Source organism: Homo sapiens, chromosome 1, assembly GCF_000001405.40.
Source record: "Homo sapiens chromosome 1, GRCh38.p14 Primary Assembly".
NCBI lineage: Eukaryota > Metazoa > Chordata > Mammalia > Primates > Hominidae > Homo > Homo sapiens.
The window spans coordinates 101,276,429-101,420,607 of record NC_000001.11 but is presented as its reverse complement, the minus strand read 5'-3'; the positions used below and the strand labels follow the sequence as shown (position 1 = coordinate 101,420,607).

At 40.8% G+C, this 144,179-nt stretch overlaps 2 long non-coding RNA genes across 6 annotated transcripts, besides 13 other annotated features; one reads left to right on the top strand and one right to left on the bottom strand.

The window, feature by feature from the left end:
* Positions 9,858-9,937: an enhancer, noted in NCBI's record as "active region_1407". NCBI's record gives its function as "activates an Ori minimal core promoter by ATAC-STARR-seq in GM12878 lymphoblastoid cells {active_cell/tissue: GM12878}" and the evidence as "EXISTENCE:reporter gene assay evidence [ECO:0000049][PMID:35858748]".
* Positions 10,238-10,287: an enhancer, noted in NCBI's record as "active region_1406". NCBI's record gives its function as "activates an Ori minimal core promoter by ATAC-STARR-seq in GM12878 lymphoblastoid cells {active_cell/tissue: GM12878}" and the evidence as "EXISTENCE:reporter gene assay evidence [ECO:0000049][PMID:35858748]".
* Positions 10,308-10,357: an enhancer, noted in NCBI's record as "active region_1405". NCBI's record gives its function as "activates an Ori minimal core promoter by ATAC-STARR-seq in GM12878 lymphoblastoid cells {active_cell/tissue: GM12878}" and the evidence as "EXISTENCE:reporter gene assay evidence [ECO:0000049][PMID:35858748]".
* Positions 33,558-33,677: an enhancer, noted in NCBI's record as "active region_1404". NCBI's record gives its function as "activates an Ori minimal core promoter by ATAC-STARR-seq in GM12878 lymphoblastoid cells {active_cell/tissue: GM12878}" and the evidence as "EXISTENCE:reporter gene assay evidence [ECO:0000049][PMID:35858748]".
* On the bottom strand, positions 43,295-96,771 carry LINC01307 (long intergenic non-protein coding RNA 1307). The gene is made up of 5 exons (NR_126402.1): positions 96,733-96,771; positions 76,613-76,769; positions 74,763-74,845; positions 70,423-70,561; positions 43,295-43,350 (listed from the first exon to the last, which is right to left on the bottom strand). It is a non-coding gene; the product is annotated as a long intergenic non-protein coding RNA 1307 (long non-coding RNA).
* Positions 48,698-48,837: an enhancer, noted in NCBI's record as "active region_1403". NCBI's record gives its function as "activates an Ori minimal core promoter by ATAC-STARR-seq in GM12878 lymphoblastoid cells {active_cell/tissue: GM12878}" and the evidence as "EXISTENCE:reporter gene assay evidence [ECO:0000049][PMID:35858748]".
* Positions 48,908-48,967: an enhancer, noted in NCBI's record as "active region_1402". NCBI's record gives its function as "activates an Ori minimal core promoter by ATAC-STARR-seq in GM12878 lymphoblastoid cells {active_cell/tissue: GM12878}" and the evidence as "EXISTENCE:reporter gene assay evidence [ECO:0000049][PMID:35858748]".
* Positions 49,141-49,435: a silencer, noted in NCBI's record as "tiled region #14885; HepG2 Repressive non-DNase unmatched - State 24:Quies". NCBI's record gives its function as "represses a minimal TATA promoter and a strong SV40 promoter by Sharpr-MPRA in HepG2 cells {active_cell/tissue: HepG2}" and the evidence as "EXISTENCE:reporter gene assay evidence [ECO:0000049][PMID:27701403]".
* Positions 55,988-56,087: a silencer, noted in NCBI's record as "silent region_1125". NCBI's record gives its function as "represses an Ori minimal core promoter by ATAC-STARR-seq in GM12878 lymphoblastoid cells {active_cell/tissue: GM12878}" and the evidence as "EXISTENCE:reporter gene assay evidence [ECO:0000049][PMID:35858748]".
* Positions 56,518-56,587: an enhancer, noted in NCBI's record as "active region_1401". NCBI's record gives its function as "activates an Ori minimal core promoter by ATAC-STARR-seq in GM12878 lymphoblastoid cells {active_cell/tissue: GM12878}" and the evidence as "EXISTENCE:reporter gene assay evidence [ECO:0000049][PMID:35858748]".
* Positions 108,251-108,330: an enhancer, noted in NCBI's record as "active region_1400". NCBI's record gives its function as "activates an Ori minimal core promoter by ATAC-STARR-seq in GM12878 lymphoblastoid cells {active_cell/tissue: GM12878}" and the evidence as "EXISTENCE:reporter gene assay evidence [ECO:0000049][PMID:35858748]".
* Positions 111,021-111,315: a silencer, noted in NCBI's record as "tiled region #6134; K562 Repressive non-DNase unmatched - State 12:CtcfO". NCBI's record gives its function as "represses a minimal TATA promoter and a strong SV40 promoter by Sharpr-MPRA in K562 cells {active_cell/tissue: K562}" and the evidence as "EXISTENCE:reporter gene assay evidence [ECO:0000049][PMID:27701403]".
* LOC102723784 (uncharacterized) lies at positions 111,453-124,947 on the top strand. 5 transcript variants are annotated; one of them, XR_947643.3, is made up of 6 exons: positions 111,453-111,559; positions 112,235-112,341; positions 113,717-113,918; positions 114,887-115,071; positions 121,386-121,599; positions 122,769-124,947. It is a non-coding gene; the product is annotated as an uncharacterized LOC102723784 (long non-coding RNA). The 5 variants fall into 5 exon arrangements; XR_947642.3 differs by lacking the exon at positions 114,887-115,071 and having other exon boundaries at positions 112,241-112,341; XR_007066257.1 differs by lacking the exon at positions 114,887-115,071 and having other exon boundaries at positions 112,241-112,341; positions 121,386-122,117.
* Positions 126,624-126,693: an enhancer, noted in NCBI's record as "active region_1399". NCBI's record gives its function as "activates an Ori minimal core promoter by ATAC-STARR-seq in GM12878 lymphoblastoid cells {active_cell/tissue: GM12878}" and the evidence as "EXISTENCE:reporter gene assay evidence [ECO:0000049][PMID:35858748]".
* Positions 126,834-126,923: an enhancer, noted in NCBI's record as "active region_1398". NCBI's record gives its function as "activates an Ori minimal core promoter by ATAC-STARR-seq in GM12878 lymphoblastoid cells {active_cell/tissue: GM12878}" and the evidence as "EXISTENCE:reporter gene assay evidence [ECO:0000049][PMID:35858748]".

Genomic DNA, 144,179 nt, shown 5'->3' with positions numbered 1-144,179 from the left:
TCACTGATCAGATAAGTCCCACCCACATTATAGTGAGCACTCTGCTTTACCACAAACTCCCCGATTTAAACTTACATTTCATCCAAAAACAAACCAAAAGAAACATCCAAAATGTTTAGCTAAATATCTGGGCACCATGCCCCAGACAAGTTAGCACATGAAATTAATCATTACAGCATCTAAAAAGATGAATGAAGGGAGGAAAGAACAGAATTGTTCTGTCTGGTAAAGACAGCAGAATTGGCTCTTATGGAGGGAAGTTATAGTTGGGTAGATCTAAGTTCATATATTAAAAAATCTTTCATAAATAATTTATGGAAAAGCCTGTGTGACATTTGGAAAATATTACTCCATTGTTAGGGGGCTGAACTAAGTGAACAGATTCCTTTATTACTTGTCAATCTCATGATTCTGTGATTTGTTGAGGTAATGTACCTACAACCAAAGTTAGTCACAACTTTTCAAAATTTCTTACTCTCAAATGAAAACGTTTTTTTCAGGTTTAGCCAAATGAATATCTTTCAGAGTAAATTCTGAACCTTGATTCTTAACTATAGCAATAACATACCAACTGCCTTAGCTCAGTTGACAAGCACTTAGCCCATAATATTCCGCTCTTGGCTCCTCAAAATTAATGTCCTCCATGTATGCAAAATACGTTCCTTCTATCCCAAAAGCCTCAAAAGTCTTAATTCATTCCATCATCAACTCCGAAATTTAATGTTCAGACTTTAAATATCATCTAAGTCAGATATGGGGTAAGACTTCAGGTACAATTCATCCTGAGGCAAAATTCCTCGGCAGCTGTGAATCTGTGAAACCAGGAAACTTATGTGCTTACAAAATATGATGTAGTGGCAAGCATAGGATAGATATTCTCATTCCAAAAGGGAGAAATAGGAAATGAGGAAGAGATTATGAGCCTCAAGCAAGTCTAAAACCCAGCAAGGCAAATTCCATTTGCTCTTAAAGCTCAAGAATGATCCTTATTGGTTCAATGTCCACCCTTCCAGACCTGCAGGGGTGGCAGTGTCACCTCCTTGGCTCGGTGGAACTGCTTCGTTCCTTTGGCTGGACATGCCACCATGGTGGCCCTGCCTCCCTTTTTTTTTAAGGCAGAGTCTCACTCCTGTCGCTCTAGCTGGAGTATAATGGCACTATCACAGCTTACTGCAGCTTCAACTTCCCAGGCTCAAGTGAGTCTCCCACCTCAGCTGCTCAGGTAGCTGAAACTACAGGGATGCACTACCATGGCCAGCTAATTTTTGAATTTTGTGGAGATGGGATTTCACCATGTTGCCCAGGCTGCTCTTGAACTCCTGGGCTCAAGTGATCCACCTGCTTTGGCCTTTGAAAGTGCTAGGATTACAGGCGTAAGCCACTATGCCTGGCCACCCTGCCCTCTTAAACTGAGAAGGAAATGACCTTGCTGACTGGGCCCGTGGTGGAAGCGGTAGCTGCGATGATCTCTGAAATGCCTTTGGGGCCATTCTTCCCTTTCCTTGAAAAATAGCATAAATTCACAACCAAATAGCTCTATTTTCCTATTCTATAGAATTCTAGAAATTTAATGGCTTTCCTTCATTCCGTCCTACTTTCACTCTCACCATTAGTTCAAATTGGCAGGGTCTCTGCTATTATAATCCAATCTCTATCCCTGGCTTCTACTGAGATGGCTGATTAAGGCCATGAGTCACACCCATAATCTCTATGTTAATCTCGGTTCTCCAGAGAAACAGAAAAAAATAGGATATATATATGGCGAGAGAGAGAGATTTATTTTAAGAAATTGACTTACATGATTACAGTGGCTGAGAAGTCCCAATATTTGCAGTCAGCAAGCTGGAGACCCAGGAAAGTATAGATACAGTCTAAATTTGAAGGCTTGAGAACCAGGAGAGTTGCTAATAGTGTAAATTCCAGTCCAAGTCTGAGTTCAAATTCAAAAGCAGGAGAAGACGGTCAGGCAGAGAGAAAGCAAATTTACCCTTACTTAGCCTTTTGTTGTATTTAGGTCTTCAGTGGAGTAGATGACAACCCTGGTGAGAGCAGTGTGCTTTACTCAGTCTACCAGTTCAAATATTAATCTCACCCACAGCCACCCTCACAGACATACCAAGAATTATGTTTAACCAAATATCCAGACAACCCCTGGCCCAGTCAAGTTGATACATAAAATTAATCATCACAATCTCTTTATCAAATTGTTGTTCAGCCACACCCTTAGTGCTAAGAATTTCCAAATCTCCAAATTCTAGTTTATTTTTGCTTGAAAATTTCTTCTTCAATTCATCTCTCCCTTCTTGCATTTTACTGTAAGCACTAAGGAGGGCCAAATCAGCACCTTCAATACACAGCTTAGGAATCTTCTTTGCTAAATATCCAATGTCATCACACATAAATTCTACCTTCCGCAATACATTAGAACACAAGTCAGCCAAGTTCTTTGCCACTTTAAAACAAAGACTGCTTTTCTCAAGTTTCTAATATGCTGTTTCTGTTTTCTTTCTGAGCCCTCACCAGAATGGCCTTTAATGTCCATATTCTGTCAACATTCTGTTTATGATTATTTATATATTCTCTAAGAAGATGGAAGCTTTCTCTCTAGCTCTCCTTATTTCTTCCTGAGCCCTCACCAGAATCACCATTAAATGTCTGTTTTCCCACTAATAACCTCTTCATGGCAATCTCAGCTTTTTCTAGTGTGCATCTCAAACTCTTCCAGTCTGTACCCAACACCCAGTTCTAAAACTACTTCACGTTTTTACAGATTTGTTACAGCAACATTCCACTTCTCAGTACTAAGATTTGTATTAGTCAGTTCAGGCTGCTGTCACAAATATTATAAACTTAGTTGTTTTAAACAACAGAAATTTATTTTCTAAGAGTTCTGGAGGCTAGAAGTCCCAGATTAAGGTCCCAGCCAATTTGGTTTCTGGTAAGAGCTCGTTCTCAGCTTAAAGGTAACTGCCTTCTTGCTGTGTCCTCATGATAGAGAGAGTCTAAACTCATGTCTCTTCTAATGACACCACCAGTCCTATTAAATCAGGGTCCCACCTCATTTGGCTTTAATTACCTCCATAAAGGCCCTAACTCCAAATATAATCATACTGCGGGTTGGGACTCCAACATGTATACTTTGGGGGAAACAAACATTCAGTCCCTATCAATATTCTATCTCTATTTTTGCAAATTGCCAACTCAGTAGAACTTATATAAATATTGTACCAAACAATTTACTATGATCATCAATGTGAAATGGATGCTAATACCTCTCCATTCCTGGTTGGTTTGTTTGTTTGTTTGTTTTTCGGTTGTTGTGTTTCATTTCTGTAGGATTTTGGGGAAGAGGTGGTGTGATGGTTAATATTTAGTGTCAACTTGACTGGGTTGAAGGATGCAAAGTATTATTCTGGGTTGTCTCTGTGAGTATGTTGCCAAAGGAGATTAACATTTGAGTCAGTGGACTGGAAGAGGCAGACCCACCCTCAATCTGGGTGGGCACCATCTAATCAGCTGCCAGCATAAAAGCAGGCATGGAAAGAGCAGACTTGCTGAATCTTTGGGCTTCCCTCTTTCTCCCTTGCTGTATGCATCCAGCCCTCAAACATCAGATTCCAAGTTCTTCAGCTTTTGGACTCTTTGACTTATACCAGTGGTTTGCCGAGGGCTCTAAGGCCTTTGGCCACAGACTGAAGGCTGCACTATGAGCTTCTCTACTTTTGAGGTTGGGGACTTGGACTGGCTTCCTGGCTCCTCAGTTTGCAGGTGTCCTATTGTGGGACTTCACCTTGTGATCATGTGAATCAATTCTATAAACTCCCCTTCATATATTCATTTATCCAATTAGTTATGTCCCTTTAGAGAACGCTGACTAATACAGGTGGCATTTGGTTACATGAATAAGTTCTTTAGTGGTGATTTCTGAGATTTTGGTGCACCCATCACTCAAGCAGTATACACTGTACCCAATTTCTAGTCTTCTATCCCTCACCCCCGTACCACCCTTTCCCCAAGTCCTCAAAGTCCATTGTTTCAGTCTTATGCCTTTGCATTCTCACAGTTACCTCCCAATTATGAGTGAGAACATACAATGTTTGGTTTTCCATTCCTGAGTCACTTCACTTAGATTAATAGTCTCCAATCCCATCCAAGTTGCAAATGCCATTAATTCATTCCTTTTTATGGCCGAGTAGTATTCCATTGTGTGTGTGTGTGTGTGCATATATATATATACAATTTCTTAATCCACTAGTGGAGTGGTGGGCATTTGGGCTGGTTCTATATTTTTGCAATTGCGAATTGTGCTGCTATAAACATGCATGCACAAGTATCTTTTTTGTATAATGGCTTCTTTTCCTCTGAGTAGACACCTAGTAGTGGAATTGCTGGATCAAATGGTTGTTCTACTTTTAGTTTTTAAAGGAATCTCCATATTGTTTTCCATAGTGGTTGTACTAGTTTATATTCCCACCAGCAGTGTAAAAGTGTTCCCTTTTCACCACATCCACGTCAACATCTGTTGCTTTTTTCATTTTTTTTTTTATTATGGCCATTCTTGCAGGAAAAAGATGGTATCACATTGCAGTTTTGATTTGCATTTCCCTGATAATTAGTGATGTTCAGGATTTTTTCATATGTTTTTTGGCCATATCTTTGTATATCATATCTTTGTATATCTTCTCTTGAGAATTGTTTATTCATGTTCTCAGTCCACTTTTTGATGGGATTGTTTTTTTTCTTGAGAATTTGTTTCAGTTTCTTGTAAATTCTGGATATTAGTCCTTTGTCAGATGTATAGATTGGGAATATTTTCTCCCACTCTATGGGTTGTCTGTTTACTCTGCTGGTTGTTTCTTGTGATGTGCAGACCTTTTAGTTTAATTAAGTACCATCTATTTATCTTTGTCTTGCTGCATTTGCTTTTGGGTTCTTGCTCATGAAGTCTTTGCCTAAGCCAATGTCTAGAAGGGTTTTTCCAATGTTATCTTCTAGAATTTTAATGGTTTCAGGTCTTAGATTTAAGTCCTTGATCCATCTTGCGTTGATTCTTGTATAAGGTAAGAGATAAGGATCCAGTTTCCTTCTTCTACATGTGGGTTGCCAACTATCCCAGCACCATTTGTTGAAGACAGTGTTCTTTCCCCACTTTAAGTTTTGGTTTGCTTTGTCGAAGATCAATTGTCTGTAAGTATCTGGTTTTGTTTCTGGGTTCTCTATTATGTTCCATTGGTCTATGTGCCTATTTTTATACCAATACCATGCTGTTTTGGTGACTATGGCCTTATAGTATACTTTGAAATCAGGCAATGTAATGCCTCCAGATTTGTTCCTTTTGATTAGCCTTGCTATGGCTACGTGAGCCCTTTTTTGGTTCCATATGAATTTTAGAATTTTTTTTCTGGTTCTGTGAAGAATGATGGTATTTTGATGGAAATTGCATTGAATGTATAGATTTCTTCTGGCAGTACGGTCATTTTTATGATATCGATTCTGCCCATCCATGAGTGTAGGATGTGTTTCCATTTGTTTGTTTTGTCTATGATTTTTTTGCAGCAGTGTTTTGTAGTTTTCCTTGTAGAGGTCTTTTATCTCCTTGGTTAGGTACATTCCTAAGTTTATTGATTGATAGATTGATTGATTGATTGCAGCTATTGTACAAGGGGTTGAGCTCTTGATTTGATTCTCAGCTTGGTTGCTGTTGGTGTATAGCAGAGCTACTGATTTGTGTACATTAATTTTGTATACTGAAACATTGCTGAATTCATTTATCAGTTATAGGAGCTTTTTGGGGGAGTCTTTAGGGTTTTCTAGATATACAGTTATATTATCAGCAAACAGTGACAGTTTGACTTCCTCTTTACAGATTTGGATGCCTTTTATTTCTTTCTCTTATCTGACTTCTCTGGCTAGGACTTCCAGGTCTATGTTAATAGAAGTGGTGAGAGTGGGCATCCTTGTCTTGTTCCAGTTCTCAGGGGGAATGCTTTCAACTTTTCCCCATTTAGTATTAGGTTGGCTGTAGGTTTGTCATAGATAGCTTTTATTACACTAAGTTATGTCCCTTGTATGACAATTTTGCTGAGGGTTTGAATCATAAAGTGATGCTAGAATTTGTCAAATGCTTTTTCTGCATTTATTGAGATGAAGGGTCACGTAGTTTTTGTTTTTAGTTCTGTTTATGTGATTTATCACATTTATTGACTTGCATATGTTAAACCATCCCTGCATCCCTGGTATGAAACCCACTTGATCATGGTGGATTATCTTTTTGATATACTGTTGGATCTGGTTAGCTAGTATTTTGTTAATAATTTTTGTATCTACATTCACCAGGGATATTGGTCTGTAGTTTTCTTTTTTTGTTATGTCCTTTCCTTGTTTTGGTATTAGGGTGATATTGGCTTCATAGAGTGATTTAGGGGGGATTCCTTCTTTCTAGATTGTGGAATAATTTCAACAGGATTGGTAACAATTCTTCCTTGAGTGTCTGATAGAATTCAGCTGTGAATCCATCTGGTCCTAGATATTTTTTTTGTTGGTAATTTTTTTATTACCATTTCAATCTCACTGCTTGTTATTGGTCTTTTCAGGGTTTCTATTTCTTCCTGATTTGAGCTAGGAGGGTTGTATAGTTCATGGAATATATCCATCTGCTCTAGGTTTTCTAGTTTATGCATGTAAAGGTGTTCATAATAGCCTTGAATGATCTTTTGTATTTCTGTGGTATCAGTTGTAATATCTCCTGTTTCATTTTTAATTGAGCTTATTTGGATATTCTCTCTTCTTTTCTTGGTTAATCTCACTAATGTTCTATCAATTTTATTTATCTTTTAAAATAACCAGGTTTTTGTTTATTTATCTTTTGTTTTTTTTGTTTCATTTTCATTTAGTTCTGCTCTGTTCTTGGTTATTTGTTTTCTTTTGCTGGGTTTAAGTTTGGTTTGTTCTTGTTTCTCTCATTCCTTAAAGTGTGACCTTAGATTGTCTATTTGTGCACTTTCAGACTTAGCACCACCTTTGCTGTATCCCAGAGGTTTTGATGGGTTGTGTCATTATTATCATTCAGCTCAAAGAATGCTTTTATTTCTATCTTGATTTCATTGTTCACTCAACAATCATTCGGGAGCAGTTTATTTAATTTCCATGTATTTGCATGGTTTTGAGGGTTCCTTTTGGAGTTGAGTTCCAATTTTATTTCGCTGTGATCTGAGAGAGCTCTCGATATAATTTCAATTTTCTTAAATTTATTGAGACTTGTTTTGTGGCCTATCATATGGTCTATCTTGGAGAATGTTCCATGTGCTGATGAATATAATGTGTATTTTGTAGTTTTTGGGTAGAATGCTCTGTAAATATCTGTTAAGTCCATTTGTTCCAGGGTATAGTTTAAATCCATTGTTTCTTTGTTGACTTTCTGTCTTGATGATCCATCTAGTGCTGTCAGTGGAGTACTGAAGTTCTCCACTATTAATCTATTGCTGTCTACCTCATTTCTTAGGTCTAGTAGTAATTGTTTTATAAATTTGGGAGATCCAGTGTTATGTGCATATATATTTAGGATTGTGATATTTTCCTGTTGGACAAGCCTCTTTATCATTATATGTCCCTCTTCATCTTTTTTAACTGCTTTAAAGCTTGTTTTGCCTGATATAAGAATATCTACTCCCACTCACTTTTTATGTCCATTTGCATGAAATATCTTTTTCCACCCCTTTGCCTTAATTTTATGTGAGTCCTTATGTGTTAGGTGAGTCTTTTGAAGACAGCAGATACTTGGTTGGTGAATTCCTATCCATCCTGCCATTCTGTATCTTTTCAGTGGAGCATTTAGGCCATTAACATTCAATGTTAGTATTGAGATGTGAGGGACTGTTCTATTCATTATGCTATTTTTCCACCTTTTAAAACAAATTTATTGTGTTTTATAGGTCTGTGAGATTTATGCTCTAAAGAGGGTCTATTTTGGTGTATTTATGGGATTTGTTTCAATATTTAGTGCTCCTTTTAGCAGTTCTTCTAGTGCTGCCTTGATAGTGGCAAATTCTATCAGCATTTGTTTGTCTGAAAAAGACTGTATCTTTCCTTCATTTCTGAAGCTTAGTTTCATTAGATACACAGCTCTTTCCTGATAATTGTTTTGTTTAAGGAGGCTGAAGATAGGGCCCCAATCCTTTCTAGCTTATAAAGTTTCTGCTGAGAAATCTGCTGTTAATCTGATGATAGGTTTTTCTTTATAGGTTACCTGGTGCTTTTGCCTAACAGCTTTTAAGATTCATTCCTTCATCTTGACTTTAGATAACCTGATGTCTATGTGCCTAAGTGATGATCTTTTTGTGATAAATTTCCCAGGTGTTGTTTGAGTTTCTTGTATTTGGATGTCTAAGTCTCTAGCAAGGCTGGGGATGTTTTCCTCAATTATTTCTTCAAATATGTTTTCCAAACTTTTAGATTTCTCTTCTTCCTCAGAAACACCAATCATTCTTAGGTTTGGTCATTTAACATAATCCCAAATTTCTTGGAGGCTTTTTTCATTTTTTTTTTCTTTTTTCTTTGTCTTTATTGGATTGTGTTAATTTGAAAACCTTGTCTTCAAGATCTAAAGTTCTTTCTTCTGCTTGCTCAAGTCTATTGCTGAGACTTTCCAGTGCATTTTGCATTTTTCTAAGTGTGTCCTTTATTTCCAGAGGTTTTGATTGGTTTTTATTTATGCCATCTATTTTACTGAAGATTTTTCCTTTCATATCTTGTATCTTTTTTTATTTCATTAAGTTGGACTTCACCTTTCTCTGATGCCTCTTTGATTAGCTTAATAATCAACCTTCTGAATTCTTTTTCAGGTAAATCAGGGATTTCTTCTTGGTTTGGATCCACTGCTGATGAGCTAGTGTGATCTTTTGGATGTGCTAAAGAAACTTCTTTTGTCATATTACCAGAATTGTTTTTCTGGTTCCTTCTTATTTGGGTAGACTATGTCAGAGAGAAGATCTGGGGCTCAAGGGCTGCTGTTCAGATTCTTTTGTCCCACAGGGTGCTTCTTTGATGTAGTGCCATCCCCTTTTTCCTAGGGATGTGATTTCCTGAGAGCAGAACTGTAGTGATTGTTATTTCTCTTCTGGATCTAGCCACCCAGCAGAGCTACTGGGCTGGTACCAGGGGATTTCTGCACAGAGTCCTGTGATGTGATCCTTCTTCAGGTCTCTCAGCCATGGATAGCAGCACCTGCTTTGGTGGAGGTGGCAGCGGAGTGAAATTGACTCTGTGAAGGTTCTTAGTTGTAGTTTTGTTTATTGTACTAGTTTTTTGCTGGTTGGTCTCCTTCCAGAAGGTGAACTTCCAAGAGAGCATCAGCTGTGGTAGTATAGGGAGGATCAGGTGGTGGGCAGGGCCTTGGAACTCCCAAGACAATATGTCCTTTGTCTTCGGATATCAGGGCGGGTAGAAAAAGACCATCAGGTGGGGGCAGGGTTAGGCAGGTCTGAGCTCAGACTATCCTTGGGTGGGGCTTGCTGTAGACACTGTTGGGAATGGAGTGTGTGGTTCTCAGACCAATGGAGTTATGTTCCTAGGGGGATTATGACTGCCTCTGCCTTGTCTTGTAGGCCACCAGGGAAGTGGGGGAAATCCAGCAGTTACAGGCCTCACCCAGCTCCCACATATCCCAAAGGCCAGTCTCACTCTTGCTGTGGCCCCCTCTACAGCACCAAGTTTGTTTCCAGGCAGTGGGTGAACAGGGCTGATAACTTGCTCCAGGCTACCAATCTCCAGCTGTAAAAGCAAGCAGGGCTTTCAGGTTTCATGGCTCCCCACCTGCCACAGCTTCTGTGCTGTGTCTGCACTCCAGATTCACCCCTCCCTCAAGTTCCATCCAGGAAACTTTGTGTTCAGTTGAAGTTGTTACACAGTTCAGCTAAAAGTTTCCTCCCTGTGGTCTTTTCCCAGTTCCTCTGGCAGCACTCCCCAAGGACCTCTGTGAGACAAAGTCAGAAATGGTTTCCCTGGGGACCAAGAGAGCCACAGGGCTCTTCTAGCTGCTTCTTCTACCCTTGTATTTTGCTCAGCTTTCTAGAATTGTCTCAACCCCGGGTAAAGTCAAATCCTTCTCTTGTGATCTGAACCTTCAGGTTCCCCAGTGAGAGTGTGTGTTTGGGGGTGGATGATCCCCCTTTCACACTTTCACACTTTGGCTGTCTCTCGGGGCCTGCAAGAGTGATTCACTTCCTTCAGAGGGTCTGTGAATTCTCTCAGATTTCCTGGTATGTTCCTGTGATAGATGTGGGAGCAAAAGTTCACGATGTGAGTCTCCACATGCTGCTCTCTGTCTGAATGGGAGCTGCAGTTTAGTCCTGCCTCATATCTGCCATTTTCCCCAACCTGTCTCCATTCCTGTTTTTAGCAATAGGAAGACTCACAGAGATACAGCAGCCTAGACTTCAACCAGCTTGTCATCTCCAATCAATTATTTGTGGATACATTGAGCACTGTGCTGACAGGCTCAGCTTTAATGTCATGATCTGTGAGTAATGTCTGCCATGACTTTGATTATATATTTTCCACATACCTATCATAAGTGTAAAGGGCTGTAAACCCAGACATTAATAATTATATAATTACTTTAGCCTGTTATTGTTTGTATCAGCAAAAACAAGGTAATAACTGTCCAATAATTGGGGGTAGGTTAGATAAGTTATATGTAATGTAGCAATATTTGACTATTAAAATATAATCTATACATTTATCAGATGATTGAAAAGATGTTTATGATTATTATGTGAAAAAATGAGTTTCAAGTTGTATAAAATATGATCACATTTTTCAAATGGATTGTTGAGATAGGATGTATGTTGAGACACTATTTACATATGTAAATATAAAGCAGGTCAGAGCTCAGAGCTCTTCCTCATCTCTTTATTTTCTTTTCTACTGCTTCCTAGGAATTTTGTGTTTTGTTTTTTCTTATATTGTTATTGTTGTTGTTACAGTTATTATTTCATTCTGTTTTGTTTTGTTTGTGCCTTTTTAAGGTAGGAAAAAAGAGAGAGAGAATCTGTTAGACTAGTAAAGTATTACATTTTTGCTATAAAAGGCATCAATATAATCAAAGGGTTTTTTGCCTGTAAATGTTTAATTCTGATTTTTACAAAACATCCCTTCTAAATAAAGCACAGAATGAAAGGCCCTGACACCACCTTTTCAAGAGTGGAAACCAATAAACTAGCAGAGAGAAAAAATGGTAAAAAGGGAGCCCAGAGGGAGCCCATCTGAGGCAAACCTGGATGAACTGACACATAACTCAGAGGAGAAAGTAAAGGACTGTTCTGTATCATCTTCCAAGCTTGGTACATCTTGAACATCTAGTAGTAAAGTTTTCTCAATGTACTTAGCCTTAATATCCTTCAAGATGTCACTAGCATAACTAAAGGATATGTGTGCTTATGGGTGTGTTTTCAGAAAGAAAGTCAGAAATAATGTCTACCAAAGTGTTAACAGTAATTATCCAAGAGTAGTGATATTATGCATAGTTCTTACATTATTTTTGCTTATTTATATTTTCTAACTTTTTTCTACAATAAACACAGAGAGTTTTAAATGAGATTTTTAAAATTATAGCTATGATTTTAAAAGAGAGAAAGAAAAATCATACAAAGGAGATTTCAGAAAAGAAGATTCCCATATTCTCCCATGTTTTCTTCTTCATGGCAGGTAATAGAACATGTTCTTACTTCTGGAAACTGCAAAGCTGGAAGGGATCTTAGAGGTGATATGGTTCCTCCTTCTCATTTTATACATGAAGGAACTCAGGTCTAAGATGCTTAGTATTGCTCCCACTCAAGGTTCACAGCAGCAGAACAAAAAGTAATTTACATTTGTTGATTCTTAATTTAATACTTTTATAATGTGGCAGAAAAAACAGCATCATAAAAGTTTAAGATTCTACAGTGTCTCCAGTTAATTCTATCCAAAAATAAAAAATTAAAATAGGAGGTTTGTTGGCCAATAACAAAAGAATGGAGGCAGCAAAGCTGGAAATATATGCCCAATCAACTTGGAGACATTGTCTTAAATTTATCGCCAATCTTCTGGGATATATTGAATGGATATACAGCTATAAGCTGCCCTCTTTAAACTAAACACTGCACTATATTCTTGCCCTTTATAACAACTTCCTCAGTGAAACCTGCCCTGTGATTATATCCTCCTCATCTGTCCCAAGAGAATAAGGCAAAAATATTATTAAAACCTTAGCTTTTTTCAGTGTCATCTCTTAAATATATCTGTTTCTGACTCATAGGCAGTATTTTCCTTTTATCTATTTCTTACTCATATGAATGAAGCTTTAAAGAAAATTTTACACTGATGCATGCCTCCAACTTGCCTCAGGTAAAATGAATGAGACAACATCTACACAGCACTTTGAGCTCCCCAGACAGGGACATCAGAAATGAGCAGTAGCCTTGCTCTTGTCAAAGATATCAACTGAGCCTGGCAAGACTCCAAACCATAGAATAACTTTCCTGACCCCTCATCTGTATCTCTCAACTAGATACAGAATTGAAAATAGGAACCAGTCATTTGGGGTAAAACATATGCCAAAATAGTTCTGCAGCGTGGGTAAGAAAAAGGGTGAGATGTGCAAAGGGGAAGCTCTCTGAAAGCAGAGAATATAATTAAGTCAACTTTCAAATTCAAATGTACTTCTTCCTTTCCCACATGTTCTAAATCAGACCTCTTTCCCATAGGGCTGCAGATGGTGCCTCTAGGGCTGGCTGTCACTGATCTCTGAAGGGTAAAACTGAACTGAAACCTACAAGCTTCACACCTGTGGGGTCAGCTTCATTAACAACTTTGACCTTTGCTCGTTTTTAAGAGCTGCCCCAACAAATATCACTGCAAACAAGGTGCACCCTGACTCTTTGGTGATATATCACCTTCTCTTTTCACCTTGACCCTTTGGTCATATATCACCTGACCCTTTGGTGATACATTACCTTCTTGGCAATCTAATTTTAAGTCTCACTTCATGTTAATCCAGGACAGGGATCTTAAGTCAGTCTTGAACTCTCTTTGTAAAACCTAAGGGAGGTTTAACTACTAATTTACTGCTTGGACCTCAATTAACATCTGTTTTTAAAAATCACTTAACATTGCCACAAAATAATAGTTCTATGCTTCTCTGACAGATTTCATCACCTCAGTTTTCCAACTTTTGACCCAACTACAGTTAAAGCATGAAAAAGACACATTGGTAAGGCCAGCTAGTGGTCACGTCACACATAAATTACCACTTTCTACTGTAGGAACTGTCTCCATCTGTAGGAAAAACCTGGAGAATCCTGTAAATAGCAGAAATATTATAACAAATCTTTGGTGAATGGAGGAAAGTGGTGGAATTAAAGGTAGAACTATCAGAAATTACTTAAAAAAAAAAAAGGACTTGTGAGGCTTGTCCACAATACTTATCCCCATTTTACACAATAAAAAACCTAGACACAAAGAGGTTAACTTGCCCAACTTATACAACTAAATTATAAAGATTCCTATAAATATATTCTCAATATGTGAAGCACATTATACACTTTATTGAAGCATTTAGTATTTAGTGATTATCATTCTAACAATGTAGGAGAATATACTTTAAGAAATACGGAGCAAAATCATTCATTTTGAGCAAGGCCTTGGGTTGGCAGTGAATCAAGATGACAGCTTTACTATTTAAGAACAGCTCTTTGAATTGTAGAAATAGTCCTTAATCACAGGACAAACTTGGCTCCATGGTGGAAAAGATTGTTTTGTTTTAATTCCAAATATCTATTAAGTACCTACTGCTAGTCCCCAGTACTGTGCTGATATGCCACAGATGTGCCCATCCCTTCTTTTTGCAAAATTTTGAAAATCTAATAAGGGTAGAGAAATAACCAACTTTTATGTTTTATTCTGCATTACAATTCAATGCAGAATCAAAAGATTTCCAAATAGAGCTACAAGCGAGCAGCATTTGGAACCCCAAGGAAGGAGCATGATGACCCAGGAAAATGTCAAGAATTGGATGTTGAACATTAGCCTTTCAGCCACAATCACAGACAGGAGCACTGTCTTCCAAAATAAAGAATAAGGTATGATTACAGGACTAAGCTGAACATAAAATTGGCCTCTAGATGGTCCTGGTGAGGTGAAAATGGCTAAAGGAACTTCATCAAGATTACCTGGAGAAAGTGGCCAGAGATACATTAAGGAGCAATACGGTTTGGTGCCCAATAGTAAAGAAGAGCATGCATATCGGACAGCCAACGGGAAAGAAAAAAGGAGGGAAGACAAACAAAAAACAACATGGCCAAAGCTTTGTTTAAATAATTTAATCAGCAGCTTCAATTTGATCCAGAGATAAAGGGGGATGAAATGAAACAATGAGAAGGACCAGAATAGAAAACTTGAGTAACGTGATGATATCATCAGCATCAGTTTTCTAAGTGTTTACTATGCATAGGATGTTATGATTAGTGTGAAGTAAGGCAGCCTTTGCCTTCAAAGAACATTTAGGTTAGTTAGGGAGGCAGAAAAAATGTCAGAAGATGTCCATACAGATGCTAAATGGGAGTTATATCAAAATAAGTGCTTTGGGGCCAAGAGGCAAGGAAGACAGGAGTTAAGGTAAACAGAGGATGCCATAACTGAGGCTCAAGAGAGAGAGGCAGGGATATGGAACACTCTGTAGTGCAAGTAAAGAAGGAGTAACTTGAGATTATGTTAAAGTACTATAAGCAAACCCAAACAAAGCATAACATTCTGTGAGGCATAACATATTCACCCACAAACACTAAAACCATTTGGGCCCCAGAGGCTTTTCCAGGATGTGAAGTTGCCACCAGATTTTCAACAAGCAAACGACAATTTGTTGAAGGTATGTTGTACACGCTAAGACAACATTTTTGTCACTTATACTCACCAAACTTATACTATTCTGGCCAAAAATCAGGTTCCATTTTAGAAACTGGAGAACGATGCATCTGGTATGAGTGATACGATTAATTAGAAACATCTCCTATGACAAAATGATTATCTATAAAACCGTGCATTTCATGTTGAATGAATCAGATTGCACTTATATATTATAACTTTCAGAGAATGCCATATAGCTAGCATGTGGTGGGAGTGGTCATGTATTCAGAAAATGTGAAATCAATCTCTTTTGTTTAGAAAATGGCATAGAAAATCACTTTGTTCATTTAGAAACTGCTTTATGAAAATATGTGCTGTACTTATGCAGTAAATAATTCATTTGGCTTCCAATGCAATCAAGAGCCAATCATCTCCCAAATATCCTACTTTTTGAAGTGCTAAATGTATTTCATGCTTTCCATTCAAAATGTAAATAAAATACCTATAAAAAATTTAAAACCACTGTTTTTTAACAGAAATTACAAAGTACTAAAAATCATCTTAGTACTCTGTGCTTGGCAATCAATAAAATTGTTGTGGTAAAGATATCTGGACAGAGGTGACAGTAAGCATTTACCATCAGTAGTAGACAGAATCATGGGCCCCCAAGATGTCAACATCCTAATCCCCTAAACTTTTGAATATATCATCTGATATGGCAAAGGTGACTTTGCAGATACGATAAAGTTAAGGATCTCGAGCTGGGAAGATGATCCTGTATTATCCAAGTGCGCCCAATGTAATCACAAGGGTTCTTAGAGAGGCAGGAGGGTCAAAGTCAGAGAAGGAAATGTGACCATGAAAAGCAAGGTCAGAATGAGGTGAAGGAGAGGCCATGACCTGAAGAATGCAGCCAGCCTCTAGAAGCTGGAAAAAGCAAGGAAACATTCTCCCCTGAGGTCTCCTAAGGGGACACAGCTCTGCTAACCCATTTTAGACTTCTAGCAATGTCCAGAAAACATTCTGTAGAAGACCAGACAGTGAATATTTTGGTTTTTCTGGGTCATATGGTCCCTGTTGCTCCTAAATTCTGCTGCTATAGTGCAAAAGAAGCCAAAGAAAATCTTAAAATGAATGGGCTGACAAGCTTTGTTCCAGTAAAACTGTATTTTTGAAAAGAGTGGTGGGTCAGCTTTGGCTTACAGTCTGACCCCTGAACTAAGGTATTGAAATCAACCAGTAGTAACAGACAAGGTTAAAAAATGCTCCATTAGAAAAAGGAACACTTATACACTGTTGGTGGGAGTGTAAATTAGTTCAGCCATTGTGGAAGACAGTGTTGTGATTCCTCAAAGACCTAAAGATAGAACTACCCTTAGATCCAGCAATCCCATTACTGGGTATATACCCAAAGGAATATAAATTGTTCTGTTATAAAGAAGACACTGCAGCTGGGTGCAGTGTCTCACACCTGTAATCCTAGGGCTTTGGAAGGCCAAGGTGGGCAGATGACTTTACGTCAGGAGTTCAAGACCAGCCTGGCCAACATGTTGAAACCCAGTCTTTACTAAAAATACAAAAATTAGCCGCATGCCTATCATCCCAGCTACTTAGGAGGCTGAGGCACAAGAATCACTTGCATCTGGGAGGCAATGCTTGCAGTGAGCCGAGATCATGTCACTGCACTCCAGCCTCAGTAATAGAGACTCTGTCTCAAAGAAAAGATACATGCATATGTATGTTAATTGCAGCACTATTCACAGTAGCAAAGACATGGAATCAACCTAAATGCCTATCAATGATAGACTGGATAAAGAAAATTCAGTACATATACACCATGGAATACTATGTAGACATAAAAAATAATAAGATCATGTCCTTTGCAGGGATAGGGGTGGAGCTGGGAGCCATTATCCTTAGCAAACTAATGCAGGAACAGAAAACCAAATACCTCATGTTCTCAGATGTAAGTGGGAGCTAAATGATTACAACACATAGACACATAGAGGGGAACAACAGACTCTGGGGCCCTATCAGAGGGTGTATGGTGGGAGGAGGGAGAGGATCAGGAAAAATAATTAATGGGTACTAGACTTAATACCTGGGTGATTAAATAATCCATACAACAAACCCCCATGACAAAAGTTTACCTATGTAACAAACCTGAACATGTACACCGTAACTTAAAATAAAAGTTAAAAAACAAGAGTTTGATGTATGGGAAGTGTTGGAGTTCATGGATGGAGACTTTGCCTAAGCAAAAAATGAACCATGGGGACTTGACATCAATATATCAGAAGAGTTTAAAAGATCAGTATGAGAGGTTTGGTATATAAAATCAAAGACGCATTTATTGCCAGGCCTAGCCAAGGATTAGAGGGAATCTGAATTTGTTCCAGAATTGTATCTGTTAAAATGCATTTCTCCCAGGGACTTTTATTCTCCATACTCCTTCCCACTCCAGATCATCTCAGATTTACTCTGACAAGAACACTTTAAGTCTCAATAATTCTTTATTCTTAGTGTTGCTATGACAAAGCTTAATTTCAGCTCACAGATTGGGCTCATAGTCAACATAGGGAGAAAGTTGACATACGCTGCATATCTTCCTTTGTTCTTTGTATATAATTTAGTTTCAGCATTTTTCACTCTAGAGCATATGAAATGTTTCAACTCCAATTATCTCCACAGAAATGAAGGCTTCCCCTTCTCTTATTTTATAATTCAGAGGGGACAGCATATCCAGTGTGATGGCAAAAGATTTTTTAAAATAAGGGAAAAAACTCTCTGCTATAAATAAGTTATTGATAAATAATTCCTTCCGATATTTTTTGTTGCTGCTGTACTCAAAATAAATCACATGAAGAGTTCAGGAGAACAATGCAGATTCTCATTTTAATTTCAGTCACTCTTCTAAAGCGCTGAGGTCACTGTAGAGTCCAAAATTGGGTGGAATAGTGACTCATCTTGCTCCCTACCACTACTCTGTTTCCAGGTGTTTCCCTGTCACTTTCCATCCACCCTGCTGAGCAAATAAATCATTCAGTGAGAAGGTAGCATCATTTATAATACATTTTCTGGGAGGGGTATTTATCTCATCCCCAGACAATAATAACTTTTCCACTGGCTTCTCTATTATGTCCTCATGTGCCTTCTTAGCATTTCAGTTCCTTAATATGGTATTGAACAGGGAGAAGAATGAAAGGACATGGAAAAGCTCTGTGAAATACATGCACTTAAGGGACTGAGACACTTGCAAATGCACAGGAGAAGAGAAATCTCCTTATGTTCTAGCACATTAGAATGATGTCAGAGAAAGTGCAAACTTGTAAGACTGAATTGGGAAGGATTTGAGATTCTACCTATATCACAAAGACATGTTGAAAGGGTAACAGTGCCCAAGCAGTCAATTTAGATTAAAACACAACTGCAATGACAGACATTCAATATAGAAGTCAATAGAGTTGGACCGATTGAAGTGACAAGCGCATAGGGACTGAATCTTAAATCTTTTCTACCCATACAAAAATCTGTGTACATGCGTGTGTGTGTGTGTGTGTATATATATGTGTATATATGTACGTGTTTGTGTGTGTGTGTGTGTATATATATATATATATATATATATATATATATATACACATATACATATATATATATAGGCTTTCCTTAGATTGCAGGGAGTCCAGGGAGATGTGTTTGGATGCACATTTTAGTTTTCTCCTATACAGAACCTAACTTCATTAATGCTTTGATTCAATCAGCATTGACAAGTGATGAGTGATGGAAATATATATATATATATATATATACACACACACACACACACATACATAGTTGTATATATACACACATATATATATAAGGATTAAAATAAGTTTATTAAAATCCTACACCTTGTTTTATAATGGTATACAGGGATTATCCCAAACTATAAAAGTAGCTAGGGGTGACTTTTATCACTATATATTTCTATATTTCTACAAGTTCTTTAGTGAGTAATATAACTTTCAGATTAAAATATTGACATTAATAAAAATCCTCCTCTTCATTTTTTTTCTTAAAAATAAGATCAGATCTCAGGAATGCCTCAAGTATCCTGCTGAGGAAAGACCATAAACAGAAAAAACAACTGCAAACAGGTGTCTTGTACTTATGTAGGGAAAAAGAGGGAATCTCCCAAGCCTTAATCCTGTGCCCAGAGTAAGTGCAGATGAAACACAGGAAAGCAGAGGGGGTCTTGGCCAACCTGAGAAGGGGCAGAGAGGAGTGGAAGCCCAGACACAGCGGGAAGAAGCAGGGGATGTCTTCAAGCCAGATGTGCCTGCTCATACTCTGCTGTCACTCCCCACCCTCTAAGCCAGGAGTCCTCCCTCCCATCCAGCGTCCTTGGATTCTCTCCTAACTCACCATCTTAAAAGTCCTATGAACTTGGCTGGGCACAGTGGCTCACGCCTGTAATCCCAGCACTTTGGGAGGCCGAGGTGAGGGGATCATGTGGTCAAGAGATCAAGACCATCCTGGCCAATATGGTGAAACCCCAACTACTAAAAATACAAAAATTAGCTGGTGTGGTGGCGCACACCTGTAGTCCCAGCTACGCGGGAGGCTGAGGCAAGAGAATCGTTTGAACCTGGGAGGCGGAGCTTGCAGTGAGCCGAGATTGTGCCACTGCACTCCAGCCTGGGGGACAGAGTGAGACTCCTTCTCAAAAAAAAAAAAAAAAAAAAAAAAGTCCTGTGACCTTATTCAGACTGAGATGTGACTGCTTTGGGTTAACCATCCAATGTGATGTAACAAGAGGATTGTTACAATTGTTACAAAGACCATTGTGAGGAAGGTCGCAAAAAGAATAAAGGAAAAATTTGGAGAAGAAAGTATTTGGGGTGACACAGGGAGCCCTCTGGGACTGCTCTCTCCCTCCTATATGGACACACCTCTGTTAAAACAATGTAGGTGGTGCTTCAGAGTTCAAGTCCAGGAGCCAGATGGCCACAGTTCATATGCCTGGTTCTACCTCTTGCTAGCAGTGTAAACTTGGATAAGTCCTTGAGTTCATTTGCCCCAGAGCTCATCCATACAAAGTACTTTGAATAGTGCCTACCATATAGGACAGAGACAATAAATGTCATCAATAATTATTATCACAACATATACACAGTACACAGTTTCAATCTTCCAAGAGAAATGAGAATCCTTGAGAGCAGGACCCATGACCAGTCATCTTTGAGCCTAGTTCACACAAAGCAATCCATAAATGCCGATTGAATCAAGGCGTTAAAGAAGTTAGGTTCTGTGTGGGAGAAAACTAAAATGTGCATCCAAACACAACCTAAGGAAAGCCCAGGGCCACTCCCTCTGGAAAGTCTTCTCTGATGGGGTCCTAGCCAAAGCTATGGGCCCTGATGGGAACCCCCTCTGCACCCTGCACTTCTCCCTTATGACCATTTGTTGAAAACCCTTGTTTGATTCTTTTTTTTCACAAGAGAAAGCTTCTTGAGAGCAGCAACCATGTCATTTATCATGAAATGTAATCACCACTTTTCCCCTAGTTCCTTGCATGATATTACTACATAGTAGATGTTCAATAATTATGTTTAAGTACATAAAAATAATAATATTACAGTAAGTCCTCACTTAATGTCCTACACAGGTCCTTAAATAACTTTCTTTTGTTCAGTGTTGTTTCATTAAAACTGATGAGAAAAATGGCTTTGTAATACATCATTTCACTTAAAGTAATCATTTCCAAGAACCTATCAATGACATTAAGGGAAAACTTACTGTGCTATTATTTTGTAGAGTCTTATATTGTACAAAATACTCATCTAATTCTCATAGCTAGTGGTACTTTTATTAATCCCATTTTACATGCCAAAAAAATCAAGGTTCACATGAATGCGCCACTGCTCTCCACCTGGGCGACGTGAGTAAAACCCTGTCACAAAAAGAAAAGGAAAAAAGTCAAGGCTCAGAAAGAGAAATTATTCTGTGGTCAAACACACATAGGATGTAAACCCAGGTCTGTCTGGCTCAGAATTTACTCTTATTACATGAACGCCTCTCTAAAGAGCTAGATCCAGGCTTACACACAGAAAACTAAAGGGAAAACTAGCATTCATATACAAATTCCTTTCAAGCTCTATTATTCATATTTCCCCAATCTAACTTTGTACTTTAATTAAATACTGAATTTGATGGATAGGTTCTGTGTAAGTCTCATTGCTAAGGAACTCTGAACAAAGAAAACAGGTCAGCGTATTTTAACAGTTCCGTTTTGAGCAATGTTGGTGACAAAGGAAAAAAATCAATAGAGAAAACTGTGCATTAGGAAAGAAACACTGGGCTAATGGTAAATCAAAATGTTTTGAGCAAAAGCCAGACAAAACTGGATTCTACTTATGCCTTTCCACCATTTAATTCTTCAAAATCCTTGAATTTTTTCAAGGGGAAATAATATGCACTGGTTTGAATGAGAGAGAGAACAGATGTAAACCGTGTCTTGTAAATTTGAGTTTGTACCCAAGAACTTTAGTTCCCACATCCTTACCTGCAGCCTTTGTGATTTGTGCTGTGAGAGTGCAAATATGTCCAGCAAGAAGGAAATAGCTCTCAGCTTGCAAAAAAAGCTTCTAGAGGGAGGTTCCAGAGAACTGAAATGATGAGGCTGGCATGTGAGAAAGGCTACAATCATCACAGAGTTTTTGAAGTGCCCCAGGAATTTGATGGGTGTCTGAACTAGGGGGCAGAACACTGATTTCATTTTCATTGCTTTACAGTGACACTCTGTAATGTGATGTGGTGTGTGTGAACGATTGCATGTGTGATTTTGTGTGTGATATGGTGTGCATGTGTGTGTGATTGTATGTATATAATGTGGTATATGTGTGATTAAGGCTTGTGATTATGTGTGTGTAAATATATTGAGGATCTATATCAGAGAGAGAAATCAATTACCCCTGTGCTTAGGTAGGGGAATAGACTGCAGCTAAAGATTCAACAACACCCAGCAATGTACTGATGAGTGTGAGCAAAGCAGGAGTCCTAAAGCCAAATGATACAATGTTTTACCGCAGAAAACACAACTAGGCTTGATTTAAAAAAAAAAAATTTACATAATTTATAGCAAAATGAGATATTGGTCTTTGTCTATCAATTTCGCAAAAGTTAAAAAAATTGGTAATAGCCAGTGTGGGCAAGATGTGGGAGACTTGACATTAGTGTACATATCTGGTGGCAGTGTATTTAGTACACTGCTGGAGGGCCATTGGCAATATGTTCAACATAAATTATACTCAATATTTGATCCAGCAATTCCATGTTGTTGGAATTTATCATAGGAAATAAAAGGGTAAGTGTGGAAAGATGTAAGTGAAAAGACACTCCTTGCAGCACCATGTGTAACAGGAGCAATCTCATCAACGATAGTATTTATTTGTTGAATAAATAATAATACTTCTATTTGAAGGATGAGCTATAGTGCTGTAGGTAATGATCCAGAAAGATGTCTAATATATTCACAGTGTTAAGGCAAAAGATAACCTTGCCATATGTTTTTGTTTCAAAAAAATAAAATTGTGTTAACATTTATAGAAAATATTTGGAATGATTAATAACAAAATATTAACAGTGGGTTATGACTGAAGGGGATGACATTGGGGATAGGGAGAGAATTTTACTTTCTATTCTATACATAATTATTTTTTTCCAAAAAAAGCATATATTATGTCTATACTTGTGAGGAAATAACAGTAAGGATGTTTCTATTTAGAAATGAAGGAAGAAAGGAAGCTTTTGCAAATACCTATGGTAGAGCAGACTCAGTTTATATCTCTCCATTTCTGACCTGAGGCTATGGCCAAATTTCCAACCAACTAAAAATTCAAATAACCAGATTTCTAAATCTGTTTTCCCATTGATTCATAGCCTGTTATTTCCTGTGCAGCCTGTGTATCTGCAGCCATCTGGGCAAAACAGAGCTGCTGCAGTAGACAAGCAAGGTAAGTCCTTCCCCAAGAGCCCACCTTGTGCTTGTGATAGACACAGGAAAAAGGAGAGCTTTGGTCGTAGAGGGCCTTATAGATGGTTTAATTTTTTGGATAGTAAAAATGAAAGCAAGGACTACCTATGCTCTTACAACCAAACAATCAAAAGACATTATTAAGAAGTCATGCTATTTAGCATAGAAATGTACAGACCACATTTTTATACATAGCAATAATATTTAGATTTTAAAGTGTATGTTGAATAATAAAAAAAAGTACCTACTTTCAACAATGCTGCAGTTCTATTCAATTGTTTTGGACTTTTCTGCCTGTGACTTGCTGAAATAGAGCCTTTCGTCATTCATAGCATGTCTTCTCATAAAATACCATACTTCTCCTCTGTGCAAAAACATAGCTTCCATTACAAGGGAAAAGGCACGTTAAATCTTACAAACCATAAAAAATTTCATTTTGTGTCACATTTTTAAAATGTATTGTGAATTTCATATTTTTCCCTTGGCTTAACCATTTTCCAAGTGGATTTTTTTCAGTTTTTTAATCTTTAACCACTACTATTTCCTAAAACATTTTCTCTTTCTTTAGCTTCTCTTCTCTACCATCACTATTTCCTATTTCTTTGTAATCTACAAATAAAATCCTAAGTATATTAGATCTGTTCTATTTAAAATAATTCTTGCAGAAAAGCCCCTTGGAAATTAAGGAATTATACAGGCCAATATTGTAACTCATCTATCTTACACATTTCTCATTTAGAATGTGAGTTCTTTTTGAAGTGGATACATCTAAATTTTTATGTTTCTTGTTATATAACTATAAAAAACAAGCAAGGAAAGAGAAGGAAATATCTTCAGACAATGCAAATTAATTGCAGTTGAATCAGGAGTCCTAATTCTCAGTTACAACCAAGGTATTTTTAGGATTAATACATATAATTTTTTTTTTAATTCTGAAAATAGATCGTCCTATGAAGAGAAACAGGAATCCACTGCTGATGCTAATTTCTCTGAGAAGACTACTGGTCAGTTCTACCTGGCATGCAGCTTCCTTCTCTTTGACAACAACAAAGACTATTTTAATCTTCCTGGCATCAGCGCTTTGTCGTAATCTGAAGGACAAGAAGATGCAGTAAAGCAACAATAAGTAACTATGACCTCATATGTGGAGCCTAGAATTATAAGAAAAGAGTCAGAAATACACTCCATATTGTCATCTTTCTTTGTACGTGCTCATATGTGGGACACATACAGGTCGATGGGCAAATCAGGTGCCAAGCAAAATAGATTACATAAGATTCTGAATTAGGTACAGGTTTGTGACTTTGGTGGCTAACTCACTTGAATCTGACATGTAGCAGCTCTCAGCCTCAGTCTCCCTCAGATATTTGAAGCCTTACTGTAAAAGATTCAAACACTACAGAGGCTTCAGAAGTGCTAGACTCTTCCTTCACCTCTTACATTTTTACCCCCACACCGAACGAGGATTGAACTGTTAATAATTTGTTGGGTTTCTGTGAAGACCTTTTCTTCTTCTTCTTTTTTTTAATTTGACAGGGTCTTGCTTTGTTGCCCAGGCTAGAGTGCGATAGCAAGATCTCAGCTCACTGCAACCTCTATCTCCCAGGCTCAAGGGATCCTCCCACCTCCCCCTCACAAGTCAAGTAGCTAGGACCACAGGCACATATCACCATGCCTAGCTAATTTTTTAATTTTTTAGAGTCGAGGTCTCACTTATTGCCCAGACTGGTCTCAAACTCCTGGGCTCCAGAGATCCTCCTGCTTCAGCCTCCCAAAGTGCTGGGATTACAGGAGTGAGCCACCAGTGTGGTGGTGGCTAGTCCTTTTTTTATGTCACCACTTGGATATAAATATAGAGAAAACCTTGATCTTCTTATTGTATTAATGGAGAAATACAGCTTTGGTGATTATGGTAGATTACATGGTTGTTGCCTACTATTGGGTCCCTTCTTAAAAGGATAGCACACATCCTTGTCTATTGCAATATGATTTGCAGTTCCTCCCAATATGTACATCTGAGAGAGTGGAAATTTACATAGGCAATTTGAACTTCCCATCTGGATCTCAGAGAAGTCTGAAATAAAGTGATGTAAAAATTTGGGGGTTGTCATATGAATGATGGTGCTGTTCTCTAAATCAGGGAACCATGGAGATGGGCCACCATACCAGTTACTGTGACTATGTATAAATAAAAAGTGCTTTTCCTTCTACGTTAACACTAAACACATCCCACTTCACTTCTGACACCAGATGTGTCGGGGGTTCCCCACACACCAAGCAATTCTCCATCAGACACCAATTGGGTGTCCTATAATTTAACTCAATTCTGACACTATCTCCTTGGAGTTAGAGTCAGATCCCACAGGTTAAGGGCTCAGTCCCACAAGATTTCCCCAACTTCAGATGCCAATTGCAAGTAGTAGGTTGTCACCTACACTTCCGACAAACTAGATATACATCAACGTTCCCAAAACCCCCTTCTTCAATTTGCTAGAATGGCTCACAGAATTCAGCAAAACACACTTTCTGGTTTATTATATTAATTAAAAATATGATAAATGATACAGATGAGCATCCAGATGGAAGAGAAGCATAGGTCAATGTATGTGGGAAGGGTTGTGGCGCTTCTATGCCCTCTCTGGACACCATCCTCCAGGCACCTTCATGTGTTCAGCTATCTGGAAGCTCCCCAAACCCTGTTTTTTGAACTTTTATGGAAGCTGTATTACGTAGTCATAAATGATTACACCATTGGCCATTGGTGATCAATTCAGCCTTCAGCTCCTCTCCCCTCCCTGGAGGTCCGGTGGTGGGGCTGGAAGTTCCAACCCTCTAATCACATGGTTGGTTCCCGTGGCAACCAGTCCCCAACCAAGGCTCTCCAGGATCCCATGAAGAGTCACCTCATTAGAAAAAAAGATGTACCTTTCACTCAGGAAACACCAAGAGATTTAGAGCTCAGTGTCAGATGCTCCTATCACTCAGGAAATTACAAAAAATTTGGGAAACCTGTCTCAGAATATTTGAGCTCTAACTCAAATATTAAAAGAAAAGGTTCTCCTAGCACCCCATCTCCAAGGATATTAGAAGCTGTCTCAGGAACTGGAAGCAGAAACCAAATATATATTTCTTATTATAAATCACAATACCCCAAAACTTAGTGCCTTAAAATAACAACTACAATGTGTCGTGTTCTCTCATGGGCTGGGATTTGACAGGCTCCAGCGGGGCACTTCTCCCTGAGACTTTCTTACACGGTTTTAGGCAGAAGGTGGCTCATTCACATGTCTGGTACCTGGGCCCAGAGAGACTGAGGCATCTGGTGGCCAGAGCAGCTGAGGATCCTCCCACATGTTTCTCTGTCTCCATGTTGTCTCTCCGCATGGTCTCTCCAGCAAGATCACTTCAGCTGTGTGTCTTCCATGACAGTTTAGGACTTCCAAGGTTCCTATGCCAAGAGAGTGACTCATCCATGAGCTGCATCCTCTTTATGGCCTCAGAAATCCTATAGCATCACTTCTCCTGTACCCTGTTAGTACAAGCAGCAGTCACAGGCCCCTTAACAAAAATTCAAGGGGAAAGAACACAGATCCCCATCTCTTTGTGGGAGGAGTATCTTATTTTAAGAAGCACGTGGGGGATGGGATATATCCCTAGCATCTCTTTGGAAAATATAATCTGCCACAACCAGATTTAGGAGACTAGTAAAATGGGCAATAAGGATATTGTCAAAATGCCTGTGAATTAAAAATTATTATTGCCATCGTTAAAATTACAACTTAAATATTTTCACCCAAACTACTAGTAAAAGTGGAAATGAGTCTAAAATTAAGCTATAATCACGTATTTCTTTTTCATTAAGGGGAAGCATTTTACTCATCTTCATATCACTTTAATATGTATATTAATAAAGATTTACATGAATAAGTTCACTGATCTCTACTACTCAAAACTTTTTTCCTTATCTTTTCAGAAGTTGATTACTAAAAACATGTAAAGTTCAGTATAAATAAGATTAATGGGAAGACTTTATTAGAAATACATTGATAAATTGTTCATAATAAACTTAATTTCCTTATCTTCTGGGAACAGAGCAAACATTTAACAGGAGAAAACAGGGCTGTAAACCAAGTTATTTATTCAGAAAGCTACAAGTTTCTGGGATTCGTGTACTGTACAAAAGCAAAAGACACCATAGAGAATACAGCCATACATAAGAAAGTAATCAGGCAGAGATTTCTGTCAGCGTTTCTGAATTATTTACAACAAATTGATCTCAGTTATTCTTTTAATGCAATTCAGAATATTCAGTTATAAAAATAGTCATGTTTTCAATAATGAAGATAAGAATACCTAAATCAAAATACTAATAAAGAATTTATAATTGCATGAAGGCCGACATGTAAATTCATGGACAAAATTTCTAGTTATGAACTGTTCCATCAGCTACTGATTTGTTGTACAAAAATTGCTACATCCACTCTATTGGATTAAAGTTAACTGAGCAATATAATGAGTCATTAATAGACAGAAACCACTTTGCCAATATTGTCACGTTTGTTCAAATCCTAATGAAACAAAAGAGATTTACTAGGAATGTAAAATCCTAACTTTATATTGGTATTGTATAGGAGGCATATTTTTAAAAGAGCTAAACATCACATTATTTTCTATTTTTAAGTATTGATACCCGAATATTATGGGCATTTCATCTATTGGATAACAATAGGATAAATAAAAGTTTATTTGGTAATTAATCTAAGATACTGTGATTTTGCTCAAAAAAGTTATAAAAATCATTTTCCAAACTGCCAGTCAGCTGGAAAATTTCACTCCTGGCAGACTTGTCTTAATGTCCCTTCAAAGCACAAGTGTTTGTTCATATAACTAAAAGGTCTAGGATAAATCTTTCAGTGCAGTCAGAGTCAGCGACTCACATAATGTCATCATAGCCTCTCTTTCACTGCCTGTATTGAATGTAGTCTCTCTCTCAGGGAGAGCCCTTCCAGTGTCCTGGCTTGAAACACTGGGGTTTGCTTTATAACACTTTAGCAAGCAGGTAAAAAGAAGAGGAAAGAAGAGGGACTAGGGACGGGGAGAGGTGATGAGAGTGGAACAGAAGGGTCGGGGAGGGCAAGAGGAAGGAGGGAGGGAAACGGAAGTGGAGAGGGAGGGGAGAAAAGAAAGAAGGGTAGAAGAAAAAGAAAAAGACAAATGCAATAAATGTGGAAACATGATAACTGTTGAATCTGGGTGATAAGTATGAATATGTAGGGATTCATTATATTCTTCTCCCAGACACTTTAGGGTTTTTAAATTTTTCAAATCTTTTTAAATTTAAGTTTTAATTTATGAAGCATTGATCCAGAAAAATAAAGGACTAAAATAAGGAAGAAGAAAGCACATGACCAAGCAGAGGAGAGGTCCTGAACATAAAAATGGTGTGGTCCAAAGATGACCGTGTGCAACAGCCCTGGAGGAAAGCAGACTGGAGCGGAAGGATCAATGCGCCACAGTAAAGCGACGCGGCAGTGAGGGCAGGAATAATTGACAGATCATCAGACATGATTAAACCATTTGGGGAAAGCTTCTTAACTGTGTAGAGCAGACCTAATGGAGCATTTGGAAAAGATAAGAATAGGTCTATAGGAGACTAAGGAGCTAAAACACATAAAGCAGTTTTTGATTCCAAAAAAAGTTTTTAAGTAGTAAAAAAGAGACTATCGAGCATAATAAAGGGAATCATAGTATATTAGCAAGCTATTCAGTAAAATATATTTTCTACATAATCATGTAAGGACTGATATTTTGTTGCTGTTGCAGTAAGATTGTGGCCTAATTAATTATAGTAGACAAAGGAAGGGAATAAATTTCGGCCAATGCATCTGTAATCTCAGCACTTTGGGAGGCTGAGGCAGGGGGATACCTTGAACCCAGGAGTTTGAGGCTGCAGTGAGCTATGATCATGACACTGCACTCCAGCCTGGGCAATAGAGTGAGACCCTGTTTCAAAAGAAAAGAAAAAGAAAAAATTGGAGGAAGTGGTAGAGAGTTAAATCATCAGCTGTGATAAAAGGAAGTCAATAGAAAATGTCTAATACTTTGGATTCAAGTAATTACAATATGTTGAAATTAATATTAGAACAGAGGGTAAAAAGAGTTAAAAGCGGTCTACTCTGATGTGGGAGAAGTAGGGCAGAAACGGCCACTTTTCATTAGAATCCTTGGGTGATATTTGTAACTGTGCATGTATTGTATTGACAACATTTATTTAAGAGTAAAACTAAGTTTATGAACCAAGAAAAACCAAAATTTTAAGTAATTTTTAAAAATGTGTCCTTGGAAACGGCTGGTTTAGTTTTATCCTTTAGCTCAAGAGTTTGAAAAGTATCAAAGACACTGGGGAAAATGAGCCCTAATGTCTGCCTTTGACCCGGGAAAGGCAGGGTCTCCAACAGATCATCATTAGGCATCAATAAGTTCAGGAAAGAAAGACTTCCCTGAGGGATCTTAGTTATCCTGTCACACGGCGGAGAATAAGGGTGGTCCTAAATGAAGATGTTATTCCAATAAACGAATCCCCCAGCTTATAGAATAGCTTAGAAATCCATGGAAGTTTAATCGATTTGAATTAGGTTTTACAGACATAGTGTTATAATCTCAAGTATGCCTTTCTGAATCCTTTCAGGATTTTAGTAGCAATGGATCCAAGGGGTGGGAGTGTGAGCTTGGTGGAATAGAAAGAGCACTGAAATAGAAACCATGAGATCTGGTTTCTTACTCCAACTAAATATGCAACACTAGGATGTGACTTAAATGTTCTGAGCCATAGTTTGCTCGTTTTAATTCCCTTCGAGTTTGAAAATACTATGATTTGGAACTTGCTACCCATGAGAAATGCCATAGTATAAAAATACAAAGTAGAAGCTTGAAATTCTTTTGTTTTGTCTTCCTTTTGAATTTTAGGCCCATTGTCTCACGTTTATTTGGAAATATGAATATTCAGGATTCATAAAGAGAATATATTGAACACGTAATAACCTCAGCATGAACAGTTGCAGACAAAAGTTAGAAAGGGTTCTTAAGGCCAAAAGTAGCAGAATACCTTGTCCTTTAGCTTCCAAGTGCATTTTGACATGAAAACACTCATAGAAAATGTAAAGGACAAGATAAAATAATGGCTCTTGAGAAGCTATTTGGATCATTTGAGAAAGTTCAATTGAATAGATAATTCCAAAACATTCACTTACTCTCTTTACCACAGTCCATCTACTTGGCCTTGTGCTGCAGAGACTCAGAAAAAAAAAGTTATCCTGTTTATGTGTGTGACCAGATAGACGCAGAGCAGTAAAATAAGTCAACACAGTGGTGCTAAATTTGGGGACCACACTTACAATATTTCCAGGCTTTATTTGATTTCATGGTCTGTTTTAAGTTTCAGAAGTATTTTCCTCATTTTGGCTGACCACCCACACTTCTTCTGCTCCCTGTAAGTATCTACCTCTAAGCATGTACAGCATATGTACCTCCCTCCTCCATGTGTACAAACATTCATCACAAACAGAGTCCCGGCCATGTGTCAGGAGGAGATGTGAGGCATTATGAATGAAGACAGGAGTTACAACCAAACATGCAGAAGACAAGCTCCAATGATATCTCACTGTCTGCTCACTTTTCACCAGCACTATCCAGAGAATAGTTTTTCTCCTTCTGCCTTTTAAGTCCCAAAGTTCTTTTTAATCTTTTTCTGTGATAGTGTTCCTCTGATGCCTTCTCTTGATTCAAGTCAAGCAGCATATGAAACTGCCTCTGGCAAGATGCCTGTTCAGTGGGTCAACTGGCATATCATACATATCATACTGCTGGAAATAAGAATATGAAGAAATCATAGAGGAGCTACTGCTTATTGAGGGCTTACTAAGAATCAGACATCCTCTTGCCTGCTGCCAGGTAAGACGTGACTTTGCTCCTCCTTTGCCTTCTGCCATGATTGTGAGGCCTCCTCAGCCACGTGGAACTGTGAGTCAATTAAACCTCTTCCCTTTGTAAATTAAAAAAGAAAAATCAGACATGATGTTAGGTGACTATTACATAACACTTGTCTCATTATTCCATCTTTCAGATTATGAACTTGAAGCCCAGAATGATTAAATCTCTTTGTCCAAGATCCCCCAAATAGAATGTGGCACACACAGGATCTGAACCCCTCTCTGTCAATCTCCCAAAACCCCAGTGCTTGATTCTATGCCACTGTGGCAGCCACAAAAGGTGATGAGTCACTGCAGTAGCCTGCTTACTACACAAAGCACACAGAGATAAGTGATGGTTTAAATGAGCTTCACATGACTTAGAGTGGTTCACAAACCATAGCAACATAAGAATCATCTTGAGAACTTGTTTTAAAAAAAAAGTAGATTTGCAGGTTCTTCTCCAAGGCCCCTAACACAAACCTCTGGGGATAGAGCTTAGAAGATTAGCATCTTGAACAGCCTCCACCAGTGATTCTTAGCAGGTGGCCCTCACACCATACATTGAAAAACACCAGTTTAACAGCCCTTGGCAAGCTGTTTCTCTAATCCAGTGGTTCTCAAAGTGAGGTCCCCAGACTAGCAGCACCTGGAAACTTTGTTAGAAATGCAAATTTTCAAACCCTACCCCAGATCTACTGAAGCAGAAACCCTGGGACTGGGGCCCAACAATTTAGTTTAACAAGCCCTGAGGTGATTCTAATGCATATGAAAGTATGAGAACCAATGCTCTAACCTAATGTGATCTTGACATTTTCAGGCCTGACCCACATTGCCAACACCATGGGAAACAGGCCTCCAAAACCTTCATGAATTTTATCCAGGGTGCTCGACCAATCCCACTAACTCATCTCTCACCACAGACTCTAACCTGTTCCCACCCTCCTGGATTCTAACCTTGTCATTTATTCTCTACCACCCTTCACCTGACATTCAGATTTATACATTTGGATCCATCCCTCTCTAATCATAATGTGGGTGGGTAAAAACTTACCTAGTTCTCATGTTTCTCAGAGCAGGCCCCAGAGACATTCGCTCTGGTGAGTGCCCTTGGCCCTAAATGGGGTATCCAATTATTCTGTTTCACCCCAGCTTCTTTTGAGAACTCTTGAACTTGACATCTGCAGACTCAGTCTATCATTGTTGGACTCTGTAGTAATGTTGTTTGTTGTTGATATGGTTTGGCTGTGTCCCCACCCAAATCTCATCTTGAATTCCCATGTATTGTGGGAGGGACCCAGTGGGAGGTAATTGAATCATGGAGGCAGGTCTTTCCCATGCTGTTCTCATGATAGGAAATGGGTCTCACAAGATCTGATGGTTTTATAAACAGGAATTTCTCTACACAAGCTCCCTCCTTTCTGTCTTTGCCTGCCGCCATCTATGTAAGATGTGTCTTGCTCCTCCTTGCCTTCCACCATGATTGTGAGGCTTCTCCAGCCATGTGGAACTGTGAGTTTTCCATTAAACCTGTTTCCTTTGTAAATTGTCTAGTCTCAGGTATGTCTTTATCAGCAGCATGAAAATGAACTAATACAGTAAATTGGTACCAGTAGAGTGGGGCACTGCTGAAAAGATATCCAAAAATGTGGAAGTGGCTTTGGAACTGGGTAACAGGCAGGGGTTGGAACAGGTTGGAGGGGTCAGAAGAAGACAGGAAAATGTGGGAAAGTTTGGAACTCCCTAGAGAGTTGTTGAATGGCTTTGACCAAAATGCTGATAATGATATGGACAATGAAATCCAGCCTGAGGTGGTCTCAGATGGAGATGAGAAACTTGTTGGGAACTGGAGTAAAGGTGACTCTTGTTATGTTTTAGCAAAAAGACTGGCAGCATTTTGCCCCGTCCTACAGATTTGTGGAACTTTGAACTTGAGAGGGATGATTTAGGGTATCTGGCAGAATAAATTGTTAAGCAGCAAAGCATTCAAGAGGTGACTTGGGTGCTATTAAAGACATTGAGTTTTATAAGGGAAACAACATAAATGTTTGGAAAATTTGCATCCTGACAATGTGATAGAAAAGAAAATCCCATTTTCTGAGGAGAAATTCAAGCCAGCTGCAGAAATTTGCATATGTAACAAGGAGCTGAATGTTAATCCCTAGGACAATGGGGAAATGTCTCCAGAGCATGTCAGAAGTCTTCACAGCAGCCCCTCTCATCACAGGCCTGGAGGCCTAGGAGGAAAAAGTGGCTTCATGGGCTGAGCCCTTGGTCCTTGTGCTGTTTGCAGCCTAGGGACTTGGTGCCCTGTGTTCCAGCTGCTACAGCTGTAGCTGAAAGGGTTCATTGCAGAGCTCAGGCCATGGCCTCAGAGGGTGGAAGCCCCAAGCCTTGGCAGCTTCCACATGGTGTTGGGCCTGCAAGTGCACACAAGTCAAGAACTGGGGTTTGAGAACCTCTGCCTAGATTTCAGAGGATGTATGGAAACATCTGGATACCCAGGCAGAAGTTTGCTGCAGGGGCAGGGCCCTCGTGGAGAACCTCTGCTAGGTCAGTGCAAAAGGGAAATGTGGGGTCAGAGCCCCCACACAGAGTCCCTACTGGGGCACCATCTAGTGGAGCTGTGAGAAGAGAGCCACCATCTTCCAGACCCCAGAACAGTAGATCCACTGACTGCTTACATTGTGTGCCTGGAAAAGCCAGACACTCAATGCCGGCCCATGAAAGCAGCCAGAAGAGGGGCTATACCCTGCAAAGCCACAGGGACAGAGCTGCCCAAGACTATTGGAACCTACCTCTTACATCTCACATGACCTGGATGTGAGACAGAGTCAAAGGAGAACATTTTGGAGCTTTAAGATTTGACAGCCCTGCTGGATTTCAGACTTGCATGGGGCCTGTAGCCCCTTTGTTTTGGCCAATTTCTCCCATTTGGAATGGCTGTATTTACCTAATGCCTGTACCCTCCATTCTATCTAGTAAGTAACTAACCTGCTTTGATTTTACAGGCTCATAGGCAGAAGGGACTTGCCTTGTCTCAGATGAGACTTTTGACTGTGGACGTTTGAGTTAACACTGAAATGAGCTGAGACCTTGGGAGACTATTGGGAAGGCATGATTGGTTTTGAAATGTGAAGATATGAGATTTGGGAGAGGTCGGGGTGGAATGATATGATTTGGCTCTGTGTCCCCATCCAAATCTCATCTTGTAGCTCCCATAATTCCTACATGTTGTGGGAGGTACCCAAGGAGAGATGATCAAATCATGCAGGCAGGTCTTTAACATGCTGTTCTTGTGAAAATGCAAGGGTCTCACACGATCTGAAGGTTTTAAAAACAGGAGTTTCTCTGCACAAGCTCTCTCTTTACCTGCCACCATCCATGTAAGATGTGACTTGCTCCTTCTTGCCTTCCACCATGATTGTGAGGCTTCCCTAGCCATGTGAAACTGTGAGTTCTCCATTAAGCCTCTTTCCTTTGTAAGTTGCCCGGTCTTTGGTATGCCTTTATCAGCACCATGAAAATGAACTAATACAGTTGTATATCCAACATATAGACTCTCCTCCCCCATCCTCAACAGAATTCAATTCCTGTTCAGATATCTACCCCATTTTTACCTTCAGAGACTATTACACATCAGTCAATGTGCCAATTATCACATGACCCAGGGATGATTTTTGACTAATAGATGAGCATATAATCTGTCCAATCAGATGAAAAGGAATGAATTATATTCCCTGCTTAGGGAAAAGGCTTCCCTCTTTCTCTTCTACTGGACATAAACAAGGAAGAAAACAGCTCCTGTTGCCACCTGCATCCATCTTGCTACCACAGGGGATCCACCCTTAGGATGGTACCCACACCGAGGCAGCAGAGTGGAGGCAGATAAGATCCCAGGTCCTTGACAATGGCAATGAGCTCAAGATTGTACTGTTCTTGGGCCCACCCCATCTTCTACCTCTGTACTTCCAATTCTTGAGACAATAAATTCTCTTCATATTTAAAACAGTTCAAATCAGGGTAGTCTGGCATTTATAGCCAAAAACAATACTTCCCCATTTAAAAAAAAATTGTTCTTCAAGGCACCTAAATTTTGGTTTATTCTCTTCTGAATTCTGCCCAGCATCACTTTGTTCACTGCATTCAGACTCCACATCTGCCTAGACAAAATCCCTTCTAGCAGCTGCCTTTTCTCTGATTTGCCAGATAAGTTATTGTGCTCTTTTGGCTTCCTCAATCCCCTAAAACTTGTGTAATACAAATCTATCTCTTCTCAAGTTTCTTATATTTCTTAAACTCCTGCCTTTCTCTCAAAGTTCCTTTATATGTTGTAAATTATTCCTACATTTCTTAGAAGACCAGTCAGTATCATCAACATAGAAATCATGGTCACAGTTTTATTTGACACTTCATGATTTGGGAAAGTAAAACATCTGAGACACTAATTGTTGGGTTGATCCAAATATAGAAATGCTGTAAGACAACACCAGCTTCATTGGAAGATGAACCAAACTCTACCTGGGACTCCAAGCCCCCCATAGATACTCACATGTCTTTTATTGAAAATTAATGGCAGGGCATGGTGGCTCACACCTGTAATCCCAGCACTTTGGGAGGCCAAGGTGGTTGGATTGCTTGAGCCCAGGAGTTTGAGACTAGCCTGGGCAACATGGTGAAACCCAGTCTCTACAAAAATTAGCCAGGCATGTTGGCTCACACCTGTAGTCCCAGCTATTCAGCAGGCTGAGGTAGGAGGATTGCTTAAGCCCAGGATGTGGAGGTTACAAGAAGCCCAGATCGTGCCACCGCACTCCAGTCTGCATGACATAGACCCGGTCTCAAAAAATAAAAAACAAAAAGGAAGATGAATGAGAGGTCGAGAGGTTATTTCCTTAGTAATTTCTCCAATAAAAAAGAATATTTTTATTTGGCAGTTTTAATTGCTTTTAGCAACAAAAGGTAGAGAATTATGTTTTGTTCCAATTTGGGGAAGTTTTCTGTTTGGCATCCTCTTATTTTGGGAATCCTATCATGTGTCCCTAATATATAAACCTCTTTGCTAACCTAGGCAGGACACTGAAGCAGAGCATAATTTGAGACGGGAAATACTAAAATAAATTTCAACCAATGTGGCCTTGGAAATAATTAATGTCTTCTTTTGATCAATTTTAGAAACTTTGGGGAGTAACACTAGAGGCATTGTTTCTTCAGTTGAAATGGTCACCCATGTTCAGAGCAGCAAGGAAAAGGAACCTATCAGATGGGGCTGTGGCATAGACTTCCCTGATGCTCTGATGATTTCTTCCCCTAAAAAACACTGCAACAAGCCTCACTGGGCTATATCCCAGTGGATTTAAAAACAAATGTTAAGGACTAAAAACAAAGAATATAAGGTAGAGGAATTTCCCAACCCTGTTAAGGCCCCACTAGGCCATCCTTCCCTGAGTTCTGCCTGAGAGTTATGGCCGTAGCTAACAATAAAGTTACCTCCTGTTTCCACTGAGTTATACTTCCTGTTTTATGTACCATTTGGGAGAATTTTGTTGAAGGGATGACCACAGTTTGGGGCTAATTTGGCACTTTTCTGGAATCCCTGTGGATAATGGCATCTTAGAGCCAACCTAAAATTCCAACAACTGCCAAGACAAAGTCTATGTTAACGGGATACCACATAATCAAAAAATATATTGGAAAGTTGGGAAACCTTTTTAAATATATCTACCCCTTTCAAGTAAAATAGCAACTTGTGTTCAATAATTCCCTAAGTCATTACAACATCATTGATTCCTTATGAATTATCAGAGGAACTGGGGATTAGCTTTAGTGGTAAGAAAATGTAGTCATTTTCCTAGGGAATAGAATAGGTGCAGACTCTAGAAGAAGATATCTCTAGGTTTCAAACCTAAGTCTTCTCCACTAACTGTATGGTTATTTATATTACCTCTCTGGGCATTAACATAATCATCCTAACATCCCAGAGTTGTTTTGGGAGTTTCATGAGATTACATTTATAAAGTGCATAGTTCAGTACAAAGTTTGTTGAATGTACTACGTAAACATTTGTTCTTTTTCCTCCTTTACCCTTATTAAATTGAAAATGTATACAAGGATCTTTATTAACCGGAATATTTTATTAATCAGATTACCTATTCCCCAGTTAAGGGTTATCATATAAAATAGTAAAATTTATTTACCAAAACTCTGGTATATCTATTAGAATATTCCTTTGTGTCTCAATACTTCATTCCCTCTTTGCCTAAATAAGAAATTGGCTCTTTTCCATTTTCTTCATCCAGTCCATTCTTCATAGTTGAGTGTAGTTGCTGTGAATATCAATCAGCAATTCCATTGTGAGGCGAGCCCCATATGTGTGACAGAAGGTTCATCATTATTCATTTAACAAATCAATGTGCTGGGTGCTAGGAGATATAAATGGGTAACACATGGTCTTCACCCCAACCCACCTGCCCCAGAAAACCATATGTAGAGGGGATACAGGTATCTCTAGTGGCAGCTGGAATTCAGTGTGTTAGCTGCTCTGATAGCATAAAGAAAGAAGTCAGAAAAAGTTTTCTGGGGAAAGTGATGGTCGCTTAATGAATGAGAAGAGAAAAGTGAGGCAAAGAGGAAGGAAAGGGTGTTCAAGGCAGAGGGAGAAGTGTGTGCAGAGGAGTTAAAAGAGTATGGTGTATTCAAGAAACTAGAAGGTGGTCAGTACAATTGAGGGTGAAAGATATCGTTGGAAAGAGAAGAAAGGGTCATATAATGAAGGGTCTTGTAAATCATGTTTAAAAAAATAGGATATTAGAAACTATTCAATGATTCTAAGCCAAGGATTGAATCAGTTTTGCTTTCAGAAAAAATCAGAACAGAGAGAATAGAAATCAATACACGTGTTAAGTATCAATTGATTTTCAAAAAACATGTCAAGGTAATTCAACAGGATAGTCTTTTCAACATTGATGCTGGAGAAACTGGAAACTTAAAAAAAAAAAAATGAAAGCTGACTCTTACCTCAAAACCATACAAAAAATTAATTTGAAGTAGATTGCATACCTACATATAATAGCTAAAGGTATAAAACTTTCATAATATAGAAGAAAATTTTTATGATCTTGGGATAGGGCAAAATTTTCTAGGTAAGATGCAAAAATCATGAACCCTAAAAGAAAAAGAATTGTAAATTCCATGCAGTAGACTGAATAATGATCCCCCAAAAGTGTCCACATCCTGTCTCCAGAACCTGTGAATGGGTTACCTTACATGGCAAAAGGGACTTGGCAGATGTAATTGTGTTAAGGATGTTGAAATAGGGAGATTACTATGGGTTATCTGGGAAGGCCTAATGTAATCACAAGAGTCCTTGAAAGAGGGCGGCAGGAAGTCAGAGTCAGAGGAGGCACCTTTGACAAAAGAAACCAAGGTCAGAGTGCTGTGGCACCTTGAGGGAAGGAATGCAGGCAACCATTAGCGGTGGGAAAAGGCAAGGCAATGGATTCTCCCCTGGAGTCTCCAGAACGAATGCAGCCCTGCCAACTTAGATTGGTCTTCTGACCACTAGACCTTTAAGACAAATTGTGTTGTTTTAAGCCACTAAATTTGTGGTAATTTGTTACAGTAGCAATAAGAAGGAAACTAATACATTAGACATCAGCAAAATTAAAAATCAATGTTAAGAAAATAAAAAGTCAATCTACAGACTGGTATAAAACAAATACAATGCATATATCTAATAACAGGCTTGTACACAGAATATATAAAGAAATCTTACAATTCAATAAGACAACTCCATTTAAAAATGGGCAAAAAATGCTAAGAGATGCTTCACAAAAGAAGAAACGTGGATAGCAATAAACACATGAAAAGGTGCTCAAAATGATTAGTTATGGAAAATGAGAAATTAAAGCCACAATGAAATCTTACTGCACACCCATTTGAATGGTTAAAATTTAAAAGATTATAATACCAACTGCTGCCCAGCATGTGGTATAACTGGAACTCTCAGACAAAATTTGTAGGAATATAGAATGGTATAGCTACTTTGGAAAACACTTTGTCCATTTCTTATAAAGTTACTTGCATAGTTATCTATGGCCTAGCAATTCCACTCCTCAGAATTTACTCAAAAAAATTAAAAATGAAACGATATATCCATAGGGTTGTGTATACAAATATTCACAGTAACTTCATTCATTGCAGCCCAAAACAAGAAACAACCTAAATAGGCAATAACCAGTGAACAGACACACAAAATGTGTTAAATGCATACCATGGAACACTTCTAAGCAATAAAAGAGAAGAAACGATTGATATATACCATATGAATGAATTTCAAAAACATGATGCTAAATTTTAAAACAAAAGCCTACACAAAATAATATATACTGTATGATTCCATCTATATGAAATTCTAGAAAAGGGAAACTAATCTATAGTAACAGAAGACTTCTTGGGGCAGGAGGGTAGCAAATAATTAATTGCAAAAGCGGAGGAGGGAACTTTTTATAGGAATGGAAATATTCCGCATCTTAATTGCAGTGATGTTTACACTGATATATGCATTTGTATGTAAATAATAACCCAATGAAACTGATTTCTTTTAAAACATAATGATTAATAAAATGTTGGGAACTGGGAAGAATGGGCATAAAAGGACCATCAAACTAAAGCGGGTATAGGGGGGTGCCACAGCCAGAGCAGCAAGAACAGGGGGTGGAGTCAGTATGCCCAGCGGCTATATGTGTTAATAGCAGGAGTCACCTTAAATGATCACTTAGAGGAGTTGAGCACACTGTGTGATTCTGTTTATTGGGCAGATGGCAAGAGTAAAGTATTTTTCACTGTTCACTGTCTGATGAGAAGTTTTTAGCCAAGTCAACAATACATATTTAGGGGAAAGTAGATTTTGCATGGGACAATTTTATACTGTATGATGTCTTACACATCAGAGCACTGAACTGAATGGGCTTAATGAGAGAGCTACCTGGAGATATTGCCAACAGGAAAGAGCTTTCTAGAATTGTTTGAATAGTCATAACTCTATAACAAAAATAATCAAGAAGAAGAACACAGTCTTTGTCTGAGCCATGGGGATCCTCCATTTATTGTACCATTTCCCCTTTGAAAATGGATAGCCTTGGGTTGAAAGAGGCTACCCACTGATTCCGCAGTAAGTAAATGAAGAAATACATTACTTCTTATTGGTGTTTATCTGAACTGGCTCAAGGCAATGTTGGTATTGTACCCTGCAATGACAGTGGAAGAATTTGTACATAGGCTAAGCAGTTATGCATACATTACAATTAATCAATGTTGTCCTTAGGGATAATGATGCCCAGTTCTTTCATCAGAAGCTAAAAGAGTATATTTGTATTCCTGCATGGCCCTTTTGACTAGGGGGTAGGTAGCCAAGCTACTGTTCTCTTGGAGATCTGCCTGTCAAGACTCAAGGTAATGACAAAAACCCTAGCAAACTTTCCTAATTATTCTTGTCTGACTTCTTACTGGTCGCTTTCAACCCATGAGTGAAGAGAAAGAGAAAGAGAAAGAGCGTGTGGCTTCCTCTACTCACTCAGTCATTCATTTAACTAGCAAAAGAAAGTCAGATAACATTTACATTGAAATGGGCTGCCTCAGAATGTACTCAGGAAGAGGTGTGCACCTAACCATCAGGAAAGGGTGATTTAGGGAAGTGTGACAGAATGAGTTATGGCTCCCCAAATATGTCTGTGTCTTAAACACCAAGAAATGTAAATGCATTGCTTTAAATGTAAAAAATGGACTTTGCAGATATGATTAGGGTAGGAATCTTGAGATGGGAGATTATCCTGGATTATTTGAGCGGGCCCATATAAGAGGTCTGTATAAGGGAAGGAAGTAGAGAACCAGTCAGAGTAGGAGATTGGCTGATAGAAGCAGAAATTGAGTAATTTGCTTTGAAGATGGAGGAAGGGGGCCACAAGCTAAGCCCTGAGAGCAGCCTCTGGAAGCTGAAAAAGGCAAAGAGACAGATTCTCCCAAAGAGCTTCCAGAAGAAATGCAGTTCTGTTAATGCCTTGATTTTAGTCTATAAGATCCATGTTCAGCTTCTGACTTCCAGAACTGTAAGACGATACATTTGTCTTGTTTCAAGCCACAAAAGTTGTGGTAATTTGTTCTAGCAGCAATAGGAAACTAATACAGGAGAAATCCTATATTCTATGAGGGTTAGACCAGGAGATATGTATGTATGATTCTAAATTACAAAATGTGAAATGCTAATTGATTGACTACTTCAAATTCTGTGCCCAGCATGCTCTTCCAAACTCAAAACTCTGTCCCTCCTTCTTCTTAGTCATTGCTCTTGGTGTTCGTGTGTGTGTGTGTGTGTGTGTGTGTGTGTGTTTTCTACAACCTACCTCCATTTACAAACTGATGAGAAGCAAGTCAAGATACAGAAACAGAAGCCATTTCTTTTCTATTTGCCCTCATTAGTTCTCTCCTTGCCCTACTTTGGCCACCAAACACTTAAATGCATTCATTCACTTCCTGTGTGTCTGTTATGTCCTGTATCCTTGTGTCCTCTGCCCTGTCTTCATGTAACTGACAGCCTCACTCCCTACCCCCAACCCGTAGGGGACTCCCCATTCCCAAGAACGTACCTACTAACTATTTCCATTACTTGAAACAACTGGCAATTTGGCACAGAAGCTAGCTAGCATTGCTTATGAAATCTAGAGAAGCAGTGTTGGTGCCCCATTCTAAGTGGGATAGAGAATGGGCTTCTAGAGGGCCAGTCTCATGCGATTAATATAAGTAATCATTAAGACATGAGTTCAGCTATGGGACAAAAATAAAAGTTTGATCACTGATGTTGCCTCTGGCAAATCTTGGCCAGAAGAGGGAGAATGTTAACCGAAAATAAAGTTCTAAGCTCCCCATCTGACTGAATGACCCTCCCCTCCTTGGCCAACGGGATTCCAAATTAACCTGAAAAACTAGTTCAGGTCACGACAGGAAATGAGAATCAGGCATGCCTCATTATACTCTCCTGCTTTTAGAGTTTAGACACAACTGACCAATATTAACATGAAAACGGAGATCTTAAAACAGCCTCTTTGTAGCAATGACATACAAAATTCCAACCTGCCTCTGGTATAACATCACAGGACAAACAGTAGGCTCTGAAGGAAACCAAAGTATTTTATTTCTTTGACATATTTTGAAATGGCCCTGCAAAGCTGTTTCTTGTGGGGGAAATTTGCATTCTGTAAAGAATCTCCTTCCATGACTAGATATTTTCTGGAGAGTCTGTTGCCTTTTGAGGTGTGAACAGAGACATTCACCATATATTCTCTCTGAGGCCTGCTGCTTGGAGGTTTCATATACTTGACAAGAACCTTGGCTTTCAAAACCCCCTTTATCTGAACTCGAACTGACTTCAACTCTTCAGGCAGCATGTAAGTCTTTCAACCAATTGCTAATTAGGAAATCTTTGAATCCACCTATGACCTGGAATCCCCTACCCCCTCTGCCCCCATCATGTCCCTTTTTTCCAGGCCAAACCAATATTTGCTTTATGTATATTGATTTATATTTTTGCCTGTAACTTCTGTCTGTCTAAAGTGTATAAAGCCAAGCTATAACTCAGCCAACCTGGGCACATGTTCTCAGAACCTCCTGAGGCTGTGTCATGGGCCATGGTCCTTAACCTTGGCAAAATAAACCTCTAAGTTGATTGAGGAAAAACAGAAAAGACAGGAGGGGTTTTTTTGTTGTTTAAAAAAAAAAAAAAAAGAAAAAGAATAGAGACATTAATTCAGCATTACTGTGCACCAGAAAGATTACATAAACATTCATTTTATCTTTAAGTGCCCCTGCAAATTGTTATTTTCTCTTTATAGATGAAGACACTGAAGCACAGAACTGTTAACTTGCCCAAGGTTACCCAACTAATAAAATGGCAGCACTAAGACCCAAACTCGGGTCCTCCCCAACATTCTTTTTAGCTAAGTAACAACTAACTCCACAAGAACATTGGGTAGAATGAAACACTTCCACATCTCCTTGTGTGGACCATGGTTGGCCCCCTGCTCTTTGGTGCAGTCTCCAACCACTTCCTCCTAATTCCAACCCCACCTGCTATTTGAGGGTGCATTTTTTTCCTGTAAGTCAATGAGCAGGACATGGAGGCAATCTCATTTAGCACTTAGCAATTCAGTATTTTGTAATAAATGCAAGCTCTGTTGGGTTTTCCTCAGGCTCCAGCTCTGCCACCACTTTGTCAAGTCTCCCATCAAGCACTGGATGCAGAAGGGAAAAACCGCTTCTCTGTGAGAAGCTGAGCCTCAAGGCCAGAGTCATTTCCATGGATGCCATCAATAGCTGCAGCTCTGTAGCCTGAATCAGGGGTGACTTACAAATGAGGGCAGGCTATTTGCAGCTCTCCAATTCCACAATTCTCTATGATTCTCTCCTCTGGGATCAGTAGGCCAAGCATAAGCCCTGGAGAGGAATGACAAAATGAGTCTGGATGCCTGGGAGAGACCTTGAGGCCAACCTGAAAATGGCCTCCTATTTTCTTTTTATTTATCTCAGAGAGACATCAAGAGAAATGCACTGCCCTTCCGAACCCCAGATTCCCAGAGGAGACAAAAAAACACACGAGTAGCCATTGCTTAAAAATCAATTTTGAAACAGTGGCTCCACAAAATATTGAACACGCAGTTTTATATTTCTTGATGAGTTGAGGTCAGAAAGTGTTACCATAATTGGTATATTGTATTTGCATCCCTAGAGTCTAAATGTGTGGGAATGGCGGTAGGGGAATTAAGAACTCTTGTTTCTGTAGCTTGGTTTGCTGGCAGCTCGTTTATGCTTGATGACCAGACCCGTCCATATATGCATGTGATGTTGTGCCTCACTAATGCTTCCTGACATGCTGTTGATTTAAGACTAAAATCCCTCACAATAGAGAATTTCACTGCTCTTCAAAGGTTCAAAAATAATGATGTGTTGAGGATAAGGATGAACAATGCATTTTATTCTTCTTTCTCCAACAGAGAACCAGGGAGAAAAAAAGTTATTTAAAGGCAAAGATAAGAAAAAGGCCCTTTAATACAATTACAATTTCAAAGGGCTTGCCAAGAAAATATTTTCAGCTGCCAAGTCAGCAATTTTCCAAAGATTTCCTAACAGGAAGAAAGATTAATGGAAAAGAAATTATCAGGGGAAATTTAACTATAGTTTAAAGACCAGCAGGTGATAAACAGCACAGTATTACTTTTTTATTCATTATTTGCCTCAGAGACACCCCCTAAAAATCTAACCAAACTGACAGACAGCAGCCCCGATCTGACCTGATAAATACCAAATCTGCACTAATAATCTCAGTCTGCGCTTCTGTGCTTTGCCCACCACATCCAGTACTGGTCTTCAAAGCACACAGCAGCACCCTCCCTGATTTGCAGATAAGGCAATCTGGAGCTTCAGAAAACGAAAACCTTCCCAGGAACACAGGAAAGCCCTGTGAGGAGAAAAATACCTAAAGCCCTCCCCGCTTTCACTCTCATCCTACTCCTGACCTCTTCATCCCCCACCCTCAATCCTCCATCACTAGCTTAATTCCTCTCTGACCCCCACCAAATGGATCCTTCAGTAAATCCAGACAATGGGAAACGGTGACCAGGTTTGAACCATTGGTTTAATGTGACTCCTGAGTTTTCCTTGGAGATTTTAATTTCTGGACTTAAGATTTATACCTAAGGGCGATTTGGTAAACTTTTTTTTTTTTTTTTTTTTTGGGGGGGGAGACAAGTGTCTCACTGTGTCGCCTGAGCTGGAGTGCAGTGGCACAATCCCGGCTCACTGCAACCTCCGCCTCCTGGGTTCAAGTCATCCTCCTACCTCAGCCTCCCAAGTAGCTGGGACTACAGGCACCTGCCACTATGCCTGGCTAATTTTTTGTATTTTTAGTAGAGACAGGGTTTCACCATGTTGCCCAGGCTGGTCTCGAATTCCTGAGCTCAGGCAATCCACCCACCTCAGCCTCCCTAAGTGCTGGGATTATAGGTGTGAACCACAGCGCCTGGCCAGGGTAAACATTTTTTATAGCAAAGTGGGCAAGAATCTTGGCAAATTGCCATGGGAAATATAGGAGTTCTATTCCTGAGCTAATTAACTTTCAATTTACTCTATAGTAGCTTATCCAGTTTGTGTGTTATTTATATTTTAATTCTCCTCTCTCTTGCCGTTTACATTTTTAGCCATTTCAATGTCTTCAAAACTTTTACAAGACCATGGCAAGGAACATATTTTGCCATTTTATAGTATGGAAAGAAATTTTAAATCCTAATTACTTCATCAGTTTGATACTATATATGGTGAGAAAGAAGTATAAATCACAGTTACAATTAAAATTGGAAAATTTTGTATTTTATTTATTTTGCTATTAACCTTTCAAACATTATTTGTGAGGAGCCTACAATATGTAAAATATTATGGAAAAAAATTACATGATAGAAGGGAAAACAGAAAAACATACACGGTTTGCAGGTTGATAATCACACCTTATATTTGTTTTATAGAATTTCCAAAGTGTTACTATTTATTCTTTCATATATATTGAATGAGATATGATTTATATATTTATATATTATTTATTATTATATTATTTATTCCTTCAGTAATATATATTGAATGCCTACTACGTATCAGACTCTGAGATAGGTTCTGTATATACCTTAAATTGCTCACTAGCAGAAATTTGAGTCTCATTATTTTCAAGAAAAGGTCCACCACCACAGGGCACAGTGATTCACGCCTGTAATCCCAGGACTTTGGGAGGCCGAGGTGGGCAGATCATGAGGTTAGGAGATCAAGACCATCCTGGCTAACATGGTGAAACCCCATCTCTACTAAAAATACAAAAAAATTAGCCGGGCGTAGGGGCGTGCTCCTGTAGTCCCAGCTACTCGGGAGGCTGAGGCAGAAGAATCGCTTGAACCCGGGAGGCAGAGGTTGCAGTGAGCTGAGATCGCACCACTGCACACTAGCCTAGGTGACAGAGCGAGACTGTACCTCAAAAAAAAAAACAAAAAAAAAGAAAAGCTACCATTATTCATAGCTACCATTTTACTAGGTACTTATTATATGCTAGTACAATATTAGGTACTTTATTAACAATAAAGACAGCCAAAATTCATTGAGCTCATCAGATGCCAGGTATTGTGTTAAGAGACAATTCTCAAATGTTCTTTTGCATTCTTACAAATCTTGTAAATGAATGCCCCCTCGCTGTTTTTGTTCTGGGCTTTTTTTCTGATGTTTGTAAAACTACAAGCATTGAAAAATAGAGATATCTTCTTCCCAATAAAATAAAAAGGTTTACTTACTGCCTATTATTTTAAAATGAGGTTCCCATCAACCAAGTGGTGGATAAAGAAAATCTGGTATATATGTACCATGAAATACTACTCAGCCATAAAAAGGAATGAAATAATGGCATTCATAAGCAACCTAGATGGAATTGGAAACTACTATTCTAAGTGAAGTAACTCAGAAATGGAAAACCAAACATCATACGTTCTCACTCATAATTGGGAGCTAAGCTATGAGGATGCAAATGCATAAGAATGATACAATGGACTTTGGGGACTCAGTGTAAATGGTGGGATAGTGGTAAGGGATAAAATACTACACACTGAGTACAGTGTACATTACTTGGGTGATAGGTGCACCAAAATCTCAGAAATCACCACTAAAGAACTTATTCATGTAACCAAACACCACTTGTTCCCCAAAAACCTATTGAAATAAAAGACAAACTTACAAAAAAAAAATAAAGAAAAAAGATACATCAGGCATAAAAAAGTAAAAATAAATAAAAATGGGGCTCCCTAAAGTCAGACTTTCTCTCTGTAACACAACCCCATTGCATGTGCAGGCATCATCTGGCCCTCCTAGCTTTGCCTTGTGGGAAGTGGAGCTCAAGTGACCAGCATAATTTCTGATCCTCTGGCTACCACTGTGGTTGTGAATAATAAAGTCATTTGTCTCTGACCCAGGAGTCTTGTGTCTTTTGGCAGCACCCATGGACATGTAGCAGGCTAACTTGTTAGCTTACAAGTAGGGTAAAACCTCAGATCCTTCTTAGTTCTTGACACTGCTAGGAATTTTACATATGTGATTTCCCTGAATTTTCTCAGCAACCTGTTCATATTATTTCTATTTTATAATAAAGATTCTCAAGCTTAGAGATGTTAAAGAACCTGCTCAAGGTCACTTAGCTGTCTTCTCCCTCTCATTTCCCAACATTTTTTGTTCATAGTGAATGTCCTGATTCCAGCCCGGGTCGAAAGAGTCTAAGGGTATGAGGGTGAGAAATCCCTCTGAGATTCCTCAGAAGTATTTGGAAACAAATGAAAACATGTCCCATGCTCATGGATGGGTAGAATCAGTATTATGAAAATGACCATACTGCCAAAAGCAATCTACACATTCAATGCAATTTCCATCAAAATACCATCATCATTCTCCACAGAACTAGAAAAACTAATCCTAAAATTCATGTGGAAGCAAAAAAAAAAAAAAAAAAAAAAAAAAAAAAAAAAAAAACCAACCCTAATAGCCAAAAAAAGACTAAGCAAATAAAAAAACAAATCTGGAAGCATCACATTACCTGACTTCAAACTATACTACAAGGCTATAGTTACCAAAACAGTATGGTACTGGTATAAAAATAGGCATGTAGACTAATGGAACAGGATAGAGAATCCAGAAATAAAGCCAAATACTTAACAGCTAACTGATCTTCAACAAAGCAAACAAAAACATAAAGTGGGGAAAGGACACCCTATCCAACAAATGGTGCTGGGATAATTGGTAAGCTACATGTAGAAGAATGAAGCTGGATCTTCATCTCTCACCTTATACAAAAATAAACACAACATAGATCAGAAACTTAAGTCTAAGATCCAAAACTGTAAAAATTCTAGAAGATAACATCCAAAAAACTCTCCTAGATATTGGCTTAGGCAACGAGTTCATGACTAAGAACCCAAAAGCAATGCAACAAAAACAAAGATAAATAGATGGGACCTAATTAAATTAAAAAGCTTCTGCACAGCAAAAGAAATAATCAGCAGAGTGGGAGAAAATATTCACAAACTATGCATCTTACAAAGCACTAATATTCAGAAGCTACAAGAAACTCAAAGCAGCAAGAAAAGAGCAAGTAATCCCACCAACAAGTGGACAAAGAACATGAATAGACAATTCTCAAAAGAAGATATACAAATGGCCAACAAACATATGAAAAAATGCTCAACATCACTAATGATCAGGGAAATGCATATCAAAACCACAATGAGATACCACTTTACTCCTGCAAGAATGGCCATAATTTAAAAATAAAAAAAAAAAAGCAGATGTTGGAGTGGTTGTGGTGAAAAGGGAACACTTTTACACTGCTGGTGGGAATGTAAACTAGTACAACCACTATGGAAAACAGTATGCAGACTCCTTAAAGAACTAAAAGTAGAACTACCATTTGATCCAGCAATTCCATCACTGGGTAACTACCCAGAAGAAAAGAAGTCATTATATAAAAAAGACACTTGCACGTGCATGTTTATAGCAACACAATTTGCAATTGCAAAAATATGGAACCAGCCTAAGTGCCTATCAACCAACAAGTGGATAAAGAAAATGTGATATATATATATGTATATATATATATATATACACACACATATATATCCACACACACACACCATGCAATACTACTCAGCCATAAAAAATGAATGAAACTATGGCGTTCACAGCAACCTGGATGGAGTTGGAGACCATTATTCTTTTTCATGCAACCAAACACCATCTGTTACCCCAACACTATTGAAATAAAAATACAAATAGGAAAAGAAATACCTCTGAGATAATACATTGACTAAGGTGCAGAAGCCAGTAGGCCTGGAAGGGAAGCAATGGGACTTTTCCCAGTGAAATGAGTCGTTTTGGCTCTGGAGGCCAAACCCAGCTTTGCACTCGACAGGACAGACTGGACTAAAGTACTGAGGCAGAGGAAGGTCGGAGAGAGTCATATTTTGGAAATTGATTCTATTGAAAGAGATGTAATAGGGAAAGGAACAGACCAGTCTTGAAAGAAAGGAAGGGAACCAAAGTCAGAGGAAGGAGAGATAGAGGCAGAGATAGAATCAGGGAGGCTATGATTGCAGCTCACCCATTAGCTTCACCTTTCAGGCTCACCCAAAAACAAAATTTGCCCATCAGAGCTCAGAGTAAGGTGTCCTATCAAATGCTCCCAGATATGACTCATACTGAGAAACTGCTCTGGAAATAAACTAAGCCTATCAGTTGCCAAATCTGTGAACCTAGATTTGCTTTCCCATATGACTCAGAGAGGTGACAGAGGCCACATGAATGAGCTTCTTACTATCCTCTCAAACACAGATGTACTGGCCAAGAGAACAAGGGTTTGAACACTTCCAATGCTGAAAAGCATTGTGTGCAAAGAGAGGAACCCTGTTCTCATGAGAGAAAACAGAGAGTGGGTCCCTAAAGATTTAGACTTCTGCCACTAGAAGACAGTGTGGCAGTCAGACAGGGAGAATGGATTATCAGCATAGCTTTCAGTAGGAAAACAGGGCATGCCATTCAATCGAATGATTTTCCTCAGATCTGATGGCCTAGCATGTCCAAAACTTGGATTGCACCCAGGGGTGAGCCAGAATCCTGAATACCATATTTAAAATGATTTAACGTTGGAAAAAAAAAGGACGTGGGGAGAGTTACGTAGCATCAGAGGGCACAGACTACCAGTCTGCATCTGCCCAGATCCAAATGCATGGACAATTCTGATTTCTGCACGTTAGACTTTTGTTGTGATCCTTTGGGAAAAACTCACAAGTGCTATTCATAGCCTTTGATCATATATATATATATATATATCTCGTGGCAAAATAGAAGTTACAATTAAGTGGTGCAATTCAAGAGATAAAGGTCAGACAATGCACTAAAATACTGCTTAATACACAAAGCACTGTGCAAAAGTGCTGATACAGGAGAAATGACTACTGATTAAATCCTGGGCTTCAAATCCCTGCTAATGCCATAAAATTTAATGGATTACAAAGGGAACAGACAAAACACAAGGAAAACTATGGGAAGCACAACTTCAGTGATTTTCTTAATTAACGCAAGTTCAGAAAATATACACTGTTTTTTCTTATTAAGCTAATCCTTTAAAGATCAGAGCAAAATGGCATCTTTATTTATACTTACCTAATGCAGCTTTCTATCCCCTCTTCTTGAGGAGAATTTACTATTCACATAAGGAATAGCCCTGGAGACTTCAGGGCCTTTCCTTTATGGCCAGCATCATTTGGGCTTTGAAAAGTTCAAGCCAAATGTCCCCACAGGCCTCCATCACACTCTCTGCCCTGTGCTATCAATGTGTCCAACAGCAGCAGTGGAGGGCCAGCTGGGGTCACCTCCAGCATATTGTCATTCTCTGTGATTACACAAGGCCTTAAGAGGGACAATCATGGGCAGGTCTTGTTCTCTTTATGCTTTGCTTAGAGAGGAGGATGATTGCAAATGGTCTTCACAACTCCTCTCAGAACACAGCAGAAGGACCATGCCACCCGGGTGATCCAACTGAAACAAGCCTCAACTGTGACTTCACCTTACAAACAAAAGTTCTACTGAAAGGATTACAGAGAGGTAAATCAATGCATAGCCTAGAGAACCAGGCTCAGAAACAAACATGTATCAGGGGAGACAAGGTACAGCCAAGACTGGGCCACAGGAATGGTCTGCTTAGAACTTTGTTCTAGACACCACCACCTCTGGCAGTGCTACAGCTCACCACCATGCTCACACTCCTCCCTTCTCTCCCTCAGAACTTAAGGTCCCGGGCCACAGCATCTATCTGGCAGAGACAGGTCACATGCCTGCCCCCGACCTGCCTGATAGCTGTAGGAGGGGATATCTATTCCTATAGGAAAGAATCCCTATAGCAAAGAATATCCAATTCCATGAACAGGAAGCATATGCAGATGCCAAGCAGCCACAAACTCAAAACTCTTCAATACATTTTCATTGCCTGCAGCATAAAGTCCAAGCCTTTTAACTTGTCATAATTGTAGGGTGAGGATGCCTCCCAGTTTTCCTGAGAGGGTCCTAGTTTTCCATTTTTGCCCTAGGATAATTATTAGTGAGACTGCTTTCACTCTCAAAAGTGTCTTGGCTGGGTGCGGTGGCTCACGCCTGTAATCCCAGCACTTTGGGAGGCCAAGGCCAAGGCGGGAGGATCACTTGAGGCCAGGAGTTCAGGACCAGCCTGGCCAACATGGCAAAACCGCATCTCTATATTAAAAATACAAAAAAAAAAAAAAATAGCCAGGCGTGGTGGCACAGGCCTATAGTCCCAGCTACTCAGGAGGCTGAGGCAGGAGAATTGCTTGAACCCGGGAGGCGGAGGTTGCAGTGAGCCAAGGTCACGCCACTGCACTGTAGCCTGAGTGACAGAGTAAGACTCTGTCTCAAAATAAAAAGCATCTGGGTTTAGAAAAATGGTACAGTCACCCTACCTTTAACACTCTTCATGATAAGGCACCTGCCTACCTTTCCAGCCTCACTCTTCATTATTCCCTGATTCAATTTTATCCACTAGCATAACAAAAATGCTTATGGTTCCTTACATTCAACGTGTTGTTTTTACTTCCAAGTCTTTGCTCACATTTGCTCTCTGTCTGGAGTTTCCTTTACATTACGTCCATCCCATTCTTTAATATCCAAGTCTTTCTTGCATTAAATGGGTTGTCGAGCTATATGCCCCTCCCCACTCATGATCTTCTGTCCACACATATATGGATCCTTGTGCTCATCAAGTTACATTGTGATCATCTATTTAGAAGCCTAGATGCTCCCTTACACTGTAAGTTGCTTGTGAGGAGGTACGACTTACTTATCTTTGATCTATCAGGACCTAGCACAGTGTCCGACACATGGAAGGTGGAGCTCCCCAAAATAACTCATGAATGAATGAACCGTACAAATTTGAAATAAGAGATGAATTGGGGAAAGACCAGAGTACGGTAGTAAGTGGAAAGAAGAAAGAGTCAAGAAAAATTATAAATGAGAGTGGCTTGAGTGGTCAGCACAGGAATTTGCTTCAAAGGTGGCTAGTAGTCCATATCCCAGGCCCCAGTCATTCCAAAAATCAAGGTCAGTGCTCAAAGGGGTTTGCTGATGGGTGGGATGGAGCAGGGTAGAAGAATACTGTACCCAGCTGATTTGTTAGATTTTAGCGCAAGACTCAGCCAAGATATGAGAGTACAGTAGACAGGTCCAGACCCTCGGGAGCTAGGCAGAATGTTGGCCTCTGCGGGGGAACTATGGTGCAATCCAGAGACAGGCCACATGCATAGGAGGATAAAAGAACCCCAAGGCCTGGGAGACTCACTCGTACCCCAGTTACTCCAAAGATAACAAGCTGCCTAGAGCAAGACTACTTCATGATGTTCCAGCTGCCATGATCAAGTCTGACTTCAGGCCCTGACCAGATGAAACTTCAGGTTAAAAAGCCACAACACTCACCATCTAGCAGGCTGGCAAAGGCAGAGACTGTCATCTGCAATTAATGACAACTGGGAGCAAAGCTTTAGATAAACAAGATCTATTTGGAGGGGGCGGGAGCATCTATATGCTTACCCTCTGAAGAATCCAACGCATACATTTTGGTCTATTAAACTACGTGTTTATCTTCCTTCAAGGCAAAAAGGAACATCTGTCACTGAGCCCTTGTACTTAATTTCCATTTTGAACACTGGGCTTCATCAGACACCACAGTCAAATCACAGAAAGCAGAAAGCTCACAGGGCAGGGCGGCAAGAAAAGGCCCACAGAATTGCTTTTCAAAGTTCTTAATGGGCTAGCACGTGTCCCCAGTGTATGTCCTCTGTCCTGCATTTCGTTATCTGAGCTGTGCTCCATTGTTGTTCATTTTGCTCTCTGTTTGGGCTTCTCTGGGAGCAAAATAGCACTTTTCTCTCTCACTTCTAGCATTGGTGCTTCTTGGTGAGGAGGGAACAGAGACTGAAATGGTTAGGAGACTGCAAAAGAAACATGAGAAACTTCTGTTGATTGCTAGCTGAGCATCATGATAGGTTTTAATGTCACACCGTGCACTAGTCTCAGCTCTCCCATTTGCTAGCTGCATGTTTCTTAATGAGCTTCATCCCAGAGCCTTTATGTAACTGACTTTGCATTGACAGTTCTTAACACATGGTAAACACGCAGTAACTATTAGCTGTTATATGAACTTGTACCCGAAGTGTACTGGGTAGTATTGGCCTCTAAGACATATAACTAGTGGGAGAACAATCCTTCCTCTACAAAGCTTTGGACTGCATGCACCTAGTTCTGTATCATCAATACTTTTTAAAATCAAACTCCAAAACCCAGACTCTAATACTTCCAGAGTCTGGAATGATAACCAGAGAACCATAATTTCATCAGTAACTTTGCTTTAAGCCCCTGACATTTTAATAAACTTTCTGTTTCCCAGGATGTTTCTTTATTATTTTAGAAGCCCAACAGAAGGAAAGTAGCACCTCTAAGTACCTCCCTAACTTTCAAAGCTCCCCTGTGAGAAAAATCATAAACTCTTATTCAAAAGAGATGGTGTCTGGTTGGGCAGAACCAAGCTGTCTCACTGGCAAAATTCCATCTGCCTTGAATCATTTTCCTTTTTGGCCTGGAAAATTACAGATGATTAACTTGTCCTCTAATAAATACCAGGAAGGCTTTCCTACAGAAAAATGTAAACAGTTAATTTTGAACTATATTATAATTATTACAATCACCCTCATGCAAAATACAGAAATGCAGGCCATGAGCCTCAATTTCTCCACTCTAACTGAAAATGGACCAGTTTGAAGACAGTCAGACTGCAATAAGCACTTGTAGCCTGGCATATTTGGCTTCTCTCTCTGAGGCCTGCCTTCCTGCCCAGGCCACCATCTCTGACTCTCCTGTCTAGGACAGCCTAGACTCCTGGTCATTACATGTTTCTGCTACATATGATTCACCAGCACCTTTATGAAATCAGGGTGCTCTCCTGGGTTAGGACTCTAGAGTTTGCCAAAGATTCTATCTAGTTCTCTGGTCCCTAGTTTCTGACTTTTTTATAAAAAAATGTATTATAGAAAAAAAATCTAATTACACAAAAATAGAGAACAAAGTATAATGAGTCCCTGTTTATCCGTCACACAGCTTTCACAGTTATTATCATCTTGCTGATCTAGTCTACCTCCACCTTTTCTATTTCGCTTGAAAATGCTAAAGAAAATTCCAGACTTTGTATAATTTCACTTCAATAGGTAGCTTCAGTTTTTGAACATACACAATTTGAAATATCTACCCTAGTTATGAGACGATAGGATCTTTCCATTGATGCTTTTTTGTTCAAAGTGATAAATACCACTGCTTTAATAGGCCATTATTCCATCCTGACCTTTTAAAGGTCAAATGATTCTCTGTGTTCCTGGTCATCGCATACTAACTCAAACATGTTAAACAAACATTAATCTTCAAAAAAAATCACAGAAAGAGAACCCTCCCATCTGACCTACATGACATGCCCCTTGGGAAATTACTAAGCATATTTCAAACTATGTAGAAGGCCCAGGAATTTAAGGCTACAGTGACCCATGATCACGCCACTGCACTCCAGCCTGAGCCACAGAGTGAAACTCTATCTTAAAAAAAAAAAAAAAAAAAAAAAAGGATTAAAAGTCTTTACCTACCAAGAAGTCAGATCTCCCCATTCCTCAGTGATGCACCATTAGTCCAACTTATTCCATTTATTAATACCGGGTACTTGGTAAATGACAAAGCATAAGTCAATCACTAGAGAATTAAAAATACATCTTGAGACTAAAATATCAATGTATCCACTTTCAGGGTCATGTCTTACATAAGCAGAATAACCCAAGCAGATTTGGCCACTTAAAAACTCAATTCCAATCAGGCAGGACCCACAGGAAGCAGCATTTGCTATGTCCTAATGTTCTTATTAACCCACGTAAAGGTAGAGTTTTAAACTTCAGAAAGCACTCAGTCACTTGATATTTATTTTTTTAAAATCAGTAGTGGAGACTAAATTGTTTCTTTCTTTAACCATTTGTTTTTTATTCCCAGCACAGTAGGAGGTAAGTGTAGTTCCAAGGAGAATGGGGCAAAACCCAGAGGCCAGCCCTCAAACTCAAGAAACACAGCACAAAGCTGTCTTTCCAAAGCTATGTGGTTCCGAGCCCAGGCTTATGGTATCCAGCTTTTCCACTGTGGTTTTGAAACGCTGGCATCTCCTTCTAGGTCCTCCATGAGCTCACACTCAGAACTAAGAGTTATGTTTGTCTTAGTAAATTCCTATTTTCTGACACTAACATTCTTGTTATGGCTCTTCCATCCTGGCATCCCCTCCAAGCTCCGTCTGCAGGACATCCTCCCTTTTCTAATGTCACCTTGTGTCCTGTCTCCTGTCTCCCATGGAGTAGACATCCTTTCAGCTTCCTTATCCCCCTCTGGACCCAAACAAACGGACTTCCCAAATGTTGAGGGACTTAGAGGCCTTTTCCTGCTCACCTAACGTCTACCTTTTCCTCCTAAAAACTTATCTTGTTGGAAACCCTTCATGGGACTAAGCCAGCTTTGCAATTTAAGATGCTGAGCTGCACAACAGGAGAGGTCAGGTGACAACAGAGTGGAAAAATCAGCAGAGCACTTGGAGAAAGAGCCAATGGACAATTTCCTTAATCCTTCCATCTCCTTATATGTCCTGTGATCTTTTTTGTCACTGCTTGGGCAGTTTCCTATTACAATTACACTGCATTTCAGCATCAGACAGCTCATCTCTTTTCCTTTTTAGGAGAAACTAGGGAGATACTGTCCTTCTATAGCCCCTGACCCAGCAGTTCCCCTGGCCTCTGGAGCTCCAGCCTAGTGCCAGATCAACAAGGGCTTGCAACCAGAAGACCCCTGAAGTTCTCTAAGGCTGTCTGTCTTTTCACTCACTACTAAAATAACTCCCCTTTCAGCAACACATATAAGTCATCCTGACAGCTCCAGGATTTATCTAGAGAAAGGGTTTAGTGGTGACAGTCAACCTGAAAAGGGAGCTGTGGGACTGGCTGTGAAACTACATTTGCATAGCAGGTCCATGGTTTAGGGGTGGATTATATGTTCCAAATGAGTTTTTAAGATACTATATTTTTGTACGGATATAATACACATAATACATAACATTGTTTTAATTGTCTTTGTCAAAGGATGGGCGATTCATGAAGATTGTGAAGGTAAAAGGCCCTAAATCGTCCCTTGACTACTACCATGGTTCCAGTCTTTCCTTAGACACTGAATATACTGAGTGAAAAGTAGTTTCTTCACTTCTCCCCCATCATATGGCATTTCCTCAGGGCTGAAGGCTATAAGCCAGCTTGGGGTAACACCACAATGGAGGTGCTGCTGAGCCTGCATTGTCTGAGGCAGATGCTTAGCAAGGGAAGCTCCTCACATTCACCCACAGAAAGTGAAAAAACACAGGGGCTCAGGCCCAGCTCCCAGATTTACTGAATCAGACTCTCAAAGGCTGAGGCTCAAGCACAAGTATCACAAGCACCCCAGGTGATTCTGATGCATAGCCCTGGACAAGAGGCCTGGCCTAATGAGAAAAATCAGGCAATTTGAGTGGGGATACCTAGGTTCAAGTCACACCTCTGCCAAGTGTTATTCACATGGCTCAGAATAACTCATTAAACCCTGGGCACTTTTCTCATGAGTAAAATGAAGACAATAATAGTGCCTGCTCTGCTCTCCTCTAAGGTCATTATAAAGAGCAAATGAAATGACAGTTGTGACATGTCTGCAGCCCTTAAACTCTCAGCTCTGTCCAGTTGACCACTTGAGGGACCTGCACTCTCGCCATCCAAGGACTTGGAGGCCTTCCTTGTCTATGATCTCAGGAAGGCATGTGTTTCCCTTATCTCTGCTGGATCTCAGCTATTTCCATTGTATTAGTTCATTTACATGCTGCTGATAAAGACTTACCCAAAACTGGGAACAAAAAGAGGTTTAATTGGACTTACAGTTCCACATGACTGGGAAGGCCTCAGAATCATGGCAGGAAGTGAAATGCACTTCTTACATGGTGGCAGCAAGAGAAAATGAGAAAGAAGCAAAAGCAGAAACCCCTGATAAACCCATCAGATCTCGTGAGACTTATTCACTATCACGAAATTAGCATGGGAAAGACTGACCCCCATGATTCAACTACCTACCCCTGGGTCCCTCCCACAACATGTGAGAATCCTAGGAGATACAATTCAAGTTGAGATTTGGGTGGGAACATGGCCAAACCATATCACTCTGCCCCTGGCCCCTCCAAATCTCATGTCCTCACCTTTCAAAACCAATCATGCCTTCCCAGCAGTCCCCCAAAGTCTTAACTCATTTCAGCATTAATCCAAAAGTCCACAGTCCAAAGGCTTACCTGAGACAAGTCAAGTCCCTTTCACCTATGAGCCTGTAAAATCAAAAGCAAGCTAGTTACTTCCTGGACACAATGAGGGTATAGGTATTGGGTAAATACAGAAGTTCCAAATGGGAGAAATTAGCCAAAACAAAGGGGTTACAGGGCCCATGCAAGTCTGAAATCGATTGGGGCAAATTTTAAAGCTCCAAAACGATCTCCTTTGACTCCAGCTCTAATATCCAGGTCACGCTGATGCAAAAACTTTCCTCTGGTCTTGGGCATCTCCACCTTTGTGACTTTGCAGGGTACAGCCTCCCTCCCAGCTGCTTTCACGGGCTGGCATTGAGTGTCTGTGGCTTTTCCAGGAGCATGGTGAAAGCTGTTGGTGGATCTACCATTCTGGGCTCAGGACGGTAGCCCTCTTCTCACAGCTCCACTAGGCAGTGCCCCAGTGGGGACTCTGTGTGGGGGGCACTCACGCCACATTTCCCTTCTGCACTGCCCTAGTGGAGGTTCTCCATGAGGGCCCTGCCCCTGCAGCAAACTTTTGCCTGGGTATACAGGCGTTTCCATACATCTTCTGAAGTCTAGGCGGAGGTTCTCAAAACTCAATTCTTGACTTCTGTGCACCTGCAGGCTCAACACCATGTGGAAGTTCCAGCTTTATGTCATAACCTTATTCGGCGAGGCTTTGATCGCTTTTCACTTCCGCCAGATATTACAGTGGTCCGTTACATTGATGACATTATGCTGATTGGATCCAGTGAGCAAGAAGCAGCAAACACACTAGACTTATTGGTGAAACATTTGCTTGCCAGAAGATGGGAAATAAATCTGACTAAAATCCAGGGACCTTCTACCTCAGTAAAAGTTCTAGGGGCCCAGTGGTGTGGGGCCTGTCTAGATACTCCTTCTAAGGTGAAGGATAAGTTGTGCATTTGGCTCCTCCTACAACCAAGAAAGAGGCACAATGCTGAGTGAGCCTATTTGGATTTTGGAGGCAACACATTCCTCATTTGGGTGTGTTACTCAGGCCTATTTATCAAGTGACCTGAAAGGCTACCAGTTTTGAGTGGGATCCAGAACAGAAGAAGGCTCTGCAACAGGTCCGGGCTGCTGTGCAAGCTGCTCTGCCACTTGGGCCATAAGACCCAGCAAATCCAATGGTGCTTGAGGTGTCAGTGGCAGATAGGGTTGCTGTTTGGAGCCTTTAGCAGGCTCCCATAGGTGAATCTCAACAGAAGCATCTAGGATTTTGGAGCAAGGCCCTGCCATCTTCTGCAGATAACTACTCTCCTTTTGAGACACAGCTCTTGGCCTGTTACTGGGCTTCGGTGGAAACTGAACTTTTGACTACGGGTCATCAAGTCACCATGCGACCTGAACTGCCTATCATGAACTGGGAGCTTTCTGATCCATCTAGCCATAAAGTGGGTCATGCACAGCAGCATTCCATCACCAAATGGAAGTGGTATATATGTGATCAGTTTTGGGCAGGTCCTGAAGGCACAAGTAAGTTACATAAGGAAGTGGCTCAAATGCCCATGTTCTCCACTCCTGCCACCCTGCCTTCTCTCCCCCAGCCTGCACAGATGGAATCATGGGAAGTTCCCTATGATCAGTTGACAGAGGAAGAGAAGACTAGGGTCTGGTTCACAGATGGTTCTGCACAATATGCAGGCACCACCTGAAAGTGGACAGCTGCAGCACTACAGCCCCTTTCTAGGACATCCCTGAAGGACAACGGTGAAGGGAAATCTTCCCAGTGGGCAGAACTTGGTTGGGCAATTTTCATGGAAGGATAAATGGCCAGATGTGTGATTATATACTGATTCATGGTCAATAGCCAATGATTTGACTGGATGGTCAGGGACTTGGAAGAAGCATGATTGGAAAATTGGTGACAAAGAAATCTGGGGAAGAGGTATGTGGCTGGACCCCTCTGAGTGGGCAAAAACTGTGAAGATACTTGTATGCCATGTGAGTGCATGCCACATGCACCAACGGGTGGCCTCAGCAGAGGAGGAGTTTAATAATCAAGTGCATGGGATGCCCCACTCTGTGGACACCACTCAGCCTCTTTCCCCTGTCATCACTCAATGGACCCATGAGCAAAGTAGCCATGGTAGCAGGGATGGAGATTACACATGGACTCAGCAACATGAACTTCCACTCATGAAGGCTGACCTGGCTACAGCCACTGCTGAGTGCCCAATTTGCCAGCAGCAGAGACCAACACTGAGCCCTCAACATGGCACCATTCCTTGGGGTGATCAGGCAGCTACCTGGTGGCAGGTTGATTATGCTAGACCTCTCTCATCATGGAAAGGGCAGAGGTTTGTCCTCGCTGGAATAGACACTTACTTCAGATATGGGTTTGCCCATCCTCCATGCAATGCTTCTGCCAAGGCTACAATCCGTGGACTCATGGAATGCCTTGTTCACTGTCATGGTATTCCACACAGCATTGTCTCTGACCAAGGCACTCACTTAAGTGGCTAAAGAAGCATGGCAGTGGAATCATGCTCATGGAATTCACTGGTCTTACCATGTTCCTCATGATTCTGAAGCAGCTGGATTCACAGAACGGTAGAATGGCCTTTTGAAGTCACAATTACAATGCTTACTAGATGACAATACTTTGCAGGGCTGGGGCAAAGTTCTCCAGAAGGCTGTGCATGCTCTGAATCAGCATCCAACATATGGTACTGTTTCTCCCATTGCCAAGATTCACAGGTCCAGAAATCAAGTGGTGGAAGTGGCACCACTCACCATCACCCCTAGTGATCAACTAGCAACATTTTTGCTTCCTGCTCCCGTGATCTTACGTTCTGCTGGCCTAGAGGTCTTAGTTCTAGAGGGAGGAACGCTGCCACCAGGAGACACAACAACAATTCCATTTAACTAGAAGTTAAGATTACCACCTGGACACTTTGGGACCCTCCTACCTTTAAGTCAACAGGCTAAGAAAGGAGTTACAGTGTTGGCTGGGGTGATTGACCCAGACTATCAAGATGAAATCAGTCTACTACTCCACAATGGAGGTAAGGAAGAGGATGCATGGAGTACAGGAGATCCCATTAGGGCATCCGTTAGTATTACCATGCCCTGAGATTAAGGTCAATGGGAAACTACAACAGCGCGATCCAGGCAGGACTATAAAAGGCCCAGACCCCTCAGGAATGAAGGTTTGGGTCACTCCACCAGTACAAAAACCACAACCTGCTGAGGTGCTAATTGAAGGCAAAGGGAATACAGAAGTAGTAGAAGAAGGTAGTTATCAATACCAGCTACGACCATGTGACCAGCTGCAGAAATGAGGACTGTAATTGTCATGACTATTTACCCCTTCTTTTGCTAAAAACATGTTTGTGCATGTATATATACACTTGTACTAAGAAAAAAATCTTTATTTTATTTCCTTTTCTTTTATCATGTGACATAAGATTTATTAACTTCATATCAGCATTTAAGTATTGTTAACTTTATGTAATAGTATTTGGGTTGGGGATTGGTGTGTTTCTGGTTGTACAAAGGATAGTTGTATTATGTTAGGCATAATTATGACCTTATTATTGTCTTTATTTGAAGATTATGCATGACCTCAGGAGATGCATATAGGTTCAAGTCGACAAAGGGTGGACTTGTGATGGTTAGTACTGAGTGTCAACTTGATTAGATTGAAGGATACAAAGTATTGCTCCTGGGTGTGTCCGTAAGGGTGTTGCCAAAGGAGATTAACATTTGAGTCAGTGAGTTGGGAAAGGCAGATCCACCCTTAATCTGGTGAGCACAATCTAATCAGCTGCCAGTGAATATAAAGCAGGCAGAAAAACATGAAAAGGAGAGACGGACCTAGCCTCTCAGCCTACATCTTCTCCTGTGCTGGATGCTTCCTGCCCTCAAACATCAGACTCCAAGTTCTTCAGTTTTGGGACATGGACTGGCCCTCCTTGCCTCTCAGCTTGCAGATAACCTATTGTGGGACCTTGTGATCCTGTGAGTTAATACTTAATAAACTCCTCTTTGTGTATATATATATCCTACTAGTTCTGTCCCTCTAGAAAATCCTGACTAATACATCCATTGCAAGGAAAAGACATTCAATTGACCTCAAAAGATGAGTTTGTTTGTAAGCACAGATGTGGAGCAGAGCAGAACTAGAACTGGACCTGGAACCAGGAAGCCATCAGAAACTAAGGCAATTCTAGTGATCGTCAATTTTCTCTAGCACTTTCCTCTCGGCGATATAGTCTCTGGCAGGATATCTTTGCCAGCTCCTGCTTGTCCTCTCTTCATAACCCCACATGGAGCCTCTATGCATACTTTCAGCTTCAGCTACAGTCACCGACTATCTAATATTCTCAGTATTTTCCATTTCAAACACCTGAAAGAAGAAATACAACTGGATGGCAACCTCTGTCTAATGTCAAGTCAATAATCTAATATGTCACTAGCTAATTGTGGATCAAGTGCTCGTCTCTGTCCAAATAATAGTTACAAAGTAGGCAAGGAAGGGAGGAGAACAGAATGGCCCTGGCAGCACAGGAAAGTCTGCTCAGCAGTGGCTACGCACAGGTCTGTTTCACTGAGGAAGGACAGAGGGCCGGCAGCCTCCATGATTGACATCTCTAATGTAATGCCTTAGTTCTTTTGTCCTCAGGTATAAAGCAATGAGACAAAATGTTCATTTTGGCTGTGATAAAATCACAAGATTACTTTCCTAGAGTGTGAGGTTATAAAAGATTATAAACTATACGCAGGTCAGCAATTTCAGCCACAGTTAGAGCCCGGCTTTGAACTGCCTGGGCTTATTTAGAGCTCTTGAGCTCAAGATATCAATGTTCAGTCACTTCTGCTGCCTCTTGTGCCTCCTGGAACCCAATGCTCCGTTTCTGGTTCCTTTGTTTATCTCTGCCCTCTCTACTTCCTAAACGCAAAAAGTCCTTCTTAAACTTCCCAAGCTATTGGCGATTGTTAGTCATGATCCACAAAGCTCAGTTAAGGATAAACACTAAATTCAAGTTTTCCTGGTTGTCTAAAGAATGCTCTTCCCGTGGTGGCTCATACCTGTAATCCTAGCTCTTTGCGAGGCCGAGGCGGGAGGATCCCTTAAGGTCAGGAGTTCTAAACCAGCCCGGCCAACATGAAGGAACCCTGCCTCTAGTAAAACTACAAAAAAAATTAGCCAGGCGTAGTGGCAGGCACCTGTAATCCCAGCTACTTGGGAGGCTGAGACAGGAGAATTGCTTGAACCCGGGAGGCAGAAGTTGCAGTGGGCCGAGATCACGCCACTGCACTCCAGCCTGTGGGACAGAATGAGACTCAGTCTTAAAAAAAAAAAAAAAAAAAAAAAAAAAAAGAATGTGCTTCTACAATCTCCAGTTTCTGCAAGTAACCTTCCCTTTCCCAGGCTTGGAAATAACTAAAGGCTCGGGTAACTATCCCAATATAATGCTATTTTCCCAGGCCACAGTGACCCTTCATTAGTATTGTACTGAAAAAAAAAAAAAGGCTTTATCCATCATGCTTTCACCTCCAGCTTGCCTCCTGTCCCCAAAACCCCAGTCTCCTGCAAGCTACTGCAGACTCCTATTGGCTGGTCTATTGTCCCAACTATTGCTATTCTTTACTCTGCCACATGGTGGCACTGTTCTCTGACAGCTTCTCCCCTACTCCTGGTTTAAAAGATGATGATATCAGATTTGTGAGAGTTTCTCCCTCAGTCTAGTGTGGGAATGAATATTGCTCTGTATCAGACTTCCAAATGCAGGCTTTTCTCTCTCTGTTTTTATGCCCCCCTCTTTTAAGGATCTGCATAAAGGAATGTTTGAGCCTCATCTGCCTTCATTGAACTTAAAAGAGACTCCTCTCCTACTGAATGTGAACCAGGACCTAAAGACAGGATCCAGGCTCCTTGACTCTCCTAACTTAAATTCAGTTCCCTGACTCCTGCTGGAAGATGTACATTCTGACATCCTCAGGTGCATCCTTTAGTCACAAGTCAAACTAAAACTACATCCAACTAAAAGGCTTCTGCACAGCAAAGAAACAACAGTGTGAAGATACAATCTACTGGTTGGGGGGAAATATTTGCAAGCCATACATCTGATAAGGGGTTAGTATTCAAAATATATCGGAAACTCGAACAGCTCAATAGCAAAAAAAAAAAAAAAATTAAAAAATAGGCAAGGGACTGCAATAGACATTTCTCAAAAGAAGACATACAAATGGCCAAAAGATATATTTAAAAATGCTCAACATCACTAATCATTAGGAAAGTGCAAACTAAAACCACAATGAGAAATCACCTCATACCTGTCAGAATTGCTATTATCAAAACAGGCAAAAGATAACAAGTGCTGCTGAGAATGTGGAAAAAAGGGAACCATTGTATACTGTTAGTGGGAATGTAAACAGCCCTTATGGAAAAACGTATGGAGGTTCCTCAAAAAACTAAAATTAGAATTACCAGGTGATCCAACAATCCCACTTCCGAGTATTTACCCAAAATTGAAGTCGGTTTTTTGAAGAGGTCTCTGCACACTCATGTTCATTGCAACACTATTCACAATAGCCAAGTTATAGAATTAACCTAGGTGTCCAAAAACAGATGAATAGATAAAGCAGATGTGGTAAATACACAATGAAATACTATTTAGCCTTGTAAAATAAGGAAATTCTGTCATTTTCAAAAATATGGATGTAATTAGAGAGTGAAATAAGTCAGGCAGAGAAAAACAACACAAATATTTCATGTTCTCATTCATATGGGGAATCTAAAACAATGAAACTCAAAGAAGCAGAGAGTAGAATGGTGATTACAAAGGCGCGGAGTGTGGCGGCTGAAGAGGGTGTGGGAATGGGGAGATTATAGCCAAAGGGTGCAAAATCTCAGACAGGAGTAATAAGTTTGTTTTTTTTTTTTTAATCTAATGCATAGTGTGGTGAATATAGTTAATAAGAGTGTATTATACATTTCAAAATTGCTGACAGAGTAAATTTCAAAGGCTTTTACTGCACACACACACAAAAAATTTGCATCAATAGATACATTAATTGGCTTGATTTAATTATTCCACATTGAATTCAAAAATCATAATATGTTTTACCCCATAAATGTATACAATTATAAAGTGTCAATTTACAATTTTTAACAAAGTCATTTGTGCCATTTTCCCCAGGAGGCTCCCCACTGGTGACCGCTGGGATGTCCTCCCTCCAGCTCTTCACCACCCTCAAGATCTCCCTCCACCCTCTCTTCGAGCATACAGGGAGAAGAGCTAGGTTTGGGGATCAGAACTGCAGCTAAATTCCGGTTCCACCCTTACTGGCCACTGGCCAAATTCTCCTTGCTAACTCAGTTTCCTTAGCTACAAAATGAGGATAACAGTAGTAAACTTTAGAATTAAATGAGGTGTCATATGTAAAGCCGCTGACATAGTACTTGGTATATAGTAGATGCTCAGTAAATGCTAGCTCCCTTTTCTTGTCTCCTTTATTCAAGCCTGGCTCCTGCATTCTAAAATCTGTGTTTGTCCAGGCTCCAGGGCCCCTCAGTCTAATCCACTTTCCATATATAGCTCTATTGGTTTACTTATCTAAATAGCAATAACCAATATGATACACAGAAGATAAAGGTTTGACTACAGGATTATGAGAAAATGCAAACTTGTATTTTTTTTAGGATACAGTTTTAAATGATAAGACCTATTATTATCCAAAATAATAGTGGCTTCAACAAGGTTAAAGTTTTTCTCTCACAAACTGGAGTCAGGTGGTAGTAGCTCTGCATGCAGGGACCCAGGCCCCTTTTATGTTGTCACTTGTCTATCCTAGAGTATTGCACTAGTCTCTAAAGTCCAAGGGGCCTGCTCCCATATCTGCATTGCAGCCATCGGAGAAAGGGAAAAGCACAGAAGAAGGGTAAGCCACCTCCCGCTTAGGACACACAAGAGTTGTACAGCTCTCACTTCCTTCATATTTAGAATTCAGTCACTCAGCTCCAAGGAGGCTGAGAGGTCAAGGAGGCTGCTATGTGTCAGCTGAAAAGCCTATTACTACGGAGGAATGGGAGAAAACTGGCAGTTTCCGCTACAGAGCTAATTAGGAGTTTTTCTCCACCAAAACAAATAGCAAAGCCAGAATAATCCATGGAAGCCAAAAACTATCCAAGCTGCAAGTAATGACCCATTTGTTTCAAGCAAATCCATAAAGAAAATTTAACATCAGCTCCAAACATATATAAATGACAAAGACTTTCAGCTCAATCAAGGGAATATGGCCATATAAGAAAACACTAAACATTTTATCCTATAAAATCACCAATCCCTAAAACTGGTGGGAATCTTAAAAGAGATTTAGTACAAACTTCTGCTCTGTGCAAGAATTCCCTCTACAGTAATCTTGACTAAAGCTATCACCAAACATTTTCGGGTGATGACTTGAAGGTCGCCGTTGCTGGGAGTTGTGGGCAAAGGCAGAAAGAGGGAACCAACAGGAGACAAGGTTAAGAGCCTGCACTCGGGGCGCAAAGCCATGGGCAAAGCAAGGTGTGAAAGCCCCAATCCCAGGATCAGGCAAAAGTACAAAACACAGAGGGGGCAAGGGATTTTCATTGGTTCAGGTCTAGAGGTAAGTTTGCAAAAAGGTCATATCTTTCCTGCAACATAGTTTTGGAAGCCCCAGAATATACAATTTTGCCACAGGTGTCTATAACTAAAAAAGTAGCTCTGATAGGCTGGGCGTGGTGGCTCACGCCTGTAATCCCAGCACTTTGGGAGGCCAAGGCAGGCGGATCACGAGGTCAGGAGATCAAGATCATCCTGGCTAACAGGGTAAAACCCCGTCTCTACTAAAAATACAAAAAAATTAGCCAGGCATTGTGGCGGGCGCCTGTAGTCCCAGCTACTCGGGAGGCTGAGGCAGGATAATGGCATGAACCCGGGGGCGGAGGTTGCAGTGAGCCGAGATCGCGCCACTGCACTCCAGCCTTGGCTATAGAGCAAGACTCCGTCTCAAAAAAAAAAAAAAAAAAAAAAAAGTAGCTCTGATAATACTGAATTCAAAGAGACATTTGGGTGGAGATTTCAAGTAAACACCTAGAAACGTCTATTTGGGGCTCAGGGATAATGTCAAAACTGGATATATTTAATTAGCTGTGCAAAGGTTAGGCTTGAGATAGAGTTCAAAGAGCAAAAAGATACAGAAGTAGGAGAAGCTGGGAAATAATCTTGCTTTTAGAAAATGGAAAGTAGAAATATTACAAAAGAAGAAAGATGAAGAACAGTTTTTAAAATAAATAAACAGAAGAAAGGAAGGAGAGATAGAGAGAAGAAGGAAGAAAAACAAGTGGCTCTCATATGAAGTCCATGGAAACTAAACTGTAATAGTCATTCTAAAACTTGGCAGCTGGGTCTGCTTTCTAAGGCATCATTTTGGGGTGGCCTTTGTTCTGCATGATGTTATGGATAAAAACTGGAAGGAGCACCTAGCTCAGAAGGATTCCACATCCCTTTGTTTTGATGAAATTCCCCATCCTCCAAATCACAGGCTGGTTCCTACCCAGTTAAATTAATTACAGTGCCTCAAGGCTTTACCACAATGACTGAAGCTCAGGTGGGCTCATGACCCAAGCCAAGCCAGTATCAGTCTTTCCCTGAGGTCTTTTATAAAACTGGAACTAGAATAGAGAAGCTTTTCTCCTCGTGCTCTGTGTTGTAAGAATGTGGCCCTGAAAGAGCCAGTGGACACATGGACACATCCCCTGCCCATGTATAAGCCTGAGCCAATAAAACCAAATAGCAAAGCAGAGAGGTACAGACAAAAGTGGAGTTAGAGTCCTGAGTGAAGGCACTGTTTGACATCGGTGAAGGGTGTACATTTCTGCAGGAGCCCTCCTTATGGGGCAAGGTATTCCCCAAGTGCCAGCCCAGTAACGTTTCCTGAGGTCAAGCTTAGACCTACATTTGGACGACACAAGAAGTCATTTTTAGTAGTAATTGAAGGATCTGCCCCATGTTTTAGAGGGGACACAGTTAAGAGAAGAAGGATCTCCTCCCTGAAGCTGATTAAATGAGTAAATAGGAGTTACCAGCAGGATACATAGGTGCTCAGGAAAATGGAATGTCACCAAGGTCACTGGCAGTGGAGGCAGCAGTCTGGTAATGAGGCAAGAAAACAGGATATGGAAAAAGGCAGTAGCCTGGGGTAAACCAACTCGAGATGGCAAGAAGACACGTACAGAAATTGATACAACTGTGTTATTTGAGGTGGCAGGCTTATAAAAACATATAAATGATTTTAAACATTTATATGTTTTTAAAACATTAAAAATGTTTTAAACATAAGCATAAAATGCTTATAAAAACAAATGATTTTATTTAGTCATATAAATGTCGTATTACACGACAGAATAAAACAGAATTTATATGACAGAATAAAAATCTATGAAACATAAAATAATTCCCTGGAAATTTCCAAAGATGTTGGGAAAGAAAATTCAGTGAAACACTAGAATTCCTACAGGTAAGCATAATAATTCAAATATAAAAGGTTATTGTTGCGATTATAGCTTGGTAAGGGTTAGGATATACAGATAACAAGGAAAATGTTTCCAAGGGTTGGTGTAAGTGAGGTCTCATACTCTAGACAGAAAGACAAGGATGAAGATCAAGAAAATGCCATTGGACAGAATGACCTCTTTTATTAGTGACCTTCAAAAGAGTTTTCGAAGTAAAACGATGGGGCAGAAAGCAAATGTCTTGACCTGGACTTGATACTTACACGTCAGAGAGGGTGCTTTAAGAAGTAAATGAGGCCCGACGCAGTGGCTCACACCTGTAATCCCAACACTTTCGGAGGCCAAGGCAGGTGGATCATCTGGGGTCAGGAGTTCAAGACCAGCCTGACCAACATGGTAAAACCCTGTCTCTACTAAAAATACAAAATTAGCCAGCCATAGTGGCACATCCCTGTAATCCCAGCTAGTTGGGAGGCTGAGGCAAGAGAATCGCTTGAACATAGAAGGCAGAGGTTTCAGTGAGCTGAGATTGTGCCATTGCACTCCAGCCTGGGCAACAAGAGTGAAACTCCATCTCAGAAAAAGGAAAGAAAGAAAGATAGAAAGATAAGAAAGAAGAAAGAAAGAAAGAAAGAAAGAAAGAAAGAAAGAAAGAAAGAAAGAAAGAAAGAAAGAAAGAAAGAAAAAGAAAGAAAAGCAAATGAGGTGACTTCTGATAAATCACTTAGCACAGAGCAGAGACAGGATGCCAGGAGCAAGGGATAAGTGGGGACAGAGGGAGAGTTGAAAGAGAGGCAAACCAGGCAATAGACTCCTCCACTTGGGGCCACAGGAAGTGCCTGTTAGGAAAGAAGGGAGGAAAGACAGAAAACCATCTGTGTCTCTTGTCAAGTGATCTTCATGAGTGGATGCTCACACTGCCATCCAACACCCACACTGAAATAAAGTGAGAGGCAGAGAGATGGCATCTTGTGTTCCCACCTTCCTACTAGAAAGAACACACACATACAGAATTACCCAGAAGGCTCAGAGAGCTTTGTCCTCAGAGATACCAGTAATAAGATACTACATGTGGGGGAATTATAAAGTTGGGCAATGGTCACTAGATAAATGAATAAACAAAATGTATTATATACATACAATGAAATATTATTCTGCCTTAAAAAGGAAGTAAGTTTTTTGATACATTTTACAACGTGGAGGAACTTTGAAGACATGCTGAGTGAAATATGCCAAACACAAAAGGACAAATATTGTATGGTTCCATTTACATGAGGTAGCTAGAATAGGCAAATTAAAAGAGACAGAAATAAAATTGGACATTACCAGGGGCTAGATGGAAAATAGGGGAATTACTGCTTAATGGTTATAGAGTTTCTGTTTCAGTTGATGAAAAAGTTTTGGACATAGTGCTGATGATTGCATAACATTGTAAAGGTAATTAGTCCCACTGAACTGTACACTTAAAAATGATTAGAATGAAAAATATTATTTTATATATGTTTAACATGATAAAAATTATTTTAGGCAAGGCAAAGTGCTCATGCATGTAATCCCAGCACTTTGGGAGGCCTGGGTGGGCAGATCACGAGGTCAGGAGTTCAAAGCCAACCTGGCAACATGGTGAAACCTCGACTCTACTAAAAATACAAAAATTATGCAGGCGTGGTGGCGGGCACCTGTAATCCCAGCTACTCAGGAGGCTGAAGCAAAAGAATCACTTGAACCCAGAAGGCAGAAGTTGCAGTGAGCCGAGATTGCACCATTGCACTCCAGCCTGGGCGACAGAGCAAGACTCTGTCTCAAAAAAAGTATATATATGCATATTATATCTATAATATATAATATATTCTATATATAGAATATATAATATATAATATATTATATATAATATTTCATATAATGTATATAATTTGTATATATTTATATAATATATAATATATATAATTTATATATGTTATACTTATATATATTATACATAAATATATATATATTTTTAAGTTGAACACTGGATGTTGAGCCTCTAATTAACTAGTTTATCTCACTGCAGCATGAAAGAGCAAATGTATCAATAGCCAGACTTCCAGGAAGTCCCTGATAGGCATTGGGTAGGCCAGCTCAGAGAACTTCTTTCTCTATATACACTACCCTTTCTCCTTTCATCTGGTTCCATGGCCTTTTAAACTTTCTGTTTCTTCTCAGAATTCTCTAGTGTCCTTCAGTTCCAAAGCTGCTATGTTTTTCCTTGACATAACTTCTAAGCCCACTCTTGCAAAGGCATTTAGCCTCTGGCATGGCTTATGAAAATACAATCAATCTCACCTACCACCATTTCCAGTGCTTCATAGTAGGATGAAGGTGTCCCAAGGTAGAGTAGTGATTACAGTTTCTCCCTAAATAGCTTAAAAATTATTATAACACATAGCCTTTCCCATACTGCAAAAAATTAACTGTCCTGGAAAAATGAACTTTCATTGGTTTTTCTTACACAATCATGGCTTACCTGATAGCATCATTCTTACATGATTTTGCTGGTATTTATCCTTGTCTTGACCTTCAGTTATGTTGTAATGATCTCTTTCATCACCTGCACTGACAGGAACCATTTCTCTTGTTTAACTCTTGAATGATTCACGTGGGAGCTGGGGAGTGAGATGGCGGAAAGAATGGGAAGGGCAAACGTTATATATATGCTTCCAAAATAAAATAAAAGGATACAAGATGAAAGTAAAAATACATGGGTTAATAATGGAGAAGAAATGAGATACTTTTTACGGTGAGTTGAGATGGTGGTAGAAAGATTGGCTGAAGATAAATAGAAATCTCAATGTGGAAAAGAAGTCAACAAGATCAGGTAGCATGGTCTCAATCATCTGTTAAGCCAGACACTCTGGATATCACTGTTCAGCAAACTATGAATCCAAATTTTTCCATCTTGCCAGCAAAAAGAATCATTTGTCCTTTATTAACATTAATTAAGCATTTATATGGAGTTTGTTTTGTTTTGTTTTGTTTTACAGTCAAGGTCTCCCTCTGTCACTCAGGCTGGAGTACAGTGGCTTGATCTCAGTTCACTGCAGTGTTGAGCTCCTGGGCTCAAGTGATCCTCCTGCTTCAGCCCCCTGAGGCTGAAGACTACAGGCTTCAAGCTGGGACTATAGGCACACATCAGCACACCTACCTAGAGACGGAGTCATACTATGTTGCCCAGGCTGGTCTTGAACTCTTGGCTTCAAGTGAGTCTCCCGCCTTGGCCTCCCAAAGAGCTGGGACTACAGAAATGAGCCACTACACTTGGCCTAATTGAGCATTTATATGTAACACGCTAGTAAGGTGGAAAGAGAAAAAATACATTTGGCAAAGTCTGGCTCCTGAAGATCTCAATGGCTAGAAAAGGGGGGAAGAGTAAAGAAATAACTTCTATGCTATCTAATAAGTGCAATAATAAAGATATATATATAAGCTGTTATATGAACATAAGAAAGGGAATACCTAGCTCTCCCTGAAGGTGTCAGAAAAGGCTTTACACAGAGGTGACACTGGCTTTGCATTGAAGTATGAGGAGGAATTTGCTAGGTAGAAAAGGAGTTCAGAACATAGTAAACAGAAAAAAGAATGTTAATAAGGGCAAATAATTGAAAGTTTAGTGTGTCAAAACAAGACTAGCAAAATGATTAGGGAAGCAAAATCAGAGGTTTATGCAATGCTCCGTAAGGCAATTGTTTTGCTAGGAAAGCCAGAAACAGACTATGAAAGATTTGCAGGTTAAACTAGGATGCTGGGATAAATTCGTGAATGGACATCAAAGAGCCAACAAAGTTCTAAGTATAATCAGCTCTATTTTTAGATAAATCTGGTAGCAACATGGAGTGTGATTCAGAGTGTTGAGAGAAAGGTGAGACATTATCACAGCAGTATAGGAGAAGTGAGGAGCAAAGCACCAAGGGTAACTAGGAGGATAGCATCTTAGAAGACTGGAAGTTTGACTTAAAAAGCACACACTAGCAGATTAGAGAAAAAAGAAAAAAAAAAAAAAACAAGACCCATCGGTCTACTGTCTTCAAGAGATCCATCTCACACTTACTGATAACCACAGGCTGAAAGTAAAGGATTCACTGTTGTTGGTTTAAAGTCTGTTTTATCTGATATAAGAATAGTGACCTCTGCTCTTTTTTGTTTTCCATTTAGGGTGGAGGTCACTGTTCTTATATCAGATAAAACAGACTTTAAACCACCAACAGAAAAAGCACAAAGAAGAACATTACATATTGATAAAGATTCAATTCAACAAGATTTAACTATCCTAAACGTATATGTACTAAACACTGAAGAACCCAAATTCATTTCAAAAAATGCTTGTAGATCTACAAAAAGACTTAGTCACACAATAATAGTGGGATACTTCAATACCCCACTGACATTAGAGAGCTCACTGAGCAAGAAAACTAACAAAGAAAATCTTCACTTAAACTCAACTCTTGACCAACTGGACCTAATACACGTCTACTGAATACTCCACCCATCAATCACAAATTATACATTCTTCTCATTGGCACACAGAACATACTCTAAGATAGACCACATGCTTAGCCATAAAACAAGTCCCAATAAATTCAAAAAAATTGAAAGCACACCAGCCATACTCTCAAATCACAGTGAAATAAAGACAGAAAATGATACCAAAATGATCTCTCAAAACCACACAATTACGTGGGAATTAAACAGCTTTCCCCTGAAAGACTTTTGGGTAAACAATTAAATCAAGGCAGAAAAAAATTATTTGAAATAAATGAAAACATAGACACAACATACTAAAATCTATGGGATGCAGCAAAAGCAGTGTTCAGAGGAAAGTTTATAGTGCTAAACACCCACCTCAAAAAGCTAGAAAGATCTCAAATCAACAATCTAACATCACACCTACAAGAACTACAAAAGCAAGAGCAAACTAACCCCAAAGCTAGAAGAAGAAAATAAATAACTAAAATCAGAGCAAAACTGAATGAAATTGGCACACAAAAATCCATACAAAAAAACAACAAAACTAAAATTTGGTTCCTTAAAAGGATAAACAGGATTGATAGAACACTAGCTATATTAACAAACAAATATAAGAGAGAAAATCCAACAAAACACAATCAGAAATTACAAAGGTGACATTATAACTGATCCCACAGAAATAAAAAGGATCCTCAGAGACTATTATAAACACCTCTACTTATACAAACTAGAAAATCTAGAGGAAATGTGTAAATTCCAGGAAACACACAGTCTCTCAGAATTGAATCAGGAAGAAATTGAAACCCTGAACAGCCCAATATTGAGTTCCAGAATTGAATAAGTAATAAAAAACCTACCAACCAAAAAATGCTTTGGACCAGATGGATTCACAGCCAAATTCTACTGGATGTACAAAGAAGAACTGGTACCAATTCTACGGAAACCATTCCAAAAAATCAAGAAGGGAGGACTCCTACCTAACTCATTCTGTGAAGCCGGCATCACTCTGATATTAAACTGGCAAAGACAAAACAAAAAAAGGAAACTACAGACCAATATCCCTAATGAACACAGATGCAAAAATCCTCAACAAATATGAGCAAACCAAATCCAGCAGCACATCAGAAAGTTAATTCAGCATGATCAAGTAGGCTTCATTCCTGTGATATAAGGTTGGTTCAACATATACAAATCAATAAATGTGATTCACCACATAAACAGAATTAAAAACAAAACCATATTGTCATCTCAATAGATGCAGAAAAAGCTTTTGATAAAATCCAACATTCTTCATGATAAAAATCCTCAAGAATCTAGGAATCAGAGGAACATACCATAAAATAGTAAGAGTCATCTATGACAAACCCACAGCCAACATTGTACCGAATGGGCAAAAACTAGAAGCATTCCCCTTGAGAACTGAAACAAGACAAGGATGCCCATTCCCACCACTCCTAGTCCACATAGTAATGGAAGTACTAGCCACAGTAATCAGGCAAAAGAAAAAAAAAGGGTAATAAAAGGCATCCAAATAGGAAAAGCAAAAGTGAAACTATCTCTCTTTGTGATAGAGTGATATACCTAGAAAACTCTAAGGCCTCCACCAAAAGGCTCCTGGAAATGATAAACACCTTTGGTAAAGTTTCAGGACACAAAATCAATGTAAGAAAATCAGCAGTATTTCTAGACACCACTAACATTTAAGCTGAGAGCCAAATCAGGAACACAATCTTATTTACGATAGCCACACACACAAACAAAAAAATGCTTAGGAATATATCTAATGAAGGAGGTGAAAGATCTCAACAAGGAGAACTATAAAACACTGTTGAAAGAAACAGATGACACAAACTGGAAAAACATTCTATGCTCATAGATGGGAAGAATCAATATCATTAAAATGGCCATATTGCCCATTCCATTTTTCCTGCAATCTCACCAACATCTGTTATTTTTTTTGTTGTTGTTTTAGTAATTTTTAAAGTAATAGCCATTTTGACTGGCATGTGATGCTATCTCACTATGGTTTTTTTCATATGCTTTTGGCTTCTCAAAAGAAGACATACAAGCTACTAACAAACATATGAAAAAATGTTTAACATCACTAATCAGAGAAATGCAAATCAAAACCGCCTTACTAGGTCAGCATAAGTAAGAGAATTAGTTGTTTATCTTAAGCGAATTAATGTAGGAAAAGAAAACTATATACCACATGTTCTCACTTAGTGGGAGCTCAACATTGGGTAGTCACGGACGTAAATATGGCAACAATAGAAACTGAGGACTACTGGAGGGAGAGGGGTGAGGGTTGAAAAACTAACTATTGAGTAATATGCTCAGTACCTGAGTGACAGGATCATTCATACTCAAACTTCAGCATCACACAATGTACCCAGGTAACAAAGCTGTACATGTACCTCCTGGATCTAAAATAAAAGTTGGAAAAAAAGTTACTATAAAAAAGTTATTTAAAAAAGTTACTATAAAATTAAATTTTAAATAAAGAAGGCTGAAAATTTGGACAGAACTTGAAAAGAGAAAACTCTTCTCTGAGGGAAGACTAAATTCAGCTTGGGTCATGATGTGTTTGAGAGGATGATGTATTCATTAGACAGTTAAAAGGGGATATCATTAGATACAAATACCGTAATAAATTCAAAATCAAGTGCATCTCAAATGCTCCTCTCATCCTCCAGTTGGTGTCTTTTCCAAAAAGAAAATGAGCTTGATTTGGTATAAATTACTTTAAGTGGCATGGATGTCATGAAAATGGATGCAACAATGGGTAGTGACAATAGATGACAATGAAGGACCACCACTTTTTTTTTTGCAGTTTGCAAGCCATCTGCTTAACAATCTGTTTAATAATAAAAACCAATGGTTAGCCTAATTTTGCATCATTTTTAGAAATTATCTTTTGCCCTTTTTGGAAGATTAATACAACATTGCACATCTCTAAATGTCTTCATTTTGTTATTGACCATTATTCCTCGAAGATAAATGATGACAGTCTGGCTTCCCTGCATGTCTTCTCACAGCCCAGGGATATCATCCATCTGGGGTGGAGATTCGATCTTATTAAAAACAACTAATTCTCTTACTATGCTGACCTAGTGAGGATTGCCGTTCCCTTTTAATATTACTTGTTTGGGCTTTCCAATCTGAAATTATTTTTGTGGGCAAAGAATATGAAAACAAAATAGGACTTAAATAGTTTTGCTTTCTCTTTGTAATAGACAGTCAGCATTACACCATCTGTTTCATTCAGGTCAGAAACATGCCTTGTTTTTGTGTCTCCCACATGTTAAATCAAAGTTGAAATGTTGCTGTCCTTGGCATTTGGGGGAGTCTGCGTGCCTGCAGGTTTCCTAACACTGGTCTTATTGATTTCTGCCAATCTTTTGAATTCCCTCTTAGCCGTGGGTCCCTCCTTCTGTGTTTTGTGAATATGCTGCCTATGGGTCCTTTATATAAACTCCTCTTTATATCCTTATTGAAGTCAGTTGTAATTGCAATGTCAGAGAAATGCTTTTTACACTGTGTTTTTTTGCCAGTTACTATTTGTAATAATGGAGTTAATACCTATCTTTCCTCTTCACAGTTTTCAGTCTGATTTCCTGAAGTTCAGTTTATAAGTCTGATAATAACCAGCATCCTTGACAATCATGAATACCAAGATCAATTTCTTTTAAAATTCAGATCACCATTACTTTACTCATATGCTCTCTTCTTTGTTGGTCATAGTTAAGCTCCAAGTAGCAGTGCATTGTATTCTCAAACTTCTGAGAGACTGAATTATCTCCAAGACAAGAGGATTCTAGTGCTCCGTATTTGTCGGATTAGAGCTCCCAGCAAGATGGATTAGAGCATCTTGAGATGCTCCCATAGTGATGCTTGGAGCTGTAATCCAAAAAATACAAAGCACCAGTACCTTCACCCTCCCATCATATCACCTTGCTTCCATGCTGACCTTGAAGTTTCCATTAAGAAATCATCATCTGTGTTTCTTTCCTGCATAAGTGTTCAACAATGCCCACTACCTTTTGTCCTTAGAAAAATGTTCCATACCATTTAATTATTAATTTAACAAATCCATATTAAGAATATGTATAGTGCTATATTAGCTTGTGAGGGCTGCCATAACAGAGTACCACAGACTGGGTAGCTTGAACAACAAAAATTCATTTTCTCACGGTTCTTGAGGCTCAAAATCTGAGATCAAGGTGTCATCAAGATTGGTTCTTTCTGATGATCATGAGGGAGGATCTGTTCCAGGCCAGGCCTCTCTCCTTAGCATGTAGATGGCCATCTTCTCTCCGTGTCTTCACATCATCTTCCCTCTGTACATGCCTGTGTCCAAATTTACCCTTCTTAAAAGACCACAAGTGAGATTGCACTAGGGCCCCCCTTAATAACTCTAATAGCTTCATTTTAATTTAATTGCCTCTGTAAAGATCCTGTCTCCAAATATGGTACATTCTAAGGTACTAGGGGTTAGAACTTCAACATATGTATTTTTGTGGGGATACCATTCAGCCTCAGGGCGGTCTTATGTACATATACTCTAAGCCAGTCACTGTTCTAAGCCCTGGGAATATAGAAGTGAATGAAACAAAGTCCCTCCCTTCATGGACTTTATTTACACTCCAGTGGAAACAGGGGAAGATAAACAATGAACAGTAAGTATATGCTGTAATGCCAGCAAACAGTATTTAGAATCCAAACAGGGCAAAGAAATAGAGAGTACCAGAGAGGGGATGGAGCTGGGAGGGCTGTAATTCTAAATGAGGTCAGAATGGAACAGAGAGAGACATGAATAAAGAGAGGGACAAACCACCTAGTTGTGCAAGAGACCTGCATTCTAGGCAAAGGGAACAGCACATGCAAAGATCTGAGGCAGGGTTATGGTAGGCATATTCAACAAACAGAAAGGAAGGACCCTGAGTCAGGAAAAGGAATGGCAGAGTATTAGTCCATTTTCACGCTGCTGATAAAGACATACCCGGGACTGGGCAGTTTACAAAAGAAAGAAGTTTAATTGGACATACAGTTCCACATAGCTGGGGAGGTCTCACAATCATGGCGGAAGGCAAGGAGGAGCAAGTCGCACCTTACGTGGATGGCGGCAGGCAAAAAAAAAAAAGAGTTTGTGCAGGGAAACTCCCACTTTTTTTAAACCATCAGATCTCTTGAGATTCATTCAGTATCACGAGAACAGCATGGGAAAGACCCACCCCCATGGTTCAATCATCTCCCACTGGGTCCCTCCCACAACATGTGGGAATTCAAGACAAGATTTGGGTGGGGACACAGCGAAACTATATCAGGCAGGAAATGACATCATCCATGTATTGGGTCCTGTAAGAATTTGAATTTTGGCTGGGTGCAGTGGCTCATGCCTGTAATCCCAGCACTTTGGGATGCCGAGGTGGGCAGATTACCTGAGGTCAGGAGTTTGAGACCAGCCTGGCCAATATGGTGAAAGCCTATCTCTACTAAAAACACAAAAAAACTAGCCAGGTGTGGTGGTGGGCACCTGTAATCCCAGGTATTCAGGAGGCTGAGGCAGGAGAATCACTTGAACCCGGGAGGCAGAGGTTGCAGTGAGCGGAGACAGCCCCATTGCACTCCAGCCTGGACAACAAGAACAAAACTCCGTCTCAAAAAAAAAAAATTGAATTTTATTCTCAGTGTTATGGGAAGCAATTTGAGGGTTACAAGCAAAGAACTGATATGAGGAAGAAAATTGTACCAAACCTGGATTTAATGAGATAAAATTCACAACCTCTTTTGAGAATTACAGAGAATCCCTGATAAAATGCTTACTTAAACAACTTTCTGGTACACTTTATTGAAATTAGAAATTCTTTCTGAAAAAGAAATTCATCACCCACCTACCTGACTGTGGGTCTCGTGACGGCCTGACAGTCTTAAGGTCCTTACTTAAACATTCATGTAAAATATCTCTATTAAGCAGGAGTCTTTGAGTTGGCTTTTTCAAAAGCATCTTCTCTTACCAAAGTTTGAAATTGAACTTTGACACATGCCTGTCATCAAATTGTCTAAGAAGTTGCTTGAACAAATAAAATCATTTTTGAAGGATCACTGTAGGTTCCGGATAACTCACTGTAGAATTTCCATTTGGGTGTTGATCTTCTTCTATTATACCTGTTTCTTTTGCATATTCCAGGCATAGCTCTCTTAATTGTGCTAGTTCCTTTCCAATCTAAATTTAATACTCAGGTCCTCTGTCTCTAACATAATCTATTTAAATTTCAAGAGGATAAATGATTACAAAATATCTGAAAGCCAAAGCAAGTCCATTTCTGATAGAAACTGATCTTTCTGGAATAATAAGAAGCCACCTAACTCCCCTCCTCTGTCTTACAACTTCCTTCTTCAAAATCATAGTTAAATATATGCTAAGAGCCAACAATGATTTGAAGACAGTGAAACCAATTAAATAAAACTGATAATCCTTTTCCTACTAAAAAAAAAAAAAAGGCAAAAGACTGTTATACTTAAACGATTTACGTTTTCTGAGCTAAGCATAACGTTAGTATTCACTAAGGGAGTCCCAGCCAACATCAAGGAGAAATCACACTGTCAACAGAAGTCATGTCTTATATCATCTGGTAGTACGGAGTGTTGTCAGTCTCAAATTATAAAGTAAGTCTTATTAATGAGAAGGGACAAATTAGAAGTTTTTAGATATTCCAAGGCTCTGCGGGGTTTTGTTTTGTGTATGTATACAAAACATAAAATTGTCTCCTAATAAAGGACTTACAAAAAACGAAATTTTTTAAAAAGTCAAATGAAATCCAGCTCTATTTCACCAAGATGGGCAAGTACAATATTAGCCATTATTGGAGCTTTCTCCCTCCGCAGGGGTTCCATAAACCTGGGAACCAGGTAGAAACAGGTTCCTGATTGCTATCTTTTACCACACCCACCCTCTCAACTTTGTTTATTGAAGAGTAAGTACCTGTTGGAAATATGAATTTATTATCTAGTTGAGATTTTATTTATTTATGAAACCCGCAGGGAAAAAAATGGATGAGGGACACAAAGAATGGATAGAAAGGGAAGGCAAGAAAGAAGAAAGGAAGGAAAAAGGAAAAAAAGGACAGACAGAGAGGTAAAATTGAGGATTTTAATAAAGAATCAGTGCATGCGAAGTAGTTTACACTCAAGAGATTATTTACTTTAACATAAAATTACCTGAGTATATTGCAAGTTAAAAATTATTAGTGCTACATTAAGCAACTGGGAAATTAGGGGCTTGCACTGACAGGCAGCACATAGACTAAAAATTGGAACCTGGAAATTAGTAATTAATGTCAGAGTAGTGATGCATTTTCTTCCAAATGAATTGTACCATTTTTTGCCTAGATATTTCAAGCATTCTGTATGCAATGTTACTGACAGTCCTTGTTAATTCCAGCTAAATATATCTAAAATGTATTATACAATATACCAGATCCCCCTCTATTACTAAATTTCTAAGTGAAGAGCATCATAGAAAATGCTTTCACATTACGGCTGATTTTTATTTGATAGCTTTTATTTAACAATCAACTTCTCACAGACTCATCTTAAATTTGATATAGCCCATATTACAAAGAACATTTGCATTTTTGTCCCCTCGCCCTCAGTTAAAATCTACAGATCACTGTGGGTAGCAGCATCTGAGCAGGAAGCATGACTTCGCATGCACCATCTTTCCTTGAGCTCAAACATTCTGTACGATGCACTGCTGTGATTTCCTGGAATCTGGCTTTGTCCCTCCACAAAGCCATATCTGTGGATATTTTGGGTCATAAACTACTCATGGTGCATAAGAATTGGGGCTTAACTAGGTTATGAGGTCAAAACAAAGATCGTTCTTTCATATACATTGAATGCACATAGACCCATCTGTCTATGCCCAGAGACAAATCCATCTGAGATAAACCAGTGGAATTCAAATAAACATTTATTCCACTGTTTTCAAAATTTTGGTGGACTGAAATTAATTAAAAATAAAAACCTAAGTTTAAATGCAGGATCTTAGTAATAATCTTAAAAATACTTTACACTTTATTTGAGCCAAGTCACTTGGCATATGACGGGTTAACTGAAACATTTGGAAAGGTTCAGAATAAGACTGCCGGGCTTAGCCTAGCTCAAATTCTGAGGTTTTTTTTTTTTATATTGACTAAGGAATTAGGAATTAATTATCCACTTTCAAATTTCAAGGTAATTGCAAAGTAGAGATACTGAAAGTAATTACTTAATTCATGTGTTGTCAGTCACCCAGAGTTTGCTGGAGCTCCAACTGTACTGATTCCATGTCAAATTGGGTAAGCCAGTCTCTGCATGAACACTTAATTATACCCCCTTTGTTATGCTGTAGAAAGTTAAGTGGTAGATTCATTGAACTAAATAGCCTTGATAAACACTACCAAACTCATTTTAAAAATCAATAAGAACCAAGTAGGCATTTCTACTGGACATTTAAGCGAAAATTTAAATGTGAGCCAAGTGTTCTTCTTGTTTTATTCATGTTAATTATTTGAATGTTACATTTATAGCCTGACTAATGTTACCCTAAGTTGATTTCTGGTGTGAGACCTTGTCACTCAGACAACCTATAGCCCCAGGCCCCCAAATTAGAACACTCTCTCCAATTACAAGGAACAATTTATGGTTATGTTTCACAAAATAATAAGAGGTTCAATCTCCCTTCCACCCTTGTCTATCCCCAACTTTTTTCAGGACAGTTGTTCTCAGAGAATGACACCAACCATTAATCTCTGCAGCCAACAATTGCAGATGCAAAAAAATCTAGCACTGGGAGGCCAGATGCAATTTATTCTTCACCTCAGAAAAAATATCTTGACATGCCCTACACCATTGGACCCCTAAATTTCACTGAGGTAGAATATAATCACCCGATGAGTTCTTACTGACCACTGCACAGATACAGCCAACTTGCCAAGACAGTGGCATTGCAGTAAAGAAAGAGTTTAACACACACAGAGCCAGGTAAGCAGAAGGACAGGAGTTTCAGAAGCCCTGAAAATTTGGAGGCTAAAGTTTTTTAGAGATACTTTGGCAGGCAGGGGGCTGAAGAATGGGGAATGCTAACTGGTCGGGTTAGGGAGGAAATCACAGGGAGTCAGAGCTTGTCTTCTTGCACTGAGTCAGATCCTGGGTAGAAGCCACAGGACCAGATGAGCCAGTTTACTAGTCTGGGTGGTGCTAGCTCGTCTATCAGAATTCAGGGTCTGAAAAATACTTCAAACACCCATCTTGGGTTTTATGATAGTGATGTTATCTATAGGAAAATTTGAGAAGGTTAGAAATCTTGTGGCCTCCGGCTGCATAACTGCGGAGCCACATTTTCTAATCTTGTGGCTAATTTGTGAGTTTTACAAAGGCAGTCTGGTCCCCAGGCAAGGAGGGGGTTTGTTTTAGGAAGGGGCTGTCATCATCTTTGTTTCAAAGTTAAACTACAAACTAAACTATTCTAATAGTTCATCTGGCCTATGCCCCAGATGAACAAGGATAGCTTGGAAGTTAGAAGCAAGATGGAGTTGGGTAGGTCCTATTTTTTCCAGTGTCATAATTTCTTATGTCAGATTTTTCTCACTGTTATAATTTTTGCAAAGGCAATTTCAGGAGGGTCCCTGAATTTTAGTCATATTTATTTCCCACTTCTGACATGCAAATTTCTCATCAATAAGTGTAAAGTAGCTGCTACTTCTTGCTCACTAGGTCCAGTCAGCTTAATGTCATCAATGTAATGGAGCAGTGTGGTATCTTACTGAAGGGAAGGGCAATGGGCAATCAAGATCCCTGCAAACTAAGTTACAACTTAGGACTGAACTGTTTACCTGTTTACATACCCATGAGGTAGAAGGTGTATTGCTGGCCTTGCTAGCTGAAAGCAAACTGTTTCTGGTGGGCCTATGGACAGACATGGAGGAAAAAGCAATTGTCAGATTAACAGCTATATAACAAGTACCACGATGTGTTAATTTGTTCAGTCAATGAAACCACATCTGGTATAACAGCTTCAATTGGAGTCATAACTTGGTATAGTTTACAGTAATCCACTGTCATTCTCCAAGATTCATCTGTCTTCTGCACAGGCCAAATAGCATAATTGAATGGGAATGTTGTGGGGATTAGCACTGCTACATCATTTAAGTTCTTGTTGGTGGCACTAATGTCAGCAGTGCCTCCAAGAATGTGGTATTGTTTTTAATTTACTATTTTCCCAGATAGAAATAGTTATAATGGCTTCCATTTGGCCTTTCCCATCATAACAGGTGAGACCCAATGTGGGGATTTTGCCAACTACTAGGTATGTTTATTCTAATTGTGCATCTGGCACTGGGGAAATAACCACCGGATGGGCTCAGGGACCCACTGGACCCACTGTGAGACTGACCTGAGCTAAAACTCCATTGATCACCTGAGCCCCATAAACCTCTCCTGTGACTGGAGGGACACAGTGATGTTTTGGGTCTCCTGAAATCAATGTCAGTTCAGAGCCAGTGTCCAGTAGTCCCCAAAATTCTGATTATTTCCTTTTCCCAACACACAGTTACCCTAATAAAAGGCCATAGGTGCCTTTGGGAGAGGCTGGGAGAAAGATTAACAGTCTAAATTTGTAGTAGTGTACCAAGGGCCTTTCTGGAGGGGACTCAATCTCCCCTTTATTCAATGGCTTCTGGGTCTGTAAACTTGCTCAAGTTTGGCAACCGACCGAAGGGCCATGATTCTTTGTTTCTGCAATTTGAGTTAGACTTTTGTTTACAAGACCTAGAAGTTTTCTGCTTACACAAATCAACAAAGAATTTAGTAGGCTTCCTATCTGTTTCACTTCTAGGAATGCCATGATTACTCGCCAGTGTCATAGGTGTGTGCAAATCAGACTGTTCTGACTACTGCTTTGACTCTGCTATTACAGTACCCAGAACTACTTTGCCTTCGGTAGTTGAGTGCCACCATTTAGCTCCTGCTACACCAGAATCCCAGTTACTCCCATTGATTTGGGTAATTTAACTGAATGGCTATGGTTCTCACTGTAAGGTCTGGTGTACAAAGAAGACATATTTATTTCTCCTCCCATATTTATTTCTCAAAGTATTGGTAAGGATATGTTTTTCAGACCATCCCAGTGTTGGTGAATAGGTCTTAAATTACAAATCCACTCTAACATTCCAATCTCCAAAAGCCTTTGAATTCTCTTCTCTACATTAAACCAAGGCAGAACAGCCATTTCCAATTTTCTCACAGTGGAACACCTTTTGATCCATGTCTTAGCCAATAAACCAAACAAAATGTGAGAGCCCTTTCTAACTCTCCAAGCTGCAGTATTAAATGCAGAATCTCTGCCTAGTTAGCCTCTATCAATAAATTCAGCCTGATCTAACTTTATGTTCCTTCCACTGTTATCCAACACCATTAATATCCGTTCCCACATGTATGCCTGGATTTCTACTTATATACCTTAGAAAACTCAACTAGTTATTTTGAAATGTAGCACATTACCTCATGCATGGCGCTTTGTACCTCATCTTTAGGGGTCTACCGGGACTTGAGTCTCATTATAGGACTAGAACAAAGAGGGGTGATCCAATGCTGGATCTGAAGAGAATCAGCATTGTCTTGTATGGTGTCTGCCTCAGCAGAGACTATTACTGTTTCCTCAGGCAATGTAAAGTAATCTTCTCAGAGTGAAGGGAAAAGGCCACTTTTCACTGGGTGGGATGCTACTTTTGCTGGGAGTCGGGGGGCCACTTCCACAAGTAAAAAAAACCCATCAGAATTTAAGGTCTTAATGCCCCCAACTTTAGAATATAATGGACACATGAAATTATCACCTAGCTTTAAAAATAGCATTACCATTGCAGTTGAAGTCCCCTGGGTAACCACTATTCAGATTGTTATTTTTTACATGCATCTCATTATACTTTTCATAATTGTCCACGCATACATTCTATAGAAGTCTTTTAAGTATATAAAGGTTAAAACAGTGCATATATATTTGGCAACATCCTTTTTTCCCTCAAGCGTATGTTTATAGGTCATATATGGGTATTTGTAGTTGTTACTCATTCTTCTTCATTACTGTACAATATTTCATTTTATTTGAATATACCACAATTTACCCATCCATTCTCTTGTTGATGGATGTTGAGGTTATTTCCAATTTTATGTTCTTACAAACAATTCTTCCACAAAGACTCTGTCTTTATCTCTTTCCGTAAGGCAGAGACACTAAGTCAGTATGCTGATCACTTGGGGCACAGAGGGGTTATAGATGTGCCAAGGAATGTATTCTCCTGCCCCCACATTGGCTAGGTCAGGGCTTAGGTTGACCGAAGCCCATCAGTGGTCCATTCTACCCGGGCTGCTTCCCCTGTTTATGCCAGTGTGCACTATGAAATGAGAACCTAAATAACCTCAGTAGGGACACCAAGAATGGAAACCAGATGTGACTGTCTACATTCATATGACTTTACTATTCTACTACACGAGCATTACTTTACCTTCCCAGATGTCTGTTGTCCAGGCCACTGCTTTGATTGTTCATGTCAAAACTTCCAAACGGGCCCACTGACTCTTCAATGGAAAGTACTAACAAACAGTCTGTGCTCTAAGATTCTTTGAATCTCTTGCCTCAAAATCCTTGCCTTGCTGTTTCCATCAATCCTGGACTGTTGTGTCATGATCCTTACCCAATCCTAATAAAATCCCCGCATTGAAGTACTTGGCTTAAACCAAAATTACCATCCTCAGTAAATTCTCACCATGCCTTTCACCTTCGAAGATACCGTCAAAATTCTGTATAGGTGGTAAACTATAAACTAAACTTTGTCTTCTCAACAGGTTGTATTTGGGGAGTTGGCATTCACTTTCAATAGGAACACTCATATTTTCAACATGTGGCAGGACAAAAAAGCTTTGAGAAACATGCCTCTGATGATATCCCTTCCCCATCTAGGATGCCCCCTTCTCTCATTTTTGTCTACCCTTCAGTTGGCCATTTCCAAGCATAAACTCAACTCCAGTCTCCTCTGTGAAAGATTCTTGGAAAATTTTACATCCTGGTCACCTGTCCTATTTGTAAACTCTAGAGGCACATCAGCCTGAAGACAACCCCAGTGACTGGCCATTCTTTACATAAAAATGCTCTTTGGTGCTTCTGTGCTTTTGCATATATTTTCTTGAAACTTAGACTCTCTTCCTCTCCTATGTCAGCCTGGCCAACCTCACCCTTCAAGATTAAGTTCAGGTGCCACGTCATCTGCTCCTTGAAGTCTGATAAATGCCTCCTTCAAAAGTTAGGTATTCATTACTACTCAGCCATAAAAAAGAACAAAATGATGTCTTTTGCAGCAATGTGGATGGAGCTGGAGGTCATTATTCTAAGTGAAGTAAATCAGGTATGGAAAACCAAATACCGTATGTTCTCACTTATTAAGTGGGAGCTAAGCTATGGGTAAGCAAAGACATACAGAGTGGTATAATGGACTGTGGAGACTCAGAAGGGGGAGAGGGAGGGAGGGCAAGGGATAAAAATCTATGTATTGGGTACAATGTACACTACTCGGGTGACCAGTGCACTAAAATCTCAGATTTCATCTCTATACAGTTCATCTGTATAACCAAAAACCACTGTACCCCAAAAGCTATTGAAATAAAAAATTATTTCTTAAAAAAAGTTAGGTATTCCCTTTACTCAGCTCCCCAACCATCCTGTGTTTTCCTCTGTTATAGCAAGCATCACATTGTCCTGTAGCTGTTTAATTATCTTTCTTCCCCAGAAGACAGTAAGTCCTTTGAGTGCTGGGATTTGCATTCACGACACCTATCACAGTACCAGGTACAGGGTTAGTAGTCAAGAAATATTTGCTGAATTAAAATGAAATGAAATAAATTAGATTTACTTCAACCTATAGAACTAGTTCAGCTTTCTCAGGAAACTTGTGGGGTTTTGTTTTGTTTTGTTTTGTTTTGTTTTGTTTTTTAAGACAGAGTCTCGCTCTGTCACCCAGGCTGGAGTGCAGTGGCGCGATCTCAGCTCACTGCAAGCTCCGCCTCCCGGGTTCACGCCATTCTCCTGCCTCAGCCTCCTGAGTAGCTGGGACTACAGGCGCCCGCCACCGCGGCTAGCTAATTTTTTGTATTTTTAGTAGAGACGGGGTTTCACCGTGCTCTGGATCTCCTGACCTCGTGATCCCCCCGCCTCAGCCTCCCAAAGTGCTGGGATTACAGGCGTGAGCCACTGCGCCCAACCGGGGATTTTTTATGGAACAGAATTTGTTGATAGAAAACTGTGGTTTCATTTATATAATTCTGTCAGACTTTTGTCATAAATAAGTTCACAGATTAGGGAAAAGGTCTTTTGCCAAATTCCATGCCCTCATCTTGGTGGATGTATTGTCGTCACTGAATACCACATAATTGCATTTGCTGCAGGATGAACGATTCCTTAGGAGCATGACCTGATCTGCTCTTCTTTTTCCCAGACAATAGACTCACTGGTTGTTGTTGGATGTATATACTGTCACCTGTGAGGAATGGAGGAAACATGATGACCATCTAATGCAGTAAACAATCAAGAACAATCCCCCAAGTCAGTGTAACTGTAAAAATATAGGACAGGCAGACAAGGACCTGGCACTTTAGTTGGTGCAAAATGTTGGATGCTGGAGAGAACATTCAAGAAAGAACTATGGAGTGATGAACTATTTGGAAATATATCGCATGGTTGGTCAAGAGTAGAAAGGAGATGCAATCAGCTGTCTTCCTGAGTAATTGTTTTTTGCAGCAGGTCATTTTTTTAAAGGAAACAGTGTGGGAATTCGTGATGAGGAATAGCTGAGAGAGAACATTTCTACTCCCCAGATTTATTTTGCAGCCTATGTCCGACTAAAGTTGGAAAAACAGAATTACATTCCAATGAAACTGCTTTCTGTACGATGATCAGCAAAAAGGATTCATTTTGGCTGTAAAGGTTTAGGAATTATGTACAGTTACTCCTGAAGTAGGAAGCTCAAGACTAATAAGGGATCTCCCAGCAACTGTCAGATTATGGTCCATCAATCTCGTTTCACCATTATGGTAGCCAAAGCAACTGGATCAATAATTTTAAAGTCCAACTCTTTGTTGTCTTGGAAACAGGATGCCTTACTCCTGAATGGAACGGATCAATTTCTCAGCAATCAAATTGCAAATAATGCTCTGACTAGAATGTATACTTGTTAGTTTTCAGGCACAGTAATTAGAATTCTAGGCAGGTTTTCCTCTCACAGAAGGTTAAGGAGACTTCACCAACACAAAGGACTGAGGTGTTATATATTTGAAATTACTCATTTTTCTATTTCCTTTGTGGCTTCCCAAAGTCACAATTGCTTTCAATAAAGTTGCATGCTTAATTGGTTTTGCTGAAACTAATAAGACTGGTTATTTCAATCTAAGAACTGAAGGTAATGATTATAAATACAGTATTTGAATCACTTGTCATGTATATTCAATTTCTGAAAAAATTATAAACATCTTTCTTATATTGAATCTTTTTGAAAACAGCAAAAATATTTTGTGAGAGGGTTTAATTTTGAGGTGTTAAGCAATTTGCCTCAGTCCTATACAGGAGATCATGAGTGAGAATTTGAATAAAGGAAAATGTTAATGAATCTGTTGGAAAGAAAAATGAAGAAAACAGAAGGTTTAAGGAGAATGTAAGTGCTCTTTAAAATAAGAAGGAATAATTTTAAAAGCAAAATAATTGGGGAAAAACGTTTCTTCCCTCCCTGAAAGCCTAGGATTGAAAGAATTATAATGAGTAAATAATTATAAGAAAGAGAGAACCAGTGACCTTCCAAACATGTGTACCCATATTCTGCCTCATTCTTCCTCTTATGTTAGAGGAAGTGACCCTCCTCCCAGGCCCATTCATGTACCCATGCTTTGGAAAACTCACTTTCCCTCATCCCTGGGACCTTCTGTCTTCTGCAGAAATCAATCTCTCCCTTTCAACTGGATCCCTCTCATCAACAATTATACATGCCCATGATTAAACCATCTTAAGAAAAAAAAAAAAAAAACGCAACTCTCATCACTACAGTTCAATTTAGCTGCTGCTCTTCACAGCCATTCTCTTAAAAGAGTTGTCTAAACCACTGTTTCCATTTTCTCACCTTCCACTCACTAAAACTCACTCCTAAATGGTCTCTGTGACCAACATGCCACGGCATTTAATTGCCAAGTCAACAAATCCAAAGGGCACCTTTTAGCATTTAGGACATGTGATGCTCCCTCAACTTAAAACACTCCTTCCTTCAGATTCCAGGACACCCCACTGGCCTGATTTTCCTCTCTCATCTCTCATTTTTATTTATTTATTTATTTTTGCCTGCTTTGCTGTCTCTTTTTCCTTTGCCAGTCCCCATGGTAGAGTTCCTCAAGACTGTGCCCTCTACCGCCTTTTTTTACTCTTTGTTCTCTCCTTAGGCAATTTCATCTAGACCCATGCTTTTTCCCAGCATCTCTAGTCTCTAAGACTCTCAAACACATACTGCCACCCAGACCTCTCCTCTGAGCTCTCAAACAAGATGCCTAACTCCAACCATGAAATCGCTAATCGAAAGTCTTGAAGGCAACCCAATCTCAATAGGTACATGGCAAAACTCATGCTCTGTCCCTAAAACCTAATCTTACCCCAGAGTTCTCAATTTCAGTGAATGGCACCAAGCCAGATAATATGGTTTGGATTTGTGTCCCCACCCAAATCTCATGTCAAATAATCTCCAGTGTTGGAGGTGGGGCCTGGTGGGAGATGACTGGGTCCTAAGGGTGGATTTCCTCCTTGTTGTTTTTGTGATAGTGAGTGAGGTCTCATTAGATCTGGTTGTTTAAACATGTGTGGCACTTCCTCCTTTGCTCTCTTCCTCCTGCTGCAGCCATGTAAGACGTGCCTCCTTCCCCTTTGCCATCCACCATGATTGAGTTTCCTGAGGCCTCTCCAGCCATGCTTCCTTATAGCCTGCTGAACCCTGAGCCAATTAAACCTCCTTTCTTTATAGATTACCCAGTCTCAGGTATTTCTTTGTAACAGTGTGAGAACAGATTAATACACCAGAATCTTGGCTTCAGTATTTTTCAAATATGTTCGCTCCTTATTATGTCCACTGCTTCTACCCTCACCCAAGCTGCCATCACCTCTTGCAAAGCCTACTACTAGATGGTCTGCCTGTATCTTAACCTCCTCCAGCACATTCACCACATATCAGCCTGTGTGATGTTTTCAAAACCAAAATCTGATGATGTTGCCCCTTATAACACCATTATTGACTCCCCACAAATTGCAAATTAAGGATCAAAATTTTTCGTGTAGACTAAAAAGTCCTGCATTTCTGGCCCTTCTTCACTTTCGAGCATCAAGTAATACCATCCTTTACCTTGTTCTCTATTCTGTAGCCCCACTGACCTTCCTTCAGTTCCTTGGGCTCAGCAATTTTCTTCCACCACAAGGTTTTAACACATGCCACTCCCACGGCTCCCTCTCTCCACTCCTACCTCTAGCTTAGTTAATAATCTACTCATCATTTGTGTCTTAGCTAAACCATCACCTTCCAGAAGATTTCTTGCCACTCCAGTCTAAGTCAGCTTCGTTGTTACAGTTTTTCACAGAAACTCATCCCTTCCTTCAGAGAATTTACCTGTGTTTATAACTGTATATCAATTAGTGCCATCATCGATTAAGTGTCTGCCTCACTGACCTGACTGAAAGCAGGAGTAAGATCCAGATTTGCTCCTGCTCTCCACACTTTCCAAGGAGCCTCGCAGAATAGCCAGCACATAAAGATAGCTTGACAAGCATATGTTTAATAAGAAGTGTTTTTAAAGTATTTCACTATACTTTATCTTCCTGTCATGAAAATTGTGATAAAATATCTCAGAATAGCTGTTAGATGCCTCACACAACTACTTTGCATGAAGGCAAATACCACAAATGTAGAATAAATGTTCTAGAAACTGGAAAATAACTGAGTCCAGGAATTTTAAGGTAAAAAGGTGGAGAATCCATTAAATAATTCCTCAACAATAGTCACTGTGCTCAATGAGAGAAGTTGCTAATGAGAATGTGTTGTGACTACAATGTGTAGAGTAAACAAAAGATGGTCATATTTTTGAGTCTCATCCTCTCAACTTACAAAGTAGATGACTTCCAGAAAGATAAAACAACCTGTCCAAGTTCCTATAATGGAAGAACCAATGGCACCACTACATTTGTATCCTTCCATGCACCTAATATCAGGCTGTGTTCTCAGATGACATATGATAAAGTATATTAATTAAAGGGAACATGTGGCTGGGCATGGTGGCTCATGCCTGTAATCCCAGCACTTTGGGAGGCTGAGGCAGACAGATCACCTGAGGCTAGGAGTTCGAGACCTGCCTGGCCAGCATGGCAAAACCCTGCCTCTACTAAAAACACAAAAATTAGCTGGACTTGGTGGCACATGCCTGTAATTACACCTACTTGGGAGGGTGAGGTGGGAGGATCAACTGAGCCCAGGAGGCAGAGGCTACCGTTGAACGAGATCACGCCACTGCACTCACCCTGGGCAAGAAACTGAGACTCTATCTAAACCAGAGCTTCAAAAAAAATTCCTCAGTTTACTCATCTGTATAATGGATATCATAATAGCATGTGACTTACGAGATTGTTGTGAGGATTGACTAATTCTCACTTACAGGATTGTTGTGAGGATAGAATAAACCCTAACTTTGTGGCTCTCTCCCACTAATTTGTAGGAAATTTACTAGCTTATTTTAAGGGACTGTTGCACTAATGCCTTGCTATGGTCAGTAGCAGAAAGCTACAGTATTCATGCACCAGCTATTATTCCTTTTGCTGTGAGGATTGAATAATGCAAAAAACTATTAGCAAGTACCTGACAGAGAGTAGGGGCTATTTACTTTGGCAACACTGTGCCATTCCTAAAGAATGCCTGCCACCCTTTGCACTGAGAAGACCCTTCAGGAAAGGGGCAACACAGAAGATGTGAAGGACAAGAGCTATATGAAGGACAAGGGCTGGGGGCCTAAGAACCAAGCCTTTAGAGGAGCCCTTTGCCTAATTTCTAGAGTAGTGACAGCATTAAGATCCCAATCATAGAGAAATCTTTTAGTGTTGGGCTTAGAGAGTTCCCCTAGGCCCAATTTGTTATCTATTTTCTTCTTAATGTTCAACATCCTTTCCTGGCAGGATTTCAGAGCAGAAAACATGGTCTTCCTTGTACCAAGTCCTCAGCAGTTTAGGACTTACTTAGCTCAAGCAAGTCATCAAAGGCAAAGCCAAGTCCCAACCCTTAGTGCTTTGACTCCCAAGTCCCACACTCTTCCTCCGAAAAAAGTCACATCGTGTGAGATTGATTTTACCCTCTACTATGCTTCTGTTCGCACAGTAAATGTCAACATTTCTGTTAATTCGGTTCGTGCATTTTTGAGCACTTTTTCTGTTCTTGCAAGACATTGTGATGAAAGTGAAGGACTGAGGTAGCTAATCAAAGGAGAATCAAAAATAACTCCAAAGTGCCTCTTGAATCTGCCTGCTTCTTCAGAGTCACTGCCCCTGCCTCCATTGAGATCACACCTCAAATATTGCAAGAATCTCCTAAGTGGTCTCCATCTCTAGTTGCTTCAATCCTCCATCATTTGTACACACTTCAAAAGTTGTCATTGACTTCATTAAAAACCTTGATGGCACCTCAGTCACTTTGTCAGGGTCTTCCAGTCCTACCTATACAGTAGAATTACCAGGGCATTAACTGTCCAGACCCTATCCCAGAGATTCTGACATTAATTGGTCTGGGTGGGGCCGTTATCTTTTTTTTTTTTTTAATCTCCTGGTGATGTTAAAGTGCAGCCAAGAGTAAAAATTCCTGGCCTACCAAACAGAGCTAGACTTTCTGAACATTGCATTTGAGGCCCTTTACAATTAAGCAACAACCTACTTTTCTCATCTTATCTCCCCCTATTTTATTCCTACCACAACAGCATTTGCTATCATAACCATTTCTTCAGGTCAGCCAGGCGTGGTGGTTCATGCCTGTAATCTTAGCACTTTGGGAGGCCAAGGCAGAAGGATCCCTTGAGTCTAGGACTTGGAGACCAGCCTGGGCAACGTAGGGAGACCCTGTCTCTATAAAAATAAAAATAAGTAATAATACTACTAGTAATAATAGCCATCATTAAGGTATCAGTGGTCTTCATTAGACTATGAGCCCAATAAGGCCAAAAACTATGTCATTTATGTCTGCCTCCCTAGTATCTGTCACAGTGCCTGAAATATAAGAACTGCTTAATGAATATTGGTTGAATGGACAGATGGATAAATGGATGAACAGACAGATAGGTGAGTGGATAGATGGATAAATTCTGAACTAATCTGATCAGGGTCCTATGGGACTGCTCTTCTACAACTGAATTATCAGGCCTAAAAATGAAGGTTCTTATGTCAATATGCCTCTACTATTTATTTCAGAAAATTCTTGCCCAGGAAAGTAAAAGTGTGAATTATTGGTCTACAAATCCTAAAGTGTTATAATCTGAACTTTGTCTGATCCAATCAGACCACTACATTGAAAGTGAACCTACTTTCAACCAGACCTCCAAACCCTATAAATTTATGCCCCTAAGCTCTATCTTCTGAAACCTTAGACATTGTCAAGGGGGTGTTCTCCCTAAATCAGCAAGTAATGAATTCAGCTTTGTTTGATCAGTAGTTTATTCACTTGTCTTTTGGAAATATGGAAATAAGCATCTACATTCTTTCCTTGTAGTGCTTTGACTAAGTCAGCTACATTGTCAAATGTCTCTACCTGTAAAATGAGTCCAGTAGTATTTGTCACATGTCTTCCTCATGGTCTTCTTTGGAAGAATTAAATATGCTATAATTTTCTACAGCACGTTGAGATCCAAGGATCTCAAAGCCTTTTCTTTCTGCCAAGTATTAAGTATGTTACATGAATAGCACTGCTTCTGAGAGTGGCAGAGAAAAGGATTTCATAGCTCCAAGTACTGTGCTGTCAAACTGGTCATTCTCCAAACACAATGACTTTATCATACCATTACATAAGAGCAATACGATGGGAAGGACTGGATGAAAATTATGACTGTTAACTTGCTGCTAGTTTCCTAATTAAGAACTAAAGAATGCTTCCCAACTGCTGATTTCTTTATTTGACTTCATTAGAAAATCACTCATGGATGGATTCATAATTACTCTTAAATTACAAGTACTTGTTTATTAATGTTACCAAACTCAGAAGCAGTACAACTGTCTATGATATGTCAATTTTAAAATGCTGTGAAGCAAACTGTTACTCTGTGTTAATTATGTTGAACTTTTCACATTTTGGATTCTAAATGGCACTAATGCTTTTACAGACTTGGAACATTCTATCCTTATGCTTCACAGTGAGAAAGAAAAACTACCTACTGTTCATTATCTAACAAATGGGTAGATAGAAAATAGTTAATACCACTAAAAAAAGATCGTAAACCAAGCTGCATTCCATTTCAATAAAATCTGATTAGAGAATAAATTAGCATTAATTTTTATTTTTTTTGAGACAGAATCTTGCTCTGTCACCCAGGCTGGAGTGCAGTGGCACAATCTTGACTCACTGCAACCTTCGCCTCCCAGGTTCAAGCGATTCTCCTGCCTCAGCCTCCCGAGTAGCTGGGACTACAGGTGCACGCCACCACGCCCAGCTAATTTTTTGTATTTTGTTAGTAGAGACGGGGGTGTTTCACCGTGTTGTCCAGGCAGGTCTCGAACTCCCGACCTCAAGTGATTTGCCCACCTCAACCTCCCAAAGTGCTAAGATTACAGGCGTGAGCCACTGCGCATTAGAATTTCTATGCAAGAAAAAAAATGCAATATTGGTTTCGACAGCGACAGGAGTTAGCCAAAGGTCCCCGGGCGAAACCCCTCCTTAAAGCCTAAAGCAGCTTGAAGCTGAAAAACCAGACTGCTGGTCCGGATGAAGCCTGCCCTTTCCCAGCTGATTCTTTCTGAATAATGCCCACCTGCGCACTGGGAGGACGGGGAGGAGCCTGGTCTCTCCGGTTCCCACGTAGTAACCTGGGATTCAATCTGTGAGATGGGAAACCTGCTAGCAGGACTTTCTCTAGCTTTGCAGAGAGTTATTTTTCCCTTTCCTTTTTGTCCAATACATTCCGTTCCCCCTCACACTTCAAAGTGTCTTCGTGCCTAACTTTTCCTGGTCGTGTGACAAGAACCTGGCTTTTTCTACAGTTTCGTAAGTGTCTCTACCAATTCTTGTTGCCTGGGTATTTAAGATGCAAAGAAGAGGTCTAGAGATTTAGTGAATAAGTCTTTGGAGAAGGACTCTACTAAAGTTTCTAAGTTTATCCATACATGTTGAGGTGTGTATAATTCAAAAGATATAATTTGACATTAAAATTATAATGCAGAATTTACTGGACAATACTGAAAAACATGAGAACTGTGAGGTTTTCTACGAACTTGAAGTAATTGCTTTTATCCTTGTCAAGATTCACTGAAACTGGATTTATAATCACCAAAGAGGGTCCTGTAGGAAATAATTATGTACTCTATAAGACCTTTCCAATTTGTACTAATTAACTAAAACACCCATGGTGAATTATAAAATTTTGTGAACTGAAGAAATAAATAATATGATTAAGACCCCAAGGCAATGAATCAAGCCCAGTGTCTTCATTGTACATAGAACAATGCCCTTCAATGGTGACCAGACTGTATCTTAGCAACACAATAAGCTCTTCACTGGTAACAAAGAACATATAATAGTTAAAGCAAATAATTGCTCATCCCCAGTTTTGTATTCTAGTCTTGGTTTTGCTACTAATTTGTAGATCTAGTAAATCACTAATCTACCTTCATGTCTCTAGGTCTCTTTCCATAAAATTAAAGGAAATGTTGTAGGATATTTAGCAAGGAGAGCAAAGATCTGGACTACGTTAAATAATATTAATGTAACTCAAATTTGAGGTCAATCAGAAAAGAAAGAAAGGTAAATGTTAAAGAAAGCTCAAATGTCCCCTTAACATTCGACATGGTTCCACAAAACACTGCTTGTTCTTTGGATAGTCTCCAGAGAGCAGCCTTCAAATCTTTATTATAAAGTATTGTCAAAGCCCAGCCACATGGAACAATGGTGATTTTTTTTCCCCTCTCTCCACTAGCCCTTTTGGCTCCGTATTTCCTTCTTCCTGCCTTGACAGTGGGATGATTTCAGGAGCAAATTAGGGCCAAGGGAAAAGATTTTGGTTCCTCATCTACCTCCCTCCAAGCTCCTCTCCTAAGTATCTGTCCCACTCTGAATACCACCTTGTTACAGAAAGGGCAAGCAAAACCCTGGAAAACTCCCACCACTATTACTCCCTCTGCCCCATACCCATCCACCTAAGGAGGCCAGGAAACCCCATTGTGTTTGGCATCCACTCCTAGGCATGTCATAAAAACACACTATCAGAAGGCATCAGTGACTTTTTTTCATGTCTATTAAAGGAATATGAAGTTTTTTTAAAACAAAACAAAAAAAAACTTCTCTTTGCCCCTCTCCAGGGTGTTACTGGTGGAGGGTGTCAAGGTTCTTGGCATTTTGAACAAAGAATTGGACAAAATGCACAAACAAAGCAAGGAAAGAATGAAACAACAAAAGCAGAGATTTATTGAAAACAAAAGCACACTTCACAGTGTAGGAGCAGCCCAAGCAAGCGGATCAAGAGTGCTGGTTACAGAATTTTCCAGGGCTTAAATAGCCTCTAGAGGTTTCCCATTGGTCACTTAGTGCACACCCTATATAAATGAAGAGGAAATGAAGTTACAAAGTTATTTACTCAGTGTACACCCTATGCAAATGAAGAGGATGTTTTCTGCCATAGTTAAGGTAAAGTTACAAAATTACTTACGTGGGTGAAGAAGGTTGGGATTTAGTTCTAGGAAGTCCTTAGTTTCCCTGCCTCCAGACCCTATTCCCCTGCCTCAAGGGTATTATCTTTTGCTGCTAAAGAATCCAAGTCCAAACATTGCAATGAGCCCCAGAAAACGCAGCTACTAAGAACTACACTCAAATCTTACCAAAGGTGTCACCGTGGTGGCCGTTCTCGTGGTCCTTTCATCAGATGAAAATCCATCTCAGAGAGAGGCAAAGCACTCATTTACAAATTAGTTCCCTTGCAGTTAATATATTGTTGCTAGAATTTAATGCTATCCTTATCTTTCATTACTTACAGCCAATGTATTAATATCCCATGTTTCTTCCAATATGATTTCAATCTTCTTATTTAGCTTGTTCTAAACTCAACCACTTTGCAGTAATAAACCTGCTTCCCCTAATTAACTGCTCATGGGGGGCCCACACTACCCTGCAAGGAAGTGATTACTAATGTGAAGTGTTCAAATGGCCCCAGTGGGGGGCCAGGATGCCAGCAAGCTCAGTATTCACAGTTCCATCAATTTCTTCATAATTATGAGCTTGGATTCTCATAATTTGGAGTAGCAAAAACCTTCTAACTGGTACCTTAAAATCTACCAAATAAACATTTACATGCCGATTCACTCCATGGCCAGGACTGCAACAATGAACACTAGAAATGTATTTATTATTACTAAATTAAAGAGCTCTTATTGATATGCTTACCAAAAAACATCACTATGCAAGGCACTGAAGATTAAAGCACACATAAGCCACAGTCAGTTCTCCAAATCTCACTGGCAAGCAGGGGAACTTCACAGGAAGGGTATTTCCAACAGAAGATAACATTAAAAGTCCTGTGCACATAAAAATATCATAAACCGTTACAAGATTAATTGCCAAATAAGTAGATTCAATGATTCACAATAGTAAGAGATCATTTGGGATAGAACGGACTGGGAAGGTTTCAAAATTTTGAAGATGCTTAGGCAAAATATTGACTAAAGTGTGGGAGTTGAGTGGTTACCAATGGAGAAGGACATTCTTAGTAACTGCAAATTGCTCATTTAATAACTATTATGTGAATACCAATCAACTCAGGGCATTATTTATACAAACTTATTTATACTTCTAAACATGGACAGGTAGGTTTTATACCTTGATTTTTTTTTTTCAAAAGAGAACAGGCATAGAAAAATCATACAGCTAATTAGTGGCAGCACCATAATTTAGGCACTCTGACTCCTAAGTCAGTTTATTCACTCAGCTATAATATGTCACCGTTTAAAGTTAGGTGGAAGAAACTGAGTGAGGAAGAACCTGAAGACCAGATACTTTAAATAGATCAGTTTGACGATACAAAAGGGCCCAGGAAGTTGAATCAAGAGAAATAAGAATACAGAGGCAGACTTTGGAGAGCTCTGAACACTATGCAACATGGAGTCACTGAGTAGGTTGAAAAGCTCACTTTGGTTGTTGGATCAAAATTCATTACAGGAGAAAAGACTAGACATAGGAAAACAACTTAGAAGACAAATCATTCAGCAAACATTGTGGTATTCCACATACAACACAATAAGGGCTTGCACTAGCACAGTAGCCATGGAAATGGGCAAAGGACATGGATGGGAAAGACTACAGAAGAACAATCTGCGTGATTTGGCAACTGGCAGAGACTGGCCAGCTTCCTTGCATTTGTTCCTTTTCCAGGACACACAGCTAAACTATACATTCCAATCACCTTTACAGTTACATTGGTGAGGTGCCTAAGTTCCAGCCAAAGGAGCATAACATAAGTGAGGGGCAAGGCAACACTTCCAGGTCTGAGCCGAAAACCTCCCACACCTTACCCTCCTTGTTCTTTTCCCCTTCTATCAAGCAGCCACAGAGCCTAGGACATGATAGAGTGAAAGGATGGAAGGAGCTCAGGTCCCTTCTGCCTGTTTAAAGGAGAGCTACCCAGTGACTAGGGACTCTTATTAGGGATGTAATATGATTGAGAAATGTGCTGCTATCATGAGCTATTATCCATGATAATAGTTTTTACTTATTTTCTATATCAATTAGCATTATCTTAACTAAAACTGCAATAGATCAGATATAGATATGAGATTAAGTGAGAAAGATAATTCTAATAATTTGCACCTAGTGCCAGGAATGATCATTTTAAACACAGAATTGATAAAAGGTAAATAAAGAAGTGGGAGCATTAATTAATTAATTGACAGTTTCATGTCAAAGAGAAGGCAACAGCGGAGCAGCTAAATTGAAATATCCACCTGATTGTTCATGTTATAGGTAAGATAGAGCAAGGCTAGACAGAGATATTTGGGAGTTGCTGCAAAAGATAATGGTTAATGTCCTAGGAGCTGTTGGGCTCCCAAATGTGTGTAGAGAAGAGGATAAATGAACGATAGCATCCCTGGGGCAGAGGTAGGGAGGGTGCCAATCAAGTAAAAGTTCCTGAGAGGCAAGTGAGGAGAGGTTTAAGAAGGTAGTTGTGTTAGTCTGTTCTCATGCTGCTAATAAAGACATACCCAAGACTGGATAGTTTATAAAGGAAAGTTTAATGGACTCACAGTTCCACATGGCTGGGGAGGCCTCACAGTCATGGTGGAAAGCAAAGGAACAAAATCATATCTCACATGGCAGCAGGCAAGAGAGCTTGTGCAGGGGAACTCCCATTTATAAAAACCATCAGATCTTGTGAGACTTATTCACTACCATGAGAACAGTATGGGGGAAACTGCCTCCATGATTCAATTATCTCCACCTGGCCCCGCTCCTGACATGTGGGAATTATTACAAGGTGAGATTTGGGTGGGGACACAGCCAAACCATATCAGTGGTTAAGTGCTGGGGTGGGATGAGAGGCATACACAGATCTTACATAATAAAAACAAGACTTGCCGGGTTCTGTGGCTCACGCCTGTAAACCCAGCACTTTGGGAGGCCGAGGCGGGCAGATCATGAGGTCAGGAGATCAAGACCATCCTGGCTAACATGGTGAAACCCTATCTCTACTAAAAATACAAAAAAAAAATTAGCCGGGTGTGGTGGGGGGCACCTGTAGTCCCAGCTGCTCGGGAGGCTGAGTTGGGAGAACGGCGTGAACCTAGGAGGCAGAGCTTGCAGTGACCCCAGATCGCACCACTGCACTCCAGCCTGGGCGACAGTGCAAGACTCCATCTCAAAAAATAATAATGATAATAAAAAATAAAAACAAGACTTTGCTTTCTACAAGGACTGAATTGCATGCAGGAAGGAAGAAGGCTAGGGCTCACCAATAAGTTTCTGGGGTCACCACACCCCAGTCATTCACACAACGAAAGCAGAGGGTTATTTTTAAACACATGAATACAACGTAAGACCCCCTCCAGGAGCTGCCTTTGGATCAGAAGTCGGGGAGAAAGTATGAAACCTCATGACAGGTGGTAGAGATGAAGATGGAACTCGTAGTCACAAGCCAGTGGAACCTCAGGAGGGACTACTTGACAGGGATCCAGTACCATTTGAGAGGGATCATGGTATTTGTTCAACATAGGATCTCTAATGGGATTACAATATTTAATCATGGGAGAGAAACATTAAATATCTCTTTATTAAGTTTTTGCCTTTTATGGCCAAGCGTGGTGGCTCATGCCTGTAATCCCAGCACTTTGGGCAGCTGAGGAGGGCAGATTACCTGAGGTCAGGAGTTCGAGACCAGCCTGGCGAACATGGTGAAACCCTGTCTCTACTAAAAATATGAAAATTAGCTGGCAGCGTTGGTATTCACCTGTATCCCAGCTACTCAGGAGGCGGAGGCAGGAGAATCGCTTGAACCCAAGGGGTGTAGGTTGCAGTGAGCCGAGATTGTGCCACTGTACTCCAGCCTGGGTGACAGAGTGAGACTCTGTCTCAAAAAAAACAAAAAGAAGTTTTTGCCTTTTAGAATATATGATGCACAGTTCTGTTAATAACAGGAGTTGCTTTCCTTATCACAAGAGGTCACAGATGAACTAGCAATATTTTATATTAAATTTAATGAATCACATGAAGACATAAGTTTAATATCACTATGACTTTTTTTAATTTTTTTTTTTTAAATAAAATTGAGGCCATTGAAAGTTTATTTTATTTTTTTCTTCTATCTTATTTGCCATATCATTAGATTGGGCTGGTTTCACAAAACAGACTTAAGACTCTTAGATTTGAATGTTATCATTTATTAGGCAAAATGCTTTAAAGTTATGCCAGGCACAGTGGCTCATGCCTGTAATCCCAACCTTTTGGGAGGCCGAGGCGGGCAGATCACCTGAAGTCAGGAGTTTGAGAGCAGCCTGGCCAACATGGTGAAACCCCGTCTCTACTAAAAATACAAAAATTAGCTGGGCATGGTGGCGTGTGCCTGTAATCCCAGCTATTCGGGAGGCTGAGGCAGGAGAGTTGCTTGAACCTGGGAGGTAGGAGTTGCAGTGAGCCAAGATTGCTCCACTGTACTCCAGCCTGGGCGACAGAGTGAGACCCCATGGCAAAAAAAAAAAAAAAAAAAAAAAAAAAAAAAAAAAAAGTTATATGATGTTATCAACACTAGCCTAGAAAAGGGGTCACTACAAAATAGTCATTGGATTTGGTAACTGTATGTCACTAAAGAACGTACATAGCAAAAAGGTGGTAAGGAAGGAACCTGTCTATAAACGACAGGTAAAGGAGTGAGATACTCCAAAACCCTAGTCAGTGTACAAGTGTTGACATAGATAGAATTGAATATTTGTGTGTGATAAATATACAAGAAAGAATACATGCAAAGGTGTTGACATGGGAGTGATTGTGGGGAAGCGAGAAACCAAGACAAAAAGAAAAAAAGGTTGCACCAACAAGAAATCTATATTTTTGCATTTACACACTTAAGAATAATTATCTATGCATAAACATTGATAAAACTAAATTAAACTTAACTTGGAGGCAGTGGTTATATAGCACTCATTGCAAATGTTTCCCAGATAAAGAAAATGGCAAAATAGGATGTTAATTATAGGGGAAGATTGGGTAAATTGAAGGGTTTAGCCATTCATCAGATGAGCTGGCAATATTTTATATCAAATTTTATGAACGTCATGGAGAACATAAGTTTAATATTAATATGACTATTTTTCAATAAAAAAGAAGCCTTCAAAAGCTATAATTTATTTTTTCCACTATCTTATTCGCCATATCATTTAGACTGAGCTGGTTTCACAAAACAAGCTTAAGACTCTTAGGCTTGAACACTATCATTTATTGGGCAAAATGCTTTTTAAGTTATACAATATTACCACCACTAACTTAAAAACGGGGTCACTGGCTTGAGTCCCATTTTACAGATAGGCATACAAAGGTCACTTAATAATTTGGGATCCTTCAGAGCATCTTTGCCCCATCCTTTGCAGAGTCTGCTCTGAAATCTTGGAACTAAGAAGTTTCTCCAGTTCTGAGCCCTCACGCAATGTTTGCTACTGCTAATATACTTAAAAATAAAAAGGGGTGAATTGAGGAGATGAAGTCTTTTTCTGAGAAGACCCATAACACACTATTACGGAATGAAGTTCCCAAGAAAGTTCCCAAGCCACAAGTTTTCCAACCAAGTGCAGGTGCCATGTAACTTGTGTAACTTTGCTATTATTTCTGCTGCAGAGGAGAAAAAAATAGTATCTTTTCCTAACCCATCCCAAAGTTCACAGCTGAGAACCCTATAACAAAAGACAGAGTAACATGAGAAAAGCATAACGAATTTAATAAAATTTTTACATGATATGGGAGCTTTAGAAATGAAGACCCAAAGAAACAAGGGAAAACTGTATTTTTGTGGACAGGTGTGTAGAAGTTTGGAAGACAAAAGGATATGATCTGATGGTAATAAGCTGAGAAAACATAGCAAGTCCTGTTTGTTCAGATTCGTCTTGCCCTCTGGGTATAAGGAAGGAACCCTCCAGAACAAGGGTCTTAAGACCTCCTTTTAGAGAAGATAAATAGATAATTCTCTTATGGTCTGCTTCGGGGGAGAAAGGCAGAAGAAGGTTAGAGAGTGACCATCCTGCTTCTGCAGTTTCCAGCAGCTTAAAATAATATACCAAGGTGCCATATTTGGGGGTAGCATGCTCTGCACCCCATCACTGCTCTCGAAGCCCCCAAAAGCAATCAGCCTAGGTAGTTTAAAGCTGCTTGCTATATGATACAAAGCCTCAGAATATCAAAGCTAGAAGGACTCAGAGAGATTCTCTAAGTCAAGCCCCCTTATTTCTGGGTTCTCTCTGTCTCACGCAAACCTCTACATCACCTGCTAGGGTCAATAACTAGATGCAAGACTGTTCCCCACACTGCCCCCTTCTGGCCATCTGATCTTGAACCCAGGACTTGTTTTTTACCTAAATCTCTCTGTCTATAGTGTGATCTCTATACTTGCTGCGCAGACAGCTTACGCAATCTCTAAACACCTCCTTAGACTTCTGATACCCTAGCTCCCAAAATGTTCTTGAAACTTCTTTACCCATCTGGGGAAACTACAGAGTACAATTTCCAAGATATTTTGCCTACAAGAACCCTTACCTAACATTAAAAATTGTTGATACCCCTCCCCCATTATAGCAGATGTTTGTTTTGTATCTATTGACTGAAAAAATAATGGCCAGAAGCTTCTAGTAATTTAGCTACTTTTGAAAATACATTTGCAGCCAGGCGTGGTGGCTCACGCCTGTAATCCCAGCACATTGGGAGGCCGGGGTGGGCGGATCACTTGAGGTCAGGAGTTCGAGGCCAACCTGAGCAATATGGGAAGCTTTGTCTCTACTAAAAATACAAAATTAGCCAGGTGTGGTGATGCACGCTTGTAATCCCAGCTCCATGCCTGTAACCCCAGTTACTTGGGAGGCTGAGGCAGGAGGATTGCTTGAACCCAGGAGGTGGAGGTGGAGTGAGCCGAGATCCTGCCACTACACTCCAGTCTGGACTACAGAGTGAGACCTTATCTCAAAAAAAAAAAAAAAAAAAAAAAAAAGGAAAAAAAGTAAATACATTTGCACTTTGCTATTTGAAACAGTATCTAGTCACAGTTCAAAAATAAAATGACCAATCTGTGGGAGTCATTGTATTTATTCAGACTGTCGACATAGTGATTCTCTAATAGATTTGCCACACCTTGCACTGACGTTTATGCCCTTCCAAAGATATTCAGCCCTCTCACTGGGAACCACCAACCAGAAATATTTAACTTAATTAGGTAATTATTATCTTCAGAAAGTTAATTTTTCCTATAGATCCCTCATTCATTGAAATGGGATGTTAAATGCCACTGCTGTTACAGGAGCCACGCAATCTGACTTGTTTGACGTAAGGCACTGTAAATTACAAATATAGAAATTCTTTACTCACCTTGATAGTACAACTATATTCTGATAAAGAATTTAGAAAGCAATTGCTTAAAGGGCAGAACTCATGTTTTGTTGTTTGCTAGTTTTCCCTTCTGAAAAGCCTCATTAAGCACAAGAAGCTGAGCAGCAGTTTAGAAAAAAAAAAAAAAAGGGGGGGAAGCAAAACTGCCTTCCCAAATCCAAGAGTTCAAATGAGATTGCATACAAATTGCTGGGGTCTCTCTTCCTTCAGCCTAACAGCTATTATTCCTCCTTCTATGTGACTTGCATGGCAAACAATGGAAAGAACTCGGAGACAAAGAGCCACGACTGGTGAAGACAATAAAATCGCGGTATACATTGCTCGGGCAGTCTACCAGGCTAGTCACTGCCTCGCACATTTCTTCCACATGCTGCTGTCCATCATACAGGTGGCTTTTAAGAAGTGGGGGAAAAAAGCCATCAGTTGTCATAGAAACAGTAGCAATTTGTGCCACCTTTGTGCAAGCAGATAGGAGAGGCTTGCTGCTGCTGTTTGGCTATTGTCCAAGGACCCAGATTGAGAAACATCAACCGGCTTAAAAGGGAGCCCCTGAATTTCTGCCAAGCAAGCAAATCTGCACCCTTCAAGTGGGCTATCACATATTTGCTTAGGATTGAGGGTTAATTAAAATACAAGCCTCGATGTGGGAATGCTTTGAGAAAGACTCAACCCCCAATTCCCCTCTCCAAGGGCCACTGAAGCAACGGTAACCTTTTTACACCAGCGTCATCCTACGGGGAACAGCAGGGGTGACTCTGCTGTTAGAATTGTTAGAATATATAGCAGGTGTAACAACAACAGAGGTGTGGACCTCAGCCTGATGGGATCTGTTCTCATCAGGAGAAGCTATAATCATCTCTAAGAAATCATAATTAAATTGGTGATGAAGGCTAGCATTGGGAAAGGAACAGTTCCCAAGGGTGAGGCTGAACGGCCAAGGATCACGCTGATAGAGCCCAAGGCCGGGTGGCCATGGCTTTCTCTTAACTGATGGCCTCTTTGCGTCTGTTGCAGAATGGTTTCCCCATAAATCAGTAACCCCATCCTTCCACAGTAGGCTCTAAATGGCTGGCAATCCCTGGTGGCTCACCCAATACTGAACGCATCTGCCTGAGAGATGGGACAGAGTGGCCTTAACTATATTAACCTCATGTAAAAATTCAGGTCTGTTTGACTCATGGAGAAGAGATATGTTAGCAGACCTTCTGGGAGTCTCTCTCCTGCTCTTTATGCTTTGTCAGTACTGAAGGAAGCTGAGAGTATCCAAGGTTTGTACATACAGATCAGTGAGCCGGGAGTGGAGACTTAGCGGTTTGGTGTTAAAGCCATGGGTGACACGAGCTGGGCGGCCGGTCTGTCACCAGGCAGAAAGTCAAATCCAAATGAAGGGTAGAAGAAACTAGAGACCTGAGGGAGTGAGGTTGGGAATCACATGGAAACAGTAGGAGGCAGGGGGGCAGCCATTCGCAGGGCAAAGTTTCCAGAGGCTACAAAACAACACAACCTCACACCAGGCAAGTGGGTTGGTTTGAGGCTCGATTCTGAGCCATGGTCCAAATTCATTCAGAAGCTTTTCGCATGCTCCTGCTGGGACGAGAACAAATTGCACACCAGATCAGTCGGATTTGGCTTAGCCGCATGAGACAGAGAGTCAAAAAGAGCCCTATCTTCTTGAATTCTAGGTGTTTGGTAAGAAATAAAATATTAAAATAAGTTAAAAAGAGCCCTGACAAAAGCCAGAAATTGGCAGACCTGGGCTGCTATGGGAGTTTTGCCATAGTTGGGGACCCAGGCTCCTTTCAGCTTTCCTTTCCACTTTTAGGCTGAGGGCCTCAGCCTCAGGGTCCACAGTGGCTGTTATTTCCACAGCAGTCACAACCACATTCCAAACAGCAGGAAAGAGGGAAAAAGGCACACTCTTCCCTTTCTACAAAGGTTTGCCAGAAGTACCAGCCAACACTTCCGTGTAAAACTCACTGGCTGGAATCTAATTATATGGCCATACCTAGCTGCAAGGTGTATGGAAAACACAGTCTTTAGGCTGGATTCATTGCTACTTTGAATAAATTACTGCTGCTAAGTAAAAGAGGAAAGAGATATTTATAGGTAACTAAACGTCTCTGACAATCAAGGTATTTCTTCTAGCACTTCTGATGAGCCTCTGAGAATAGCTCAGTCATAGTCACACATTCTACAGCAAGAAGGTCTTTGCACAGTCCACAGAACAAAGCACCCTCTCCCTGAGCTGTGGAGGACAGTGCTGGAATCATGGATCCAATGGGAGGAAAGAAGTTTCAGAAAATCCCATCTATCAGAAGAGGCTCTGGAAGGTAAAGCCCCAGCAGTGAGTCATCACCACCCAGGGACTGAGTCAGTGTCAGAGCAGCTCCTGGCTTGAACCACTCTGGGTCATGCTAAAGGAGGGTCAAGCTTGGCTCCTTTAATAGCTGAGGAAACCAAGGTCATAATCATAACTTTACAAGCAATGGAATCCTTTCGCTGAATGAGTATTCACTCTCCGCAAACACTGTTCTAGGTGCTGTAGACTCAAACACTGAGAAGCATCCCTTCCTCTGAAGATGACTCCTGTATTGCAGGTGAAAGAATAGGTCAATTACAGGTTAAAAGATGGCGTGATAGTAGATGTTGCTTGTGTAGTATGGTAGAATCATCTAAATCATATAGGAAGCAAAAGAAGACTTCTCTTAAGCCGAAATCCTGCTGGGTTTTGAAAGACAAGTTGTTGAAATAACACATAAACAGGTATAAACATAAACCATGATATGTTCAAGGGGAATACTGGTGGTTCACTCTAGGTGGAACATGTGGTAAAAGTGGACAGCTAGAGATTCAATCTTGAAAAATGATAACAGCTAACAGCCTATGATGTGTCAAATTCTGTTCTAAGTGTTTTAGGTATATCAACTCATTTAATTCTCTTGACTACCTTAAGAGTAAATAGCACCATTTTATAGGTAAGGAAACTGAGTCCCAAGAGCAAGTTCACACAGCTAGTATATGACAGAACTCGGAGACAAAGAGCCACGACTGGTGAAGACAATAAAATCGCGGTATACGTTGCTTGGGCGTTCTACCAGGCTAGTCCCTGCCTAGCACATTTCTTCCACATGCTGCTGTCCACCATACAGGCGGCTTTTATGAAATGGGGGAAAAAAGCCATCAGTTGTCATAGAAACAATAGCAATTTGTGCCACCTGTGTGCAAGCAGATAGGAGAGGCTTGCTGCTGCTGTTTGGCTATTGTCCAAGGACCCAGATTGAGAAACATCAACTGGCTTAAAAGGGAGCCCCTGAATTTGAATGTAGGCAGTCTGAACCTAGGATCTGTGCTCTTAGCCACTACACAAAACTGTATCATACTACAATCTGGTAAAGGATGATTATAACTTGGAATTTGAACTTTCTTTGAAAGGGAATGAGGAACCTTTGAAGGGTTTTAAACTGAATGGTGCTAGGGACAAATTGGTGTTCTGAATCTTTTCTAAAGAAAGTGTCTCTAAGCAAGGTGCAGTGGCTCACACCTGTAATCCCAACATTTTGGAAGGCCAAGGTAAGAGGATCACTTGAGCCCTTGAAGTTCAAGACCAGTCTGGGCAAAATAGAGAAACCCTGTCTCTCCAAAAAAATAAAAAATTAGCTGGGCATGTTGGCACATACCTGTAGTCCTAGCTAATTGGGCGATTGAGGTGGGAAGATCTCTTGAGCCCAGGAGTTTGAGGTTGCAGCGAGCTATGATCTCACCACTGCACTCCAGCCTGAGCAACAGAGCAAGACCCTGTCTCAAGGAAGTCTCTCTGAAGGTGTGTGAAAGTCAGAAGGGGTGAGACTGAAGTGATGAGCCAAACTAGGACAGCTGGGACCTGAAGGCACGCAGACCTGTTTGGGTGAAGTCAGTACTAGGAAGAAGTCCCTGGGAGTACTGACATCATGAAGTCCAGTTGCATCCAACAGGGTAGACGGGCAGCTGGAGCACTGCCTCAGAGAGCCAAGTAATTGTATCAGAAGAACCCAGAAATAGACACCCAGCACAGCGTCCAGCATTTAGGAGCAAGACTCTGGTCCCAGGATAACTGGGCACAAGGAAGGCGAGAGAAGGTGATCAAAAAATGCCAGAAGGTGAGGGCAGGTGCTGTGGCTCATGCCTGTAATCCCAGCATTTTGGGAGGCTAAGGCAGGAGGATCCCTTGAGCCCAGGAGTTTGAAGCTACAGTGAGCCATGATCCCTGTACAGGGAAAGGGTTCAGGAGCTCAGGCCCTGTAGGTAACAAGACTAGGACTCAGTTACCAGAACAGCAGTATAAGCAGAGCTTAGACACAAAGAATCGGGCAAGAACCTAGTTCCTAGAACCTACTCTTAGAGTTACTACAAAGTGAAAGGGAAACCATCACAGGCGAACTCCATGAAGTAACATCAAAGCTCCCAGCTTAAAGATCCCACTGTCCTAATGTTCTGGACAAGAATTTCAGGTCAGGCTGAAAAATTGGTTCAGGAGGAGGCTCAGGGGCCTTGCCCAGGCTGCTGGAGGAAGCAGCCAAGTAGCGTGTCCCTGAATTTCTGGCCCAGTCCTAGCCCTAAGCCAACCCAACCCCCCGAACCCAGAAGTTTTCACCACAGGGCATGGGACACTAGAAACACAATGACTTAAATAGATGCTAAAAGGAATCTGGGTGAAACCACTGGAAACATTCAAATGACCGAGCCCAAGAATCTTGTATTTAATCAGGGTTCTCCAGAGGAATAGAACCAATAGGATATATACAAGGGCAGGGAAAGACCAACGTCCTTGCTCAAGCAACCAGGCAGGAAGCAAAAGGTGGCAAACTCCTTCCCCTACCTTTGTTCTACTCAGGTACTGAACAGATTATTGGATGATTCCCACCTACATTGGTAAGTATGGACCTTCTTTACTTGGTCTTCTGATTCAAATGGTAATTGCACCCTCATTGACTGTTGCAGAAATAAATTACAAATACATATAGGAAAAAGGACTTCAAAAGGCTGCGGTATCAAAGTGGCAGTTAAAGAGAAGGCAATACTCAGAGTTGCAGGTGGAGCAGCGGAAACTATGTTTATCAGCTTTACCCAGCCATCCCTCAGCCCAGTCAAGTTGACACATACAATTAACCATCTCAGAACTTGTGACCAACAAATGGATTTTGGATGCTGTCATGCCAAGTAGGCTTTCTTATCCCTAGTCTTTCAAGCGAAGTTTCATCTGGCTTTTCTCAGTAGGACCATCAAGTCCACAGAAGCCACGTCTTCCCCACTTTGACATGAGCAAGGAGATCCCAGGCATATAGCCTATAAAGGGGGTCAGACAGGGAAAGAAGCTGGAAGTGGACCAGCCAGAGTATCCCACTGGGATTTTGACAGCTGGAAGGCATGACAGAGATCTACTGTGAGCTGCACAGTGCAAGCCATCTGGATCTTGAGCAAGCAGCACAATCTTCTGACTCCCAAGAGGAGTCTAACCTCTGGGTGGTTAGTGAGGGGGAAGGTCCCTACCCAGAAAAGGTGTTGAAAAGGTGTTGCCATGTGAGAAGGATCAAGATGCAAAAGGAAGTTGGCACAGTGGAAAGAGCACAAGCCTTGGGATTGTTTATTTATTTAGGAAATATTTCTTGAGCTCCTAATACGTGTCACACTCTTCTGGGGATGCAGCAGCAAGCATTGACTTCTTGGCATGAAGTGGAAGGGAAATACCTTTACCTTCAATTTGTGGAAATGAAAACAAAATGAGGGTAGGAAGACATGGTTCCCTGTTATCCAGAAACTGACAGAGAAGCTTCAGAATTTTAGACCATTGTGAGGGAGGGCAAAAACCATAAAACAAATAAACTATACAACAACAAAAAAACTAGATTGTATCACAGTGACAAATCAAGAACAGCTGTGGAGTATCCCTTGCATTTTCTCTATTTTCTTTCTTATTATTCTAAAGTCAAGATAACAACTCTGCAGTTACAAACCATCATTTAAATGTGTATACACTACACACTGGAGACAACCTGGCCCTGAGGAGCAAAACATCATGTGTGTTCATTGCCTTGAATCTGTCACCACAAAACCAAAACCCGTGCTCTCAACGATTTCACTCTTCCTTTTCCTGTCTCTCCTGCACAGTGAAGCCTTTTCCATTTGAATTTCTTGTTTAGAATAAATATATGAGCATCCCAGTGTAAACTGAGAACAGATGTCCCTTGTATATTCTTAAAATTATAAAACATGTCTCTCCTACACCTATAGGCATTTGTTTCCTAGTACAGATCTCCACACAATCCCCTTCCCTGCCCCCCTCCCCTGAGAGAAGGAAATGCTCTGGTCATTTAAAAATGAATGAAGCCTTATTATTTTGAACTACATTTTTTGGAAGATGCAATTTTCTGTTGGGATGAAATCTGCAGAACACGACTGCAGAAAGGTTTCTAGACTGCTCAATAGCACATACACACAGTATAATAAGGCACCTGGTATGCTGATTCTTTTCAGGAGTTAAATATTTCTCTTTCCCTGTAGCTCAAACAAATGCAAAAATCCCCCAAATCGTCCTGTGCCCACTACCCCCAAAACCAGACTTCCTGATGGGGGTGTGACTTGGTGTCAAGATGAATATGCAGTGCTAGAGAGAGAGAAGAGGACCAGTGGGGAGGTTTTGTTTTTCTTACCCCCATTCCCCGCCCCAGTATTCAAGGCTGTACTAAGTTCTGGCCCTCACGGCCTCTTTCGTGCAAAACCCCGCTGTGCAGGGACTGGGGCCGTGAACAGCTCCACAATGAGGGACTCCAGGGAAGCTGGAGGAGAAACGGGGGACACAAGTGCAACACAAGAGATCAAAAGGTGGTCGCCGGCTAAAGGTGACGGGTCCGAATGAGGAAGTGGGTAGGGGGCCTTCCCTGCCCACACGTGGCCGTGACCTCCGCAGAGGGCTGCAGGAAGGAGCTCAATGCGGAACCGCGAAGGCTGCTGCAGCCCTCAGATCTAACGCCTTTGACGCGTTGGAGCTTGTCAGCGATAAAACCTGACGTGTGAAAAAAGAACAAAGGGAAGTCGGAAGGCTAGTGTATATCAAAGGAAAGGGGCTCCACGAAATGCTACAAAGAAATACTTCAGCCCAAAATGTTTTCGCAATTTGAGACGCTGATGCAGCCGCCGCTGCTCCACCTGCAACTCTGAGCGTTGCCTTCTCTTTAACTGCCACTTTGATACCGCAGCCTTTTGAAGTCCTTTTTCCTACATGTATTTGTAATTTATTTCTGCAACAGCTAGAACTTACTGTGGCTGCTGTTTACCCTCTAGTTGGGCTCTACTGCGAGGCAAGGCAAAAGTCAGGTCCGTCGGCGCCCTCTCCTGGTAAAGCTGCGAAGCTGCAGCAAACAGAGCTAAATTGGTATTTTCCCGTTTGCTGCGGCAAATTTTTATTAAAGTGTACCCTATATTTATGATTATTAAACTTTAGTGTTCGCCAGAATCGCCTGCAGGCCTCCTTAAAACAAGATGTCTAAGTCCCCACCCCCACCTCCCCCCCCCCCCCGGATTTCTGATTCACTAGGTCTGGAGTGGAGCACAATACATTTGCATTTCTAGCAAGTTCCCAGGTGATGCTGGTAGAGCACACGCCCAGAACCACCGCCAGGTACACAAGTCACTGGACAAGGTGGGAAGGCATCTTACTCAATCAATGGACCTTATTCTAAAGCGGGAAGGGCACTGAGAGTAAGTAAACTGAAAAAGGTTGCTACTTGCCAGAGTCGTAAGGGATGAAATATGTTTTCTCAGTCGCTGCTCAGGGGTTTGTGGCTGAGGCCCCAAAAACAAAAGACAGACTAAAAAGAGAAAAGCATATGAATTCATTTAAGTTAAAATTTAGGCCAGGCGCAGTAGCTGACACCTATAATCCCAGCACTTTGAGAGGCCAAGGTGGGAGGGTCGCTTGAGCCCAGGAGTTCAAGACCAACTTGGGCATCACAGGGAGACTCCACCTCTACAAAAAATAAAATATAGCCAGCCCTGGTGGTGCGTGCCTGTGGTCCAAGCTATATGCGAGGCTGAGGCAGGAGGATGGTTTGAGCCCAGGAGTCGGGAGGTCAAGGCTGCAGTGAACTGTGTTTGTGCCACTGCACTCCAAGCCTGGGTGGCAGAGCAAGACCTGTCTCCAAACAAATTTTTTAAAAAAGTTTTACCTGACATAGGAGCCTTTGGCAATGTCCCAGAGGAACAGGGAAACCTGTGTGTTTTCATTCTTAGGTTTGATGAAGAGAGTACAGTGCTGTGAAAGTATGATTGGACAAGGGGCTGTGATCTAATGGCAATAAGCCGGAGGGAACTTAGCAAGGCTTGTTTGTTCAGATTCTTCACGGCATTTCTGTGTCTTCTGCTCCTTTCCTCGAGGTATAGGGAGGGTATCTCTCAAATGAGGAGTCTACGACCTGCTTCAGGGGAAGGCCAACAACTTCTTGGATTTTATGACCTGCTTCAGGGGAGAAGGACAAGGGAAGGTGAGAGAGACCTTCCTGCTTCTGCTGTTTCCTCAAATGCCACAGTGTCATATTTTGGGGTATTGTGTTCTGAACCCCCAGCAGTGTCATTCAAGGTCGTAAATGGTGCCACCTCAATGAGCAATCAGGCCTCTTAACCCCAGCCAGTGCACTTTCCATTACGATGTGCTGGGGGCCTCAACCCTGAAATGACATTGATTTAAATAATTCCTGTGACTGCCACCTAGGAGGAAAAACAGGCCTCAGAATGTTGCTGAGACAGTCAAACTTACCATCTCCACTGCTTGCTAATCACATTCCCCTAGCAGCATCCACCTCTCTCCTGAAAATCTACAGCCTGAGAGCACAGCTCACAAGAGTCACAGCCATAGGGACATAGTCAGGTCGTCAGGAGCAGGTGTGAGAAAGCCAATCTTTGGCTGCTGTTCCAGCCACTGCTGGCTTCCCATTGCCCTGAGGACAGGCTTTCTTGGGGGCCCTAAAGTAACACCCTCTGATTTCCCTTTTTGTCCCACTTTGTGCCTTACCACTCTAAGTAATTTCTAGTTTCTTCTCTCTCCCTATTGAAGCTTTGCACTTGTGTGTTTTCCACTTGGAATGCCCTCTCTGCACCTGCTCAGTGACACCCCTTCCTATCACCACACTTGTCTGAGGAACTCCTAGTCATCCATCACAGCTTCAACTTTATCTTTGGACAGCCTCCCTTCACCCCTGCCCCCGACTCCCATACTAAAGTGCTCTGCAAGGAAGAAAAGATTGATTCCTTCAGGCATGGCAAGTTTCATGACTGAGACCCCACAGCCAAAGACAGATTAACGAGAGAAAACCATACACATTTATTTAAGTTTTATGTGACACAGGAGTCTTCAGAAATAGAAACCCAAAGAAACATGGAGACCTGCATGTTTTTATGGACAGTCGTGCAGAAGTGTGAGTGGAGGACAAAAAAAGGGTGTGATCTAATGGTGATAAACTGGGGGAAATTGGCAAGGCTTGTTTGTCCAGATTCTTCCTGGCACCTCTATGTCATCAGACATGAGGATATCCCTTTTCTCTGGGTAGAGGGAGGACTTCTATGGAACGAGGGTCTTATGACCTATTTTAAGGGAAATTCAGCTAGGTTTTATGGCCCTTTTCAGAGGATAAGGGATGAGGAGAATTCTTTCTAGAGTCTATGGCCTGATTCTGTTTCCTCAAGTGCCAAGGTGCCATATTTTGGGGTAGGATGGCCTGAACCTCATAAGCTCCCACAGCACCCAAGCAGACCATGAACCTCAGCACTCTATAGCAATTGCATGTTCATGGTGGTCCCTCCACTAGACTTCCCTGAGGGCAGAGACCATATCATTTTCATCTTTGTTTCCTTCAAATTTAGTACAGCGCCTACAACAATGCAAAGGCTAGAAGGAATGAAGGCAGGGACATGGAATGGAGAATTTCCATTTCACGGATCCACATAAACTGAAAAGGAACAAGAGTCGGTGAGACCAAAGAGCACTGAAGGCCATGAACCACCACCATTCTCAACCCCTGGGCCAGGCAAGAAAAGCCACGGTTCCTGGAAGGGATGACGACAGGTACGTTATGCCGAATCCTGGAAATCCTGGAACAAATCATAAACTTTGAAATGTCGTGGTTGGGAAGGACCTTGGAGATTTCACAGAGACACAGAAAGGTGGCATGAATTGTCCACAAGGTCCAAAATTTTTAGCAAAGCAATAGGAAATGGTACTCAGGTCGTCAGATTCGTAATCCATTATATTTTCACCACACCTTACGATAAAGATACTGGATATAGGCAGGGCATGGTGGCTCATGCCTGTAATCCCAGCACTTTAAGAGGCCAAGGCAGATGGATCACTTGAGGTCAGAAGTTCAAGACCAACCTGCCCAACATGGCGAAACACCATCTCTACTAAAAAATACAAAAATTAGCCAGGCATGGTGGTGCATGCCTATAATCCCAGCTACTCAGGAAGCTGAGGCAGGAGAACTGCTTGATTCTGGGAGGTAGAGGCTGCTGTGAGCTGAGATTGTGCCACTACACTCCAGCTTGGGAGACAGAGCAAGACCCTATCTCCAGAAAAAAAAAAAAAAAAAGATATTGGATAAGCCCAAGGATGAAAAAGTGAGACTGAGAATAGCAGGAGGCTCCCAATAACAGTGCCAGTTGTGGCAGCCATGGGGTGTGCTGTCCATACCTCCCTCCAACAAATCACTTGCTGGCAGCTGCCAGGAGTGTAGCTAACTGACAGCTTACAGCTGTTAGAAACTTCAGGCTTCACCTAGGCTTTTAAGTCTTGGCTATGCTCATCCTCAGAGGCTCCCAGTCTCAGCACAGCAGGTGGACTATGGGACCATGCTAATGGGCAACCTTTGAGAACTCCCAATTGGGTTGGCCAAGACAGTCAGATCTGTATAGCAGTCTGAGGCTTTCCCTGCACTATCCTGTTGCTTCTCCCTATCTTTCACAGGCCTTTCCTCTCATTAAACCTTTTGTACTCCTAACTCCATCTTACCATCTGTTTTATGGAGGACCTAACAGACACAGTGACCAAAGCTACAGGGGCCTCCAGAGGAAACGGTGAGAACCACAGGAGAAAGGGGGTCTTTGCTGCTGACGGCGAGCACCCAAGCCCAAGCTCCCAGTGGTGATCTCTCACAAGACCACACAGCCGATTTCCCTGGAGACAGCACAACCTGTTAAGGGCATCTTCCATGCCATTAAGGGTCAGTTCTCATTTTTTTAACCTAAATCTCCAGAACTATATATCATGTGACCTTGCTTTCCTACCATGGAAGAATTTCCATGACTCTTTCTTTTTGTGTGAGCGGAATTTGGATAAAGAAAGAGAAATCAGGGGTTCCAAAAGAAAGATCCCCAAAATTTCATTTTTAAAGGCAAGCTCACATTTAACAATGGAGCTAAGGGATTCTCTCCAAACGTCATACCACAACCAGGCACACAAAATCATCTCCTTAATCCCAGTGAACATTACCAGTGCATAAAGTAAAAAACACCAGGCGCTCCATCTCACAGCATAGCCTTTCACCCATGTACCCTTTTTTAACCTATTGCCAGTTTCAGAGTTCTTTCCATTTAGGTGACATGTTCTCAAAAAGTGCTAAGAGGCCAGGTGTGGTGATGCACATCTATAATCCCAGCTACTCAGTAGGTTGAGGCAGGGGGATTGCTTGATCCCAGGAATTTGAGACTGCCGTGAACTATGATCGCACCACTTCACTCTAGCCTGGGCAACAGAGCAAGACCCCATCTCAGAAAAAGAAAAAAAAAAGAAAACTAAAAGAATTAAAGAATTATCTTCTCTTATAACTTCAAATGTTCTCAAATCTACTGGCAAATTTTCAAATTTTCTGACATCCTAGAACATATTGGTTAAAAAGCTGGAGCTGAGATGGGTAAAAAGGCAATACAGTGAGCAGGCTTACCTTGGGAAAACTCACTCAAATATCTGTTTACCTTTGTCCACCAGCAAGCCATCTTCAAAGCCTGTGACACGAGAGATTTCAAATATATCTATGAGTATCTTCCCAGCAACTCCAGCCTTATAGGGCTAAATCCTTTCAAGGTTCCAAAGAGAGAAGAGCAATTCGCCTCCAGTTGGGAGTAAGGGTGGGCTAGAGTAGTTCATTTCAGGGAGAGGATTGCCCTTTGGGAGTTAACTAAAAAATCAACCACAGAAACCAGCCACATACTTCATACTTGATAGATTTTTCTTAGCCCTCCATTTTATCATAAATTAATTTTTAATCCAGATTTTTAATCTTTAGCCAGCTGAAATTTCAGATGTGTGCCTATCTTTAAATGTGTCCCTACTGGCACTTGCTCCATTCATAGTGATGCAGGATAGGCGAGCTCCAAAAACTAGGGCTCAGCCCAGGCGGATTCTTGGCTTTGCCCAGGAAAGAATTCAAGGGCAAGACAGAGGTGTTAGCAACTTTTATTGAAGCAGCAGTGTACACAGCAGCAGCCGAGGCACTGCTCCTTGTGGAGCAGGGCTACCCCAAAGGCAATGTGCCCAGAGCAGCAACTCAGGGCAGTTCTGCAGTCACATTTATACCCACTTTTAATTACATGCAAATGAAGGGGTGGATTATGCAGAAATTTCTAGAAAAAGGGTAACTTCCAGGTCATTGGGTCATTGCCATGGAAAGGGGTCATAACTTTCGGGTGTTGCCATGGCAATAGTAAGCTGACATGACAGGCTGGTGGGCATATCTTATGGAAAGCTGCTTCTGCCCTGGCCTTATTTTAGCTAGTCTTCAATCTGGTCCAGAGTCTGAGTTCCCACCTCTGGAGTTCAGTCTCACCTCCTCCCTCAATAGCATCTCCAAAACAGCAACATAAGTATACCTTTAAAATGCTGTGTTCCACCGCAATCATTATTTGTTGTCCCATCTGGCTCTCAAAGACACATTGCTTGATAGATGAGGTGATGGATATGCCAAATACCCTAATTTTATCATTATACATTATATACATGTATTAAAATAACACTATACTCCATACATATGTACAATTATTATGTGTCAATTAAAAACAATATTAAAAGCAAAAAAATAAAACACATTTCTTGGTCAAAGTAGACCTAGGAACAGATACTGAACTGGATAGTTATTCTATTTTAGCTCTTACTGTCAAAGACAGTTTAGAATTAGGTTCATTTTCTTTGCCTCCAGGCTTTTATAGAACTCTGGGAATCAGAAGGTGGCTAACAGGGCACCTGGTTCGTCTACCATGTTTAAGCAGGGCCACGCTTAAACCTTACAGACAGAGGAGAATCTATGTTTTAAAATAATTCTCAAGATACTAAATGAATGAAAGAGGTCATTTCATGAATTATATGGTGAGTAATGGACAGTTGTGCACATAGATGATACAGCCATTGGCTGTACTGCCTGTAGAGATTCAGACTGCACAGAAGTACTACACTTAGGCATGTAATCTCATCTGGGATGCATTATCAAAAGATAACCACATAATGGGGCAGAAGTTATAGAGCATTTCCCAGTTTCATAAATGAATTGAATTGACTTTCTAAAGTCCTCTGAGAATGTGCATAAAAACCTGAGAAAAGGAACATCCTTATCTCACCAACTGTGATCAACTCTCAGTGTATTTCCCGGGAATTCACAGCCGGCAAGTCCACTCACTGACCCAATTGGGCATGTCATGCCATTAACTCAAAACTGGACACTCATTTCCAGGAAATCTTTTGAGCCTGAATCATCATCACTATAATCAGCATAAAAGAAGAGGGCACAAAGGTTTCACTTGGATGAAGCTTTTGACCTAGCACTAGAGAGTTGTTTGCAAGGCCTCAGCCTGGGATAATTCTTCCAGTCTTCATGACTCTTCTTAAAAGAAGATAATGATTTGTTACAGACTGCACTGGGGAAAAAAATAGAATCTCATGTGTGCTCCTGTAGCACTGGATAGAAACTCAGCTGACATTCCAGGTGGCTCATTTATTGCATGTATATCTATGGGGAAGCTGTTTAACCTTTGGGAGACTCAGTTTTTTTAATCTTTGTAGTAAAGGTTATATCCTGTACCTTATGGGGGGCTGCAAAGATTGAATGACATTTAGCATAGCAGTAGGTTTAAGAGCTGCTCTTTGGCACCAGATTCCCTGTGTTCAGAATGTCTTCTTACCAGCTCTGTCAGTTTGGTCAAGTTACTTGCCCTCTCTTCATCTCAATTCCTCATAATAATAACATCTGCTTATGGTGCTGTTATAAGAATGACATGAGTTAACAAAGGGAAAGTGCTGAGAGCAGTGCCTGACACATATTAAGCACTCCCAAAGTGTTCGCTATCATTTTTACTGTACATTAAGAACCAAGCAGGGCTGGGTGCAGTGGTTCATGCCTATAATCCCAGGGCTTTGGGAGGCTGAGGTGGGAGGATTGCTTGAGGCCAGGAGTTGGAGACCAGCCTAAGGAACATAACTTCTCTACAAAAATTTTTTGTCAATTAGCTGGGCATGGTGACATCACCTGTAGTCCCAGCTACTTGGGAGGCTGAGAAGGGAGGATCACTTGAGCCTAGGAGTTTGAGGCTGTAGTGAGCTATGATTGTGCTACTGCACTCCAGCCTGGGTGACAGAGCAAGACTTCATCTCAAAAAAAAAACAAGGCTGGGTGCGGTGGCTCACACCTGTAATCCCAGCACTCTGGAAGGCTGAGGTAGGCGGGTCACTGGAGCCCAAGAGTTAAAGACCAGCCTGGGTAATATGGTGAAATCCTGTCTCTACAAAAAAACACAAAAATTAGCTGGGTATGATGGTGCATGCCTGTAGTCCCAGCTACTCAGCGGGTCTGAGGCGGGAAGAGGACTTGAGTTTGGGAGGTCAAGGCTGCAATGAGCCATGAACACACCACTGCACTCCAGCCTGGTTGACAGAGCGAGACCCTGTCCTCCCCCAACACACACACAAAAGCAAAACAAAAGAACCAAGCAAAATCAACGCCTGCACTGCACATTCTAGACACTCAATAAACAGGAATTGTCTCTCTCTCCACTACTCTTTTGGCCAACTCCAGGGGGAAATGTTAAGCAACGTTATTCAGCACTAGTTATTTGTCAGCTCCTCTCATAAATCAGGGTTACAGCCAAAGACAGCACTCTCATCTTCATGGGCCTAGGCTTCTCTGTCTCATTTTACAATGGAAACATATCAAATGTGGCTGACCCCAAGCCCAAAAAAAATGACCTCTAAAGCACTCCTGACAAAAAATACACATCCCTATAGCCCACCTGGCTCCAAACAAAAAACACACATCCCCCACTCACTGACCCACACATGTGCTTCCAATCCCCATGATTCCATAATTCAACAAATACTTGCAAAGCACCTGCCATATGTAAAGCCATAAGAGGAACACAAAGAAGAAGTCAGCGACCTGCCTCAATGACCTGATTGTTAGTAGGGGAGAGGAGAAACAAAAGACTGCAAGCATTAACCACCTTGCAAGATAAACTGAGTGCTAAAGGAGAAACGCAGTTCAGTAAGGGGTCAGAAAAGACTTCAGGAAGGAAGTGAAGTTTGGACTTCATCTTAGCTCATGTGTGGAATTTCAAATGGGAGTGATGTGAATGGGGAATTCCAAAAGGAAGGAAAGTGGGAGTAAAGGTTTAGCTGTTGGAAAGCTTGGGGAAAATACCAGGAAAAGTATGTCGTCTCACTATATGTCATATCAGGCAGGAACTTGGGATAAATAAAAAGTTGGCCCCGGGCGTGTTGGCTCACACCTGTAATCCCAGCATTTTGAGAGGCTGAAGCAGGCGGATCACCTGAGGCCAGGAGTTCGAGACCAGCGTACCCAACATGGTGAAACTCTGTCTCTACTAAAAATACAAAATTTAGCTGGGCATGCTGGCGCACACCTGTAGTCCCAGCTACTCAGGAGGCTGAGACAGGAGAATCCCTCAAAACCAGGGGGCGGAAGTTACAGTGAGCCGAGATTGTGCCACTGCGCTCCAGCCTAGGCAACAGAGTGAGACTCCATCTCAAAAGTAAATAAATAATAAATTTAAAAACCTAAACGTTGTAGATAAAATGTTAAGGATGTTTTAGGGCAGAGCTGAAAGAACATCAGAATATATTTAAAGTGGGGAGCCAATGAAGCTTATTGAAAGGCAAGGAGGTGACATGATCAAAGCTGGTCCTTGATGGTAAATCCAATGTTATGGAGGCTGAATTTGAGAAAAGAGAGAAAGGAGTTAGGTGACTATCACAATAGTGTAAGTGAGAAATTAGACTGTTTGGTGGAAGGAATGGGAGAAGAGAATGACATTGGATACAGTATCCACAGATCTTGACCAGTGATTTAATTTGAAGTTGAAAAGAGAAAGAAATCAACAATGAGCCCCGGATTTTACACCTAGCTGCCTGATGGAACAATGAAACAATGTCTTCTGCAGAAGTGGGAAACAGGAGTCTGGTTCTGGCAAGAAATAATGACTTAGGTTTATCCCTCTGAAAGAGCTAGTACTGCCTCTTCTAGGCATCCTTCTATGAAACTGCAAATAGTGGGAATTTATTTTCTCAGCTTTCTTTATTTACAGGAGTCCCTATGAAAATCATGGAGTCTTGGGACTTCTGAGGCAAGAGGAAAGACGGCAAAAGCAGAGGCAAAGACAGAAATAAATCTTCTCTTCTTTTCTTCAGTTTGTCTGACAAGCTTATCTTTTGATCACGAGGGAGAAAGAAATAGATGACAAGAGGAGTTTCCCCCACTACAATATAAGTTCCATAAAAGCAAGGATTTATATTTTCTTTCTCTTTTGTTCACTGATGTAACCTCAGTACCTTGGACAGTCTCTGGCAATAGGGAGAGCTCAGTAAATGTTTGTTGAATGAATGAATGATCTCCTTCTCTAGGCATATGAAGAAATAAGGAAGAGTGGTCACTCACAGCTAACTCAAGATTCCCCTCCCACCCCAATCATCTACCCTGTTAATTCTTTTTCATCCTTGTTCAAAAAATACCTAGAGGCTGGACACGGTGGCTCGTGCCTGTTATCCCAGCACTTTGGGGGCCAAGGTGGGAAGATGGCATGAGGCCAGGAGTTCAAGACAAGACTAGGCAACATAGGGAGACCCCATCTCTACCAAAAACAATTCTTTTTAATTAGCTGGGCATGGTGGTACACACCTGTGGTTCCAGCTACTTGGGAGGCTGAGGTGGGAAGACTGCTTGAGTCCAAGAAGTCGAGGCTGCATTGAGCCATGATTGAGCCACTGCATTCCAGCCTGAGCAAGACCTTGTCTCAAAAAAAAAAAAAAAAAACCCTAAAAATAATTCTCAAAGAGCCCTGCTTTGTATTATCACACTCTAGCAAAGTTATCAGGAATTGACACTTGCGGGTAGATACAGCCAAGGAAATGGCAGCTCCCTGAAGAGCAGGAAGCAGTTTATGACACCAAGCAAATCTGGTTTCTCGCTGGGAAGGGAGGCTGGTTTTGGAAGTATGCAACAATTTGACTTATTTTCTTAATTTTATTTTCTATTTATAGGCTTACTGAATTATTTTCATCCATGCCCTTTTAAAATATGGTTGGTAGAAATTTGCCATTTGAGACTAGAATCCCATTCGGAATCATGTAAGTCTCTTTTGACTCCACGAGGACATCTTTCACCCAGTTTTGGGAAATCTGAGGAATGGATTCTTCTACAGACTGATAAAATATCACAAGGTCCAAGAGTTTGTGTGAGAAAGAGGACATCAAGGTAAAATTTTTTAAGTGGATAAAGATGGAGAAGTAGAAGGATGTTATTCAAAAGTGTAGTTTATGATTAAGGTTGGTCGTGACATCAGAAGCCTTTAATATCAGGCCCACCCATCCGGATTCATTAAGCAGATTGTGTCTTATCTTGCATTTCTGTTTCCTGAGACTTAATCATGGTTTCCTCAGTGAGTATCATCCGCTGCCTAAACTTCATAAGAGGATGTTTTCTTTTTTGGAAGCTACTACTCATGGGCTGAAACTGACTTTCAAACCTACAACTTTAAACTATGTAATACTTGATATGAGCAACTCATCCCACTCCTTTCAGATTATTCCCTAGGATCATTTATTATGTGCCTACTGCATGCAAGGCACAGTGGGAATACAGATACAAAGATAAATAAGATTGTCTCTGCCCTGAAGAAAACTATAATTTCTGTGTGTAGAAAGACACACAACTGACTTTTCTATCACAGACCATCCAAGTTCTGACATAGAGTCACTAGAGGTTTCTGAACAGTAAGTATGATCATTCAGGCTTAGCCTTTGTAGATGTGTTTTGCTTTATCTCTGTCATGACTAAATTCATCCCTACCAAGAAAGTACATGGGAAAAGATAAGTTATTTTGTTCATTTCACAGATATCTATTGTTCAATCCATTTTGAGGAGTTATGTAGGCACCGACTTCTAGTTAAATCCTAATGAGAACTAACACCATGGCAGAGCTAGAGCTGATGGTGAGAAAAGTAGTCAAGGCCAGGAAAAAAAAAAAAAGTTAACCAGGTGAGGAAGCCAGGAAGAAACAGGGGAAATAGGGGTCAGGGAAGAGATGTGGAAAGATATAGAAATGTGAAATCTAGGAAACAGAAAAAAGAATCTAATTTAGAGTCATGGAAATACCAAGACACATCAAGATGCATGAGTTGGGGCCTCACATATGGTATTGGATAAATATTTGGGACTGAATGTCCTAACAAACAATTAAATGTATCTTTTTATAATCCTTATATTTATGATTCATACTTGTTCTCTTTGGAAAGCAAAGCTTGAACTCTGTCATCTCTGTTTAATTTCCCATGTCATCTTAACATATACTAGGTTAATGTATCATGATGTATCATTTAGGTAGTTTCCTGTTGTAAATAACCTATGTCTTATGTTACTTGCAGTGATGGATGTGAACGTGGTAGACATACAATGGAAGGCAAGAAGGTATCTCAACACAGCAGAACAAGACCCCATGAGGAGCCCAGAAAAAAAATAAAGAAGGTTCCTCACTGGTTAGGAATTCAAAAGCAGTCCTGGCAACCTCATAGCATCTTTACCTCAGAAGCAGGCAGCTCTGGTTACTCCACCATTTTCAGGAACAAGGTTTTTCTCTCCCCCTCTGCTGCATTTCCTCTGCGGCTCCTGATCCATCTGCCTCTACCTTCTTCCTAGCATCAAATTTCCTCCCAGGAGACAACATGAATGGGTTAAGAAGTACCCAATGAGGGCTGCTCCAACTGGACAGCATCTTTGAAACTGGGACCTCACAGATGGTCATCACAGGCCCCTGATGCCTGGGTACCCAGCGACCAACCCCAGTCTAGTCTGTCTATAGCAACATAGGTGAAGGGGAGTCTCAGGGGCTGCCTAAAGGGCTCAGAATGTGGTGAGTACTTAAGACTGCATGGATTTTCACTGTTTACATGAATATAGGACAAGTATTCACAGAACTATTAGCTAGATCTGTGAACAAAACATTAATAACATTGTATGTCCATGTCTGAACCCCTGAAATTCCAACAACCACCACCCGCCTACCAACTTGCAGCAAACCGGCTCTCTCCACAGTCTTCCCCAGATCAGGGAGAAACAATTCCATCCTTCCAGTACTCAGACTGTAAAACTGGATTCATTCTGATTCCTCTCTCACACATCCCACACCTGATCTGACAGGAAATCCTATAAACTCTGCCATTAAAATATATCCAGAAACAGGCCAGGCACAATGGCTCATGCCTCTAATCCCAGCACTTTGGGAGGTCGAGGCGGGCGGATCATGAGGTCAGGAGTTCGAGACCAGCTTGGCCTACATGGCAAAACCCTGTCTCTACTAAAAATACAAAAATTAGCTAGGTGTGGTGATGCACACCTGTAATCCCAGCTACTTGGGAGGCTGAGCTAGGAGAATCACTTGAACCCGGGAGGCACAGGCTGCAGTAAGCCAAGATCGTGCCACTGCACTCCAGCCTGGGCGACAGAGTAAGACTCTGTCTCAAAAAAAAAAAATATATATATATATATATATATGTCCAGTAATGTGCAACTTTCACAGTCTCCACCAGGATCATCACAGTCTAACCACTGCTTCCTCCAGCCTGAACTTACTGCAAGAGGCCACTCACTGGTCTCCAGGCATCCACTCTTGCTTCCCCCACGCACCCCACCACCAGTGTCTATTCTCAACAGAGCAGCCAAAATTGTCCTTTTAAACATTGGTTGGATTGTGTCTTCTGTCTGTTCAAAACTCTCCAGTATGTCCACATGGATCTCAAAATAAAACCAAAGTTCTGGCCAGGCACAGTGGTTCGTGTCTGTAATCCCAGCACTTTGGGAGGCTGAGAAGGGAGGGTGGCTGGAGCCCAGGAATTCAAGACCAGCCTGGGCAACATGGCAAAACCCCATCTCTCCAAAAAATACAGAAATTTGCTAGGCGAGGTGATGTGTGTTTGTAGTCCCACCTACTCAGGAGGCTGAGGTGGAAGGATCACTTGAACCCAGGAGGTTGAGGCTGCAATGAGCTGTGATCACGTCACTGCACTCCAGCCTGGGTGACAGAATGAGACTCTGCCAAAAAAAAAAATTCAAAGTTCTTACCACAGCCTACAAGACCTGCCATGACCTGGTCCTTCCTACCACCTGTCTCATCTTTGCACTCTCACTCACTCTGTACCAACCACACTGGCCTCCTGGATGTTTCTGGAACATACCAAACATGCTCTAATCACCAGTCTTTGCACTGGATTTTTCTTCATTCTGGGATGTTCTTCCCTTGGAACTCCACAGGGCTAACCCCCACAGTTCCTGCACATCTATCAATGATGTTTAACAAACCACCCCACTTCGCCTCTGCAGTATTCCCAATCGCCACACCTGCCCTGTGTGGTATTTTATCACATACCATGTAATTAACTTATTTGCTATCTTTAGGAAAAGGGTTTTTTTTTAAATTTTTTGTTTGCATGTTTTGTTTTCTTTTTGCTTTTGGTATCTCTTCCCCTGGTAGAATGAAAGCTCCGTGAGAAAACCTAGACGAATCTCTGAAACTTAATGCTCAATAAATGTTTGTTGGTGAATGCCTGATTTACAGGACAGCTGAAGCAGTTTATTAATTTAGAAGAGCTTATTAATTTAGAAGTTATCAACTATTGTAAAACTTCCACTGCAGTTTGAAGTTTGATGTGATGGGTTGAAAAAAACCACAATTAGCAAAGTGCACTCTCCTTTTTTTCTATTTATCTTCTAATCACCAGTCTGCTCTGATGCTGATTGACACACAGATACTGATGTGTTGTTTCCCATAAATTCACAAGCCAGTGAGTCAGTCCTTCAGGTAATAAACAGATGGCTGTCGGCCAGGTGAGATGAAAAGGCATGGTTGCCATCCTCGAGGAATTTACGTGTAGCATGCGTGATTTATTGCACTAAGGTATAAATATAAGGTATAAGAAATATCTTACTGGTTTGTTGTGGTGGTTTCTTGTGATTTTTTCTGTCTCTAAATAAAATTAAATCTGCTCCATTCCCTCTGAACCAAGCTTAGGCTGAGATTCTCTGCTGTGGGTCCCAAGGCCACTACTCTTAGCGTGTACCACTCTAGCTTCTATATGTCCTCCTTAGTGGTCCTCTTAACTCCTGAGGTGCTGTGAGGGATGTGACACAGGTCCATGACACCCTCAGAATGTTCTATTACCAGACACCCTTCCTACATCAGGGAAGCTAATCCTCCACAAGGTAAACTCTTTTTTTCAACAAAGGCAACTTCTCGTCCCTCCCTCTCAATAATCCTGAACTCCAGGCTGGCCGAGGAGACTCACGCCTGTAATTCCAGCATTTTGGGAGGCCAAGGCAGGCGAATCATGAGGTCAGGAGTTTGAGACCAGCCTGACCAACGTGGTGAAACCCCATCTCTATTTAAAAAAATACAAAAATTAGCTGGGCATGGTAGTGCGCGCCTGTAATCCCAGCTACTTGGGAGGCTGAGGCAGGAGAATCACTTGAACCCGGGAGGCGGAGCTTGCCGTGAGCTGAGATCCCGCCACTGCACTCTAGCCTGGGCAACAGAGTGAGACTCTGTCTCAAAAAAAGAAAAAAATAATAATCCTGAACTCCCAAAGATTTGTTACGTCAGCCTAAAAGGTGTTGGGCAAGGGAGGTGCTCATGTGACACAAGGAATTAGATCTTAATTCATCTCTTTACCTGATAATATGTCTGATAAGACAAAATAGCTTCACAACTGTTACAACAAAAGAAATTCTATAATGAAACTTCTAGGCTTAATGTATAAATTCTCAGACAATAAAAATTAAATATGCTAGAATTTTTTTTTTCTTGAGACGGGGTCTCACTCTGTCACCCGGGCTCCAGTGCAGTGGCATAATCTCATCTCACTGCTACCTTCGTCTCCCGGGTTCAAGAGATTCTCCTGCCTCAGCCTCCCAAGTAGCTGGGATTACAGGTGCCCACCACCACATCCAGCTATTTTTTGTATTTTTAGTAGAGACGGGGTTTCACCATGTTAGCCAGGCTGGTCTCAAACTCCTGACCTCCAGGGATCCACTTGCCTCGGCCTCCCAAAGTGCTAGGATTACAGGAATGATGCACCATGCCCAGCTAAAATAGGCGAGAATTTATCAGAGAAGTATTCCTGGAAGAAGCTGATTTTGAAACAATCCTGGAACCAATGGAAAGAGAAAGAAACTTTCCAATAAAGAGGGGACAATTTAGGGAAAATTGTTACATTATAGGGAAAATAGGGGGAGGGCACTAAGGCAGGAAATAGTGAGTCATAGATGGGGGAGGAGTTAGAAGGTTACAATGTGGGGTACCACAGTCATCAGGGGGATTCTTCACCACCGCAGAAAGGCAAGTCTGTGGTGCGTGGACTCGCCTGGAAATCAGAGCACACCAAATATGACTCAAGACCAGGTTAGATTCTGGGAAGATAAATAGGGCAATGAAATGTTCTCATGCAGCATTAGTAAAATAAGACCCACAGCAAAAAAAGAAAAGAAGACCAAATACCACAATGAAAAGTCCTGAGCATGGCATTGGGTGCTCCCTTCCAACTGAAGCATAAAATTTCAACCACATTGCTTTCCCAGAGCCACTGCAACCACTGGGTTCATCAAATCCAATTCCTCCTTTTGGTGGTCAAAAAATTGAAACCACAGAGATGCACTGACGTAGAGAAACCTGAGGCCATCTGTCCCAATTTTCTGAGATGCTGCTAGACTTTGTAGCACTTTTTTCTGCTGCAGGAGCTCAAAGCCCTTTTGAAAATACATTAATATCACAGAGGATATGCTTCTAGCAACAGGAAGGGCCTTTAACAAAGAAAAGGCACACTGTCCCCCTTCAAAGTATTTTACTGGGAGGTTATATACTTAGTCCCAGCTGCTAGTGCTTAGGGATATATCGTTTCTTTAACTTTTTTTTTTTTTTTTTTTTTTTTTTGAGACAGTGTCTTCCAGGCTGGAGTGAAGTGGTATGATCTCAGCTCACTGCAACCTCCACCCCCCCATGGCTCAAGCAAACCTCCCACCTCAGCTTGCCGAAGTGCTGGGATTACAGGTGTGAGCCATCACGCCTGACACATTTTTTCTTTATTCCTAAAATTCATTGAATCTTTATCCTTTAAGATGAATGATTGTGTGAAATAGCTTAAAGTCCTTTGTTCCTAATTACAGTGATTAAAGTAGTGATCAGACACGGTATAATACCATTTTTAAATAATAAACTAAATAAACTGGACATGGTGGCTTATGCCTATAATCCCAACACTTTGGGAGGTCAAGGTGGGAGTATCGCTTGAGGCCAGGAGCTCAAGACCAGCCTGGGCAACACAGCAAGACCTTGTATCTAGAAACAAACTTTAAAAATTAGCCCAGTAGGCCGGGTGCGGTGGCTCACTGCTGTAATCCCAGCACTCTGAGAGGCTGAGGTGGGCAGATCACCTGAGGCCAGGAGTTCGAGACCAGCCTGGCCAACATAGTGAAACCCCCTCTCTACTAAAAATACAAAAATTAGCTGAGTGTGGTGATGGGCGGCTGTAATCCCAGCTACTTGGGATTACAATTGTCCTGCTGAGGCAGGAGAATTGCTTGAATCCAGGAGGTGGAGGTTGTGGTGAACAGAGATGGTGCCACTGCACTCCATCCTAGGCAACAGAACAAGACTCCATTGAAAACAAACAAACAAACAAAAAACAAACAACAAAACAAACAAAAACAAACAAACAAAAAACCATAGCCCAGTATGGTGACATGTGCCTGTGGTCCCAACTACTTAGGAGGCTGAGGCAGGCAGATCCCTAGAGCCCAGGAGGTTGAGGCTACAGTGAGCTATAATTGTGCCATCCAGCCTGGGTGACAGAGTGATAAATAAACTAAATAGGTAAACTCAATAAACACATAAACTAAATAAATTGATTTCCTCACTTGGTTCCTTATGGAGGCTCTTCATAGACAGCTGTCAACCTCTTACTGTGTTGGACACTGAAAGAGGAATGGATGGTTTCCATGGTCCCTGCTGTCAAGAAGCGTACATTAGAAGGGAATACTTACTCAAGCAAACATGCTTCATTACCAGCAAAAGTGAAATACTATGACATGTGAGAAGAAAGCAAGCCATCTTTTTGATTTGAAGAATAAGGAAAAGCATCATAGGAAAAGTAGCATCTTAGTTGGCCGTTGGAGGAAAAACAGAATTTTAATAAGGAAAGAAAGGCATAAAAAGAGCAATCCAAGCTGAATAAGAATAACAAAGTCATGGAGATGTGAAAGTGCAGGGTAAGTTCAGGAAATAGGAAACTGCTGTGTGGTTAAAGCAATGGGCACGTGGGAGATGGTGGTGGAAGATGCAACCCGATCAGGCAGGAGCACAAACATCAGACTCTGGATTGCATCAGACCCAGGAGAGTGTTTTCAGTCAGATTTTCAACAATGACAGCCTTGTTAGAATAAGTGGGTGGCTTCCCCTGATAACTACTTTGAAGGACAACATTCACTGAGGTGCTTAAGTTCTAGGACTGCTTAAAACCAAATCAGGTCCCATTGCTTGATAATTACAGCTGATAAAATCATGTCTCTGTACAGGAAAATTTAGCACCAATTAGTTAAATCATCAGGCTTCAGAGCAGAGTCATCAGCAAAGCCACAAAGGAGGAAGAGGCTTAGTCCTGCTGGGCAGTCTGGCAAATGAAGTTACTAAGTATAAACATAAAGTCTTCCAGGCACTCCCCTTGGGAAAATCTGTTTCTCGCTTGGGGGAACTGGAGAGGTCTCTCCTAGGATCAGGAGTTACAGGGGATGAGGATGGTGGGGGTAGGGGTGCATGGACTGAGTTTGGGAAGGACCTAGCATCGTGGAGTGCTCAGGTGCAAAGGAGAGAAATCAGGAAAGAAGCCCAGTTTATCTCTAGCACCAAGGTAAGATGGAAATGGTGGGGGCACTGAAGGAAGATTGCAACTTGTTCAGCCTCTGGGTGCCCAACATGCATACCAAAGCCTCAAGATAGAGCACCCATGACAGCACAACTAATTCCAAATGCTACAAGCTTGTGGTTCAAGGCTACCAATAAAATACCCTTAGTCCCACCCACAAAGTTTCTAATTTAGTGAGCTAAATTAGACCTGAGATGGGCTGAGAATTTGATTTTCTAAGAACTTCTGAGGTGGTGCTGATGCTGCTAGTCTAAGAACCTCCGACCTAGAACTTATGAACCACAGCCCTCAGGTGACATGTTTAGTAGCTGAATCTGAGAGAAACTGCAAAGGGTAGGAGTTGACAGTTTCCAGCTCAGACTACCTGAGGGGGATCTGTATGCTCCAGAGACTGATAAACATCAAAACAAGCAACAATCCAAGACAGATAGTGATCATGCAATAAAAAGAAGGCAGAAAGGGAAGGTTAAAGGAAGGAAGCAGAGAAGGAATCTGGGCCATTTGCCTGGAGACAACCACCCAGTAGAGCAGAAAGGAGCTGCATCACTAGCCAGTCACTCGGAAGCTACAGCTCTGTTGTCACCTGGCTGCATCTAGAATCATCTACGGAGCTTTCCAAAAATGCCAGGTGCTAAGCCTCACCCCCCCAAACAAATTAAATCAGAATCCTACAGATGGGGCTCTGACTGTGGGAGTTTCTGAAAGCTCCCAGATGATTCAAACGTGCAATTAGGGTTGAGAGTCGCTGTTCTAAGGGAAATTTGATCCTGTTTAAAGAAAGAAAGAAAGAAAAAATCCAATAGAGAAATCTGTGGAAGAAGCAGTCTATCTCTACTTAACTTAAAATGTAACAAGATTTCTAAAGTGATTGCTCCTCACCTTCTTACTCTATCCTTCCCAAACCTTCAAATTCGTTTACAGCTGTGGATACATCCAGCACTGTGCCTGAGCAGTTTCTTTCTTATTTATTTATTTATTTATTTATTTATTTATTTATTTATTTATTTTAAAATAAAGATGAGGTCTTGCTATGTTGCCCAGGCTGGCCTCAAACTCCTAGGCCAAGCGAACCTCTTGCCTCAGTCTTCCAAGTACTGGAATTACAGGTGTGAGCCATTGTTCTCAGCCTATGGAGCAGCTTCTGTGCTGTTGTGCTCCCCCATGCTTTGCTTACTGTGGATCATGATTACGGATTATGGTTAACAGCAGTCAAACAAGCCTTGTAGCTGAAAATATTGAAAGAGGCCTTCTCCTAGGGCTCACTCTCTTCCTGTCTCTCGGAGGTCTGACACCAAGACAAATGGTTTTTGTCTCTGCATAGCTACAAATCTATGGATCATTTATTTTATATTAGATTAAAAATGTGAGCTTAAGAGTCAATGCTGCCAAGCATGGTGCCTCATGCCTGTAATCCCAGCAACTCTGGAAGCAGAAGGATCTCTTGAGCCCAGGAGGTCAAGGCTGCAGTGAGCTATGATCACACCACTGCACTACAGCCTGGGTGACAAAGTGAGACCCTGTCTCTAAAAACATTTAAAAGAGTAAAAGTAAAAAAGGGTCAATGCCCTTACAAAAGAGATTTCTAGAGCATCTAGTCAAATTTTATATATCTATGTCTGAGCATACTGAAGAATAAGTGAAATGTTATATGAAACTGCAATATATAAATAGATAAAAAGAAGCATTATAGAACTGTGTATGATGTTATTATTTGTGTTAATAAAAGAAAGAGGTGGGGCAATATGGGGGAATATCTCCAAAAATATAGATAATAGATTGTGACATTGGTTTACTCTAATGTGGGGCAGATTAGTGAGGAGACTTTTTGCTATGTGCTCTTTTCTACCTCTTGAATTTTGAATCACTTACATGGATTACCTATTCAAAAATAAAATTTTTTGAATTAACTTTTTATAGTGGGGCCTGTTCTGGTTAAAACAGTCTGGACCTTCCTTTTCAACCTCTTCCCCTCATCCCAAGCCCTCACACCCAGACAAAGATCCATGAAGATTTCTAAACCCATGATGTTCCTCAGACGACGCCTCCCCCACATGGGGTTTGGTGGAGAACTGCTAAACCATTTCACTCCCACATTTTTGTTTTCTTATTTTTTGTAATGACAGGTCTCACTATGTTGCCAAGCCTGGTCTCGAACTCCTGGCCTCAAGCAATCCTCCCTCCTTGGCCTCCCAAAGTGCTGGGATTATAGGGGTAAGCCACCACATCTGGTCCAACCGCACATTTTTGAGCAGCCAGAACTGATAGAGAGAGAGACCCAGTGACTTGTTCAAAGTCACACAGCTAACATATACATCAAAATCTGATTATTTCTCCAGTGTTTTTTTTTCTTTGCCCCCTCAAACATTTAATCCTTTCAACACAGCCTCTCAGATACTTGATGAACTTCTATACCTATGCCAAAGAGATAGCATTAGTACAAACACAACAACAGCGGCAGAAAAAAATGTACGGACCAGACACCAACTAAGTAAACACAAGCCGCCCAGTCACAACATTAATTATACAACAGCAACAGTCCTCACCACTTGTGAGCTGTTTACCACTGCAGTATAAAAAGGTTTATGTAGCTTATCTGAGTGTTTTGTGGCATGCGTCACAAGACAAACATTTGGAAGATGAAAGCTCCATACACAGATTTCTTTGGTGCTGGCACAGCCCTAATGACCACTAGGTGGCAGTAATGTCCTAACAACAATACTGCTGCTGACCTAGAACCCTTAGAAAGTGTAACAATGAATTAATATCACACAACTGACTACACATCTGAATACACAGCCTTAGTACAAAGCTCCAAATAATTCATTCGTTTGATAAGTTGTGCTACCATTGTAACAGCTAAGAATGTTTTAGTTTATGTCACAAGTAGGCTCAAATCAACAGCCTTTGGGCAGAATCTGGTCAGCAATGTGTTTGTCTAGGGTAGTATTTGGTTTTGTTGTTTTGTTTTAATCTGTAATGCTTTTTGGCAAGCCCTCTCTAATTTGCCAGAACTCCCATCATTCTTCAATATCTTATTCCATGCCCCACACATGTGTATGGCCCTGGAAGGCATTTGAGATTGGGATCCCTGCTAGAATATCTTTGTCTGAAATACACAGTGACTGTGCATTGCAGTCTAGCTGGTCTGGTCAACTCTCTTGGGCTTTTCCACCTCCATTTATTTATTTATTTATTTTGGAGACAGAGTCTCACTCTGTCACCCAGGCTGGAGTGCAGTGGCATGATCTCGGCTCACTGCAACCTCTGCCCCCAGGTTTCTAGAGATTCTCCTCCCTCAGCCTCCTGTGTAGCTGCGACTACAGGTGCATGTGCATGCTTTTTTTTTTTTTTTTCAGATGGAATCTCCTGTCCCCCAGGCTGGAGAGCAGTAGCGCAACCTCGGCTCACTGCAACCTTCGCCTCCTGGGTTCAAGCAATTCTCCTGCCTCAGCCTCCTGAGTAGCTGGGATTATAGGAGCCCGCCACCACCCCCAGCTAATTTTTGTACTTTTAGTAGAGACAGGGTTTCGCCATCTTGGCCAGGCTGGTCTCAAACTCCTGACCTCAGATCATCCACCTACCTCGGCCTCCCAAAGTGCTGGGATTACAGGCATGAGCCACCATGCTCGGCCCTCCATTTATTTTTCCCTAAGTCATTTTGGAACTGTCCTCACAGAGTCGACAAGAATTGCATGCTGGGTTCTGAACAGAAATATAGATGTAATGAAATATTAATCAAGCTGTAATTTGATCCACTTTCTTGTTGCTGAAAATAACGTAGCACTAGATATTGATCATTGGCATCCCCATCGTTCCTATAGATAGGATTTCTTTTTTTATTATTATTATTAATTTATTAATTTATTTTTTTGAGACAGGGTCTTACTCTGTCACCCAGGCTGGAATGCAGTGACACAATCGCAGCTTGCTGCAGCCTTGACCTCCTGGGCTCAAGTGATCCCTCCCACCTTAGCCTCCAGGGTAACTGGGACTACAGGTGCATGCCACCATGCTCATCTAATTTTTTTTTTTTAATTGTAGAATTAAGGTCTTGCCACGTTGCCCAGGCTGGTCTCAAACTTCTGGGTTCCGGCGATCCTCCTGCCTCAGTCTCTCAGCCCAGCCTAGATAGTATTTCTGGCATTAGGATCATAAGACTTTAAGAATTGATTTGCATCTCCACTGCTCCTGTAGACAGGATCTCTGACATTAGAATCATAAGGCTTTTGTTTAGGAACCGTTTAAGATGTTTTTCAGATCCCAAATTCCAGCAAAATAGCTGATGCTAACCAGTTTGAAGACCCCCACTGAGGAGGAATGGAATTGGCATGAAAATACAGCTTCTTCATCTCCTTGCCCTGACTTCACCCTCCACTCTTTGATCAATCAATGATCTCCAAATTTCAGCCTACTCCCAAACCTCTATAACCCCTAGCCACAAATTCCTTTAGGAGGTGGATTTGAGGTTCCTTCCAATGTCCTCATTTGGTGGTCCTGTTATTAAACCTCATTCTCTGCTGCAACCCCATGTCTCGATCTATTGACTTGCTGCACATGAGGGGCAACAGGTGGCAAGGCAACAGACCTCCGATGGCTGCAATTTCTCTATCTATCTACAATGTTCTTCCCCATGGTTTTCCTTTTTTCTTTTTCTTTTTCTTGTTTTTTTTTTTTTTTTTTTTTTGGCAATCTTTCTCATTCCTGAAGGCTCAGGTCAAATGTCACCTCCTCCTTCCATCAGGAAGCTTATACCAGGCCTCTCTCCTCTAACATCCCATGGCACACAGAGCCTCTACTACTTTGTTGGTGCTTGTTTTCTGCTCTGTATTGTTAGTTGTCTTTTGTCTGTCTCAGCTCTTTGTAAGTTCCTGAGGAGAGCAGAGAAGTCGGCTACTTCTTTGTGTGGGCAATGGTTTCCAGTACAGTGTCCTACTCATGCTTGTATTTCTTCTGACTCAACAACTCTGCCAGAATCTCCTCCACATGGACTAAAGGGAGGCAGGATGATTTAGAAAAAGCTTTTTATAACATAGGACTAAAGGAATACAAGTCTATGAAAAATTAAAACTAAGCTAACAATTCCACTGTCTCCTAAAAGTACTAAGAGGATATATCATAGGGTACAGGATAAGCTCTAGAGTCAGACAGCCTGAGTACATAGCTTTGCTCCACCCTTAACAAGTTGTCTCACCCTGAGTAAGCCAACTTACTTGAGAAAATATTAATAGCACCTAGTTAAAAGGGATTTTTATTTGTTTGTTTTTTACTGTGGTAAGAGTACTTACCATGAGATCTGCCCTCTTGACAAATTCATAAGTGCACAATACATTAATGTTGCACAGCAGATCTCTAAAACTTATTCATCTTGCATAACGGAAACTGTACACTCATTAGAACATGAAGGTTTTTTTAAGAAATTCTACTTTGAAATAACTTTAGACTTACAGTAAAGTTGCAAAAATTGTAGTTTCTATATACACTTCACCCAGTTTATTGAAATATTAGTATCTTACATAAATGTAATGCAATTATCAAAACCAGGAAATAGACATTGATACAACAATATTAACCAAATCTACAGACCTTGTTTGAATTTCACCAGTTTTCCCACAGATTTCTTTTTTTTGATCCAATCCAGGATCTCATATTGCATTTAGCTATTATATCTTCTTCATCTTCTTCAATCAGTGATAGTTTTGGAAAATCCAGGACAGTTATTTTCAAAATGTCCCCCAGGTTTTCTCATGAATAGATTGAAGTTATGCATTTTTGGCAAGAATGGCACAAATAGGATATTGTGCCCTTCTCAGTGCATCATATCTGGAGGTACATGATCTTGGTATGTCCTATTATTGATGAGGTTATTCTTGACCACTTGGTTAAAGTGATGTATGTTGGGTTTCTCCACTGTTAAGCTTACTATTTTTTCCCTTTGTAATTAGTAAATATCTTTTAGGGAGATACTTTGAGACTATACAAATATTCTATTTCTCATACTTTCACCAACTAATTATAGTATCCATCCATGGGGCTTGCCTACAGCAATTACTACTATGGCATTTGCCAAATATTAATCTTCTATTTTTCTGATTCCTTCTACATGTATCAACTGAAATTCTACTGTAAGGAAGAGCTATTTCTTCTTCCCTATTTGTTTATTTGGAGGCATTTTATGAGGATTAAATGAAGTAGGACATTTACATGGTGTCTGGCACACGGTGAAGGCTCAGTAGGTGTGAGTCATCTTTAATATTATTATTACTGAGACAGTATGGAAGTTATGTAACTAATTGTTATGTGACTAATATTTTCTAGTTAGAAATGAGTATTTCTAACATGTTTAAAGGTGTTCCAAAATGGTCTACTATATTAGTTTGCTAGGGCTGCCATAACAAAAGATGACAGATTGAGTGGTTTAAACAACAGAAATTTATTTCTTGCAGCTCTGGAAGCTGGAAGTCCAAGATCAAGGTGTCAGCGGGTTTGGTTTCTCCTCTCTCCTTGGCTTGGAGACGGCCACCTCCTTGCTGTGTCTTCACGTGGCCTTTCCTCTGTTATGTTGGCACCTCTGCTGTCTATCTGTGTGTTCTCATTTCCTCTTCTGCTAAGGACTGGTCAGATTGAATTAGGGCCACGCTAAGGGCCTTATTTTAGCTTGTTCAAGTCTTTAAAGGCCCTGTGTCCCAATACAGTCACATTCTGAAGTACTGGGGCTTAGAGTTTCAACACATGAATTTGGGAAGGGGGAGACGTCATTCCACCCATATCTACCTATTTGCTTTGAAAAACTATTGTGAGCAAATCATTTAACATGTGAAAGCACTTTCAGAACTGGAAAGCACCGTACAAACATAAGGCAATAGTATAACAATACGACAAATTTTGGTAAGCATTCATGCACTTTACATTTCAGGTACTGAAGCATTCCTTTACAATGTTATTGCCATTATTCATTTAACTTTCCTTTCACGGCTGCCACGGAACTCTGGAAGGCCCACTTCAACCCGGGCACTGTCTGTGTTATCGCACATCCTCAGCGAGTGTCAACCACATCAGTGTGTTTTGCTTGCTTTTTGTCTTTCTGAAGCGTGGGCTTTCAGCAGCTCATTTCAGGCTATCCCAGCTACCTCTTCAGAGGCCCGAGGCACCTCCTTCCTCACAGGGAAAGCTGCCTGCGAGGCGGCCGGCAACCGCCTCATTTCCCCGTCTACCAGCTGCGTAGCCTTGGGCAAGGCCCCTCCGTGCAGCACTTCGTCCCAATTCCACGGCTGAAAAAGAAGGATAACAATCCTCACAAGGAGGCTGAGGATTAATGAGTTAATCTTTATAGAGCATTTGGAGAGCACACAATGGACAAACCCCTATTTATCTCTTTGTAGAACTAGCCTACAAACTAAACTCCCACTAGGAAACTAGGACCCTTTTATATAATGTTTACTTGAAGGAAGCAATCTGCAGATTCTAATAAATCTTAGCTTCCCAGAAGTGGGAAAAAGCACACATTTCACTATATCTGAGTAAGTAAAAAAGTAGAACAATTTCTCCCCACCGAAGGTTTTGCTTATCAGAGGCTAACAGAGGCCAGGGAGAAACTGTGACCTGTGGTCTGCCTTGCCTGTCATGGATAAGGAAGAACCAGAGACTCTCCCCAGGGCTGTCAAATGTTTTTAGAGCTGACATCCTTGCGGTCCACAGCCTCCAAACTCAGAGCGTGTGGGAGGAGGGGATGGATACAATTTAATTGCCTCCTGCAACTTGCCAAGCCCACCACCATTTTCCCAGGCTAGCAGTAGCCATTCCTTGCTTAATAGTAGTGCTTTCAAGCCCTTCAGAGACAGGAGTACTTCAGCAGCCAAAGTGGGAAGTCCTTCTTCCAAGTCTTCCAAGGCCTTTGGCCACTGCCAAAGCACCCCAGAAAAGTCTGTCTGTAGGAACTGTCTCTGTTTACCATGTTGCATTACCTCTTTGCTCAGAATCAATCACTCCACCTGTGATTGATTGCCAGGGGCCACCAATACTGCTTTAGGGGGAAGCTTTTCTCCACACCACATCCCTTATTTTCCTTGCCTCACTCCCAGGCAATTTTCACCACAGGTCTGGCAACAGCCTTCTAAATGATCTCCATAATTCTGCTCCCTAATCCCTACTGCATGGTCTTCCCTGCTCCTCTCCACCTATCCAACTTCTAAATCTGAAACAATAAAATCTTACAAATCCCACCTCTATTCTCATATCCCTTGGAAGTTCTTGTTTAAAGGATCAGTAGAGATTAGCCAGGCCAAGAGAATGCCTGTGTGTGAGACGGGGCGAGGAGGGAGAGAAGAGGGCCAGAGAGCAACAGGGACTGCAGAACAGCACATACAAAGTCGTGATGTGAGAACGTGGCTCACGTATGCAACTACTCGGGACTCAGCAAAACTGGAACCTAGAAGGAAATAAAGCTGGCGAGGATCAGCAAAGCCAGGCCCCCTGTGAAGGAGTTTGGACTTTATCTAGGAGAAAGTGGGGGCCATTGAAGGGTTTTAAGTACACAAGTGTCACAAACAAGTTTGCATTTAAGAAAGATTTCTCTGGCAACAGAGCGGAGAATACATTAGAGGAGAAATACTGGAAGCAGAGAGACCATCTGAGAGGCTGGTACAATTATCCACAGTTGATGACAGCAAGGGGTAAGAAGGAGAGGGGATGTTAACTTCAGCAGCGTTACTCAAAAGTGTTGTCCTTGGGCAAATGCCAACTTCTGGACCAATGTCTGTCCTCCAACTGTTTTTCCTGATCTGTTATGAGATAAAGAACTTGTGCCAGAATGTAAAGTCAAGGCAGGCACTTATTGCTTCATCATAAAAAGTCTTGCTTTAGGGGGGAAAATAAGTCAGTCATACTACACAGTGTGCTTAGTGAAGTATTTGATTTACATTCTGGCCCAAGTCCCTTATCTTTGTGAAACGGTAACAGTCTGCAGACCAGCACTGTAAGTGGCACTGACTCCAAGGACTTTCTGGATTGATGATGATTTGGATCCAAATGAGAAGTTTATAATCATGGTGGGTTCGGTAAATGAGGGAGACAATACATGCTTATAAGAAAAACAAGTAACCCAACTGTGGACAGGGTGATAACCTGAATGAGTGATGCATTATCTCACTCATTCTTTGAGGACTCCAACTGAGAAGCTGGATCCCTGAATGGAATGACCGTAGGTTTTTGCATAAGTCAGAACTGAGTTCAAATCCTAACTTCATGACTTACTGGGTAAACTTATGTTAGTTAGCTGACTTCTCTGAACCTTATTTCCCTGCGTATAAAATGGGAGAAATAATACCTGCCTCACAGCGATGTGAGCTCATGACCTAGCACATGGGAGGTGTTTGTTCACTGTTCCCCAGATGTGGCACATGGTGTGAATTCTTTGAAAAAAAATGTGCTGAATATCATTTTTAAAATAAACAGAAAAGTAATGAGAAGACAGTTTTTAAAAAGTGATACAAACACAGAGTTGGGAGTGTGTAATCAGCTCTTCTGGAATATCAAACTGTAAAAAGATAGTAAAACCGTGCAGCTAAGGTCTGTCTGCAGCCGAGTTGTAAAATCTACTTTTCTTACCCCATCTTCCTCTCACAGACACTTCTTCCTACCTCCATCCTCAGCCTCACATTCTGGGGCCCAGCTTTGAGTCATCTTGACTAAGGATCCATCCTCAGCCTTGGGTCTTGGTCTGGTAACAGGGCTCTGCCTTGGTGCCTGTTTTGGTCCTGTTCATGCTGTTATAGGTATTGTCCCAATACTCCAGGTCCCTCTGCTAGAACACCTGGGCTGCTCTTGCCAATCCCCTCCCAAAGAGATTCCTAAGCTGTCAGGCCTATGGCTATTGCCCTGGTGCCTACTTGCAGACAACTGTGCTTTGAGAACATACCAGAAGCCCACTGCCAGCTTGTATGGATCTCTTTACAATTTGCCTGCTGGATTCTGATGCAATATGCTGTCCCCTCAGGCCCCAAACTTTGCAGTCAGATGGAAACTTTCCCAGAGCCTGAGGAGTCCAGGGGTCCCCCATCCCTCAGTGCCTGCCTTAGCCCTAGTGTCAAATTCAGTTCTATAGCCAAGCTTTTTGCTACATGTACCTGAGACAAGAAAACAAGACAAGCGGAATGTATTTTATGTCTATATAGCAGTTTATAATTTACAAAATTCTTTCACATTATCTCATTTGACCCTCACACCAAACTCACGATACAAAAAATAAGAAATTTCCGTATTTTATAGATAAGTGCAAGTGACTAACTGGGGCGATCAACTGTCCCAGTTTGTCCAGGATTGAGGGAGTTCCCAGACTGCAGGACTTTCAGTGCTAAAACCAGGACAGTCCTGGGCAAACTGGGATGGTCAGTCACCCTAGGTCACATAGCTAGTAAATGACTGAGCTAGGATTTGAACCTAAGGCACCTAGCCTGTACTTATTACACTTATTGAGTTATTGAACTCAATAGTTATTATTGCTAATATTATTTAACAGTTATTGAGTTATTGAGCTCAATAACTGTTAAATGAATGACAGACACCTAGTCTGTCTCCTTTCCACTGTGCCATGTGCTTCTCCTAAACAGCAGTCTCTTCAGACTAATACATAAAGGTGTTGCTTGCCTTCTTTCTTCTTGAAATGCCAATCAGTGGAAAGGAGAAGGGAAACACTGCTTTGCAAGAGAAAAGCATCCTTGCATTAACTCCATGTCAGAATAATCACTGACAGTAATAATTTCAACAAAGGGATTAATTACAGAGTCTGTAATTATCTTAGCAAGAGCTTGAAATCAAAAATGATTGTGATGGGCCACTAACCCAATCAATATATGCACTCTGCCCTGGGATAATCTAAGACTGACTGCATATATGAATATTCAGTACATGTAAATTTTAAATCCTACCATCAGATAAAAACAAAGAGTTGTAAGAGATTTAGTGGTCAGTATACGTCCTTCCATTCAACCTTGACTTCACTGAAACCATCTCAGAAAAGATAACAATTGGTGCTCCTTTTAAAGATGTCCCTCTGAGGCAAGCCCAAGAGCTTCTTCAGGTGCCACTTTCAGCCACCACTGAATGATGAGTACAGCTTAACCTAAGCTTAACCTTTACTTAGCTTAAGCTAGTAAAAGGAGTTCTGGATATCAGAGCTTGTTTACTTTCCCTCTACCAGACTCTCTGTGCAGGACACAACCTCCAGTTTCCTATCCCCTCAAACCCCTGCCAACTCAAGCTCTCCTCTGTCACCCAGGATGCCACTATCCCCCAAGACTATGTCTAGCCTTTCTTTTGACATATTTCCTTAGTTAACTTATATAATCTTCTGGGATAATTTTTTTAAGAGATAGAGTCTTCTCTGTTGCACAGGCTAGAGTGCAGTAGCACAATCATAGTTCATTGCAGCCTCAAACTCTTGGGCTCAAATAATCCTTCCTCTTTCAGCCCCCCGAGTATCTGGGATTACAGGTGCATGCCACCAAGCCCAGCTAATTGTTTTATAGTTTGTAAAGACAAGGTCTAGCTGTTGCCCAAGCTGGTCTGGAAGTCCTGGCCTCAAGCAATCCTCCCACCACAGCTTCCTAAAGCACTGGGATTACAGGTGTGAGCCAACACACCCACATCTTTCGGGATAGTTAATTCCAGAGATTTGTATGCACCCAACATTTAACTTTTTTTTCTTTCTGGATATCCATCATTCATTCAGCAAACATTTAGGAAATGACTATAATGTGTCAGGCACTGTGCTAGGTACTGAGGCTAGTCGCAGAAAAGTTACAGGAGTTCCTAAGGCAGTTAAGGGAATACAGAATAGAAAAGTCATTCCTGGAAAAGAGGACAGCATCACATATACAAGACAATATGCTCAGACAACTACAAAATAAGTTCAAAAAAGCAGGAGGCAGGAAGTCTTTAGGAGTTGGCACCCATGGCCAACTGGATAATTCGGTACTTTTCCAGGAAGTCTTCTCTGGCTAATCTCGAGAGAACCAATAGCTTCTGCCCCTCACCTTGAATAAACATAAGGCATTCAAGACCTCCTGAGGCCATCCTCTCTTATTTTCCAGTTTCCAATTGTTTTCCACTGTGAAAATATCTTAGCTCCTATTTGCATTTTCTTTTCCATCACTCTCTGTATATACCCTATATACTAATCGACATCAATGTTTTCTGCCAGCAACCACTGGGAAGGGTGGAGTAGCCGTCGCTTCCTGAGACCCAGGAAGAAGAGAAAACCATGAGGTTATCATCTCTGTGCTATGATTAAGCTACTGTGTGTTTCCTTCAAAGTCTGGTTAACCTAACTTAACACAACCTCAAATACCTGTCTCTGTGAAGCATGCTCTATCAACTGAAGGAACAGAATCCCTTACACTCCCAAAGATGCTTTCCAATGGCAGAAAGGGAGCTAAGCAGAGGACTGGCTTAATTCAGGCTGTATTAAAAGCAATACCAAGAAAGGGAAGGGAACTGAAAGAAGGCTAGGAAAAACAAGGGAGGAGGAGAAAGTGGCTCTCTAGAAAATGTTCCTGGTTTTCAACACTATTACGGGCATGACAATCATGTGCCTGCTCCACACACAGGCTTAGCTAGAAGTTATTCCCCAAATCCTACCTGCCAAGCCTAAGCTGATTGGAAAAGTGATAGGATCTGATCCAAGCTCTGTCACCCCACGGGCTGGACAATGGCCTGTGAAGCAGCCTCAGCATGATGATACTGATGGCTGTAATAATAGCAGCTATGATGCATTAGGGGTTACGATGTGCATGGTAGATAATTTATCTCATTTAATCCTCGCAACAACTCTATGGGGTACATACTATTATTATCTCCCTTTCACAGATGACAATACATGTTTCAAGAGGTTTCACAAGTCTGCCAATCTTAGAGGATTGAGTCAAACTCTGGTCTGTCTGATTTCAGAACCAAACCCTTCCTCACCTTTCAGTATTGCCTTTCATTCATGTATTTATTTATTTTAAAAAAATTTCTTCTGTACCCGCTATTAACCAAGCCCTGTGGCAAGTGCTGGGGATACAATGGAGGCCAAGACTTAAAAAGACCCTGCCCCCTGGGGCTTATACTGCACAGAGGAGATAGATACACAGTAAGCAAATAACACAAATAAGTACAGGCTGCATTCAGTAGTATGAAGAAGACGAAGAGTTTGTTATGATAGGTATAGGGGAGGCCGGGTGTGGTGGCTCATGCCTGTAATCCCAACACTTTGGGAGGCTGAGGTGGGCAGGTCACTTGAGTTCAAGAGTTTGAGACCAGCCTAAGCAACATAGCGAAACCCTGTCTCTACAAAAAATAAAAAAATAGCTGGGCGTGGCGTTGCATGCCTGTCATCCCTGCTACTCAGGCGGCTAAGGCTCAAGGATCACTTAAGCCCAGGAGGTGGAGGTTGCAGTGAGCCGAGATCGTGCCACTGCACTCCAGCCTGGGTGACAGAGCAAGACTCCGTCTCAAAAGAAAAAGAAAAAAAGAGAAAGAAAGGAGAGGTGTAAGGAGACTTACTTAGATAGGTGGTTAGGGAAGCCCCCTCAAGGAAGGGACATTACACTGAGATCTGAAGGATGTGACAGAGCCAGTTATAAGGTGACCTGAGAAAAAGGCAAGGGAACAAGATGCAGAACAGGCAAATCAAAGAAGAGACAGAGGTCAGTGAGGCTGGGTGTCTAGAGAGCTTGGCAGAGGCTGGATGTCACGGGGCCTTAAAGTCCACCAGAGGAGTTAGAACTGGCTTCCAAGTGCAATGGCAAGCTACGGGATAGAGTAAAGCAGTGGAGAGTGGAGATGGCTGGTTTACTTTTTATTAAAAAGAGAAGGGGCATAATGCAGTAGTTAAGAAGATAGACTCTGGACCGATAATGCCTGCACTCAAATCCCTGACTTGCTGCTTACCAACTCTGTAACTGTGACAACCTCTTCTGTGCCTCAGTTTCCTTATCTTGGAAATACAGACACTAACCAAACCTGCCTCAGAGGGCTGTTGGAATGATTAAATTAATTGCTATTTGAAACCACGTAGAATACTGCTTGGTATCTAGTAATAAACATGCTTACAAAATACATTAATAAACATAATTAATAGATGTCTTTACAAACATAACAACATAAATTTGTTTTGCAGACGTACAGAAATGTAATATCAAAAGCATGCTTTTCTTTCAGTGAAGCCTTTCTGCATTGTTCTTTCTCTTTCTTCCTCTTTCTCCCGCTCCACTACATCAGCAACTGCTCCTCCTTAAGGTAATTTATGTCAGGAACGCCATATGTTTCCGACCACAGAATTCTAAATAGGCAGACATAAGATTTATGTGCATACACATATGTGGCATTCTTTTATCTTTGTTTTGCAAAAGTTAAATTATTATGTACAATTGACCCTTGAACAACTCAGGATCTAGGGACGCCGACCCTCTGCACAGTCAAAAATCCATGTATATCACCACCACTAGAAAAAAGAAAAAGATATTTTGTATGTTATATGGATTATATATGTATTCTTACAATAAAGAAATAAAGAAAAGAAAATGTTATTAAGAAAGTCATAATGAAGATAAATATATTTACTATTCTATTCATTAAGTAGAAGTCAACCATCATAAAGGTCTTCATCCCTCATTGTCTTCATAAGTAGGCTGAGGAGGAGACGAAGATGAGGGGTTGGCCTTGCTGTCTCAGAGGTAGCAGAGGTGGAGAAGGTGGAGGAGGTGGAAGGGGAGGCAGGAGAGGAAGGCACTTCCTTGGTGTAACTTCTATTGAAAAAAATAAAACATGTAAGTGGACCCACACAGTTCAAACCTGTGTTGCTCTAGTGTCAACTGTATATCTTTTTCTCACTCA